The sequence below is a fragment of the Odocoileus virginianus genome, chromosome 1, assembly GCF_023699985.2.
Source record: "Odocoileus virginianus isolate 20LAN1187 ecotype Illinois chromosome 1, Ovbor_1.2, whole genome shotgun sequence".
In the NCBI taxonomy this organism is placed as follows: domain Eukaryota; kingdom Metazoa; phylum Chordata; class Mammalia; order Artiodactyla; family Cervidae; genus Odocoileus; species Odocoileus virginianus.
Genome location: NC_069674.1, coordinates 39801613 through 39929072, shown reverse-complemented (window position 1 = coordinate 39929072; position 127460 = coordinate 39801613). Strand labels below are relative to the sequence as shown.

General features: G+C 54.2%; 2 protein-coding genes and 1 long non-coding RNA gene across 12 annotated transcripts; 2 read left to right on the top strand and 1 right to left on the bottom strand.

The window, feature by feature from the left end:
* Window positions 1-16236: 16236 nt before the first annotated feature.
* On the top strand, window positions 16237-109390 carry CAMK2B (calcium/calmodulin dependent protein kinase II beta). 9 transcript variants are annotated; one of them, XM_070467102.1, is made up of 21 exons: window positions 16238-16525; window positions 50564-50658; window positions 67575-67634; window positions 73591-73645; window positions 77700-77765; window positions 83399-83471; window positions 86872-86974; window positions 87067-87150; window positions 87845-87939; window positions 88104-88226; window positions 88690-88773; window positions 89588-89630; window positions 90564-90638; window positions 95583-95623; window positions 95777-95848; window positions 97306-97350; window positions 98987-99035; window positions 106444-106519; window positions 106647-106741; window positions 107019-107253; window positions 107428-107446. In XM_070467102.1, exons 1-20 carry the CDS (start codon window positions 16461-16463, stop codon window positions 107249-107251), a joined length of 1632 nt encoding a protein of 543 aa, XP_070323203.1. In that variant the 5' UTR covers window positions 16238-16460; the 3' UTR covers window positions 107252-107253; window positions 107428-107446. The 9 variants fall into 9 exon arrangements, with proteins under 9 accessions (XP_070323209.1, XP_070323225.1, XP_070323221.1 ...); XM_070467101.1 differs by lacking the exon at window positions 107428-107446 and adding an exon at window positions 107524-109390 and having other exon boundaries at window positions 16239-16525; XM_070467105.1 differs by lacking the exon at window positions 107428-107446 and adding an exon at window positions 107524-109390 and having other exon boundaries at window positions 16242-16525; window positions 95586-95623.
* Window positions 99047-102056, top strand: LOC139035018 (uncharacterized). Its single transcript, XR_011487539.1, has 3 exons — window positions 99047-100455; window positions 100769-100849; window positions 101669-102056. It is a non-coding gene; the product is annotated as an uncharacterized lncRNA (long non-coding RNA).
* Window positions 109391-111988: 2598 nt separating the features above from the next.
* Window positions 111989-121407, bottom strand: YKT6 (YKT6 v-SNARE homolog). Of its 2 annotated transcripts, none has more exons than XM_020902796.2 (7): window positions 121153-121407; window positions 118644-118726; window positions 117339-117439; window positions 116199-116303; window positions 115863-115928; window positions 114435-114527; window positions 111989-113765 (listed from the first exon to the last, which is right to left on the bottom strand). In XM_020902796.2, the coding sequence occupies exons 1-7, from the start codon at window positions 121254-121256 to the stop codon at window positions 113730-113732; spliced, it is 588 nt and encodes a 195-aa protein (XP_020758455.2). In that variant the 5' UTR covers window positions 121257-121407; the 3' UTR covers window positions 111989-113729. The 2 variants fall into 2 exon arrangements, with proteins under 2 accessions (XP_020758455.2, XP_020758456.2); XM_020902797.2 differs by having other exon boundaries at window positions 118644-118719; window positions 121153-121241.
* Between the last annotated feature and the right edge of the window lie 6053 nt (window positions 121408-127460).

Here is a 127460-nt window from a genome sequence, read left to right as displayed (position 1 = left end):
TATATTGTTATAATTGGCTCCCCTGGTGGCTCAGTGGTAAAGAATTCACCTGCCAATGCAGGAGACGTGGGTTCGATCCCTGGGTAGGGCAGATCCCCTGGAGGAGAAAATGGCAACCCACTCCAGTATTCTTGCCTGTAAGATTCTATGGACAGAGGAGTGTGGTAGGCTACAGTCCACAGAGTCACAAAGAGTTGGATACGACTGAGCACATGCAGCATACATTGTTGTATTTATTTTATTATGATAGTTAATCTCTTATTATGCCTAATTTATAAATTAAACTTGATCACAGCTATGCCTGTATAGAAAAAACATGATATACATAATGCTCAGTACTATCTGCAGTTTGAGGCATCTACTGGAGAGCTTGGAATGTTTGGATGAGGAAAGTTTACTGTACAGGCTACATTGTGGACAAATGTTGCAAACATTATGCTAAGGGAAATAAGCCAGATGCAAAAAATGACAAATTGTGTATGATCCCATTTATCTGAAATATCTAGGATAGGCAAATTCATAGAGATGGAAAGTAGATTAGAGATCACCAGTCTCTGGAGGGTGGTGGGATGGGGAGTTACTACTGAATGACCAGAGTTTCTGTTTGGAGTGATGAAAAATTTGGAAAGACACAATAGTAGTGATGACTGCACAACAATGTACTTAAATATCATTGAACTGTACACTTAAAAGAGTTGAGATGGTAACTTTTATAATATATATATTTTACTATAATAAAAAACAACTTAAAATTTTTTGTGTGTATTTCAGTTCCAAGGGATAGATTGGTTGCCTGGACAAGTAGATTTACCTCCTAAGTCTCAGGTTCCACATTTGTAAAATGAAGACAGACATAGTACTTATCCTATGAGGCTGCTATAAAAATCAAATGGCATAATACATGTAAGTACTTAGCATCAAATCTGGCACAGGATGAGGGCTCCTTGGAGGGGAGCAGTCATCATTATTTACTCTGTGTGTGTGTGTGTGTGTGTGTGTGTGTGTGAGAGAGAGAGAGAGAGACCTGTCCAGTTTGATGTCATCCCTTCCTTGAGTTTCTACTTCCAGCTACGGTGGAGGACTTGGCTAGACCACTGTGAACAATTAGAAAATCCAGATGAAAAAATTGGTTTGAAAGCATCTGAGAGCTGCAGACAACCATAAATTGAGGAGCCAAGTTTCCTGAGAAAAGAGAACTGGAGAGATGTGAGCTGACATTCTGCACACCACTTACATCTTCAGATGTGAACCAATTCTTGGCTTAGAGAGGCTATGAATTTGAGCATAGGGCTACTATTGCTAAAAGGCATAGAAACCAGCATAATTTTCTACACGTACATGGAGGAGACATTTTTAATTATAGTGCCAATAAATTAGCCAGGACTGAAGAGGCTGTAAGCTCCAAACTCAGATGTCACCCCTAAAGCATTTGCCCATATATTAAATGCATGGTGAGAGGCTAAGAACCGAGGAGAGGAATTTTCAATAATCTCATGGTTATAAAGAGACAAAAATCGGAACTTAGGATCTGAGTTGGGGCCTGGGGAAGGCTATACCCTGGGAATGGGCATGAACCAAAAACAGAAGGAGACAAAAGGACTGAAATCCTGCCTCCCGTTACTTTGGACTAAAGTAGTCTGCCCACATGCTAGCTGCCTCCAGACGATAAGATGAACCCTCTCTGGAGAAATGTAGAAGAATCCAGAAACCTCAGTCAACTGTCATGGACAGTGTCCAACATTCAGTGATAAATTATCAACATACCAGGGAACTTTTAGATGACACAGATTTTGGAGTTATCAGACAGGCTTTAAAATAACTGTTATTGATATTTTAAGAAAATAGATGATGAGATAAAGAATTTAATTAGAGAAACATATATTATATATTCTAGAGCTGAAAACATAATAATTGATATTTAGAATAAATCAGTGGGTTTATGATGGGACACAAGAGATTAAAGAACTAATGAAAGTTGATTGACAGGGTTAGTAGAAGCCAGGACAGTAGAAAATATCAAGGCTGATGCATAAAGATGGCAAAAAAGAAAATATGGAACATGCTGAAAAGTTCTAAAATGTGTACACTGGAGTCCTAGGAAGAGAAAGAAGCGAAGAAATATTAATGGACATAATGGCAGATGATTTTAAAAATAAATGAGTGCTATCAGCCCACAGATTCAAGATACTCAATGAACCCACAAGCAGGATAAATACAAAGATAATCTTGAAAGGAGCCAGACTAAAAATAAGTAACTACAATGTAACTTCAAAGGAGTGACAATCAGACATAGCAGAATTTTCAACACAAGTGAATAATCAGAAGGCAATAAAATAACATTTTTAAATGCTGGCAAAAATAAACACCAACCTAGAATACCATAAAATTTGGTAGCAAAAGTCTTCTTCAGAAGTGAGGGTGAAATGAAGACATCTCAGGAAAAATAGAAAAAATTAAAAAATGAAAATCTTCATTGGCAGAATGTGTGTGCATGCTAAGTCGCTGTCGTGTTCTTCTCTGTGCAACCCTGTGGACTGTAGCCCACCAGGCTCCTCTGTACATGGGATTTTCCAAGCAAGAATACTGGAGTGGGTTGCCACGCCCCTCTCCAGGGGATCTTCCCAATCCAGGGATCGAATCCAAGTCTCTTATGTCTCCTGCATTGGCAGGTGATTTCTTTATCAATGGTGCAAACTGGGAAGTCCACATTAAATGTAAAGGGATGAATTATTCCAAGATAAAGACTAAGATAGACTGGATCAAAATAAACTGTATGTTGCTACAAGAGGCATATTTTAAATATAAGGATGCAGAGAGTCTGACAATAAAGGGGTGGGAAAATATAGACCATGTGTGTTGCAGGTCCCTAAGACTACTCTCAGGCTTGGTGGTTCACTAGAAGGACTGACAGGGCTCAGAGGAGCTGTTATATTCACAATTACGTTTTTTTTTTTTTTTAAAGCAGAAGGAAATAGATTAAAATCAGCAAAGGGGAAAGGTGCATGAATAAAATCTAGTGGAAACCAGGCACTAGCTTCCAAGGGTATCCCTCCCAATATGTCTGTGTGTGTGTGTGTGTGTGTGTGTGTGTGTGTGTGTGTGTGTGCGCGCGCACGCTAAGCTGCTTCAGTTGTGTCTCTTTGTAACGCTATGGACCATAGCCCTCCAGGCTCCTCTGTCCATAGGATTTTCCAGGCAAGAATACTGGAATGGGTTGCCATACCCTCCTCCAGGGAATCTTTCTGACCCAGGGATTGAACCCACATCTCTTATGTCTCCTGCATTGGCAGGCAGATTCTTTACTACTGGCATAACCCAGGAAACCGCCCTCCCACCGCCCCCAGTGAAGCTGTTTAATTTTCCTGATAACAAAGTGTGATAATACACATGTGTGCTGTGTGTGCTTAGGTGCTCAGTCATGTCTGACTCGCAACCCCATGGACCAGAGTCCTGCCAGGCTCCTCTGTCCATGGGGATTCTCCAGGCAAGAAAACTGGAGTGGGTTGCCATGCCCTCCTCCAGGGGATCTTCCTGACCCAAGTATCGAACCCAGGCCTCCTGCATTACAGGAGGATTTTTTTACCATCTGAACCACCAGGGAAGCCTGATAACACACATGAAGCATTGCCAACTAAGGAGTTCACCCGAGCCTTGATGTCAAGGGTTTATACTGGGAATTGGCTGCACTATCTCATGACTAGCCTTAGTTGCTCGGTCTGCAGCCCCCGGAGATAAAGCCAATACAGGGTAGCCCAGGGCCTCAGGCTAACAGAAATGGATATTCACCACAAGTCATGTTAGCATAGCTATGTGATTGTATAAGTCAGCCAGGGCTGCCATAACAAAATTCCACAGACTGGGGAGCTTAAACAACAGAAATTTATTTTCTCACAGTTCTGGAGACTGGAACATTGAGATGTCAGTGTTGATTTCTCTGAGACCTCTCTCCATGGCTTGCAGTGGGCCACCTTCTCCCTGTGTCCGCCCACGACTTTGTCTCTGCATCCGTAGTATCTCTCTGTGTGCCCTCATCTCCTTATAATGATATTAGCAAAACTGTATTAGGGTCCACCCAAATGATCTCATTTTAGCTTATTTATCTTTAAAGACCCTCTCTCTAAATACAGTCACATTCTGAAGTACTGTGGACTAGAGTTTCAACAACTGGATTTGTAGCAGACACAGTTAAATTCATAACCCTGGTCAAACTGATAGAGCATGGCCCAAGATCTCAGGAATATCAAAACATGATTTTTAGCAAGGATATTCCAAGAACTCAGAAGTTATTTCACAGAAGTCAGCCAAGGATCAGGCCTTTCTTGGAATGTGCAGGATTTGGGCAAACCAAGTCTGATGTGTTAACCCTTTATTCCATACCATGCAGGCACTAACCAAAAAAAAGCTAATGCAATTATACTATCATTAGATTAAAAAAAACACTTAGAAAATAAAGGTAACTGGAGATGGACATATTAAAAAGTGTACTTGCCAGAAATACACAAAAATTAGGAATTTTGTATAAACCTAGTAAGCATAAAACATATAAAGTAAAAATTGACAATACTAAAAGGAGAAATTTTTAAATTGGCAGAGTGAAGACTTTAACCCATCTCCCTTAATTTATGAGAAAAAGAAGACAAAAATCTCAGTAAGGATAAGATCTGAATAACACGATTAACAAACTTGATATCTTTGATATATGTGGAACATTACAAAAATTGATCATATGGTTGAACTGTAAGTTTCAACACATATTAAGAGACTTAAGTTATTCAGATCACGTCTTAGGAGTGGTTGGTAACTTGCATTCTGCTAAAAACTATCTACAAAAGCATTCTTAGTGATGAAATATTGAAACCATTCCCCCTGAGATTGGGAATGAAACAGGATATCTATAATCACCCTACTGTTCAACATTGTATTGAACAGCTTCAGTCAGTCAATTCAGTCGCTCAGTTAGGTCTGACTCTTTATGACCCCATGGACTGCAGCACGCCAGGCTTCACTGTCCATCACCAACTCCTGGAGCTTACTCAAACTCATGTCCATCGAGCCAGTGATGCCATCGAACCATCTCATCTGTCATCCCCTTCTCCTCCTTTCTTCAATCTTTGCCAGTATCAGGGTCTTTTCCAATGAGTCAGTTCTTCGCATCAGCTGGCCAAAGTATTGAAGAGTTTATCCAGTTCTAAAGGCAAGTAGATAAAGACTCAAAGTTTGAAAATGAAGAAATAAAATGATCATTAGATGTGACATCATTTAGAGATGACATTATTGTGTAAGTAAAATGTCCAAAAGAATTTCAGGCGACTTATTAGAATATGTGAAATTAGCAAGGTTGCTGGCTATAATGTCAATATTTAAAAATTTGTATTTATATGTACCAAAAATAATTAAAATATTTTAAGAATTATCACTTTTGATAGGATTAAAAAACACCAAATACTTAGTAATAAAACTAACAAAAGACATGCAAAACATTTACATGGGAAATTAAGAGCTTTATTAAAGTATACCTAAATAAATGGAAGGACCTATACCATATTTGTAGATTGGAAGATGATACTGAAATAATTTCAACTCTCTGCAATCTGAGCTATGTATTTAATGCACATTACGCCCCCCCCAAAAATATCAGCAGTTGCGTGTTTGTGTGTGTGTGTGTGTGTGTGTGTGTGTGTGTGTGAAATTGACAAGCTGATCCTAAAGTCTACCTGAAATTTCAAAGGATTAAGAAAGGTAAGATGAACTGAAGGAGGAGGAACGGAGAAACAACAGACTCGAGCCTGTAGGACTTGTACCAGCAGCAGCATCACTCACTGAAAAGCTTCAATAAATATACAGGGTGGCCTCAGTCAAGGATAGACAAATAGACCAGTGGAACTGAACTGAGTCCAGAAACAGGCCCACACAGGTATGACAAAATTACTACTTGCTTATAAATTAGGCGAAGAAGAGTTTTTTCCAAAATTACTGCTGGGTGGACTGAATATACATATGGAAAAATACTTTTGATGCTTACTTTATACTACACACACACAAATACACACACGTGTACATATGCACATACCCCTAATTCACAAGGATTGTGGAACTAATCCGTAGGGATAAACAATATAGCTATAAGGAAAAAACATAGGAAAATATCTTTTGATCTTGGGAATAGGCAATAATCTCTTAAATAGGATGTAAAAGGCACAATGCTATTGAGGGAAAAATGGATACATTTAATCACATTGAAATTAAGAACTTATACTGGTCAAAATACACTATTAATGATGTGCACAGATTTCCCTGCCTGTCCAGTGGATAAAAATCTTCCTGCCAATGCAGCGGACATGAGTTTGATCCCTCGTCTGGGAAGATTCCACTTGCCGTGGGGCAGCTAACTTGTAAACCACAACTACTGAGTCTGCGCCCAGAGCCCACAAGCTGTAACTACCGAAGCCTGTGTGTCCTGGAGCAGACGGTCCACAAGAGAAGCCACCACAGTGAGAAGCCCGTGCACGGCAACTAGAGAAAACCTGGGTGCAGCAGTGAAAACTGAACATGGCCAAAAATAAATAAATTAGTTAGTTAAAAAGTAATGTTCAAGATGGTGAAAAGGCAAGCCACAGAGTGACAAAAGATGCTTCCAGTGCATGTATCTGACAAAGGATCCTGATCCAGAATATACAAAGAATTTCTACAAGTCAATAAGAAAAAGACAGACAACTAATAGAAAAATGCGGGAAAATATGAACTGCACTTCACAAAAAGACATATCCAAAGGTTCCTAAAACATATGAGGAGGTTATCAGGGACATGAAAGTTAGGATCACAGTGTAATACACACCCACCCGAATGGCCCAAAGTTTTACCAGTTTATACCCCCTAGACTATGGAGCAGTCCAAATTCATAGTGTTGGTGGGAATGTAACTTGGTAAAAACCACTGTAGGGAACATTTGCAGACTGTAAGTTGTCCTTTCTGGGATTCCAGTCTGGGCTGTCACCCACAGCCTGAAAACAGTTATCTCATACATTTTGTCCAGTTTTATGGTTATCTGAGGAAAGGTTACTCTAGTTGTAGTTCGTTCATAATATTTAGACATGGAAGTCACAAGTAAGCTTCTTTTAAAAAAAAAAAAACTTTATTTTTATTTATTTAGGCTCTGCTGGGTCTTTGTTGCAACATCCAGGCTTCTCTAATGTTACTGTTCATGGGCTCCAGAGCGCATGGGCTCGGTAGTTACAGTGAGGGTGTTTAGTTGTAGTTTGTGGGGTCTTAGCTTCCTGACAAGGGATCAAATACAAGTCCCCTGCATGGAGCATGGAGTCTTAACCACCGGCCCACCAGAAAAGTCCTGAAAGCAAACTTCTTGATGGAGAAGGTGACACTTGTCTCCACCCCCTGCCGCCACCACCCGTGACACTTCTCTGCCTGGACACTTCTCAGGAATGGCTTCCAGAATGTCTCCTCTCTGGTTCTCTCACCCTCAGTTTGCTCCTTATTTTTAGTTTTTTTTTGGCTACGACATATGGCTTGTGGGATCTGGGATCTTAGTTTCCCGACCAGAGATCGAACCCAGGTCTCGGCATTGAACGTGCTGAGTCCTAACCGCCACCAGGTAACTCCTGGCTTTCTCCCTCTGATCTCTTTCAGCATCCCTTCCTCAGACCATCCCCTTCCTGCAGGCTTCCCCTGGAGACCTACAAATGCCCCCTTTACTCTCTTCCGGGTGACATTCACTATGGCTCCCACCCACCTCCTTCACATAATTCCCTGGTCTGGATCTTCAGTTCCCATCTTTGCTCTGGCCTGAGGGCCTATCTTCCCCTGACGCTGCAGGTGGTGGTGCCAGGAGGCTCTTTCTCAACGCCGAGAAGTGGAACTTACTACCTATACCTCACACCTGTTCCTCTCTCGTATCTTCCTCCCACCCTGGCCCCTCAGCAGAAGTGGTCATGCAGCATTTTCCCCTCCCCCAGCTTCTCCATTGCAGTGGCCACCCAGTCGTAATTCCAGATGGATACATTCTGTGCTCAGTTGCTTCACTCGTGTCCAACGCTTTGCAACCCCATGGACTGTAGCCCGCCTGGCTCCTCTGTCCATGAATTCTCCAGGCAAGAATAGCTTACAGTAGCTATTACTAGTATTGTTAATATTAACATCACGAAGAAGGTCAGATGTGCAGTTTCCAGGGTGTGGCCTTCAACAGTTTCTCTAGGGAGGTGAGGGGAAGGTGAGGAGGTTTCAGCAGACCCTGGTTCCTAGACGAGGACGAGGATCTGCATGGCCCCCCGCAGAACCCTAGGCAGGAAGACCTGGACACCTGTCACTGTGATAGAGACCCAGTGACAAGGGAGGGAGCTGCTGAGGTGTGAAGGGAGCCTGCCTGGGGATTGGCTGCCACTGGGTGGCTGTTTCAGGGCCTGCCCAAGCTGCTGCTCAGCAGGCCTGCCAGCCAGTCTGCTGAGACCCCAACTGTATGGCTTCTGTAGTCACCTCCCTGAAGGAGAGGGACCTCCTCCCTCTGTGACTGTCCTGTATGTGTCTGTGTTAGTTGCTCAGTCATGTCCAACTCTTTGCAACCCTCTGGACTATAGCTCTCCAGGCTCCTCTGTCCATGGGATTCTCTAGGCAAAAATACTGGAGTGGGTAACCATTCCCTTCTCCAGGGGGTCTTCCTGACTCAGGGATGGAACCCGGCCTCCCACATAGCAGGCAGATTCTTTACCATCTGAGCCACCAGGGAAGCCCATGACTATCCTGTATGAGAGCCCCCAAACTGTTGTGGCCTGCTAGCCTGGGGGTGCGGTGCAGAGGGCTCAGAGACGGGGAGAGTGGCAGGAGGGCTGTATCCATGTTGTGAAGCTTCTCCTGATCCACTAGGAAGGCCAGATGCAGGCAGGAGCTGGCAGAGGCCAAGCACCTTGGGCTGGGGTCTGGGCAAGAGCGAGGCCACTCCACTCTATGGGCCTCAGGGTCCACCCACCACTTCGCTTCCACCCACTGCCCTCAGGGCCTCTGGGTGGAGGAGAGCCCAGACACCTGGGAGACCCTCATGGGATGACTGCAAGAGGGGGAGGCCCTGCACCTGGGCACCTCAGAGCAGGGCCCAGGGGAGTCCTGGCAGGATGAGAGAACGTGGTTCGAGAGGGAGTTAAAAATGCTGCCTCCCCTCTGCTCCCTGAGACCCAGACCTTGTTCCTGCAGTTAGGAAGGAGGACCCGGCTAGCTCAGAGGTAGGCATTGCATCCCTCGGGCCAAGACCTCTGCTCGTACAGGTCTGTTTCCACCATTGGACTGCCTTCAGGTGGCATTGCACAACCGGCTGGATCACCTGCCCCCAGGCCTGGGAGGGCTTCCCCCACCCCTCTCCTACCCCTAACCCACTGGATCCCAGCACCATCGGCCCCACTGCTCAGAACCCTGTGTCCTCGTTAGCAAAGTGGTGACCATGTGCCCACATATGGAAGGCTTCAGCTAGACTGGCACTCGAGTTACTCTGGCTGTTTGCTGCCTGGCCGTGGCCTGACACCTGTAAGGGTGCGCGTGCCTGCAGTGTCCCGTAATTACGGTGGCTGTGTGCAAACTGCATTATATTTGGCTCCCCCCACGCACGAGGCTCTTGTCTCCACGGAGCTCGCCCTCCCCATGTGTCACGTGGCCCGGTATCTCCATCCCTTCCTCCGCAGATCTGCCAGGCCAGTCCCAGAGGGGGGCGATTTGGGCTGTTTCCAGTTTTCTGGTTTATAAATAACACCGCTGTGCATGTCTTTATTACAAATCCTTCTTTCCTCTGAAACCCTGAATAACTAAGCCCCACAAGGCACCGGTGCCCAGCGAGCACATCCTTCCAAACCCTGCTTGCTTCCTGGCACATCCCACCTGCGCTGCATAGACCCTTGCTATAGACGCTGGCCTGGCAAGTGCACAAAAGGGCACCAGGGACAGGAACATAGCCTCTGCCAGGTTCACGGGCATAAACAAACCAAACAAAAAGTAAAGGACGAGCACCCAGTATTTTCTAATGTTTTATTCCTTTAAATTTGCAGTGACCTCTTCTGTGCAGCCGGACAGATGGAGGTCAGGTGTGATGGGCCTGGTCACTCCCCAGTCATGGCTGTTGCTTTTGTTTGCTTATCTTTTTTTTTTTTCTCATATTTTCATTGGCTTTTTTGTAGTACAAATATAATATGTGAAAATATTCTTGTGCAAAGTTCACCATAGTTTTTGCATTTCTTCTATGGCGTTTTACTCTTTTTTGAGTCTCCATGAGTCATTTATATTTTCCTAGAAAATTTTCCATTTCAACTATGCTTTTCCATTTATTGGTAAAATGCTGTGCATAGTGTTCTTTTGTGATCTGTATCTCTTTGTTTCATTTTTGTCTTCCTTTTCAACTCTTTGGGGATATATTTTTGCTATTGGCCAAACTAGTCAAAAGTTTGTCTATTTTACTATGAAAAATTTTTTCAAATTTTTGGTATTACTGGTAGGTTGAACTGAGCTTGGCTGTTTTTTATTTCACTAATTTCCCTTTGGTTTTTATCACACTCCTCCCTTTACCTTTCTCGGGGTTGTTTTTCTTTGCCAGCATATTCAGGTGTAAATCTCAGCTTATTCTCAATCTCACCCATCTTCTAGTAAGTCAAGCTGGCTTATCTCCTGGGGACATTGCTTGGCCGCGCCCTACAGACTATGAGGCATGCTGGTTTCACTTGTGTCCATTCATGTTTCATTTTTGTAGTTTCTGTAGTTTATAATTTAAATTTACTGTGGAGAGGATTTACTTGGCTTCCTTTAGTTATTTATTTTTTAGTATTATTGCACTGTTGCCGCTGATGCCTGCTTTTGTCAAATTTTTTGAGACCTGCCCTGTTTTCTGATCCTCTGCCAAGCACTGAGACTGATCCATGTGACTGAGAAGAACATGTATTCTCCACAAACGATGCCAACATTTTGTGTAATTTTAAAGTTAGGGGTAATTTACATACATAATGATATGTCACTGGCATGTAAATTACATTCATATAAAAATGCACTGACTTTAAGAGTATGGTTTGTGTATAGTATATGTTTTTGACAAATGTATACCCTTGTGTTGTTGTTGTTAAGTCACTAAGTCTTGTCCAACTCTTTTGCGACCCCATGGACTGTTACTTGCCAGGCTATTCTGTCCAGGGGATTTCCCAAGCAAGAATACTGGAGTGGGTTGCCACCTCCTTCTCCAGGAGATATTCCCGACCCAGGAATCAATGTTGTGTCTCCTGCATTGGCAGGTGGATTCTTTACCACTAGCGCCACCTGGGAGGCCTACCCTTGTGTAATCACAAAGAAAGAGACCATTTCTACCACCTCAGAATCTTCCCTCAGGCTGCTGGGAGCTGATCTCAGCATTCCCTGAGCCTCTGTAGCACAGCCGCTTTTATGATTTCTAAAACCATGGGTTAGTTCTAGAATTTTGTAGAAATGGTATCTTGCAGCATGTGTTCTTTGCGTCTGGTGTCTGGCTTCTTTTATTCAACTTTGGTTCTGAGAGATTTGCTCATGTTGTCAAGTGTATCAGTAGTGATTCTTATTTACATACACTGATTTGTTTACCTGCTCTCCTGTGTATGGACATTTATGTTGCTTCCAGTTTCAGCTGCTATGAATAGAGTTGCTATAAATATTTCTGTACAAATGTCTTTTTTTCCTTTTGATATACATTTTTTCTTTTGGGTAAATACCTAAGAAAGGAATTAGTGGGTCATAGAGAAGGTATTTGGTTAGCTTTATAAGAAACTGCCAAACAGCTATTGAAAGCGGCTGTTTCTAATTCTGTACATTTTCTTTTAGAGTATTTTGCATCTGTTAAAAACAGTAAATCCTAACAGCTATTAGATATGAGCTCCTGTCACAAAGCAGAGACTCTCAGTTGGGATCAGAATTAGACCTCTGAGCTGGCGTGTACTCAGGCCCCTGCTCTTTCTATAGCAGTGGGCTCTGCAGACATTGACTCTTTAGGACTGATACCCAGAGAACTGGTGGGCCATGTCACAGGCCAGGTGGCAGAGAATTCTGCTTGTTCCCAGGATGCATTCTCCCCTCTGCTTCAGTGATGGATCTCCATATTTCAGCTGGGTCAAGACCTTTTCCCCAGGATCTTTTGCAGCTAAGTGAAGTCATGGATAGATTCTGGACAATAGGCTGTTAGGGAGAGGGTCATGTGACCAAAAACTGATGAGGGCCCTCAGACCATCCTCCCTTTTGCTATCTGGCCACTAGGAACACGGATGTGATGGTAGGGTCACCATCACCACCATTATCACCACCATCATTATTAACATTACCGCCATCATTATCACTATCTTTAAAACTTAATATTCAAAAATTAAGGTCAAGGCATCTGGTCCCATCACTTCATAGCAAATAGATGGTGAAAAAGTGAAAACAGTGACAGATTTTATTTTCTTGGGCTCCAAAATCACTGCAGGTAGTGACTGCAGCCACAAAATTAAAAGATGCTTGCTCCTTGGAAAAAAAGATATGACAAACCTAGACAGAATATTAAAAAGCAGAGACATCACTTTGCCAACAAAAATCTGTATGGTCAAAGCTATGATTTTTCTAGTAGTCATATACTGATGTGAGAGCTGGACCATAAAGAAGTCTGAGGGTCGAAGAATTGATGCTTTTGAATTTTGGTGCTGAAAAAGACCCTTGAGAGTCCCTTGGACAGCAAAGAGATCAAACCAGTCAATCCTAAAGAAAATCAACTCTGAATATTCATTGGAAAGACTGATGCCAAAGTTGAAGCTCCAATACTTTGGCCACCTGATGTGCAGAGCCGACTCACTGGAAGAGACCCTGATGCTGGGAAAGATAGAGGGCAAGAGGAGAAGGGGGCAACAGAGGATGAGATGGTTTGATGGCATCACCGACTCAATGTAGATGAGTTTGAGCAAACTCCAGAAAATAGTGAAGGACAGGGAAGCCTGCTGTGCTGCAGTTCATGGGATTGCAAAGAGTTGGACATGCCTGAGCGATTTAACAACAACCACCATTATCAGCATCACCAACTTCACCACTATCATTTTCATCATCACCACTATCACCACTACCATTACCATCATTACCACTGTCTATCATCATTATCATCACCATCACCATCCCCCACCACTACCATCCGCTCCCCACATGCCTGCCACCAAGTCCTGCATGGCCTGCCATGTCAGGGCCAGATGACTGGAGACTGATGAACTAGGGTCTTCCTGCTCTGGGGTACTGCAACCTGCTCTTCCAGGCAGACGGCTGGGCCTGGGACAAGTGGCAGCAGTGGCATCCCTCCCATGACAGCAATCCCTTGAGGCAAGGGGGATAGGGAAGGCCGTGGCTTTCCTGGGAGAAGGAGCCCCATGTGCAGCACTTTTGGCTCTGCAGATGTGATGCTTGTTGCCATGGTGACCGTCCTAACAATAACCTCCCAGAACTGATCTTCCCCACACCCGCCCCAGCTGCCACCTGGGAGGGAGAGCCCTCCTTACTGACGAAAGCCAGCTAGAAAGGATGAGGTGGGAGGTGGAGATGACGTGGGGGTGCGGGTGGAAGAGGGCCCATCCTGCAGGAGGGTTGGGAGGCCGAAGCCAGATGAGAGGGCTTCTGGGGCCTGGTACTCCTGAAAGTGTCTTGGCTGGCAGCCCTTCTCCCTTCCAGCTTTTCCACTCTGCTGGAGAGGAGCCTTCTGGGTCTGGAGGTGGAGAGTGGGGTTGAGGGGTGGGGCTGTATAGGCAGGGACAATCTGGGTCCCTTTGGTAGCTCACTCCTTCTCAACTGTGATGCTCTGATGGCCCTGCTATCCCTGCCCCCCTCAGGGTCACTTGATGTCAAGCCTTTCATGTCCCAGCCCAGAGGAGGGGCTGCCCTGTTGACCTCCAGTGCTCACAAGAGCATCCTGGGGGCCTCAAATCACATCCTTTTAGTGACTCTGACTTCTCATGTAAACTTGATTTGGGCAGCCTCCCCACCCAGGGGAAAGGACCTCAAAACAAATACCCAGAGTGCTGTGGTGTCCTTGCCCAGTGTGCTAGGACATTGTGCATGCGTTTGAGTGTGTGTTGGGTATGTATTGTGTGACTGTGTGTTTGTATCTGTGTGTGTGAAAATAAAAGAGAAGCATCTTAATGGGGAAATAAGGTTTGAGCCTCAGCCACTTCTTGGCTGCCTGACATTGGACAAGTTAATTCAGCTCTCTGTCACTCTGCTGTCCCACCTAGTAGCATGGGAATCATAATAGTATATGCTTCCTAGGGCTGGTTGAGAATTAGATGAGATAATATGTGTAGAATGCAAATATGTAAGTCACTGTCTGCTGTCATCATGATTTTAATGCCACTGTGTCGTGGCATGGACTCGCACTGGAAGGAACGTGTGTGACCTTGGCAGCGTGCAGGGTCTGCTTGTAGCCTGGAGACAGCCTGATTTACTGAGGGGTGCAATTTTGTTTGGTTTGTTTGCTAATTGTATTCTATTGTGTGGGACTGCCTCCTTCTCCTTCCGGAGCTCAGAGCGTTGCAGATGGCCCAGCATGTGTGGGGAGAGGCCCCTGTGGGGCAGAACACAACCCCAAGAGCAAGCCTCAGTCAGTCCATGAGGGGCCTCCAGTCCTCCCCCGGCTGCCCCACGAGAGGTGGGCGGCTGCCCATCGGGAGGCACCTGGGCACTCTGGTTCCAGCACTGAGGTCTGGAGGTGGTCTCACCTCTGCCCTGCCCTGCAGAGATCAAGGCCACGCCCACCGTGGGGCCCTCTCTGCTCCCAGTCCCAATCTCGCCTTGTCCCCTAAGTGTTCCTCGACCTCCAGCCCTCTCTTGGGTACAAGTTGGGACTGGGACTGGTCACCACCTGGAGTACTCACCTGCCTGACAGCTGTGTGCCAAAGACGTCCTGGTCAAGGAGGCCCTGGGTCCACCCCTGCCCCCTAATCCCTGCATTAGATCTTCTATCCAGGAGACATTTATTGTGGGTTCTGGAGCCAGCCCTGGATTGGCCACGAAGCTGAGAGAGATGAGCAGGACAGGCCCAGACCCTACTCCTGGGGAGCCCGCGGTGCAGTAAGTGGCTCCTAACAGGGCAGCAGAACGACCCACATCCAGGGCTGGCAGCTGGAAGCTTCGTTTCCTCTGGGCCTGCCCAGGACTCACTCTGGCCCTCTCCTCTCTGAGGAGTGTGGGGGTGTGGAGCCCAGTAGATTGTCTTTGCTGAATTTGGAGTCCTGGTTCTAGATGGCCGCCTAGGTGGCCCTGGGAGAGGCTCTTCTGTGGGAAATGGGGTCAGTCCAACCTCTCCTGCCCCTCCTCCTGCTCACTTGTCCTCCTCTCCAGGGCCACTCTCAAGATGGACCATCTTCTTCCAGGCCAGAACTGGGAGCAGGCAGGTGGACTATGCCTGGGAGAGCAAGAATGTGTACCTCTACCTGGGCAAGGGGGCTGTGAGCTCTCAGGACCCCGAGATGCTGACGGACCAAACACACTGTTCCCCGATTCAGGGGCCTCTTTCTGAATAGGAAATGTCTGTTCCTGGGACCTCTGCTTGGAGCCCCCAGAGCAAGGAGCTAGGAAGAGCGAGGGGCTAAGACTGTGGTGGAGCAGGCAGCCTCCCCCCTTTCATCTAGTACTGTGTCCCCAGTGTGCACACCTGGTCTGGGAGGCTCCTGGGTGGCTCTGCCAGGGAGCCTGGACCGTGTGGTGTGTGGAGTGGTAGAGACCCGGGCTGGGCAGGAGGGGTCCTGCAGCATCTCCTCGTGGGGGTGTTAGGAATGAGCCTGTGGAAGGAGGGCTCTCCCCCCTCCCCATGTGCACCTGCGTCCCCTCTTGAGGTCCAGGTCGAAGCAGGCCTTCAGAGGAGAAAGGGGGCTGGGTTCATTGCATGCAGTCCCCGGTGTATGTGCGCGCGGCAAGGGAGTCGCCAGGAGGCAGCGGAGAAGCCAGCTCAGGGAGCCAGCGGTTGCCCGTGTGCATGGCCCCAGGCGCCTGGGCGCGGGTGCGGGTGCCAGCGCAGCAAGCGCAGGGCGCGGGCGCGGATACGAATGCCGGGAGCAGGAGTGGGTGCGAGAGCGTGTGCAGGGCGCCAGTGCGGGTGTAGGTGCAGGCGCAGGGCTCAAGTGCGTGTGCGGGTGCAGGGCGCGGATGCGGGAGCGGGGCGCGTGCAGGGGGCGGCGGGCGGGGCCGGCGCGGCGGCGGCGGCGGCGGCGGCGGTGACAGCGGCGCCCGCGCTCCCCGCGCGTAGGTGTGCGGCGCGCTCCTGGCGGGGACGGAGCGCGCAGATCTCGCGTGCGCTCGCCGCCCGGCGCAGCCCAGCCCGGCCCCCGCTCGGCGCCGCGAGCCGAGGTGTCGCCCGCGCCCGCGCCCGTGTCGCCGCCGTGCCCGCGAGCGGGAGCCGGAGTCGCCGCCGCCCGAGCGCAGCAGAGCGCACGCCGAGCCCGTCCGTCGCCGCCATGGCCACCACGGTGACTTGCACCCGCTTCACCGACGAGTACCAGCTCTACGAGGATATTGGCAAGTAAGAGCTGCGGCGCGTGCGGGCCGGGCCGGGGACCCCGAAGGGCGCTGCGCTCCGAGGGCGGTGATCCTGGCGACCCAGACCCTCTGCGCCGCCGGCTCCGGGCGCACTGCGGCCCCGCGCGCCCCCGGCTGCTCCCGGCTCGGGGCCGGGAGCGCACAGCCCCGCGCGGCCTCGACCCCCGGGCCCCGGGGCCTGGCCACCGGACAGCGGCGCGTGCGGCCCTACCGGGCCCTGTCCGGCACGATCGCCGGACCTGAGGCCCCGGCTCGAGGCGCGGGGCTCGGCGCAGCGGGGGCGGCAGCAGGTGTCCCCGGAGCGCCCGGCAGACGTGACGCATTTGGCGGCGGGAGGTCAGAGAGGAGCCGCGCGCGGTTTCGGCCGCGGGGCCTAGAGCGCGGGGGAGGGGGCGGCCCTGGCCCGGAGTGTCGTCCCAGGCGCGGGCCACGTTGTCCCCACCCCCACCGGGCGGCCGGGCGCGGGGGCGGCGGGACCTGCTCTGCGCCTGCTTCTCCGCGTGGCTTCATCTACGTGGGGGGTGCCCGTTGCGCTCCGTGCCGCGTGGGAACAGCTTCTGCTGTGGGTCCTCAGGGGATCTGGGGTTCTGAAGGCTTTTTCCCCAGATCATTCTGGAAAGAGGAGTCTGGAGAGCTGGGGGCTGAGGTCAGGGAGCTGGGATCAGGTCACTGGGGTGAAGATGAGGAGGTGAGGTGGGAGCTTGATGGGCTTCAGGATCGTGGGGGTAGGTGGGGGCGCAGTTTCTGTAGAGTTATTTGTGGGGAGGCAATAGGACGGACTTTGAAGGCTCTTTTCAGGTAGGGCCTCGTAGAGGGAACAGGTGGCTCCTGGGCTCTGCTCACCGATGTGAGCCGCGTAGGGCCCTAGATGGGGCTCTGCCGTCCGACTCTGACCCGAATCTGATCGGAGGCTCCTGTCCGGCCTGGGAGTCTGCACTCTGAATCAAGGTGGCTTCACCTGGCATCTCCTGGTCTGGCTCCAGAACTCCTGAAATCCCTCGGTTCCAGCTTGGCGGCGGGCAGAGCCCGGCTCTCCCTCATCCGCCCCCATCTCATGGTGGGGGCGCTGGCGAGGTTTCCTCTTACACCTCCAGCGGCAGATCCCTTTTCCCCTCTTTATTAAGAAACGTCTGTGGTGATACCTTGTGTTGGCGAGGGATGCTGATCACTGATAATTGTGGGTGAGAGCTGGGAGGAGTGTGGGGGCGTGTGAATTCCCCAGTTCTCCTTGCACGTGGGGGAGGATGGCAGTCAGGCCTGGGGGTGCTGAGGAGTGGAGGAAGCCCATGATGGGGTCGGAGGAGGCTGGGCCCTGGGGACTCAGAAATTCCTCACCCTCAGGTGGGGGCTGGTTGGGTGCCTGTCCCCAGGGCAGGGGGACCTGGAGAGCAGAGCAGAGAAGGGGGGAGGGGTCCAGCACCCAGATTGTATATACCCCTGAGGCAGCTTCCAGGGCTTGTTTGGGACCAAGCCTCTGAGGATAGGGTGATGGGCTGGTGGTTCTCATATCGGGACAAAGCGAGGGGGTTGGCAGTGGGAGGAAGGTCACCCCATTCTGAGGGACCTTCTTGTTGTTTCTCTGTGCCCAGGCCCTCACGCCAAGCACCCCGGGTCCCCTTTGCAGAAGTGCCTCTTCCCATTCACCCCATCTCCTCGGCCCAAAGCTGGCTCCACTGACCGCTTCTTCACGTTTCTGTGAACCTCTTTGGGCCAGCGGCCCAGCAGGGTGGTTGTCCCAACCCCAGGCCTCTAGTTCCAGTGGCCACAACTGGTTGTCCTGGCTGCTGCCATCCACACCCACTCTGGGGGATGAAGGTCCTTGGGACTGCCCTCGGGGAGGGTGTGGGGGGGGGTGGTAGACCCTGCAGCGGAAGCCAGGCTCCTCTCCTATCAGCAGGAGTGTGAGCCGTTGCGGAAAGAGAGCCGGGGGCTTGAGGCGTGAGTAGGTGAGGAAGCGTAGCTGTTGAGGGGGACCAGGGGCCTGGGAGAGGAGAGGAAGGTACACCATCGCTTGGGCTGGCCCAGCGCCCCTTGGCAGAGCCTCCAGGCACCAGGTCCTCTGAAGGATGCCCAGGGGTCTCTCATAGCCCCTCTGGGTGGGGAGGAGGCTGGACCAGTGCAGGGGGGGCTGCAGTGGGGCAGGGGTCAGGAGGGAGGGTCCGGCACTGGGGCCACCGCCTCGGCCCAAGGCTGGGGTCCTCAGTGGCCATGTAGGCGGTTGTTGACAATGCCTGGCCTGCCCGACGCACAGTTGGTATTGCTTCCTGGTCCAGGTGGATGAGTCCAAGTTTATTTAAAGCTGCAGCCCCTGGCACCAGTCAGGCGACATTGAGCTCCCTGCCCGGGAAGGGCCGGGCCACAGGCCCACAGCTGCTCGCGTGACATGGCCACTGGCCTGTCCCCTTCCTGCCCTGTCCCTTCTCTACCTCGTCCCCACCATCCCTCGCCCAGCCCGCTGCTGTCTCTGTGTGGGATCGTCGCTTGGGGACCTGGGCTTTGGGTTCAAGGGCCAGGAAAAGCTGTTTTCTGGGGTTTTGTCCTTCCTTGCCTAGCCAGGGCACGGCTCTCCAACACCAGCATAGAGGTAGAGAGCCTTAACTTTGGCTTTAAGTTACAAACAGTTACAGATCAGGGCTGCGGAACCCTCAGCCCAACACTGAACTGGCCAGCAACATGGTTTAGAAATGTTTCATATTGGATAGATTTTTTTTTTTTTTAACGGAAAGAACTTCCAGGAGTAATAAAATAAACACTTATATCTCTTCTACCTGGAATTGGAAACTTTCTTCTTTTGTCATTTTGGCTTTCAGTTCAGTTCAGTCGCTCAGTCCTGTCCGACTCTTTGTGACCCCATGGACTGCAACACACCAGGCCTCCCTGTCCTTTAGAGTTCTTTTTTTAAAAAAATCATCAGAAATAAAGCCTTACCAAGAAATGTTAAGTAACCATTCTCTGCCAACAACTGTGATGTGTTCAGATTTATCCTTTTAGACTCTTGGTTCATTTGCACACAGATAGATTCGCAACTAACATACCGGAACTTGGGGCGTGTTTTCTTTTTAACTTTATATAAAAATGTGGAAACTTGCGCTTTCCCTCAGCTTAGTCTTCTGGCGTCTGTGTGTGGGGACACTGACCTTTCGCTGCTGCTCTGTGTAGTGACCGTAGTACCTGCAGTAGGTCGTGTTCATCTCCTCCTGGCAATCTCCGTGTTGCCAGTGTTTCTTCCAGTCCCACTGTGGGTTTGCTGGTGCCCAGGGGCGAGGCTCTCCTCAGAGTTTGTCTCTGGTGGTGGGGGTCTGGACATTCTCCGTGTCTCCCCTGGGCCCACTCTCCCACAGCCCCTTTCCTGGGCTCGGTGCTGACCTCCTTGTCTGGCTGTTTGTTGGGTAGGAATTTTGTGCATTTTGTGTTCAGGCTCCCGGAGCTTAGACTCTGGGGAGTCATCCCCTTTAAAATCTGAGTGATCCTCCTCTCCAGGAGAAAGCAGCTCCCACATGGCTTTGGATGTAATTCAGGGGTTCATGGACCCCTCCCCTTGAGAGAAGGTGAGCCCCATTGTAATAACCTCTAAGTGAGTGGCACAGTACTTTGAACGCCTGATTTTATTTGATTCGAGTTGCTCGGGAACCCTCCCCATACTCCCCCTCCCCATTTTATAGACACAGAACTGCAGCTCAGAGAGAGTGAACAACTTGCCCCCGTCAGCCAGGAAGGCCCCCACTCCCAGTCCAGGGCGCCCCTATCCTTCCCAGCTTCCCCCGAACCTCAGGCAGGCCCCGAGCTGACCTTGGTGTGTCCTTGACTATCCAGTGTGCCCCAGTTGGGGGAGAGCAGGTCTTGTCCTGGGGTGTGACCTCTCAGCGGGAGAATCATCACCATCCACTTTCTGTGCTTTCTTGACGTCCTCTCCACTAGCCACCAGCCTGCTTGGTGGTTAATAGATAAACTCGGGAAATTCAGAGCAAATCGACGGTGAGCCTCCTGAGCTCCGAAGCCTGGTTGCCAGGGAAGAGAGGACTCGGGTGGAGGAGGAGTCACTGTGTTTGCTTTCTCCCGCCCTTAAGCACGTCGGCTACTTCCTGCCCCAGGACCTTTGCCAGTGCTGCTCCCCCTTCCTCTGATGGCCCCACAGCTCGTCCCCCCGGCCGCTCCCCTGGGGAGGTTCTCAGGCCACCTCCTGCTCCTCGCCCACCTCGCCTCCCTGCTTCTGTCTTCCCGGGTCGCCGGGCACCATCTGACCCAAAGGCGGGTGGGTGTCTGGCCCTGCCCACAGTGGACTTTCCTGCATGCGTGAGGAAGGGGTGAGCGAACCTGCCAGTGGCTTCTGCCTGCTGCGCCGGGCCCCAGGGTTGGAGTCCAGATGCCTAATGTAGGGTATTTAGAGAAGAAGTCGCACACGTTGAGGCTGCTGTGAGATGCACATGAAGGTGAGGCTAGTTTAGTTACTATTGAACGGTATTTTTATACCATAACCTACTTTGCTGAGAGCTAAGAATATATCTTGCGCTTGCTACCTGCACTCTTTCTCTCCTGGTAACGGTCGCTAGCAATTAAATGGTGCTTATTACATTAAGGTGCTTGATCTGTGAAATAGGTACCGTGATCACTCCCAGTTTGGAGAAGAGGTGCCTGAGACTCAAGAGACGCTCCACACGGGGCTAGGGTTTGAGTCCAGGCTGTTGACTAGAATCCACTTTCTGCTTCTCTCCGAAGCTCATGACTCTACTCCATTCTGTGTTTTTAAAAGGCGGTTATTCCACTGGCTGACTCATGGCCCGCTTGTGGTCCACTCTGACTCTGGGCTCCTCAGGGTCTCACTTGTCCTTAACAGCCTGCTCGCCAAGCCCTCTTTGTGCTTTTCCAGCACAAGGCATTGCCCTATGGTTCCTTTTTATAAAAACATCATTTCCTACAGTCGTCCCTCTGTGACAACCAATACCCTACCCCCATTTGGGGCCAGCAAGGCTTATTTGATTTTAATGATTAAATAGACAACAGGGATAATATCTTAAAAGAAAAATACGTAACTGTGCAGTAAATGTGACTCCTTCACACTCAAGTTTTTTCAGTCCACGGAGGAACCTGCACTTCCTGTTTTAATGTTAGTATAAGGATATGTGTGGTGTATATATATGTACACATTTGTATACATGCATATACGTTACACACACACACACATATGTATATGGCTTAAAAACATGATGGAATCACCATATATGTGATTCTGCAGTTTGTTTGCTTCTAACACTTTTTCATGATGATCCCTCGTGTCAGAGAGACTTTTCTTACAGCTAAGTGCCTGCCAGTTCTCTTAGAATCAAGAGATGGATGTATATGTGGTGGCCTTATTTTTAAAACCCCAAATGGGGTCCGGTTCTCTGACAAGCAAGACAGAGGGAAGAGAGGATGCTGTGTTTGAAATAGGGGCTCCCAGGGTTATCAGGAGGGCATCATCGTGGTGGATGAGGGAGCACTTCTTGGTGGAACCCTGGGTTGGGGCACAGGGGTCTTGATCAAAAAGAAGCCAAGATACGTATTCCTCTCCTTTTTTTTTTTTTTTTTTTAAATTTGCGGGATCTCCCAAGAACCTAGGCAAGAGAGATGCAATGTTGGATTTTCTTTCTTCTACCTAAAGTGAAATTCTATCAGAGATGGTTCCCTTAGAAAGTCCATATTGAGTTGCCTAGAATTTACCAAGTTCTTTAATAAGAAAGATCAAGTGGAGGTGACATGAACAGCGTCTGCTCCCTGGAAACATCTTGTCCCTCCCACTGCTCTCTGAGGCCACCTGGTCCAAGGCAAGAGATGAGGCCTTTCTGGAGATCTCAAATATATTTTCAAAATTTTTAATTCCTTCTCTCTCCCCGCCTCAAAATGGAATCTGATTTAGTTATTTTTAAAGCATCTTTCACAGCTGCAAGTCACTTTGTTAGTGTAGAAATGTAAAAATGCATTATGTATCAACTTGGTTTTCCAAAAATTACCATATTGGCATGTTACAGAGAAATGTATATTTTATTCATATAAAGACTGAATCTATTTAAAATGAAAACATCCTTATTGGCAGCTAGTGGTGTTCCTAGGTTCTTAACTTTTGGGTGGCCTTTGTCTCCTAGGTTAGAGGGTCATAGGTCGTTCAGTGGCCAAAACTCCTGGTGGACTGTTTTTTTTTTTTTGCATTGACATAATGATCCTAAAATAACTAAAGTTATGCTTCTTTGTTAAGCCAGATACAAGCCTTTGTTGAATTCAGGAACAGATTGGCAATAGCTGGGCATAGATTTAAGAACATTTTTTGGAGGATACATAAACCATGCTGTTCTACAAGCCTAATTTGAGAACCACCTCCTTTCCCTGCTTTATGAGCAGCCAGTGAGCCCTGCTGGGAAGAGATGCTGTGACCATTTCCATGAAACAGGAACACCCTCCATGGTGTTGGGCATACCCAGGTTGGTCCGTTTCTAGTGAAGAGCCAAGGGCAGTTCCTGCCTCCCTGTCACTCAGCCCATGCTGAATTCCAGGGCTTAGGACCATACCCATTGCATAGTAGTGCCCAACAGAGTGGCTTTATGTCACCCACTAAAAGACGGGGGCCCTTCAGGTGGTTGGGGGCAGGAGGTGCTGGTGGTCTCAGGGGTCTCAGATGCCTGGCCTGAATGACCACCTGTCTTGTGACCTGGTGAAGGGTGGCATGACTTGGGTGCTGGCCACAGAGCTGGATGCCAAGGGGTTGAAGCATTTTGCCCATTTCTTAGTGAAGTTCTTCATGTAGCTTTTGTTCTTGTACATTGAGGTGCAGCCTGATTTTCAAAGCCCTTGGTTTGATCTGGGACATCTGTTAGGGGCTTTCTGGTGAGGAGCCCTGGTCTAGTTGGGATCAATGCCTGCTGAAGAAGGCGATCAGGGTGTGCATCCTAGCCCCTGGCTGCACCTGTAGACCCCGCCCCAGACCTGCTGAATCAGACCGGAGGAGGGTGGTTGCCCCTCAGTGGTGATCAGTGGGCAGCGCAGACTCAGACCCTGCAAGGGGCCTCTGTGCCCAAGGCCAGGTGCCTGTGCCCGCTCCCTCCCTGGGCTCTGTAAGAGCCTTACTTGACTATGTGTTTGGAATTTGCTTCCCTTTTTTCAGACACTTGATATTACCCCTTGACCCTATCCAAGTCTTCTGGAGCAGAGCTTTCTAGAAGAAACAAAACTTGAGCCGCAAATGTCAGGCATATGTGTAATTCAAAATTTTCTGGTACTTGAAAAAACCTAAAAAGGAACAGGTGAAAAGAACTTTAGTAGTGTATGTATTTAACTCAGTTTATCCAAAATATTGTTTCAACATATAACCAATACAAAAATTATTGTTAAGCTATCTCAAATTAAAAAATACATTGTTTTTGAAATCGGTTGTATCTTTTTACACTTACAGCACATCTCAGTGTGGACCTGCCACGTTTCAGGCTGTTAGGGCTACACATCAGCAGTGGTTACTCTATTGGACCGCACACATATAGAGCTTTAAGATCATTCCTGTTATTATTATTGTTACTATTTGCAACTTTTCTGGTTTCTTTTGCTTAACTTCAGATTCCTTCACATATCCAGCAAATCTGCCTGCACACTTATCATTTGCCAGGCATTTTCTGCGTGCTTAGGAAACAGTGAACAAAGTTGAGGGTGCCTGCCATCATAGAGCTTATACTGGTGGCAGAAACAGGTGGTAAACCCTACACAAATTATATGATGGGGTAGAAGGTGATTTATACTTCTGCTTTTGGATTAAGGAAACTAAAGAATACCAGTTAGCAGGAAGGTTGTAGTTATAAAAACAGTGGTCAGGCCAAGAAAAGGAGAGAAACCTCAAATTACCAAAATCAGGAGTGAAAGAGCGGACATTACAGTTAATCTTACAGAAATAAAAGGCTGATAAGGGAGTTCTATGAAAGACTGTGTACCAAGTGAAAGGTAACCTAGATGAAATGGACAGATTCTTAGAAAGACAGAAATAACTGAAACTGACTCAATAAGAAATGGAAACTCTAAATAGACTTGTAACACTTAAAGAGAATAATTAATAAATTAATAAATTTTTTATGTCCCCCCAAAAAAGTCCCTTCAGTCCAGATAACTTCACTGGTAAATTCTATCAAAAGTTTAAAGAAGAATTAATACCAGTCCCTCACAAACTTCTCCAAAAAATAGAAGAGGAAGGAATTCTTCCTAACTTACTCTGTGAAGCCAGTAACTACCTTGATACTAAGACCAGAGAAAGACATCTTAAGAAGACTGCAGACTAATATTCCTTTTGGGTACAGATGCAACATCCTCAGCAAAACACTAGGGAAACAAATCTAGCAGCATGAAAAAGGGTTCGTTATGAGCAAGCAAGATTTATTCCAGGAATAAAAAGTTGGTTCAAAATACAAAATTCAATCAATGTGATATGCCATATTAACAGATTAAACAAAAAAAGTGTATGATCATTTCAATAGATGCAGACACAAAACATTTAACAAAATCTAATACCTTTTCCTGCTAGAAACACTCAACAAACTAGGGTTAGAAATGAATGTCTTCAACTTGATAAAAAACCTCTATGAAAATGCCACAGCTAATATATTTAATGGCAAAAACCTGAATGCTTTCTCCCTAAGACCAGAAATAATCAAGAGTGTTCTATTCAACATTGTACAGGAGGTTCTGGCCAAGACACTTAGGCAAGAAAAAGAAATAAAAGGTACCCAGATAGCAGAGGAGTAGGTAAGACTACCTCTTTTTACAGATATCATGATCTTGTATAGAGAAAATCCCTAGAAATCCCTGAAAAAGCTATTAGAACTAAAAAATGAATTTAGCAAAATTGCAAGATACAAGATCAAGATACAAAAATGTGATGTTTCATTACACTTGCAATGTTCAATCCCAAAATAAAATTAGGGGGAAAATTCATATTTTAAAAGAATAAAATGCATAATAAGAAAATTTTAAAAAGGTGATACAAGAGTTGAACATTGAAAACTACAAACTACTGTTGAAGAATATTAAAGATCTAGATAAATGGAAAGATGTTTTATGTTCATGGATCTGAAGACTTAATACTGTTAAAATGGCAGTATATGCCAAGTTGATCTATAAATTCAATGTATTACCTATTACAATTCCAACTACCTTTAAAAAAAGAATAAAAAATTAAAAATAAAATTTGTAGGGAAATGTAAGGGGTCCAAAAGAGCCAGGACAATTTTGACAAAGAATGAAGTTGGAGGATTCCTACTTCCTGATTTAAAAACTAACTATACTGTTACATCAGTCAAGTCAGAGAGGATATTGTCTAGCATAAATGTGGGTATAGTGTGACTAAAGGATAAACACATAGATCAGTGGAATAGGATTGAGAGTCTAGAATAAACTCATATTTCTATGGTCTGTTGACTTTTTTTGACAAGGATGGCAAGAAAATTCAATGGAAAAAGAAAATGGTTCCTTTAACCAGTGGACAAATGGGCATCCATGTGCAAAAGGATGAAGTTGGAACCCTATCTAATGCGTGATACAAAAGTAGATAGGACTTCCCTGGTGGTCCAGTGGTAAAGAATCCATCTGCCAATGCAGGGGACATTAGTTTGATCACTAGTCTGGGATGATTCCACATGCCATGGGGCAACTAAATCCATGTGCCATAACTACTGAGCTTGTGGTCTGGAGCCCACAAGCTGCAACTACTATGAGCCCATCACCACAACTACTGAAGCCCCGGCAACCTAGAGCCGGTGCTCTGCAACAAGAGAAGCCACCGCAATGAGGAGCCCATGCTCTGTAACTAGAGAGTAGCCCCCACTCTCTGCAATTAGAGAAAAAGCCCTTGCAGCAACAAAGACCAAACACAGCCCCAAATAAATAAATATCAGTGAACAAACTTTTAAAAAGAAATAAGTAAAAACAAAAAAGGTATGTTAGTGGTCAGGAAGCAACAGTTAGAACTGGACATGGAACAACAGACTGGTTCCAAATAGGAAAAGGAGGACATCAAGGCTGTATATTGTCACCCTGCTTATTTAACTTATATACAGAGTACATCATGAGAAATTCTGGGCTGGAGGAAGCACAGCTGGAATCAAGACTTCCGGGAGAAATATCAATAACCTCAGATATGCAGATGACACCACCCTTATGGCAGAAAGTGAAGAGAAACTAAAAAGCCTCTTGATGAAAGTGAAAGAGGACAGTGAAAAAGTTGACTTAAAGCTCAACATTCAGCTAAGATCATGGCACCCAGTCCCATCACTTCATGGCAAATAGATGAGGAAACAGTGGAAACAGTGTCAGACTTTATTTTTGGGGGCTCCAAAATCACTGCAGATGGTGATTGCAGCTATGAAATTAAAAGACGCTTACTCCTTGGAAGGAAAGTTATGACCAACCTGGATAGCATATTTAAAAGCAGAGGTATTACTTTGCCAACAAAGGTTCATCTAGTCAAGGCTATGGTTTTTCCAGTGGTCATGTATGGATGTGAGAGTTGGACTGTGAAGAAAGCTGAGTGCCGAAGAATTGATGGTTTTGAACTGTGGTGTTGGAGAAGACTCTTGAGAGTCCCTTGGACTGCAAGGAGATCCAACCAGTCCATCCTAAAGGAGATGAGTCCTGGGTGTTCACTGGAAGGACTGATGCTGAAGCTGAAACTCCAATACTTTGGCCACCTGATATGAAAAATTGATCATTGGAATAGACCCGAATACTGGGAAGGATAGGGGGCAGGAGGAGAAGGGGATGACAGATGATGAGATGGTTGGATGGCATCACCGACTCGATGGACATGGATTTGGGTAGACGCTGGGAGTTGGTGATGGAGAGGGAGGCCTGGTGTGCTGCAATTCATGGGGTTGCAAAGAGTTGGACACGACTGAGCGACTGAACTGAACTGACTGAAGCACACAAAAACATGCTCAACATAGTTATCTCAAAATGACCTAATTGTAGGAGCTAAAACAAAAAAACTCTTGGAAGAAAACTTAAGAGTCAATCTTTGTGCCTTTCAATTTGACAGTGGTTTTTTTAGGTATAACACCATAAAGCACAAACAACAAAAGAAAAATTGGACTTAATTAACATTAAAAAAATTTTGTGCTTTAAAGGACACCACCAATAAAGTAGAAAGACAACCCATGGAAGGGAGAAAATATTTGCAAGTCATATATCTGATAAGGAACTTGTATTTAAAATATTTTAAGAGCTTACTGCCTAAGAATAAAAAGACAAATGACCTAATTAAAAAATGGGCAAAGGACCAGAAAAGATATTTCTCCAGAAAAGATATACCAGTAGACCAGAAACACACAAAAGTATGCTCAACATCATTAGTCATTTGGGAAATGCAAATGAAAATCACATTGAGATCACACCTCATTTCCACTAGAATGAGTAGAATCAAAAAGACAATGTCAAGTGTTGGTGAGGATATGGAGTTGGAACCCTCATGTGTTACTGGTGGGGATGTAAAATGGTGCAGCTGCTTTGGAAAACAGTGACAGTTTCTCAAAATGTTCCCTTCCTAGGTATGTACTCAAGAGATATGAAAACATGTTCCCAAAGATATACAGATGGGCAGTAGACACGTAAAAAGATGCTCAACATTGTTAACTATTAGAGAAATGCAAACCAAAGCTAAAGGGACTTTCCTGGTGGTGCAGTGGTTAAGAATCTGCCAGTCAATGCTGAGGGGACACAGTTTGATTCCTGGTCCAGGAAGATCCCACATGCCGTGGGACAGCTAAGCCTGTGTTCCACAACTGCTGAGCCCAAGCGCTGCAACTACTGAAGCCGTGCACCCTAGAGCCCATGTTCCACAGTAAGAGAGAAACGACCGAAACAAGAAGTCCATGCACAGAATAGACGTGTAGCACCTGCTCACTGCAACCAGAGGAAGCATTTGAACACCAAGGAAGACCCAGCACAGTCAAAAATAAATACATACAACTTGTTAAAAAATCAAAACTTCAATGAGGCATTGCCTCACACTAGTCAGTATGGCCATCATCAGAAAATAAATGTCTATAAATGGTAAATACTAGAGTGAGTGTGGAGAAAAGGGAACCACACTGTTGGTGGAAATGTATTGGTGCAGCAATTATGGAGAACAGTATGGGGTTCCTTAAAAAACTGAAAATAGAGTTACCATAGAATCCAGCAATCTCATTCCTGGGCATATATCTGGAAAAGATGAAAATTCTACTTAGAAAAGATCATGCACCACAATGTTCATAGCAGCATTGTTTACTATAGGCAAAACTTGGGAGCAACCTGAGTGTCCACTGACAGATAAATGGATAAAGAAGATACTGTACTTTATATACAATGGCATGTTACTCAGTCATGAAAAAGAATGAAATAATGCTATTTGCAGCAACATAGATGGACCTAGAGATTCTCATACTGAGCGAAGTCAGACAGAGAAAGACAAATACCATGTGATACGACTTATGTAGTGTATGTGGAATCTTAAAAAATGATAAATGAACTTATTTACAAAACAGAGGCACAGACATAGAAAACAAACTTAGGTTACCTAAGGGGAAAGGAGCGGGGAAGGGATAAATTAGGAGTGTGGGATTAACAGATACACACTACTATGTATAAAATAGATAAACAACAAGGACCTACTGTATAGCACAGGGAAATATTAATATATTTGATATCTTGTGGGGAAAAAAGTTCACATTCACACAAAAACTTGTTCATAACAGCATTATCCACAGTAGCCAAAGAGTAGAAACAAACCACATGTCCATCAACTGATGAGTGGATGAAGAAAATGTGTCATTCCCGCACAATGGGGAATTATTCGTGGAATGCATTATGCGTCCACTTGTGTCTGAGGGCAGGGTCCATGGTGCCATGGCCAAGACACAGTGAACCATCCCCCGGCTCCCTCCACCCCAGCCTGGGCTCCATCTCACCCTGGGACACCTGTCAGCATGCCCAGAAGCAACTGAGAGCTGCCTGGGAGCTGGAGGCTGGAAGCTGGCATGAGCTAGACAGTGGGGAGTGAGAGGCTGGGAGGGGAGGCCCACAGACCTCCCCTCTTACTCTGCCACATCTTGATGTTTCATTTCCCACGGCCTGGACTGGCTTTGGGTCCAGAGTGGTCTCAGAGTGGACACAAGGCCGTGGTGAGCAACAAGCGGCCGCACCCCCACCCTGCGCCGCCCCCCCCCCCCCGCCCCCCGCAGACCGTGCGCTTGGACACAGCTCCTGAAGGTCCCATCCTCTCAGCTCTCACCTGGCCCTGACTGGGGGAGGAGGGTGATGCCGGATGGGTGCTGGAAGGTGAGGCTCCTCTGGGAGCAGGAGGGGTGGGTCCCAGTGGGTGGGGTGATGGGTGAGGGTGGAGGAGGAGGACAGGCTGTCAGTGCGATTGGCAGTGATGGGAAGGGCTGGAGTAAGGGTGGAGCCTAAACCCCAAACCCCCGGCTCTGTGATTCCGGGACATCTGGTTGCCTCCTTTCTGGGCCTGCCCTGTGCTCCTCCTTCCTGCCTTGGTCCTCCCCACCGCCTCTCCTTACCTCCTTCTCTTCTCCTTGGCCCCTTTTCCAGGCTCCCATGTCTCCCACTCCTTCTGTCCCCTGGCGCATCTCCAGGGCGGGCTGTAAACCCTGCTGGCCTCATCCCCAGCTCCCTGGCCGAGAAAGGCCCGCGAAGTCCAGGAGCCGGGAGTCCCTAGGAGCAGGTCCCGGCTGGGGACCCAGAGGCCGGGTGCCGCATGGGGTGAGGGTCCTCCCACCCTTTGTGGAGACCAGTGCGGGGACAGACCCCACTGGAACACCTCAAGGTCAGGGCTCCACTTCCAGGGACGGTAGGTGCCTTGGCTTCAGCGCCCTGGCCCTGGTGTTGGTCTGTGTGCTGGGGCTCTACTTGTTTCTGTCCTGAGTGGTCCCCTTGGGACTGTACCATCCATGATTCCTGGGCTGGGACCTGGGTGCTGAGGCCAGGGCCCCAGCATCCTTGTCATTCCAGCGTGGGGTGGGCTCTAGAGTCCCCTCATCCACGCCCCTTCCTTCCCTGAGGGTCTCTGGCCCCTCAAGTCTGGGCGGGGCTGTGGAGCAACAGAGAGACGTCCAGCCTGCAGACCGTGGTGCCTGAAAGGCAGTGCTTTTCATGATTCCTCTGCGGCCTGAGAGTGGGCACATTCGTACAATTGCATTTTTATTTTCTGACCCATGAACAAATGCTCATCTTGACTGATTGCCTGAGGAACATACTGCCTAGGACGGCCTGTCTTGTAGGAGTTAAGCTCTCTTTTCCACCTCAAGTTTAGACTTTTCTTTCCTTCCTCCTTCATCTGTGTACAGGCTCTTCCTGGTATGGCGACCAATGGCATCCCCTTCATTTTGCTGGCTGGACCTTGTAGAGCAGGGACTGGGGGCTGGGTTGGTCCATCCGTTTCCCTTCTCCTCTCCTTTCCTTACTTAAAGATGCTTTGGGGTCTCTCCATAAAGAAGGCTGAGCACCGAAGAATTGATGCTTTCGAAGTATGGTGCTGGAGAAGGCTCTTGAGAATACCTTGGACTGCAAGATCAAACCAGTCAATCCTAAAGGAAATCAACCCTGAATATTCATTGGAAGGACTGATGCTGAACCTGAAGCTCCAATACTTTGACTACCTGATGTGAAGAGCCTACTCATGGGAAAAGACCCTGATGCTGGGAAAGACTGAGGGCAGGAGAAGAAGGGGACAGCAGAGGATGAGATGGTTGGATTGCATCACCGACTCAACGGGCATGAGTTTGAACAAACTCCGGGACATAGTGAAGGACAGGGAAGCCTGGTGTGCTGCAGTTCATGGGGTCACAAAGAGCTGGATGCAACTTAGCAGTTACACAACAAAGGGGTCTCTCCTGAGGCCGTCCTGGGGTTGCCTTCTCCGGCCTCCCTGTTCTCAGGTTCCTCTGCCAGGTTGAGCTGTCATCTGAGTTCCAGTTCCCTCTGCTTTCCCATCTCCTGCATCTCCCAGTCCCGACGGTCAGTGCAGACACTGGGTGGGGGTCTGGGTCTTGCTCTCACTGGGGACTTCTGCGCATCACCTCTTGGGGTGTGCAGGGTCTTCACCTTGCTTCCCCACTAGGGTTCTGTCTGTGTGGAACCCCTGCACAGTCTCCAGGCTCCGCTATGCCTAAGTCAGCCTGGGGCTCCCAGGTGAGTGGACACCGAGGCCTGGGCTCCGTGTGGCAGAGGCGTCCAAGTGGGTCCTTACCAGCAGGAGGGGACAGTCACGAGTGTGTTCTCTTAGGAACAGTGGGTTGGTGTCACATCCTGGGGAGAAGAAGGGTCACCTCTTAGAGCCTCAGTCTCCTCATCTGTGACGGGGATGTGTGATCGTGAGGTCAGTCACACAGTGCAGGGAGCTGGCCATGTGGCAGGGAGGGCAGACCCCACGCCAGGCCTGGAGGCCTCTGGCGCTTCAGCTTTCTCTGCACTGTCTCTGGGGCCAGGGCCTGGGAGCAGGGGCTGGGGTGACCATTAGGAGGACACAGCCCAGAACCGAAGAGGAGGCTGTCCAGGACACCAGTGCAGTGCAGTTGGCACTGTGGACCAGCTACTTTTCCGTGCCCAAACCAAGGGGGGTGGTTCCAGGCCAGGGGGACGAGGAGGACGTCCATGGGCAAGGCAGGCGTTTCCTACCTGTTGGGTCATCTCTGCCCTGGCCTGGCCCACGGATCAGGGACTCTGCCTGTGCCTGGCAGCACTGAGCCCATCACAGCTGTTCTTTTCAGTTCATGGTTTTCTGTCTGGGGTTCTTATGCTTTTTTTCTCTAAATGTTTCTTGTTTGTCAACAGAGGTTAAGATATGCCACATGGTTCTAAAGGCACTCCTTTTGAAAATTTTAAAGTTAAATTTTGATTTAACTGATTTTAAAGTTAACAGGACAAGTACGAGTCTCTTTTACTTATTAGGGCTTTCTTAAGACATATGGCTATACATCCTACCAGCCTTCCTCTTTTTTTTTATTGTGGTAAAATATACATAACATAAAATTTACTATCTTATCCATTTTTAAATGTGTAGTTCAGTGGTGTTAAGTGCATTCATGTTGTGATGTTACCAGTACCACCATCCATCTCCTGAACATTTTTATCTGATTTAAAACTGAGACTCTGTCCCCATTAAACATCACCAACTTCCCTTTCCCCAACCCCCGGCACCCACCGTTCTACCTTCTGTCTCTGAATTCGACCACTCTGAACACCTCATGTATGTGGAAGCACACAGCATTTGTCCCGTTGTGTCTGACTAATTTCACTCCACATACTGTCCTGAAGTTTAACCCATGTTGTAGCATGTGTCAGAATTTCCTTCTTTTTTGAGGCTGAATGATATTTGTTGTATGGATGGACCACACTTTGCTTATCCATTCACCTGTCCATGGACACTTCGGGCCTTGTGGCTGTTTTAAAGGACGTAAGACATGGTCTTCTCCCACTGGCCACAACTTTTCAATACTGAGCTGTGTAGCTTGGGCCACCGTGTAATCTCTCCAGGTTTGGTTTCCCCCTCTATAAGCCAGGAAAGTGAAAAGTGAAAGTGTTAGTCGCTCAGTGGTGTCTGACTCTTTGTAACCCTATAGACTATAGCCCACCAGGCTCCTCTGTCCCTGGAATTCTCCAGGCAAGAATACTGGAGTGGGTTGCCATCCTCCGGGGATCTTCCTGACCCAGGGCTTGAACCCAGGTCTCCTTCATTGCAGGCAGATTCTTTACCGTCTGAGCCACCAGGGAATCCTGATAAACCAGGAGGTTTGGGTCAAATGACCTTCTGGGGTCCCTTGTGGCTCCATGAATTGACTGTGGAAATCACGTTTCCTTCCTCTGTGACTTGCCGCAAAGCTCACCTGTCAGATGCTCGGGTGTCTGTGGGCCAATCACATAGGTATTTGCATTCCTGGAGAATACAGCTTAAGGAGGATGAAGTCTGATTGACCAGAAACATAAAAGAAAAACAAGTCCCTAGAGCTTTAATGGATATGCCCAGCCCCTCCAGGAAAAAGGAATCAAATGGCCACAAAGCCCATCTTCCTAAGTTCCAGATCCTGTCGGGTCTGGGCCACCATGGGTGGTGAGTTGCCGTCCGTGTTCAGAGCATCTGTCCAGGCAGGCGGTGCTGCTCCCATGCCCGCCCAGATGCCCCGCCTCCCGCCAGGGCCACTGAACCTTCCAGTCGCTGTCCCTCCTCCCTTGTCTGCTCCTGCTTGTCCTCCGTGAGCTGCGCAGCCTCAGCAGTAATTTCAGGCCCCCAGGGGGTTGACTCAGTTCTGTCCCCATCGGTGACTGCCTGGCACTGTGACGAGTGGGGCGGACGTGGCTTTGAAGAGCTGCTTTTGAAGGTTGCTCTGTGGGCCGCTGGCTCACAGACCCAGGCTGGGAACACGGTCCCAGCTGCTGCGGCTGTGTGTGCATTCAGTGGTCCCACGGCTCCTGAATCCGGCCTTGGTCCGTCGACAGTCGCACAGGGAGGGCGGCCACGTGGGCTGCTTCCTGGGCTGCATTGGCCCTTGCAGTGGTGCTGGGCGCATCCATCTGTGGGGATGCCGGCCGGGCTCCATGGCCCTCCAGGGTGGCCCCTGAGCGTGAAGGTAGCAGATGGAGGCACAGCCGGAGAGGACCCTGGGCTCAGGTTCTGATAAGGGCATCTTAAGAGCACAGTGGCCCTGAGGTGATGTCAGTGTCCCCAGATCAGGACAGGCAGCCTGAGGTGGGCAGGTGGGCTGACCGGGACCCCAGCAGAGCAGGTGTGAGCTGCTTCTCATTGGAAGCTACTGTACCAGCTTCCTTGGTGCCTCTGCCAGACCTTCCTGGGCCCGCCTGGCCTGGCCATCAGTGGAGGGCCGCTGACCATGGAGATTCCTGGGGGCACACACAGCCTCGACCTCTAGCCTTGGGGGTTCTGACACTCCCAAATTCAGATTTCTTTTTGGATCAGAAACCTGAGGGGGTGAGCTTTTCCCCTCCAGGTTCACATGTACACCCCCCACCCCAGAACCCCTTTGCCGAGGCAGCAGGTCTCTGCACCTGTGGGGTGAGGCGGGCGGGCAGCTCCTCAGAGCCTCCTAGCTGAGCACCTCCATGGCCATACAGTTCCGTCATCTTCACAATAAAGGGGACTTTTACTTCCTTCCCATAATATGTTCAATGCTTCTGACCAAGCATTTGGTGGTGAAACAACTTGGCCCTCTCTGTCCAAGTGTCTGTGAGTCCCATGATGTGACACCCTGCCTCTGTCCAGAGCACCCCAGATGGCTGGACCAAGGGCGGGTGTGGGTGTCCAGGTAGGGTCAGGACCCTCTCTCTGAGCTGGTTCTTCTGATGGAAAACAGGTGAAAAGTCCATAACGATTCTGGGAACCTCTATGGTCACTGGTGTCTGATAATTCAGGGTGAGCTGACTTTTGCTTGCTGGGTGCTCGAGGGGGACATCCAGGTACCCCAGGTAGGCATGGGGCTGGGAGTAAGGAGAGGAGGGCTGAGACCCAGGATGAGGGCCTTGAATGGGGTGCCGAATTCACACAAGGTGGTGGAGGCCCCAGGCCTCCCCAGGCTGCCCTGCCCCCCCCAGCTTGTCTCCAGCTTCCCTTGACGAGCTGGAATCCTGTGCCATCAGGATTCTAGGGGCCAACAAGTGCAGACCCAACCCTGCCCTTGAAGCATCCCAATTTATTTCAGGGGCCAACAAAAATGTGCCTTGCAACCTCGCTCCCAAGCATGCAATAAGCCTCCTGCTCCTTGCTGGTGGGCCACGGGGGCTGCATGCAGTGAGGAAGGGTTGCCTTCACATATAAAGAGGTCCTACAGGTCAATAAAAAAAGAGCTAAAATTCCAACTGAAATATGAAGGACCTAAGCAGGCAGCTCACAGAAGATGAAATGGAAGTTCTTTCAGGTGGCCGAAAACATGAAGAATAGAAATGAAACCAAAGCCACTGCTCTCTTGTCCCTGAGTTCACCTTGTGCTTCAGGTATGAGACAGTTTTTCCAGGTGACCTGTGGGCTGATGAGGCCACCTCGGTCAGTCTCCAGGCTCAGCTACCCTGAAGCTGATGAACAGAGGGCCTGGGCGTGGGTGGGCCGGGCTGAGGCCTCTCAGTGTAGGCAGGAGAGGAATTCTAGAGATGCGGGTGCCTCCTCCTCCAATACTGAGCTGTGCAGTTGCAGAAGGCCTTGCTTACCCCCTCCTCCTGCTCCTTCTCCTGTTGTCCTATCCGCACGTGCCCCACCCCCACCATGGGTCAAGTGGGGCCCTAACTCTCCCATTACCTGCTCCCCCCAACCCCCTCTGCAGAGGTCACTGCAGGGCACAAGGCCAGGTCCAAACTGCAGGCTCTGCCCTGGCCTGGTGGGAGGAGGGGGCCCCAGGCCTCAAGGGGTCCAAGGTGGTCCAGGGCCTCCCTTCGCCCTGTCCCACCTCTGTCCTTGTTGGTCTTTGCTTAATGCAAACCCTCAACTTGAGTCACCTGGGGAACTTGCTGCTAAAGATTGTACCTGAGAGAAAGAGGGAGAAGGAGAGAGTCAGACCCCAGCACAGAGAAGGGGAGGTGGGGTGGGCGAGAGCACGGAGCATGTAGGCGTGAGCCTGATCCCACAAGAAGCCCAGGAATGGTGTGTGCCCACCGAGGCTCCACATGACAGGCTGGATTTGAGAGGAGCCCTTGGCGGAGATCAGCTCTTACCTTGGGGCCCTCTTTTGTCCTGGGACAGCCTGGACTATCTGCCCTCAGGAGGCCTCTGGCCTGGCCAGGATCTCATCCACCCCACCTCTTTTCCCACATTCCACGCCATCCATAGAGGGGGAGGGAGTGGTGGCTTTCCCTGTTATAGTCCCCTTTCTAGTCATACCTGGTCAGTGTTAACAGCTGGGCCGGGGGTATCCTGATCCATGGCGCTTCCCCATTCCTGTGGTGTAAACACACCCATCATGGCCCAGGTCAAGCTTGACATCAACCAGAACTGGTTTTGTGTAGCCAGTAAGAGCTGGCCTGTGAGCCAGACCCCTGCGTGGGGTGGGGCCGGGGGAATGGGGGCAGCCCCTGAGCCTTGGCTCTGGCCACAAGCCCCCAGCCCCTCCTCTCCCAGAGGCAGCTTCTCCTGCTCCTTCTCTGCCCTCAATGGAATATTCCATCCATCCCCAACCAACCCCCCCATTCTTTTTGAGCCAACAAAGGTCACCTGATAGGTGAATGTGTAGGAAGGGTGGGTGGCGGCAGTGGCGGTTTAATCGCTAAGTTGTGTCCGACTCTTGCGACCCCATGGACTGTAGTCTGCCAGGCTCCTCTGTTCATAGGATTCTCCAGGCAAGCATACAGGAGTGGGTTGTCATTTCCTTCTCCAGGGGGTCTTCCCAACCCAGGAATCGAACCCGGGTCTCCTGCCTTTCAGGCAGATTCTTTACCGACTGAGCTATGAGGGAAGGTCAAAGGGAGATGTGCGTTTAGGTCCCGCCTCTGCCACCCGCAGTGCCGCGTGCTCAGCAAGGCACTGGTGCCCCCAACCTTCCCATCTTCCAAGGGGGTCCTCAGCGCCCAGGAGACAGGCACTTCAGAAGCTGTAGAGGGCAGTCCTGGGAGCTGTCGGGTCTGGAGAGTCTATGACACCCCCAAGCTCACATTGTGCGGGTCCTCGGTCACGCTGGAGTGTCGAGGTTTCGATGTGACTGATATACTGGTATTTTCCTTAGGCTTTTCTATATGTGGTTAAAAAAATCCCCCAACCCCAATGTCTGTCATAAAAATACTTAATTTTCCTCTTTATACTTTAAAAAAAGACTGAATGGACCCTTTTTTAGAGCAGTTTTATGTTTACAGAAATATTGTATGGAAAGTAGAGAGTTTCCATATTTACCTCACAGCCGGGCCCCAGTTCCCTTTCCTATAACCATCTCCCTTCGGACATGGTACACTTGTTACAGCTGGTGACCAGTATGGCTCAGTATGCTTTTCATAAAGCATGCAGTTAACATTAACTGAAGTCCACAGTTGCCATAGGCTTCACTCTGCGGCACAGCTCTGCAGGGTTGACAAAGATACAGTCATGTGCCTGTTATTATAGTATTTCAGGTCCTCTGTGCTCCTTTGTTCATTCCCACCCCCGACCCTCCAGAGTCCCAGGCAACCACTTCTTACTGTCTCTATGATGTTGTCTTTTCCAGAATGTCATGTAGTTGGAATCATACAGTATTGGCTTCTTTCACTTAGTAATATGCTTTTAAGATTCCGTCATGTCTTTTTCTGGCTTGATAGCTTGTTTCCTTTTAGAGATCAATAATACTTCATTTGTTGGGACATCCCAACAATGTCCATTTACCCATTCATTCTACGAAAGAAGTCTTGGTTGCTTTTAAGTTTTGGCAGTTATAGCTACTATAACCATTTGCGTGCAAGCTTTTGTATGGACTTAAGTTTTCAACTCCTTTGGACGTATACCAAGGAGCATGATTGTTGGATCATATGGTAAGAGTAGGTTTAGTTTTTTGGAAGCTGCCAGACTGTCTTCCAAAGTGGCTGCACCACTTTACATTCCCACCAGCAGTTAATGAGAGCTCCTGTTAGTCTACATCCTCACCAGCATTTGGTGTTGGCAGCTTTTTTGGATTTTGTACATTCTGATAGATTGTGGTGGTATCTCATTGTTGTTTTCATTTTCATTTGATGACATATGATAAGGAGCATCTTGTCATATGATTTTTTTGCCATCTGTATACCTTCTTTGGTGAGGAGTCTGTTAAGGTCTTTGGTCTATTTTTAATCAGGTTGGTTGTTTGTTTTATTATTATTGAATTTTAAGAGTTCTTGATATATTTTATATACAAGTCTTTAATCAAATATGTGTTTTGCAAGTTTGCTTAACTCATCTTTCAAAGAGCAGAAGTTTTTTGTTCTAGTGAAGCTTAGCATATCAATTCTTTCTTTCATGGATCATGTTTTTGGTGTTGTATCTGAAAAAGTCATTGCCAAACCCAAGGTCACGTAAATTTTCTCCTGTGAGATCTTCTATGACTTCTGTAGTTTTGCATTTTACATTTAGGTTTGTGATCCATTTTGAGTTACTTTTTGTGAAAGGTGTGAGGTCTGTGTCTAGATTAACTTTTTTGCTTCTGGATGTTCACTAGCTCCAGTACTGTTTCAGATTGTTCAGGTTGCTATAGCCTGGCTATAGCATCCGTAAACTGGGTGGCTTATAAATAGCACACATTTATTTCTTACAGTTCTAGGAACTGGAAATCCAAGATCACGGCTCTGGCAGACTCAGTCTGGTAGAACTTACTCCCTAGATGGTCATCTTTATCCTAGTGTCAGAAGGGGTAGAAAGATTTACCTGGAGTCTTTTTTATAAAGCATCAGTCTTGTTAATGAGGGTTCTGCTGCCATGACCTGATCACCTCCCAGAGGCCTCACTTCCTAATGCCATCCCACTGGGGTTAGGATTTCAACATATGAATTTGGTGGTGGGGGATGGGGAGGGGATGGACACAAACAAATATTCAGTCCATAGCAAACTTCATTTTTTGAAAAGATAGCATTTTCTTCTTTGAATTGCCTTTATTTCTTTGTCAAAAATCTGTTTACTGTGTTTGTGTGGGCCTATTTCTAGGCTGTCTATTCTGTTCCATTGATCTACTGTCTAGTCTTTTACCAAATCACACTGTCTTGATTCCCATAGCTTTATAGTCTTAAAGTCGGAGAGTGTCAATCCTCTACACTTGTTCTTCTCTCATCAATATTATGTTGGCTATTCTGGGTCTTTTGCCTTTCTGTCTGCTACACTTGATCTGAACCAAAAGGTTGAGAAGTGATTTTTGCCTCTCTGTATAAACTTTAGAATTTATTTGTCAATAGCCATAAAATAACTTCCTGCAATCTGATTAGGATTACATTGAATCTATAGATCAACTTGGAAAGAACAGACATTCTGACATCTATCTTCCTTTTCATGAACCTGGGATATCTCTTCTTTCATTTACTTCTTTTATTTCATTCATCAATATAGTACATATTTTGTAGAGTTATACCTAAGTATTTTATTTTTTTGGTGCTAATGTGAATAGTATTGTATTTTTAATTTCAAATTCACCTACTTTCTCACCAAAACTATGATGTTAGTTGAAGGTTTTTTGGTAAATACTTGTGGTAGACTGAACTGTGTGTCCCCCCAAATTCATAGGTTGAAGCCCTACCCTCTATATGGCTGTATTTGGAGATAGGTTCTTTAGGAGGTAATTAAGGTTAAAAGAGGTCATAATGATGGGGCTCTAATCTGACAGGATTGGTATATTATAATGAAATAATCTCAGATATGCAGATGATATGACCCTAATAGCAGAAGGCAAAGAGGAACTAAAGAGCCTCCTGATGAGGGTGAAAGAAGAGAGTGAAAAAGCTGGCTTAAAACCCAACATTCAAAAAACTAAGATTATGGCATCCAATCCCATTTCTTTATGGCAAATAGAAGGGGGAAAAGTAGAAGCAGTGACAGATTTTATTTTTTTGGACTCCAAAATCACTGCAGGCAGTGATTGCAGTCATAAAAATAAAAGATGCTTGCTCCTTGGAAGAAAAGCTATGACAAACCTAGAGAGCATATTGAAAAGCAAAGATGTAACTTTGCTGACAAAAGTATGTATAGTCAAAGCTATAGTTTTTTTAGTAGTCATATACAGACGTGAGAGTGGGACCATGAAAAAGGCTGAGCACCAAAGAGTTGAGCTTTCAAACTGTGGTGTTGGAGAAGACTCTTGAGAGTCCCTTAGACTGCAAGGAGATCCAACCAGTCAATCCTAAAGGAAATCAACCCTGAGTATTTGTAAGGACTGATGCTGAAACTCGAATACTTTGACCACCTGATGCAAAGAGCCAATTCATGGGAAAAGACCCTGATGCTGGGAAGGATTGAAGGCAAAAGGAGAAGAGGGTGGCAGAGGATGAGATGGTTAGAGAGCATTGCCGACTCAATGGACATGAATTTGAGCAAACTCTAGGAGATAGTAAAGGACAGGGAAGCCTGGCATTCTGTAGTCCATGGGGTCACAAAAAGTCAGACACAACTTAGTGACTCAACAACAACAAATGTAGAGTTTAGTGGTATTAAGTCTCTTCACTGTGTTGTATAACCATCACCAGTACCCATTTTCAGAAATTTTTCGTTACCCCAAACAATAACTCTCTACCCATTCAGTAATCTCAGTGCTTCCCACTTCCTTCAGACCCTACCATGTTCCCTGGGCTGGTGCCCAGCCTCTTGTTTCCACTGGCTTTGCTGCCTTGAGCCCTCCTGGAAGCTTCTCAAGGATGTCTATACTTGGTGGAACTGGGACCTGAGGACCCCGGCTATGGCAGGGATGGTGGTGGGTGGGTCTGAGCAGTATTGAGGGTGACAGGGTGAAGTGTGAGGGCTGAGGGTTTAAGAGGAATGCAGTGTCCGTGACACATGTCAAAGTTGAGTTATACTCATCTGTGTGAGACTCATAAACTTGATGTGATTGTATAGCGTAATGATGATGACATTAATGCCTAAGAAACATGAAAGGGTTACCCTTCGTGGTCATTTACATCTAAGCCTCCTTAGGCTGTAGGGTGCATTTTGTCATAAGCCTTATGTGGTCAGGACACAGCCCCCTGTTTGCTCACGGAGTGTTCTATCTGCTCTCGGCATTGTCAGAAATGTAAAGAAAACGTCCTCTCTGAATTGACCTTCCCGGCTCATCCACCTGAAACTCCACTCCGCAGGGCATCCGGGAGGAGGGCCGTGGGGGGACCTCGATGCCCGTGTGGTTGGAGGGGCGGCCGCTGTAGCCTGGGTGCTCTGTTTGAGGGGCAGAGAGAAGGGGAGACCACACTTGGGTTTTCCCCATCTGAGATGCGCCCACAGACTCCGTGGCAGCACTGCCGTTCTTGTGTGTGGGTCGGTGTCCTCAGGTGGCGTTTCTGTCCCACACTCACCATTTGTTTGTCGATGGATTCATTTGACGCTGAAGCTGCAGACCAGAAGACCTCCCTGCCCTACCCGCTCTTGGCCCTCTTGAGATTTCTTTGGGTAAAGATTTCTCTGATCAAAGAAGTTAGAGAAAGGCTGCCCTTCACACTCACTAGTGGGAAATTCACTGTGCAGACGACCATGTTAAAGGCGCTGAGAAGTTCTGCAACAGAAAAGGAGAGGACGGAGGAAGGAAGGGAGGGAGGAAGACACTGTTTAACTTACTGGTTTCTAAACTTATTTGCTCACAGAGCCCCCTTTGTACCCAACATCTGTTAGCATCCTGTGGAATTAATATTTGAGGATGGTAATTTGGGATACGTTTGCCTGGTACACACAGTGGCAGACTCCGACTCACTAAGGCAGAATGGAGGGTAAGCATGTGCTGTGTGTTGAACTGTGTCTTCTTAAAATTCAAATGTGGAGTCCTAACACCAGTACCTGAGAATATGACCTTATTTGGAAATAAGGTGGTTGTAAATGTAATTAGTTATGGTGAAGTGGATGATGGGCCTTCATCCAAGTACGACTGTGTCCTTATTTTTTATTTATTTGTTTTGGCTGTGCTGGGTCTTCGTTGCTGCGTGGGCTACTCTCTAGTTACGATGCATGGGCTCCTCATGCATCTCTTGTGGAGCATGGGCTCTAGGGAGTGCAGGCTTCAGTAATTACAGCATGTGGGCTCAGTAGTTGTGGTCCTCAGGTTCCAGAGCACCGGCTCAGTAGTTGTGATGGTCAGTTGCTCAGCTGAGCTCAATTGCTCCGCGGCATGTGGGATCTTCCTGGATCAGGAATCGAACCCGTGTCTCCTGCATTGGCAGGCAGATTCTTTAACCCTAGGGAAGTCCCCCCCCCCCGCCCCTTTCTGTGTGTCTGTATAAAAAGGAGAAGTTTGGGCACAGGGAGACATACAGGGAGAATGCCATATGAACATGAAGGTGGAGACGGAGGTGATGCTTCCGCAAGCCCAGGATCCCCTGTGAAGCCCCAGAAGCTGACGAGAAGCCTACAGCAGTCTCCCACAGCCTCAGAAGGAACCGACCCTGCCAGCACTTTGGTCTTGGACTTCTGGTCTCCTAACTGTGAGACAATAGTCTGGGGTTTCAGTTGCCCAGCCTGTGTACCATTTTGTGGTGACCCCAGTTCACTAGCTCTGCATGGATGACTTATGGCTTGAGTTTCTGGCCCAGGCTCGGAGGTTGGGGCCAAGGAGCTGCCGGGATTTCAGAGAAGGACCTTGGAAAGGCCAGGGATGGATAGTGGGCCAGTGGCAAGAGCTGGCATTTTCATCGCTGGTGTGGTTGTAAATCACCCAGCGATTGTGGCTCTGGAAATCAACTCTACAGAAATAACTGAGATGTTTACGGCAGGCATTTGCGAGAAGGGAAATTGGAAACATCCCAAATGCTGCCAATTGAGGAAGTGCTCGGCTATCCGTGGAAGGAATGTTCTCTACTATGAAGATGACACGTATATGATCTAGGTCAGGGAATGGGAACTGTGTGTGAAGTGATGTTAAATATAAAAGGCCAGACACGAAGCCAGAACTCACCCGCTGGGAGGCTACAGAGACTACCGCGATTTGGGTGTTCACAAACAAAATTAAATGTTGTCTAGCATCGGTTGCTAGTTTGGCTACTTTGGGTCCTGTGTCTGGAACCCAGGATGTTCTGAGTTCAGGGAAGGAGGGCGACATGGTTCCCTGCACTCTGTGGGCCGTCGATGATGGACAGCCCTCGTGGGCCTGCAGCCTGGACATCACTCCTGTACTGGGCCCTCCTGCCCCCCTCGCCCCCAGCATGGCACACATTTGCCTAAGTCCTGTTAGAGCCAGCACGCTCTCCTCATCTGCCCAACCCTGAGGCCAGGGAGCCACGGAGGGTCACATACCCTCCTGGTGCCCACCAGTAAAGCAGTAGGTAAGCGGCCAGGTGGTACTCTGGAAGAGTCGTTTGCAGGGTGGGGAAGTAGTAAGAGGAAGAAGCAGAATATAAACAGCAAGAGATTCCTGAGGGTTGATGAGGACAGCCTTCCTGTGGTGTAGACATCACCGAGACACATTAGAGCATCGTGGGACTCTAGCAATGGGTTCTGAAAGTGGAGGCGGCTTCAACTCGCTCTATTGAAACTAGCTTGTTTACTCCATTTTCTGCCTTGAGCATGGATTCTGTTTTTAAAATTATTATTATAAGCAAGAAAAAGTCCCCACAACAATTTCATGTACAAGTCCCTATTTTCTACCAAATCGCTTAGGTCCAAATTACAAATATAAACGGACCTCCCCTGTCATTTTAATCAAAGGTAGAAAAAATTTTTTCACTAACACACAAATAAACAGCAGCTTGATTTAGTTTAAATCCACAAATCCAAGCAAGCAGAGGGCTTGGTGTGGTGACTGAACGTGTCTGCTGGACTGTCCACCCTCCCCACCTGAGCCCTAACCCAGACCCTTCTGAGCTGAGCCCACTGGGGCGGCCTAGGCTGGGCAGGATGAGTGTAATTGGCCTCAGGCTGCTTTAAAAGAACACCCGTTTGTTAATTTACATGGGAACTAAAACTGTTGGACCAGCCAAGTGCATCTGCCACCTGCTTAGCCCGTTCCAGAAAGATCTTTCGTGGATCTGCCAGGGAAGTCAGGGGGCTGGGATGGCCGTTTTCACTGAGAGGACATCCCAGCATCTGACTTGAGTGGGAGCCTTTACAAAACAGATCAACAAGGGTTTGGGTCTTTTACTCAGCACTCCTGGCTGTGTTTGGCTCTCCAATTTAAGAAACCCATGGACTGGTCCATGTGTGATGTGGGCCCTCAGCTCTGGCTGGTTGTCAAGAATTCCTGCTCCTGAGCATCTGGGTTAGCAGAGTGTGGACGGGGATTTACCAGGTTGTTCAGCCACCAGCTGTGTCTACAACAGGGCCGTGTCAGCACTGTTGGCAGCCAGGCCAGTACCTGCGAGGCCAGGCCGGGGCACAGAGCCGGAGTCAGGTGCAGGGGCCCCATCTTCCAGTGGACCACAGGGATGTGGGCGGTGGAGAGAGGAGGTGCTGCACCCCCGGAATGTGCATCAGGAGGGAGGCAGTGGAAGTGCTGAGTGGCCGTGGAGGAGCAAAAGCAGGGGTTCCCTGGTTACATGAGTCTGATGCCTGCTCTGCGCCAGGGCCTTCACACAGCCTGCGTCAGGAAGCCCCAGGCCCAGGAGGCAGGGTCCCGAAGTGACATCCATCGTCAGCGCTTCCCTGTTCTGCAGCCCCCACTGTGGGGACAGGGCAAGATCAGACCCTCCTGCCCATCAGCCTCTCCCACCGACACCAGCCCAGCTCAGTGGGCAGAAGGTAGGCTGGGCCACTGGGCTCAGCGAGCAGAACAGGGAGGAGGCAAGTGCCATGGGGGCTCCATGGGGGCTGCAGGTAATCCATGTCAAGGGCAAGTTCCAGGTGGCAGCAGGTGTCAGGCATGGGGCCAGCTAAGAGCCCTGCAGGTGGAAACCCAGGCCAGACCCTGCCCCCGAGGGCCAGTGGGCTGTGTCCAGGTAAGAGGCGGGGTCAGGGGCATACCCTCAGGTTGGACAGGGAGGAATGAGAGAGGAAGTGGGGCTGGGAGCCCCTTGTTGGCTCAAGGTTTCTGCACAGTGTGGCAGGAGAGTGACCCTCGAGTGCCACCATGGGCCGGCACGGCCGCAGCAGTGCTGGTGTTATGTCCGATGTCCGAATCCCCGAGCGGGAAGAGAGAGAAGGCCTCCAACACAATGCAACTTGCAAAAAGGGAAGTTTATTGCTGACTCGAGTCAGGGCTCCTGCCGCATCCAACGCAGTGGTGCAGGGTCAGAGAGCCCTGAGCCCCAGCTGTTACACAAATTTATAGGGTGAGCACACGCCATTGGTAGTTGGTTTAAGTGGATTGGTTACAAGTTTGCAAAGCAATTTCATTGGTCAAACCCACTCAAAACTTTCGCCGCGCACGGGACTTTCCCGGGGGTTTCCGCCCCGTTCCTAATTGGCAAACAGCGGTCAGTGTTAAGCTGATTGGTTGTATCCAGGTGGCCTGATAATCTTACCACCCAAAAGTAGGAAGGCCTACTCCTAATCTAAGCAGCTTGCCATGGCGTTACTTCTGCTTGCCTCACACTGGGCACCCACGTGCAGCTGACCAGACCCCAGGCAGCTCCGGGGTTCATCCCCCACCCCCAACCCCCCTGTCCTCTGGCCAGCCTCTCTGCTGTTGTGGTTCCTCAGTAGACCTTCCGTAAATGACTTTATGAAAAAGTGTTTTCTTTCTTTCATTAGCTTTACTTGATTCTTAAGAGCCCCTGCTTGGTGCCCAGGAGGCTCCTGATCGGATCACATTCTTCAAACAACTTTAAACCTGAGTGAAGCAGCAGGTGCCCCACCAGGCATCACACAGTGACCTCAAGGTTCAGGGGAGCCCCCACCATGCCCTCTCCCTGAACTTCACCCCTACCCAGACCTCCACCTTTCTGGCTTCTCCCACACAAGTTGTGCCCCAAGTGGCATTTCCAACCCTGCAGCTGGCCACCACCTGCTGTGCCATTCATGGACACTGGAGCATCAGGCAGCCTATCCAGACGCAGTCCAAGGACCTGTTCCTACCTGGTCTGTGCCATGCATCTGCACCCCAGGCCCCCTGTGGGCAGGGTGGGGGTCTGCCAGGCTCCTGGCACATCGGTGGCCCTCTGCTTTGATCAGGGGCCCCATGGCCTCAGCCCCGCAGGAGACATTCTCCACCTACAGGCGCTCCCCACCCTCCCGCAGACACTCATTCACCCCACCAGACACCCCTCCCCATCCAGGGAGGGTTTGGGAGCTCACCCTCCCCTGCTGGCCTGCTCTCCAGAGTCTGACCCCTCTCAGTCTCTCCCTGTCTTCCCAGAGGGCTGCCCCTTCTTGTCCCGCAGGTCTGAGGTATGCTGAAGCCCAGCCCTTCCACTCACTTCCACTCATGGTGCTTGGAGGTCAGTCCTTACTCTCTCATCACAGTCTGGACCCTCTGCCCATCCCCAGCATCTTGATTGTCTATGGAGAGCCACAGTGGAGGGCCAGAAACAGATAAATTATTATAATAAGGTGGGCAAAGTGAGCTGAGACATTTAGAGTACAGTGTCCGGAGGAGACTGAGCTGACCTTCTGTGGCAACTGGGGAAGATTTCCAAGAGGAGGTATTGAATTGGGTCTTGAAGGATGCATAGAAGTTTGCCTGGTGGCAGCGAGGTTGTGCTTTAGGATACAGACTTGGGTTCTTTGTCCGTCATTGTCTCAGTAATTCTAAGTTTCAGGTGGGCAGATGCTGTAGGTTCTAAGGGAGAATGGCGCTGGTGCTCGCCTGACTATTGTTTGTGATGTTCAAGATGTTGGGGGCCTGGCCCGTGGTCCTCACTGCACATGCTTCTTAGCATCAGCTCTTCTGGGGGGCTTGCTTGTGATCTACATCAAGCAACTGGCAGAGCCACTGGAAAGGGGGTGGATGCCTGGGGAGGGGGCAGAAGGAGACGGGAATGGTGGTGACCGAGAAGCTGGCTTCAAGGATGGGAGAGGGGAGGTGGGGGAGACTGGCCTAAGGAGCGGTGGTCATCGGGGGCCAAACTGCTTCCCTGTGCTCTCACTCCAGGTGGTTAAGCCATGGAGAGTCCTCTAGTTTGTGAGCTTTGTCAGGCACCTGACCAAGTTTTCAGGGAAACTTCCATGGGTCTTGAGCTGGAAGACTGAGCTCCGAGGGCTTCCGAAGTTGCTCCTCCCTGCTGCAGGCACAGCCTCGGCTGGCCCAGGTTCTCCCTCAGAGTTAATGGGCACTAGGGTGCAGGTTTGGGTGACCAGACTTGGGGGAGGGGAGGGCATCACTTTCTAGAAACTTTTTTCAAGCTGGGTCACAGGAGCAGGAGAAACCCTATCCCATAGGGGCTTCCAGAGCTGCCCCCTCCCCAGCAGGCAGGACTCTGGGAGGGAAAGACCTGTGTCCAAGAGCAGGCCATTCTCTCACCTGAGTGCCACCTATAAGGTCCATTATTGGGCGCTTTTTGGATGCCGGGAGCTTGCCTGCCACGTTCATGATTGCCTCCAGAGACTGGCTCCTTCCCACCTAGCCCTGCCCTTATCTCAGACCCTTGCCACCACTCACCCAGAGCCCCCTGCAGAAGAGACAGTGGGGTCTGACCCAGAAGGACATGGGGCAGCAGGGCAGCTTGTCTGGGATGGTCCATCTGGCTGTTCCTCTTGTTCACTTTAGGCACATCCTGCTGTGTCCCTGGGAGGATTCCCGGCTCACTGTGCCTTAGTCCTGTACTTACCCTGGCTGGACAGTAGCAGGTGGACAGGCCCTGTAGGCCCCTCCCCACCCCGGGGACGAGCTCACCTTTGGGCCCCATGGTGCCTCACCCGGCGCCCACCAGGCTTGTGAGTAGCCCTCTGGCTGTTTGGAACTTCCAGCATTAGTGGGTTTGGATTCTGGCACTGGAAGCCCTGACTACTCCATGGAGGCCTGTGAGCCGGTGCTTGGGTGTCTGTGCCCTTTGGGGGCCAGAGCATGAAGGTGGCTCAGCCTTGTACACCTGATACCCTCTGCTCTCCTGGGCAGGAAGTGGATGGCAGGACCAGGGATAGGCCGGGCTGGTGAGGAGGAGGCCAAAGCAGCCTTGGGCAGACAGCCACCTGGGGGCTGGCTCAGCCTTTGCAGTGGCTCCGTGAGCCTTTGCTGCTCCTTGGGTGGGTGGGGAAACAGGTTCAGAGGGCGCAGCCAGGGAGAGACAGAGCAGGGTTCAAACCCAGACCTGCTTGAAGCCTCAACACACTCTCCCCCCCCCACAAAAAAAAGAAAAATCACTGATCAAAAAAAAAAAATCACCCTTTCTTTATGTTTTTTTCTTAAAAGAATATTTTGAGACTGTAACTCATACACAGAGTAAAAATCACACAGGACAGGGGATGTGGAGTGACTACTGTGCCAGCCCCCAGCTCCCCGCCGCGTCCCCCAGAGGCAGCCACTGCCCTATTCTGACTTTGAAGAAGCAAAAATATAGCTCTAAGCACACCTATTGATCACAAAGACCTGGGATGTTAAGGAAATGTTCAATTAGATTTAGTGTAATATTTACTTCTCTCCCAAGGAAGACAAGAGTCCATCTTAATGAAGCTTAAAAAAAATATTTTATTATTCTTATGGCTATTTTTTAAAGGTAAGTTAGACTTAAAAAAATTTTTATATATGTATTTTCGACTGTGCTGAGGGTTCATTGTGGTGTGCGGGCTTCCCATTGAGGTGGCTTCTCTTGTTGCGGAGCATGGGCTCTGGGGCGTGAGGGCTTCAGCAGTTGTGGCACGTGGGTTCAGTAGTTGTGGCTCCTGGGCTCTAGAGCACAGGCTCAATAGTTGTAGCACGCAGGCGTAGTTTCTCTGTGGCGTGTGGGATCTTCCCAGACCAGGGATTGAACTTGCATCCCCTGCGTTGGAAGGGCAGAATCCTAACCACTGGACCACCAGAGAAGGTCCTGAAGTTTTATTCCAAAAAGGATTATAGCAGAAGTGTGTTCTCTATTTAAGACGTTGCTTTCCCATCACCTGGAGCCTGGGCTCGGGTAGCTGCTGGGCTTCTCAGGCCCTGTGGGCAGCAGGGGCGGGGGGTGCTGGGTTCCGATGGGGGCTGTGCCTGCAGGGCCTCTGCGGAGGGGAGACAGAGGGGGGCCTGTGGCCAGGGGTGTCCCCCGCCCCGCTGGCCCACGTGCTCAGCCTTTGTGCCCCCCTCCCCCGGCAGCCTTCCCCAGACATTTCCTGTTCCGGCTTTGTCTCATACATGCTGGGTCTAATGTTCTTCGAAAATGATCTCAAATCAAATTAAACCAACGGTGGTGACAAGTCAAATACCGTGGAGGACCTTCTGATGGACCCCAGGCTCCCTCTGGCCTGTGCTCCCCACCGGCCCTGGACCCTCATGGGCCTGCCTTTGGGGCTCATGAGCCTGCTCTTGGGGCTCTGGCTTGCTCTTCCACCTGCTGCACATTGTCCTCCTCAAAGGGTCAGTGTTTGGGGAGTTACATGCAGAACCTCTCAGTGACCTCAGCAGCGGCCACCCCCCTTTCAGGCTTCCTTCTCCCAGCCCTCCAGGCTGGTCCCTGCTCCTCTCAGAAGCACTGATGCAGTGGGTGGGTAAACGTCTCCTCGCTGTAGGACTGGCCACCTCTGCTGTATAGTGGAGGATCTGGGGGAGAGGGCCTTTGCCTCCAGCTTTGCAGTGTAATTATGTGATGCTTCTCTCTCCTTCCTGAACCCTCAGTGAGTCCCCACAGGCTGCGCTTCCCTATTCCACTGTCTGGAGCCAGGCCAGCGTTCATTGCTCTGGGAGGACCCTGGGTCTAGAGGACTTGGCATAGAGTGAAGGAGGGTGCTCGCTGAGAGGCCCCCAGACAGGCCCTCAGTCCTGCTAGTCCATGAGGATGCTGAGGCCAGGGGTCTCGCAGGAGCTGAGTGTGCCAGTCAACTGGGATCTGCCAGCTGCTGGGAAAGAGGCCCCTGTGAGGCTGACACGAAGGGCGCAAGGGCTGGAAGTCTTTTGGGGAGGGGTGCCCCCTCCTCAGGGCTTGCTTGGTGGCTCAGATGGTAAAGAACCTGCCTGCAATGCAGGAGACCCAGGTTCGATCCCTGGGTCAGGAAGATCCCCTGGAAAAGGGAATGGATACCCACTCCAGTATTCTTGGGGCTTTCCTGGTGGGTCAGATGGTAAAGAATCTGCCTGCAGTGTGGGAGACCTGGGTCCGATCCCCGTGTTGGAAAGGTCCCCTGGAGAAAGAGAATGACTTCCCACTCCAGTATTCTTGCCTGGAGAATTTCACAGACTGAGAAGCCTGGTGGGCTATAGCCCATAGGGTCACAAAGAGTCAGACACGACTGAGCAACCAACATAACACCAACTAACACACCCCTTCCTCACACAGATCTCTCCCCGAGGCTGGGCATCAGGACTGAATGCTGGGTGTTCACTGGGGGGATTAACTGTCTGTTTCCCTGTTTCTCTCCCAGGGGGGCTTTTTCTGTGGTCCGACGCTGTGTCAAGCTCTGCACCGGCCATGAGTATGCGGCCAAGATCATCAACACCAAGAAGCTGTCAGCCAGAGGTAGGAAGGGAATGGCTGTGTTGGCCGGTGGGAGCTGGGGGCAGGGGGAGCCTGTGCTGGGGGATGGGGCATGGCCTGTGGCTCCCGGGGCGACACAGTCAGAGTGGGATTCGTGGCTGCAGTGGGGTGGGAACAGGGCTTATGGCTGCGCAGGGCTGGGAGCAAGAGGCACCCACACACACACCCTCACATCTGCTATTGCACTCTCGCTCTTGTTTAGGGGCTCATGGAACCTCCATCTCTTCTCCCCAGGGCTGGAGGGGAGAGGCATGCAACCAGGTGACTGGACATGGTCCGATAGTGTCATCTGCCCAAGAATGTGGGTCAGAGGACGTAGGGGCCTGAAGACTTTGGATGCTTGAGGGGCCACCTGAATGGCATGTTTCCTGACTCAGATCCTGCCAGTCTTCTGGACCCAGCGATGCACGTGGGGACTCATCTGACTGTGCTGGGAGGGCTGGGGGGTGTGCCTGCAGGGGTGGATGTTATGCTGGCCATGAGCTGGCCCTGGCCATGTGGCCTCACCCAATCAGGGACTTCCCAGGCCCTTGCTGGGGGCGGCCTGTTCTGGGCAGACAGACAGACCCCTGATCCAGTGGTGTTCCATGTGGTGGGGGTGGGGCAAGATGTGTGTGAGGGGGAATGACATGTGGTGAGTGAGTGTGATAAGGCCATGGTGGAGGTGCCACCCCGAGCAGGTGAATTCAGAACACAGAGGCGTGGGGACAAGGGCGGGGAACCAGGGAAGAAGTCTGGTTCTGCCAGATCCTGCCGCCCCCCAGGATCTCCAAGCCAGGTTTAGACAGGAGGGGCTGGATGAGCCCTGGGGAGACAGTGCTGAGTTAAGCCCTCCCCCACCTCCTCCCAGGCACACCCACGACCCTGGTTAGCATCCAGACACAAATCTAATTGAGAGGCTCCTTCTCCTCCACGAGGCCCTGACTGCTGGCAGCTCTGGCCCACATCCCGCCCTGCGGTTGGTGCAGAGAACGCCTCCATCTGTGGGGTCTGCAGCTTCTAGCCCAGCAGCCTGCGGGGGCGAGCGGCTGAGCCTGCTGTGTGGTTCGCTGAGCTGTGTGTGGGTGTTTGGGTGCCTGCTGTGTACCAGGCCTTCGGGGCTGAGTGTTTCCAGGGGCAGGCGCTCCGGTCCCAGCCCATGTTGAGAGGCTGGTTATGCACCGGTGGGGTCAGTCCTGCGTCCTCTTTTTTGCTGCTGGTGTTAGGAGGGGACAGGGGTGACACAGGGCACTGTGGCAACAGGAGGTCTTAGAGCCAGTGCAGCCCTGGGGCATGTGTGGTGGGAAGGCTCAGATCCTACAGCTAGACTGATAAGAGCAATAACGCAAAGGCTAATATTTACCAAGCGATTGCTGTGTGTACTGCCAGATGCAGGGCTGCTCCTGTGTTCCCTGACACTGGGTGGGCGGCACCAGTCGGATACTGTTGTCACATATGTTAGGGAGCTGTGTCGCAAACGTGGAGTTTCTAAAGCAGGAGGAGCACTCTGCTTCATTCTCTAGGCTTGTGCCAGGCCACAGGAGGCGAGAGAGCCCACCTTCAGATGTCCCCTGGACTACTGAGGGAGACCCTCACTCATTCGCCAGCTTTACCCAGCGCCTCCCACGTGCCCAGCACTGAGAACGGGGTGATGAACAAACACATCCAAAGAAATCACTACAGCCCCATCTCTGGGGTGGGAGCCCAGGAGAGGGCACAAGGAGGTTGGATGGTCTTGAAGGATGAATAGGGGTTTGTGAGACTCAAGCAGAAAACCACTTGAGTTTGAGTATGTTTCCGTGGAATCCGACAGCTCCTTTCAAGTATATTCACACTCCCCTGTTTATACCCTTAAAGTGAAAGTGTTAGTCGCTGAGTCATGTCCGACTCTTTGCGACCCCATGGTCTGTAGCCTGTCAGGCTCCTCTATCCATGGGATTTTCCAGGCAAGAACACTGGAGTGGGTTGCCATTTCCTACTCCAAGCGATCTTCTCCACCCAGGGATTGAACCTGGGTCTCCTGCATTGCAAGCAGATTCTTTACTGAGGATCAAGAGCAGTGGAAGTCTGAAATTCCCCGTGTTCCACCTGCTCTTTCTTCTGTCCCCGCAGCAGCAGGCCTGCTGCCCGCTTCCTGACAGCCAGCCTGCTCTCTGCCCTTGAGTCCCAGAGGCTGGGCCAAAGAGATCCCGGCTCATGGTGCCTTTGTGGAGCTGTGCAGACGTGGGGCTCCATCATCCCTGCTTCCGGTCTCAGTGTCCCAGCTGGACACAGCTCAGGTTGGGTGGTGGGAGGCAGGGCAGCTAGCCAGGGCTGGTCTGGAACTGGAGCAGCCAGCTCTCACCCGTTGTCACCTGCCCTCAGGAGCACTTCCCCCGTGAGGACACTCCCTGCTTTGCCTCTACACTTGGGCCCTGGCATTGCTCAGGTCTGTGAAGGTCTTGGGCATTCCCCCCACCCTGTTAAACTCATTATCATGGAAAATTTCAACCACCCCCAAATATAGATAAAATGATAGAATGAGCCCCCAGCTTCAACAAAACAGTTTTCAACACTCGGGCAATTTTGTCTCATCTGCAACCCTCCCCATGTTCCACCCCCACTTGCATATCTTGCAGCAGATCCCAGACCACCTGTCATTTTACCACAGTGATCAGCGTGTTTCTCTAATGGAAAAGGATTCTAAAACCAACCAGCCACCTCCCTGTACAGGGACCCAAGGGTCTTTTGACACTCCCCAGCCCCTTTTCGAGCTGAATGGGCAGCTGGAGGGGTAAGAGGAGAGGGTCTCGGACCCCCAACCCTCATCTTCATGCTGAGTGTGGGCCAGAAATGGGGTACCTAGGCTGATGGATTTGGTTTGGTCGCTACATGGCCCTGGCCACATGGTCCTGACTGCCTCACTGTGTGACCTTGGCCGTGTTACTTAGCCACCCTGTACCTCAGTTTTCTCAGCTGTAAAATGGGAATAAATCTAATCCCTACCTCAGAGGGGCATTGTGAGGGAGACAGGAGTGAGGTACTTTGGAGTCAGCCTAGCACAGTGCTGCCCGAACACCCTTTGCTTTCTTTCACTTTTCTTGCCAGACCATCCTGCCCAGCCTGCAGGCTCTAGGACTCCTCCTCCAGGAAGCCTCCCTGGGTCCGCCCAGCCAGCTTAGAAACCTAGGGGCCCAAAAGCAGTCACTTTATGAATTTTTCCATTGATCATTTGCTCCTTGAGGGCAAATGCAGCAAGTTCATCTCCGCACCTTCTCAGCTCCCAGCCCAGAGGCTGGGAAAATACATGTAGGAACATCCCACCCTCTTCTTACTTCCCTTTGAGGGCTGGCTACATAAAACCCAAAGTTCTCATTTGGCCTGAAACTCTGCCTGTGGCCCTGTCTTCTCTCTCCCTCCCAGCAGCTCTGCTCAGGCAGAGCTGGCTTCTGGTTCTGTAATCCCCAGGGCCTTTGCGCATGCCTTCTGTGAGGCTCAGACAGTAAAGAATCTGCCTGCAATGCAGGAGACCCGGGTTTGATACCTAGGTCAGGAAGATCTCCTGGAAAAGGGCATGGCAACTGACTCCAGTATTCTTGCCTGGGAAATTCCACGGACAGAGGAGCCTGGCAGGCTATATACAGTTCATGGGGTGGCGAAGACTTGGACACAACTGAATGACTAACACTTTCACTTTCTTTCTAGAAATGCTTTTCCTGAACTTTGTACCTGCTTAACTCCTGTTGATGACACTTCTTCAAAGGGGTCTCCCTTGAGCCTCCAGTAGGAATGTGGACCCAAGCACCCTGTTTTTATTTGATGACTGTCTCACACACTAAACTGCCAGGCCTCGCAGGCAGGACTTCATCTGTTTTGTTCACCATTGTATCTCCTACCCTCCACCCAGGCCCTGAGAGGTGGGGAGCTCTCCATAAATCCTTTGGAATGAATGAATGCTTTGAGTGAGTGGGTTTTGAAGGAGCGGATGTGCAGCCTGTGCTGGAGTCAGGTTAGTCTCCCAGGTGTGAAGCTGGGACAGGGATTGGGTGGAGCAGCGTCTAAAAGAAGGTGTGCTGCAGGGTCGTGTTTGCAAGGGAGATCCCTGGTCACTGAACACCTGAGCATCTGGGAAGTCCAAGTCCAGGAGGAGTTCTGTGGTGAAGCCAGAGAGTGGTCAGGAAGCAAGGAGGGGAAGCCCAGAGCCAGCTGCTCCTCGCTGAGTCCTGGTGTTCACCTCGAAGCCTGCACCTGTGGCGTCCTGCAGGGTCAGACTTGATCCACACAGAGAGTCCTGACTCCAGACAGTGCTCCCTCCCCAGAGAGGCCATTCAGAAATGCTTGCCCCAGCTGTTGTCCTGGAAGGTAAGAGCAGTGGATCCAAGGGTGGGGAGTCTGCTAGGCAAGTGGGAGAGTGGGGAAGTGGAAACTGGACTCAGAGGTCAGAGGGGAAGCCCCTCTTCTGCCCGCTTCATTTTCAGAGCAGTGTGATGGGGCTTCACCCAGCCCTGCAGTGAGGGGGGGGTCCCCTCCTGGTCCGAGGAGACTGGCTTAGTCCTTCAAGACTTCCAGTGATAAAGAAGGCAGCAGGAGAAGGTTGCTGGCGCTGGACACAGAAAAACTGTCCCACTTGGTAACTGACAGTTCTTGGGGCCACGAGGACACTGCAGATTACATCCAGTTTGTGCCAAAGGCAGTAAGAGTTAGATTTTTTAAATTTAATACTTAATTAAATAGAGGATTGTGAGACATTCAGAGTCTGTGAATGTACTGAATAATAAGAGATTATTAAACTACCATTAACAAAAGCAGTTAGAGGAAAATTAATTGACGGGGGTAGTGGGGGTAAGATGATCATCATCAGGCACTTCTTGTTGCTCTCGCCTCCCTGTCCCCTCCCCTTGCTCCTTGTCAGCACCAAGTGGCTGCTCTTTAGGCCTGGTTTAGTGGCCCTTTGGAGGACACCCTGTGGACTGAGGTCTTTTAGTACTCACTGGCCCCGAGCGGGTGTCCCAGAAATGACCCCGGTCAGCAGCCGACCTTGAGGAAGGAAGGCGGGACACGGCTGCGCAGGAGCAGGGGCTCAGGCCCCTGGGTATGGTGCCCTGACCCTCAGCAGCATTTTCGTGAGGTCAGTGGTGGGAGACCTATGCCACGGCCGAGGAAACAGAACCCCACAGAAGCAGAGTCTGGCCCAGGAACCCACAGTTGTGACGAGCAGAGCCTGGACGCTGGCAGCTCCAGTTTTCACCCAGCTGCCCAGGGTCGCAGGGGGATCAGGTGTGGGGGCTGACCTCCCAGGGGGGAGGCTGACCTCATAGTGGGTGCTCACTGTACAGTTGGGGGACTCACCCTACCCGTGAGGAGGCTGAGGCCACAGATGAGATCGAGGCTCACCTCTGACCCTCCTCCCGACCCCAGGCTGATGCTCGGTTTACCTCCAGCTACCTTCGCGTAGGGTCACGCCCTTCGCGGGGTCCGGGTGGCCCCTTCTGCCTTGGGGGGCGCCCCTGTCGGCGGTGTAACGGGGAGGAGTTATCTGGTCTTTAGGGGCTCGGGCTGAGCCTGCACCCCTGGCCAAACCTGCCCGGGCCCTGCTTTCCTGCTGCAACCCGTGCTGCCGGTTTCCTGTCGGCCCCCATGGCCCACAAGCGGGAAGACATCCCGAGACAGAGGATAATGGGCGCCGGGAATCCGCGGAACTGGGTTACTGGAGGACGCGGCGCCGGCACCGCATTGCAGGGGCGGCTGAGCATGCGCAGCGGGCGCTGGGGCTCCCTCCCTGCTTTCTTTCCCTCCTCTCCCCTCCTCTCCTCACCCCTCCCCTCCTCTTCTCTCCCCTCTCTTCCCCTCCCCACTCTTCCCGTTCCCCCTCTCCCTCCCTCACCTGAGCACCCTTACGGGGCCATTCCTCAGCCCCGCCCCCTCCCTTGCAGCTCCCAGGGCCCCAGGGCCCCAGCCAGGGCCTCACTGTATAATGTCCTAATTTCAAATAAAAAATGATTTTTTAGAATAAGTATGTCCTAGGCCCCCAGCCAGCCTTTGGTGCACCCTTCTCTGGAGTAGGGGCTCCAGGGGACCCTGGGCAATGGGAGGGGGTCTCCCTAGGGACCCAGAGGGTGCAAAGGAGTGGGGGTCCCTCTCTTTGCCCCTGGGTCAATCTTTAACTGGACAGACCCATTTCTCCCAGATTCTGTTGCCAGGGCGTGGGTTTGTGTGGAGTTGCGGGTGTCCTGGTGCAGGTGGGGAGGGAATAAGAGGGAAAGTTGGGAGCTCTTGTGGGAGGTGACCCCGCCTCATTCCCAACCCAGTGGGAGGATGGGGGAGCAATGAGGGAACCAGACTGGGGTGGCCAGATTTTGCAGTTAAATTTGAATTTCAGATAGTCAATAAAAAATATTTGTAGACAAATATGTTCCAAACTGCATGGGACATGCTTCTATTAGAAAACTGTTTACCTGCTCTTGGGACATATTTTATATTAAAAAAAATACTTGTTGCTTATCTGAAATTCAGATTTAGCTGGTCATTTTTTTTTTTTTTGAGCACACCATGCAGCATGTGGGATCTTAGTTTCCCAACTAGATCAAACCCATGGCGCCTTGCAATGGCAGTGTGGAGTCTTAACCACTGAACCATCAGAGAAGTCCCAAACGGGTCATTTTGTGTTTTATCGGGCAATGCTAAACAGAACTGTTGAGAGAACAGGTCTTTGTCATTAATTTGTTAACCAAACAGGCTAAGTCAAAACTTCCCTAAACTGGGCGAAGGCAGAGGAGGAGAAGAAAAGGGGTGGAGGCCAGGCTTTGTGGGCAAGAGTCCTCGTGGACACCCGCTCCGTGTTCTTGGTGGCCTCACCTGTGAGGAGGTGAGAGTGGCAGCTCTGTGGCCTGGCCGATGCTTCTGGGATGTGTCTGGCTCTGGGGCATGGCTGTCCCTGTGAACCCCGGGTCCCGTGGGCTCTGGGGCCTGGTGGCTTGGATGATACAAATGCTCTGTGTAGTCACGCCATGGCAGTTCCCACCCCATTGGGCTGTAGAAGGTCAAGGGAGCGTGGGGAGGAGGCCCAGCCCCAAAAGGAGGGCTGGTCCAGGGTTATTGGGAAATGTTCCCGAGCTCCCGGGCCCTCTGGAGGGGTTGTTTCATCCGTTGTTCCTGTCATTCCCCCCAATCTGAAGAGCTCCTTCCTACCACCCCTGCCCACCCCACATGCACCAAGAGCGCCTCCAGGGGCTCAAGGGGCACCCGCAGGTTTGAGGACCCAATTTCTGTCCCATTTTACAGCAGACAAAACTGAGGACATGAGAGGATAGTCATTTATAGTCGGATCACCTCTTTTTTGCCTGTTAGTCAAGGTGGGAGCCTGCCATAGATCATGGGCATGACCAAACACAGGACACGGAGCCCAGAGAGCCAAGGTGGACAGCAGGCTGCACCGCACAGGCTCAGGGCCCAGGGAGGTTATTGCACGTCACACAAGCCACGCAGGACAGAGTGAGCAGCAGACTCTGTGAGGCAGGCTTCATGGTGATGAGAGAGTGGGGTGCCGCTCGTTCCCCCAGGGGCCCGTGGTCTCTTGTTTGAATAATTCCTTGCCTGTAGGGGGCTGAGGCCACCAGTGGCGGACAGGTCAGGTCCGAGCCTGGGAGAAGCACCATTTGGCTGGAGGAGCTGGGTGGGGTGCCTACAGCTAGGCCATTAGGGGCCCTCCCGGTTTCACCAGACTTCAGGGCAGCACATCACATGGGGCCTCAATCATGAGATGCCACGTCTTTCTGCAGTGGTAACGTGCTGGGTAATGACGGCTCTGAGCCTGAAGAGGGCGCCTCTGCTCCCTGGAGGAGCCGCTGAAAGGCCAGACCGGAGGGACCGCGGGAGTGAGGGCTCTGAGGACCACTTGGCCGGCTCAGTGCGGCGGGGTGGGGAGCCGCAGGATGCCAGCCGAGCTCCCGGGCACCTGGCAGCTTGCTCGTGCCCCTTGAGAGCCCTTTCTTTGTTGCAGAGAGGCTGGCAGCTGCAGGATGCACTCAGGCGCCCTTGCTGGGCCATGTGGCTGCCAGGTGATGCTGGTGTGATAATTGCTGGTTGCCTTTTGGAAGAGAATCTGCTCCAAGAAGCTACAGTGGCGGCCATTCTTTTCATCCTCATGGCCCTGCCGGTGCCACCAGGGGCTGCAGCGAGACTGGACTTTCCAGGGGCCCCCAGTGCTGGATGCAGAGCAGGTTGAGATGCCCCCAGGACCCTTGGTGCTCCCTGGGTGAGCAGGCTGGGCTCAAGCATGTCAGCCTGTTGAAGGCTTGAGAAGCCTGGTGGGAAAGCCTTGGGATGGCTGAGGCTTCTGGGCCAACCTTCCTGGGTGGTGGCCCAGCCCCACTCCCCGCACCCTCCAGCCTTCCCATGCCCTGTCGGAAAGCTGGGAGCGATGTTAATAACAGCTCTACCTCAAGGAGGGCCCTTTGGCAGCTCTGCAGGCCTGTGAAGAGCCCAAGAGCTGGTCTGTAAACAGCAAGCGCTAGTTGCAGTGGTCCCGAGGCACTCCTGTGCCCTGAAGTGGAGGAACCACCAGAGTCTCAGACCGTGCTCCCCTGTGAACTTCATCCTCCCCCTGAACCAGCTTGTACCCGGTGACAATGACCGGATGGTCAGGCCCTGCTGCAGGACGCTGCACTGTCCCTGGAGTCGGGCTGGTTTGTCCCACATGTCCCAGGCCTGGGAACCCTGTCAGGAGGCAATAGCCGCCGAGGCCCTGGCTTGGCGACGTCCTTCTGGAAAGACCTGTCCTCCTCTGCAGCCTTCCATCCTGTGCCTAGAAAGGGAATGAAGCTGAGGTCGGAGCTTCAGCATCACCGTTGCCGATCTGAGTGGTTGTGACCAAACGCCAGGGGTCCTGCACCAGCCAGAGACAGAGCCACCCCTCCCCTGGGTGGGGGGAGGCCAGATGCTGATGCTGTCCATCTCAGGAGGTTCGAGGAGAGCTGTAGCCTTCGGGGGGAGGGGGAAGCTTCCATGTTCTGTTCTGTGTCCAGCTGTTGGCTCCGCAGGGTAGGTGCTGCCCAGGCTCCCGTTCCCTCCGGGCTAAACCAGCGGTGGGCTCAAACCGGCAGATGCTGGTGCTTACACTTGAACTGGCCTTTGCCCTGGTGCACCCACCCCCAGGCCTGCCTACCCCTTTCCTGGGACCCTGAGGATCCTGTAGGTGGTGGTGCGAAGCACCCAGGCTGAGGGCACCGTGGAGGGTGCCAGAGTTTCTGCTGTGCACTCCACTGGCTGCTGTGAATGCCCAGGGTATTCTGTCAGATTCTGACCCAGCAGCTCGGAACCACAAGAGCTCCCCACCTGTGTTCCCGTGCTGGGTCCCTCCGGACTCTCACAACTTTGGGACACGTGAGTTAAGGACTTGATGCTGGGTAGTGATTAACATGAGCCTGAGTGAAATGGGATGTGGATGTCCATGAGCCTCCGAAGACTCTAGAAAGCTTCCTGTGCCATCCGGTGGTGTAGGCGGTGGAGACAGGTGGGAAGGAGAGGAGGGAAACCTGAATGAGGAATCCCAGGGCCCAGTGGGGTGGGTCACCTGGGGACAATGAGTCCTTGTTCTCATGTGCAGCCATGGACTCCCACCTCCCTTTGGAAGAATAGAAGCCCTCGGAGAGGAGAGGGGAGACAACTGCTGGGGTCTTGAGTGTTGTCTTGGAAAGAGCCTGGAGGAGGGCAGCAGGGAAACAGGGGGAATGACAGGCCAGGTGCCCAGCTCTGCAGGGCAGGCTGCGGGGAGGGGCTAGCTGCTGGGGGAGGGGCCAGCAATGGGGGTTTCCTCTCTTTGCTGGCCTCTCTCTGGAAACACCCACCTAACCCTTTTCACACATGGGAAACTCTCGGAGCACAAAGCTTGGCCCTGTTTAGGGCCCTGTGCCCAGTATCCCCATGGTCACTTGAGTCTGGCCCATAAGTGAGCCTCCCATGCCCCAGCTTGATGATGTTGGTGTGAGCCCACCGCTGGTTTAGCCTGGAGGGAATGGAGTCTGGGCAGCACCCACCCTGTGGAGCCAACAGCTGGACACAGGATAGGATGTGGGAGCTACCCGCCTACCCCTGAAGGCTACGGTTCTCCTCAAACCTCCGGAGGTGGGCAGCATCAGCGTCTGGCATCCCCCCATCCGGGGGAGGGGTGGCTCTGTCTCTGGCTGGTGCAGGACCCCTGGCACTCGGTCACAACCACTCAGGTGAGGATAGGAAGGCAGCCGAGGGCAGGGGCTCCTGCTTGGACACCAGACAGCTGCGTCTTCCTGCTGCGCCTGCACCGCACGTTCAGGCGGATGATTCTATAGACAAGTCGCTGCCTGGGGCCTGGCCACACACACATTCCCACACCTCATAGCCTGAGAGCTGGCCCTGTCCACTCCTTCCCTGTGGGCACCCTTCTCCCCTGAGACCTCAGCCACAAGGGGTGGGCATTCCACACTTAGTGCAGAAGTGACCCCAGGTGGGGGCTTGACCCTGATATGATGCTTGGACCCCCACTGGCTCAGTGTCCAGTAGCTGACAGGTTTGGCGGGGTGTCCTGGGCAGCGGCTGGTGGCCTGTGACCTCTAGCCGGTGCCCTGACATGTTCCAGCCTCCTTGTCCCTGGCCAGGGGTCCAGTAGCCACCCAGGAGGAGAGAGAAACCCAGAGCCCCATCCATGTGCTGGGCAGTGTGGACCTTCCACACAGGATTTCATGTTCGGTCCAGCATGACGTGTCCTCACTTTTGACTTCCTCACTTGTCCCAGGCTGAGCCGGGGAAGCGGGTGGCAGCCCCTCCCGGTGGCTGGGCCTCCTGCCCTTCCTCCGCCCCTGCCCGGCACCTCGCGGGTGTCCTTCTGCCAGTGACAGCACTGCTGCTGCTCCTGGCAGCTGGCGAGGGGCCAGCCACCCACCCACGTCCCTCCTGTCGCCCTCCTCCTGGCTCCTTTCACCCCCCACCCCGCTCTGCTGTGAGTCACCCGCAGCCAGGGAGCAGGTGGGGGCTGGGAGGCTGGGAAGGCAGCTGTCACCGGGCCTTGGGTCCAGTCCTGATCTTGGGGACACAGCTCTCTGGGTACCTGTTTTCCTCCACTGTGACTGTGCCCCATCCCACAGGGTGCAGACATCCTCTCCCGCCTCTGAGGGCTGCATCTCTTCTCCTGCCCCCAGCAACCTCCTCTTTGTTCTTGACTCAGCTCTGGGTTCTCCCATCTGGGGGTCTGTGGCTGGGGGGACCCGCCTCAATGATGAGTTTAGGGTAGTACAGAGCTGGTTTGAGTCTCCCATTGCCATTCATCAGGGTATTATCAGCGTCAAACAGCTAACGCCTGAAACCACCAGGTGGCGCCCACAGCCTGATAGCTGTGTGTGGCAGCGCCAGTCTCTTCCTGCTCCTTGGGGGTCCCCTGCCCATCTCCTTCATGGTGGACGGTGGGTGCAAGCTACAGCACAGTGGCAGCCCCAAATGGACCTATCCCCACCTCCTGGGGGCTCCTGGGGTCTGGGAACTGCACTGGGCCACCTCCCTTCCCGGGTCCCCCTGCCACTCACCTTGGGGACCTCCAGGATGCGGGGTGCGCCTGGCACTAAGATCAAGGTAGAATTACTCAGAAGCTTCCAGGCCCCGCGTTGCCAGGCACACAAGCTGCAGAACTGCGGGGTGAAGCCTCATGGGCTGTGGCAGGAGCTTAGGGTGCAGGAGCTGCTGATCACAGGTCCCATGTAGCTGGTGTCTTTGACTAAAGTTCTTTTTGTTTTGTTGGATAAACACTTTCATAGGGTGTAAGTGAATGCTGTGTTTTATCAGTGGGGTGTTTCTCTGGCAGGAGAAATAAATAGCTTGTTTCTGCCTCTGCTGACGCTGTCTGGGGAGCAGGTGTAAATGTCACGTGTGTGTGTGTGTTAGGTTGCCCCAGATGCACCACACCAGTCATCTTTGGTAACAGGCCCACAGGTACTTAGGTGGGTCTCCATGGGTGTGGATCCATTAGATGCCTGAGCTTTTACAAGATGGCTGAACTCACGAGTTCCCCTTTAGAGCTTCACATTAGAGGGGGTGTGGGAACTGAAGCTGTACCCCCAGGAATGGCAGACTCCTCCAAAACCCCCCTCTGGCATCCCCCCTCCCGCCCCCTACCCTGCTGTCCTTGAGGCTCATGGTACTGCTGCTCTGCTCCTTGGGACCCAGGATGGGTGTCCCCGGGCTTCCTGGGACATGCTCAGCCTGTGGGCGGGAGGGGGGCAGAGAGCCCTCCCCTCAACAGGGTGGAGGCTGGAGGGGGCTTGGCTTGTGCCCTCACTCCCTGGCCCCTCATTCTTCCACACCCTGTTTCGGAGGTTGACCTGAGACCCCAGAGCCAGTGTGCGTGAGGGGAGATGAAGGGACCAATGCGGGAGAGGGGGCCCAGCACTGTCTGGGGGCAGGATGCGTAGGGGTGCCAGTGGGGTGGATCCTCAGGGCTCACTCGTCCTTGGATGCAAACCTGCACAGGTGTGGGACACGTGCCGAGCCACATACCAATGTTAGTAACTAATCACTAGGTGACATGGCAGGGGGTCACAAGCAGCAGGTGCTGGGTCTCAGGGCAACTCTGGACACCCAGACCCTCAAAGGACCAGGCTGCAGCTCTGGGAGGGCCCTTTTGAGCCTCTCAGCTGGGTTCAATGCCCCCATGACCTCTAGAGCCCTGGCAGTTGCTGGTGGGCCCCTCTTGGGGTTGCTCACTGCCTGCCCAGCCAGGATATCACTGCAGTGGGCATGGCAGGGTCTGGCTGCTCAAGAGGACTCTTGGACTTCCTTCTGCAGGGAGCACTAGGCTGGGGTACCCGGTGTGCTGAGGGGTCCTGATTGGGGTGGGCAGCCTTCTGATCGTGTTCTCTCCATGGCCCTGCTTGGTGGTCACTGCTGTGGTCTTCTGAGTCCAGACAGGCCTCTGGGGCCAGAGTTCCGGGAGGGAGGCAGGTGGCAGGCTGAGCAGGTGCGGCAGCCCCGAGAAGTCACAGAGCTTGCTCAGGGTCGCTGGCCCATCACATGTCCTGCTGTCCACCAGGGGACAGGTTAGGTGGAGTCTCCTCCAGGTTCTCACTGACAGTTTAGGACTGGGTTGCACTTCTTGTGTGAAGCAGACTGGGTTAAATTTGACTCCGCCAACCATGTCTATGGTTGTCTATTACGATGTTAATTTTGAAATTCGGAGACAGTAGCTCCTCGACTTTGTAGAGGGGCATCCCTGGTAGCTCAGTTGGTAAAGAATCCACCTGCGATGAAGGAGACCCCAGTTCGATTCCTGGGTCGGGAAGATCCGAAAGCAAATCAGAGGATGTGGGCAGAATTGGGATGCTGGGTTCTTCCTCCCACGGCCGCATGCCTGGCCCAAGGTCAGCCTACTGGACTCGAGAGGAACAGCCTCCTCCTCCAGCCCCTTCTTATGGCTTCTGGTTCCCATCCAAGGTCATGGAATATCAACTTAGATTTTTAATTTCAGGGCAAATATTTTATGACACACTCCATCATATTTAACCAGTGGCTTTGTGCTTACTGGAGACAGGACCAAATTAGAAAAAAAAAAACAGCATTTTTCCCTATGACAAAAGTAACACAAGGTTGTTGTCAAAGTTGGGGAAAAATATAAAGAATAAAAATTATTCATAATTCTGCCACCCAGAGCAGACCAGTTATGATCTTAATGAAATGTCTGCACTTGGACTTTGACCAGCTTGGAACATGTGTCGTGATACAAAGTTTCAGAGCTGCTCTCTGGTCAAGTGCTGTTGTGCTTGATACGGAAAGGAGACAGCCAAGAGGGTCCAATAACCTGCGTGGCCATGGGGTAGACATCTGCACCTGGGCTGGGCAACCTGGTGCCCCTTCTTGGCCCCAAACAAGTAATTTATCCCCCAAACATACTCAGGAGTAGGACAAGATTTTTTGGATGGGGCTCTGCCATTGGTGATAAGACTCAGGAATATGGTTGTTTAAATTATCTGCTTCCCAAAGATGGGTCTCCACATGAATTTTCTCCTGGCTTTTATTTATGACTGCAATCAGGCAATTTTTCCAGGAAAGACGACCACCCCTGCTCTTATCACCTTACCATCCTGGGCTTTCTCTGACCTCAGCCTTGCCCCGGCCCTGTCTGCAAGTAGGTGAGCTATTCATTAGCCATCCACATCAGGAGGAAATGAGCTATGACATTATGGGGACAGGGACAAAATTGGAATATGGACTGTAGGTTGGACTGAGTATTGTATCTGCACTGGATTTAGTGAGTAGGGTAACTGCATTGAGATTACGTAAGAGAACGTCCTTGTTCTTACAAAACAGGCACCGAGCTCTTAACCTGGTAGAAGGACGTCAAGTGTGGGGCTTACTCGCTCCTGCCGCAGAGGAAGTTAGTACGTGCATAGGAAGAACAGAGATTGTACAGAAATGCCCCGTCCATTGGCACTTTGTGCCATCCTTGCAGCTTAAAGTTTAAAAAGTCTTCAGATAGTGTCAAAAAAACCCCACTAATCAAGAACAGAACAACCCCCCGAACCCACCAGCCTGCACCTCCAGGCCTCCATACTGCTGCCCGCGGGGGAGCTGCCATCTTGGCTGTTGCAAGGACCACTCCCCTCCCCTCTAGAGTGAGCCTCACAGATAGGACCCCGACCCCTGTTATGTTTGGTGTTGCCTGTTAATGAGCTTCATACAGATGGAAATGTGGAAGCCACGTCGCTTGTGTTCTTCTGTAGCTGTTTTCCACTTATCCCTCTGAATGGTGGGTGACTCTTGGGCTGCATCTTGTCTACTTATGCCGTACCCACCCCCCCAGCAGGATGGGGAACGTTTGCTGCATTGGGTATGGAGGTGAGGGCAAGATGGAGATGGAGTGAGGCAAGACGTGCGGGTCTGTCCCGAAGGCCCACCCACTGCCCTGTGGTTTTGCCAGAGCCCTCCCAGTCACAAGCAGTCTGGAAAGACAGGTGGGAGCCAGATGAGCAGCTCAGGGAGGTGTTAGCATTTCTGGGGCTACGGCGGGTGGGCAGGGGGGGTGGGGAGGGGGGCGGGCGGGCTGAGTGCCCATCCTGAGAGAAGGGAGAGCCTGCTGGATCTCCTGGAGATGTTCTGTCTGCAGGCATGGTTTGCCCCACTCCAAAAGGGCACACACCTGTTTGCAGGTATGTCCATGTTCAGGGCTGTCCTGAGGCTCCCAGCCCACCATCATCATTCAGCCCAGGGAGAGCTGACCATAGATGGGCCAGGGGGCGCCCTTCCTGCAGGAAGACTTGGTGGCTGGGTCTTCCTCATTCCCTCAGTCCACCCTGCCTCCCAGCAGAGCCAGGGATGGGCTGGCAGGTCTGAGGAGGCCTGCCCAGTGACTTTATTGCTTCTGAGAACATACTATAATTAGCCCATTAACTGTGTCCCACTAGTGGGGCTGTCAGGAGTTCCCTGGTGAATCAGGTGATCCTGTGGTCTTCTCTGGTATATTACTGTCCTCAGGCCCTCACTGTGAAGGGCCCAGGGCAAGCAGGGGTGGGGGCAGGTGTTCCAGGCCCCAGACATCCCCCTTCCAGTCACATCCCACCCTGGGGCAGCCTCCCTCCTGATCCCCCGCCTTTTTTCACCATCCGGCCACACATGCGTGCCAGTGCCCTGCTTGTTGGCCTCAATGTGAATGAATTGCAGTTTGGGTCTTCTTTTGTGAGCGGCTTCTTCCATTTGTCCTCATGTTGGAAGATTGGGGTGATACGCACATGGATGGGTGTGTTCTGTTGTGTGATTTATTTCTGCCTTCTCTGGTCAGTAGAAATAGGTTTTTGTTTTTTTCAATTTTTCGCCATTATAATCTCATCAGCTTTTAAAATCCTCCTGGCACCTCTGTTTGTTCGAAAGATAAAACTTCTGGCTGATAAGTTGCTCAGCCCTTGGGGGCCGGGAATTGAGGTTCTGTGCTTCTCGGGGTGGAAGGAGGCACACAGGGCTGGGGGGAGGACGGGTGGTTTCAGGATCGGTAGCAATCTTGCCTGGGGCGACTTCCTTCTGAGGCCTTTTTTTTTTTTTTTTTGATGACTTAGGGAATTTTTATTTCTCTCAAACTTTGTGAGTAATGCTTGGTAATTTTTAAGACTTGGTCCAAAGTCTACCATTTTGAAAATCTGGGGATCATGTTGCATACCCATGACCACTTTGTTTCATAAATTTCAAAAGCACTCTCTAAAACATAATTTTAGGGAGCCTCATCTTAACCTGCGTAAAAATTTAGATCCCGTGGAAGGTCCTCTGAGGCCTTGACTCCTCTTCTTGCTGACTTGGCATCGACACCAGAACCCCTCAAAATCCAGGCCTGTGTTTTGGAGGTTTGTGCGTGGGGTGGTGGTGTGGGGGCAGGTATGGTAGGTCGCACATCCCTTCCCCAGATGCCCCACCAGAGGAAGCCCCGGCCCCAGGCTGACCCCGCACACTGGTCGGACGCCCCCAGTCGGCCGACAGCGCTGCTCTGCCGGCCTCCGGCCGACTCTGATGAACAAACTGGGCCTCAGCAGAAAGCTCCGCAGAGAACAGAATTAGGACAGATAAGGAAAGGATTAAATTGGTGCTGTCAGTTCTGTTGCTGACAGCCGGCATTTTCTCTTCCTGCGTCACGTGGGGGAAACTTCTGGCCCCGAGTGAGCACCAACCATGCCTCCCATGGGCCTCTCGCTGCAGGCCCTGGGCAGCCTCTTCCAGCACCAGCGCTGCCAGCCGGGGGTCCCGGCATGGGTAGGGGGTACAACCTGACGTGTGCCCTGGTCAGGCAGTGGTCAGCCGGGTAGACATCGCAGGAAGTGGTGGCCTCGTCTCCTAGCCGTGAGTCTCATGGTTGGCGGCCCGTCCAGCATGCCGTCAAGAGGCTCCAGGGGGCCACTGGCTGCAGGGCCACAAGGTGATGCTGTGTCCCTTTCTTTCCCCAGATCATCAGAAGCTGGAGAGAGAGGCTCGAATCTGCCGTCTCCTGAAGCATTCCAACATTGGTGAGCTGCCTGCGGTGGGGTGGGAGGTGGGGGGCGGGGGAGGTCCCAGCTCTCCCATTACAGGCAGCAGGAGGACCCTGAAGGCGTCCCTTTCCTTCCCCATTGAAGGTTCCCACCCTCAGGCCCCTGGAAACATCTCCTCCTTTTGACCCAGAGGAAATCCTGCACAGACTCTGGGGCAGACCCCTGGGGGAGGCCAAGGTCGGGTTCCTCCTGGACGGGTTCCTGCCCACCACTCTGTAACTCTGTGCCAAGATTCTGGTGATAACACACAGGAGTCTAACATTCTGACACTTCAGAAAAGCAATGTGATGGCCTGATTACAGAGGAAAAACTTTGGAAATCAAAGACCAGTCAAAGACCATACCCAGCCTCAGCCTGAGCTCTGAGGTCTGAGGTCTGAGGTCTGAAGTCTGAGGATTGAGGTCTGATTCTGGAGGACCTCTGCTCTCCCCGAGTCCAGGGCTCTTGGAACTGTGGTCTGGGGTGGGAATCAGCTGCCCTGGGGGCCCGTGGAGTCCCCGGAGCCCGGGTCTTGGCCTTAGGGAGTGTGGCTGCCCTACCTGCAGTAGGACCCTTCTTTCTGCAACCTCCAGACTGAGTACAGACTCAGCCCAGACACAGTCACAGGAGCTGCTGGGACCCCAGACCCTGGAAGTTGGAGCAGATTTCCGGGGGCCTGTCAGCCTCTGCCCACCCGCCTCAGGTGTGAGGGGCCCCTTGTCCCCACAGCATAGCTGCCTGTCTCTCTTCACTTCTCATCCCTTTAGGGACTTCTGAGGAGCCCAGGACCCAGATCTTGCCCATGCTGGGAGGTCGCCAGGAGACACAGAGGGGACAGTGGGCCTGTGGCCTCAGAGGCACCCAGGGAACTTGTCAGGGTGGATTCCTGGGCCCTCTCGCCCACATTTGACTCAGGTGCACCAGGCTGGTGCCCGGGGCCTCTGTTAACAAGGGACTCTAGGCTGTGCTGAGCAGCCGTGTCCATGCCACTCCCAGACCAGGGCCTCAGCCGCAGGGAGGGCCCGGAGGGACCCTGGGAGGAGCCGAGAGGGCTCCCCTGGGAAGCAGGGCATAAGCTGTGAGGGCCCTCGTTTCCGAGGCGGTATTCAGAGGTTTGGAGCTCAGAGACCTGGATTCGGGCCCCGCCTTCCGCCCCCTCCGCTGCCCCCACCCAGAGAAGCTGCCGCAGCAGTCACTGAGCTGCTCTGAGCCCCAGTCTTCTTGTTCGTGGACTGGGTGTGTTTCACAAGTGTGTCCGTGGCCCAGGCTTCACAAATTACCCCAAAACTCAACCAACAGGCACTGAGTTTCTCTGTTTCTGTGGATTCAAGAGCAGTTCAGCTGAGTGACTGAGGCTGCCACACATTTTATGGGATCAGTGCCTTTGTTCAATACTTACTATGAAGTTTAAGACAGCAACAGCAGGATAGGATTCTCTTGAGTCTGGGGGCCTGGGGCAGCTGGGCAGATGGCCTGGCTCTGAGCCAACCCTGCTCAGGGCTCCAGAGACAGACAGACAGAGACAGAGAGGGTGACAGAAAGTGAGAGAGACACACAGAAAGAAAAGACAGAGAAGCAGAGACTGAGACAGAGACAGAGGGGAACAGAGACACAGAGAGAGATGAGAAAGAAAGAAAAAGACAGACATAGAGATAAAGACTGAGACAGAGAGATGGAGAGGGAAGAAGAACAAGGAAGACAGTGCCCCCCATTGTGTCAGATATACATAGTAATATTTATCAGTTTAACTGTTTTTAAGAGTATAGTTCTGTGGCGTTAAATACATTCACATGTTATGTAACCATTGCCCTTATCTGTACTCGTAACTTTTTTCATCATCGTCAGTGGAAACTCTGCAGCCGTTAACGCTAACCCCCACCCGCACCCCCAGACCTCGCCACCCACCATTCTGCTTTCTGTCTCTATGAATTCGACACCGTAGGAACCTCATCCCCTGCCGTGTTTGTCTTTCGGGGACCAGCTTGTTTTACTCAGCCTAATGTCCTCAAGCCTCATCCTTGTCGTTGTAGGTGTCAGAACTTCCTTCCTTTTTAAAACTGAATAATATTCTACTGTGTGTATGTTTCACATTGTGTTTATCCATTCATCCATCAGTGGACACTTGGCCTTTTTCTGCCTGTTGGTTACTGTGACTAATGATGCCACGAACATGGGTGTACAAGTGTCTTTCTGGATCTCTGCTTTCAGTCCTTTGGGGGTAAACCTCGCAGTGGAATGGCTAGACCACGTAGTGCTTCTGTGTGTAACTTCTGGAGGAAGCACCACGCCTTTTGATGGTTTGGTCTGGAAGGGGTGATGCTGTCACCTTGCCTTATTCTGTTTGCTTGAAGGAGCCCAGCTCTCCTCTTAAAGGAGGCTCATCAGAGGATGTGAATGCCTCTCACGACCAACATGGAAGCACGTGGTGTCTCCTGGCTGCTGGCTGGGCTGTCCCGTTAGGAGCGGGTACCCAGAGTCGGGCCCCCAGGGAGCAGCCCACAGGCAGAGCCCCCACCACTCCCGGGGCTTTAGTTTCCATTCAGAGACAAGCGGGCACCTGGGCAGAGGAGACAGGTGCAGGCTGCCTTGGCCCTGTGCGGGTACGCTGTGGGGACTGGGCAGCCCACTGCACCATGTAGGTCCCCGGGAAGCAGGCAAGCGTGTCCAGGATGGACATGAGCTCCAGGGCCTCACTGTGGGTTGTGCCCTCCACACACATGTCTGGGTTGTACCCGACTGTCTGGGAGGATGGCCCCCTCCACCTGGGGTCTCTGGAATTCCTATTCAGTGCATATTTCCCATTGCTGGTGGGTGCCTGGAGTGGAGACTTAGCCAAGGGCAAGGCTTCCTGCACTCTCACCTCACTGGTGGGCCGTGGCCACCCTGAGAGGTTGCCGCTCAGCAGGTGAGCGTGTCCCAAGCTTCCCTCCCTGCCCCCGGAGCTGTGGGTGACATATTAAGCAGAGCCCATGGTAGGCAGAACCATCTGCTGCTGCTGCTGCTGCTAAGTTGCTTCAGTCGTGTCCGACTCTGTGCGACCGTGTAGATGGCAGCCCACCAGGCTCCTCCGTCCACAGGATTCTCTAGGCAAGAATACTGGAGTGGGTTGCCATTGCCTTCTCCAAGGCAGAACCCCCTACAGCCTTTTAAAATGGGCCCTGTCAGGAGTGAGTAGAGCCATCAGCCTTGACTCTGAGGAGGGCAGCCCTCAGCTCCCCAGCCTCCTTCCAGCCTCCTCTCAGCCTCCTTCCGGCCTCCCCGCTGCACACTGATCCTCTGTCTCCTGGGCCTGGCTCATGGATGGCAAATTCCCACCTCCTGGTTTCCAGGGCTGGAACTGCCCTCCCTTGCAGGATAGTCCACCTAGGAGCTGGGCAGGTGGGCACCAGCGAGTACGATGGCCCCGGGAGGACTTCCTGCTGAGATGAGGAGGCCAGTGCAGGAGGGGAGGGTGAAAGGTCTCCAGTCTCTGGCAGCTCAGGGCCCTTGCCGCCATCCACAGCCCTACCCTCCCAAAGCCGATCATAAAGATAGGTCCTGGGGTCCTTCCTCCCGTCGCAGTACTGCAGTCCACGGAGGGGTTTGAGGGGCAGCTTGGGAGGGGCAGAAGGACCACCCCCACTGAGAGCCCCCTGGCCTGGGACTCTGTGGTCCCTGGAGGAGCAAGCCCCACAGTGGGAGGCTTGTCCCGGGGCTCCCGACGCCCCCTTGTGGCTATTGGTGTCCCCCAACCCCTTGCTCCCAGGCTGGACTCTCAGGAACTACCTGGACTCTAGTTGCAGCCGCTGTATGTCACCCACAGTTATTTACTTACTGTTTTTACTTAAATAGATTCTGTGACAATTCCCTTTTTTACTTAGCCCCGTCTGTGAAATCATGGGTCTGTTGTGCTAGGTGGGTGTTCTTCTAAACCATTAAAGTAGTACATAACTATTTTTTAAATGTTAAAAATGTTTAAGTGAAAAAAAAGGAGAGTGTGTGCATGTGGCCTTGACTCTCAGGCTGAGGGTTCTGCCAGTCCCCTCTCACCTGCTCTGAGGGGCCAGGGCCTGAGGGCAGGGGTGGCCTCCATGGCGGGGGAGGAGGGGAAGGTCAGCAGGACCCCAGATTTATGGACCCCTGGGACTCCCCTGGGGAAGGAGGATTCCCCTGCATGGGAAGAGAAAAGGGTCCTCCCAGGAGTGTCCCTCTCGGGGTGCTGTCTGCAGGCCTGGTGGGGTGGTGGAGGCAGACCCCTCCACTCCCGTCCCCCTTCCACCCTGGGCCTGTCTTTGCTTGGAGTTCCAGGGGAAGCAGCTGGGGGCAGGGGAGGCTGCTCAGAGGGGCCGAGCGGCTGGACCCCCACCAGAAAGGAGTTGGTAGGGGGAGAGTTTCACTCAGTGATTTTGCAGGAAAGTCCTGGAGGAGGGCGCAGTGAGCCAGTGGTCTGTTGTATGTTAGGAAAGTGCAGACCCACCTGGTGGAGTTGAGGTCTGGGTGGGAGCGAGAGGGTGCCAGGCATTGGCCCCAGGACCTGGGTCGGATGAAGCTGGATACTGGCCCCTTGAGCAGAGAGATCCAGAGCGAGCAGTGAGTGGGGGAGATGGTGAGAGAAGCAGGGTGTGAGATGAGGTGCCTCCTGGAGCCGCCCATGCACTTTGTCCTTAGTGACCAGGTGCCCTGACTGCTGGGAGTGAGGCCTGCTCCCCGAGCCAGGTTTTGCCTGAGGTTGGGGGTCCATTGTAGCCAGATTGGGGTTCCTGATGAGAGGACCCTGCTGGCTGGGCCCTTAGGAAGTCCATAGCTGGAGGAGGAAGGATGCCAACAGCCAGCTAGAAACCAGAGCACCTTCGAGGGCATGAGGAAGGGACCTGTGGGGCCTGGGAGAAGCCTGCTCTTCACTCTTCCAGCTCCTGCAGGCCCGTCCATCCTGGTGGAGAGCAAGACTGCCAGGAGGCCCAGGGAGCAGAGGGGCCAAGCAGGAGCTCTGCCTATACTGCTGCTCAGCGTTGTGTGAGCTGTGTGACCCTCAGCTGGTCACTTCCCTCTCTGCACGGCTGCTGCGTGTGTGACCTCTCAGGATGACTGGGGTGGTTTCTGGTGGGCGCACTGTAGGCTGCAGCTACAGAAGGCAGGATCTGTCACCCGGCGGGAAGTGTCCAGAGTTTCCTAGAAATACCTGCCGTTCAGTGCCGGGCACATCTCCAGCTCACGGAAAAGGAGGCCTTGGAGTTGTGTTCTTCATGCTGAAATCTTCCTCGCTGTTCACTCACCTACTCATTCCTTCATTCATTCATTCGTCAACTCCTAACCAGCACAACTCTGGCCAGGCCTTGTTTAGGCTCAGGAGATGGAGAAACAAACTAAAGCAGAGAGGGCATGCGTGGTTGTGGCGGCATCCTGCTGACCCTGCAGGTTCTGGAGTGGGAAATCAGGGTCTGACTCTTCGGCAGTGATGCCATACTGGGCCCTGGGCAGGTGGTCCTCCCCCGGGGGTCCCTGCCACCTCAGCCTGCCCTGACGGGTTAGCAGTGGAGCTCTTGCCCTCCTCTCCGCTGAAGCCCCTCAGTGGCTCCTTTCCAGGCCTGGTGGGGGGACCTTCGTCCCCGCCCCGCCCCCTCCTGCGCTCTCTGCTGCATTTGGGAGCAGGGGACCTGGCCAGGGACTGAGAGGGGACTGGGTCTCCTTCTGGCAAAGGAAAGGAAAAGACGGGAAAGACCAGACCCCTGAGGCCCTCGGATGTTGACTTGGGGTCAGTTGGCTGCAGGGCCCACGGCTCGCCCCGCAGACTCTGCCTGCAGTGCCCACCCGGGCCCTCCCCGGCCCAAACTATGGGAAGCCACAGGCCCTCGGTGGGGTTACGGGCCCTCCTTGAAGGGCTTGTGCTGCTGGCTGTGGGCCTGGATGAGTGTCTGGGCAGTGTGGTTGGGCCCCAGGCTGTTGCCCCTGCTCATGGCCTCTCCTGTTCCCACAGTGCGCCTCCATGACAGCATCTCCGAGGAAGGTTTCCACTACCTGGTCTTCGATCTGTAAGTGCCGGAGCCCAGGGACATGGGCTCTCGTCTGCTCCCAGCATTGGGCCTGGGCTGGGCCCCTTGGCTTCTGTAGCCCTGGCAGACAGTCCCCCGACTCCTGGGTCACCTCGCCCCCAGCCTACGTCATTGGTTTGTTGGCTTTGCATTGGTGTATGGAATCCCCCAGGGATGGGATTGCCCAGCTGGGCCCCTTCCCGACCACCCAGAACAGGGTGTGCTGGAGGCCAAGGCAGGGGAAGGAGGGAGGGAAGGATCTCGGAGGAACGGTCTGGCCCTCGGTCTTCTGTTACCTTCCTTGGTGTTCTCATCACCGCTGCACTGGGGCCCGTGGACTGGCATGAGTGTATGCTTGGGTGCATAAGACTGCCTGTGTGTTTGTGACTGTGTGTGTGCATTCATATATGTTGATGAGCAGGCATCTGTGGGTGTGATTTGTGGGGGCATGTGCATGAGTGGGTTTCAGTGTGTGCATATGTGTGTGATTATATGAACACATGTACACGTGTGATTTGTGGTGTGTGTGCATGTGTATGCATGTGAATGTGTGTGTGAGTTGGTGTGGACATGTGGGGTGTGAACATACCCATGTGTGCATGGGTATATGTTGGCATCAGCATGTAAGAGTGTGTGTATGATTGCCTGAAGTGTGAGTGTGCAGATGATTTGTGGGGGAATGTACCTGTTTGCATGCATGTCCACGGGTGCATGTGTGCACACACATGTGGCTTGTGGGTGTGTATGTGCCTGTGTGTGTACATGTGTATAATCTGTGGGGTGTGTGTGCATATATCCACTCTCACAAATCATGCATGCACATGTGTGCACATTTGTATGTGTGATTTGTGGGGGGGTGGATGTAGATGATGGATGTGTGATTTGATCAGTGTGTACATGGGTGTATATGTGCACACGTGTGTGTGAGCTGTGCTGAATGAGAGCATCTGGGGCCCCTGCCTCCTCTCACTTCTTGCTGGATTTAGAAGCAGTGATCTCATCACCTCACTCCCCGACGGCTCCGGCTGAGCGGGGCTCTATTTAGCTGTCCTGAGTCAGTGTGACTCTGGACCCTGCGGTGGGCAGAGGTCATAGTTTGGGGTGGCTCCGTGTGGCCTCTGGGAAGCCCAGCCCAGGGGCCCTGGCCATGGGGACAGGATGTGTCTCCGAAGGGACCTCCTCCCTCAAATGACAGATGCCTCGGCCACGGGGTGTGGAGACCTGAGGAATGAACCTCTGGCCTACTTGGGGTCCTCTGGTCAGGAAATGCTGGAACTGTCCCCCACAGTTCCCCATGTCCCACAAGACACCACTTCGAGATACCAGCCAGGTGTCCAGGGCTGACCTGTGATACAACTGCCTGTACTGGGCCAAGGCTGTGCCCTGAGCATTCTGTTTCATGGACCTTTTGCTGTCACCCCCGTGGGTCCCCAGATGCATTCAGCTCCACCAGCTTTTTTCCAGGAAATATAGAGGCCCTGGGCTGGAGGGTGGCCATGTCCAGGCCCCTGGTGGCCGACAGGAGGGTGTGTGGGATTCAGGAGCAGTGAGAGGGAAGAGAATGATGTGTGTGCAGGTACGCATGTGTGTATATGTGTGCACACCCATACAAGTGCATGCACGAGTGTGGGAGCGCCTTGACTCTCCTGGCTCAAGCAACAGGCAGGTGTGGGGAGGGCTCTGAGAGGAAACTGGTGGGTATGTTTGGAGCAGGTGGGAAGAGGGAGGCCCTGGGCTTTGCCCATCTTCCCCGCAAACCACTGTGGCCCTCAGGCCTGTTGAAACTGCCTCTCTGGGGGCATCCAGGACACCGCTAGGCCTCTGGCAGCTGTTTGGTGGGGGCAGGAGGGCCTGCATGACGTGGGGTGCTGTGGAGGGAGAGGGGAGGAGTGGAGGCATAGAGATGCTCCCAGGCCCTGCCACCCCCACCCCCAGACCCACACTGCCCCCCTGTGCCACGCTGCAGACCCTCTGGGACTCTGTGGCCCCAGAATTGGGGAGAAGTGTCTGGCCTGAGTTGGCATCACCTTCAGGAGGCCCCTGGACCTAGGCGACTAGGGGAGCTCTGTGGATTTGGGGACTGACAGATTTCCCCACTCTCCATGCCTCAGAATGTCACATGGCCTTGGGGACCAGGCCTGGGGACAGAGGAAGGGGCTCCCCGGGAGGCTGTGGCTACAGCCCAGAATTGGCCATGCTGAGTGGCCAGGATCTGAGGAAAGGGAGAATGCTGGTTTCCAGACCACACCCTTCCCGGCCAGCTTGAGACGGCAGCCTCCCACCATCCCCTGCCCCCAACTCCCCGCCCTGCAACCCTGGACCACAAGGCCCCTGATGCCCATCAGCACAGCCGGAGCCTCCTGTGGATGTGGGGCCCCAGCGGTCTCGTTCCTGGCTCAGGGCAGGGCTACTGGGCTGGGGGGGCTCCCTGGGCCCCTTTTGCAGCCCTGGTCAGTACCTGTGGCCTTTTCCTCTCTGCCCTGTGCTTGGACTCGGGGCCTGCAGAGCCTGACCTGAGAATTGTGGGTGCAGAAAAATAAATAGCGAGTCCTCTTCTTCTGGGCTGGACCGAGTACTCCATCCTGCTGCTCCACACACATACATGTACACATGGATACACAAGCACACACAGACACACGGGGCTCTTCTCCCTTGGACAGTCACCTGCTCTGAGCCTTGTTGTTGTTCAGTCGCTTAGTCGTGTCCAACTCTGCAACCCCATGAACTGCAGCACACCACCCTCCTCTGTCCTCCACTGTCTCCCAGAGTTTGCTCAAATACATGTCTGTTGAGTAGATGATGCTACCTAACCATCTCATCCTCTGCCGTCCCCTTCTCCTTTTGCCTTCAATCTTTCCATCATCAGGGTCTGAGCTTTAGTCTCCTGGAACCTGAAAAATTCCTTGCTCCTGGGGTAGTTGGCTTCCAACAGGATTTGAGGGCCAGCATCTAGCCTCCAGCAGGGGCATCCTAGCACCCACTGCATCCCCAGTTTTTTGTTTCTCTAAGAGAGAGCCTGCTCACGCTAGGGCCACTGTTCAGCAGTGCCCATGCCTGTGGTCACCGTGGACCAGCCTGGCCCTGAGTGCTGGGCACAAAATAAGGCCAACCCAAGCCCCAAGTCCCAAGAACGAATGGGAACTGAGATGCAAATGGAGAGATCCCAGCATGTGGGGCCAGCACAGTTGGAAGGGGTGTGGAAGGAGGGTGTGTTTGCAGAGGGAGTGTCCCTTGGTGTCCCCACTGGAGGAGACATGGGAGGGAGACTCAAGACCTTGCAGGGGTAGAAAAGCTCTAGATGGACCTTCTGGTGGACTTGGAGCTGGCCGAGTAGGATGAGGGGCTCGGACAGACCTGGGGATTGAACTTTCCTGCTCCCCTGTGCATCCAGCCTTGGCCCCTGCTTTTCACCTTGCTGTCCACACCCACATTCTCAGCCAGGGGATCCTGAGTGGCTGGGATTTCTGCTGGGTTCCCCAAGGCTCTCCAGGGCGTGGTTTCTGCCCTGAGCAGGGGGATCCATCCTGACCTTAGGACCTGAAGGTTGCTCCCTGGCCCAGGGACAACCGGCGAGAGAGTGTGTGGATGGAGGTCCTACTCTCTTTCTGGAGATGGGACTTTCAACACCTCGTGACCTCATCCACTGGGGAGGCCACATCCATGCACTGTCTCTTCTCGCCCCTCCGCCTTGTGCGGGGGCCGCTTCACTGGCCTTGGGGGGTTTGAGGAGGGTAAGCCAGTTTTTCTCAGGCCTGGAATTAGTCACAAAGCCTGGGTAACAGTCCAGAGGCCTAGAACAAACTCCTGGTCTGCCCACTCTGGGAAAGTCACTGAGATCACTGAAGCTCAGTTTTCTGAGCTTAAGAGACCAGTGTCATGGAGAGGGGTGTGAAGACTAAAGCGTGTCAGTCCTGAGAAACTCTGGAGATGGAGGCGCTGGCGGTGTGGGGGATGTGGAGGTGAATACGGTGGAGATGCTGGTGGTGATGACGAGCACGGGGTGGGGGTGGAGATGGTGGTGGTGATGGAGGGGACCTCTCTGCTCTTCTCACAGGGTCACTGGTGGGGAGCTCTTTGAGGACATTGTGGCGAGAGAGTACTACAGTGAGGCGGACGCCAGGTGGGTGTAGGGCCCTCGCATGCTCCCTCCCCCTCTTCTCCTGCCCAGCCCTCCTTCACTGAGCCTTGCTCCTCCTCCTCTGGCCCCCATCTTCTCTCATGCACTTTGTCCCTGACGTGGTCCAGGGAGATGGTCAGCTGGGCGAAAGCCCTGCTTGGAGCCCTCTGGGGAGGTCCTGGGGCCAGGGTGGGGGCGGGCAGCTCATGTGTCCCAAGTCAGGGAGGGCCCAAGCCTGCCCCAGGGTGGGAACTGGCCCACAGAGGGGCTCTCCTTGCGGTGGCTGGTGGGGGGAGAGCGGATGGAGCGTGGTGGTGGGCCTCCTCTTGCCTGCCTTGGATGTCTGACCAAGGCCTTCCCCATGGAGAGTCACGGTTTCCAAATGCTTTTGCCCAAGACAGGCCAGGAACCCCTTTCTGTGACATCCTCCCAGGACCACCTTAGAGGCAGAAAGGGAAGGCCATGGGGCCTGGGCTGGTGGGAAAGGTGCCCACTGGCCCTCCTTCAGGGTTCCCTGGGGGGCAGTAAGCAGGAAGCCAGGGTCTGAGGTGGGGGGTGAAGGGACTTAATCAGCCCTCACGGGGGGTTGAAGGGAGCTGACATTTTCAGACATGCTGTTTGCAGTGAGGCTGCTGGTGGATGACAGGGCCCTGCCTGGAAGGGTGGGCACCCCTTCGTGGGCAACCCCTCCCATGACCCATGCTGTTGCCCAGACACCACTCTGACGCATGACAGTTACGTCACTCCTGACAGTGCATCTCTGGGCCACCACTGCCGGCCAGCCCAGCCTGACCCCGCCGGGCTTCCAGGGAAACATACATTTAAAAGAAAAGAATAAAAAGACTGGAAGCAGTCCTCTCTAGGCCGTGAATTTTCAGATGCTTTTCAATTTTTGAATCTTCTTTGTCTATTTTAAAATTTGTCTTTAATGGATATGTATTCCCTTTCTAATCAACATTATTTTAAAAAGCAGCTATTTGAGACTGGCTTCTGCACCCCCAGACAACCTTGCCTGTCAGTGACAGCCTGAGCCCCCTTGAGAGGGTGGGAGTGGGTTCTGGTATCACCCAGGCCCCCCCCTGGGCAGCAGGAGGCCAGGGGCCTGGCAGGCGCTGGGTGGGATGTTGGGGTCTGTGGTGGAGTGGGGCAGCCGGTCAGGGCTCTGGCTCCCGAGGGTACATGGGCACTGGCTGCTTTCCTGAGGCTCCTTGAAGAAGGGTGTTCACTTTGCATGACAGCCTGGGAACGACTTGCAGAACCCGAACGAGGAGGGCTGCCTTCCGGTTCTGCCTGCAGTGCCTCCCGGTGCCTCGGGGTGCGGGAGGGCTTACCTTAGCTGTTCTCTTTTACCCTCCTGGAGCATCCTGCCAGAGCTCCTTGGTCCTCAGGGCCCACTACGGGGCATGGCCTGGGGCCTGGCACCTTCCCGCCCTCTGTCGGGGACGATCTCGCTGGAGAGGGGATGTGACCCACAGCGGAGCCTTGCTTTTGGCTGGGAGGCCCCCGTGCCCACCTCTACCCCTGCACTCCCTCCCCCACCCCACCCACATCCCCCAGTCCCCCAACACTTTGTCGTAGGAGCTCCACCCTTGCCCCCCTCACCTCCTGACCTCGTCTACTCCACCCCCTTCCGCATCACCCCACCCCTCCAGCTCTGTGCCTCCCTCCTGCCCGTCCAGGTGGCAGGGATCTGGATCTTCCTCCCTGGGTATCTGTTGTGGAGGCTCCTCTGGAGTTTGGGCCCCCCCCGCCCCCCCCAACAAATGCTTGGTTTCCTAGGCTCCGCCTTGCTGGTGGCCAGACTATGAGGAAGAGAGTGAGAGGCAGCGCTCTTGGGGATCCCTCCCAGCCAGCCCCACTCATTAAACCTGTATGTCTGGCTGTCGTTTCTCCCGGGAATCCTCGCCCCGGAACTGTGTGTTTGATCTTTGTGTTGGTGCTTAGCCTGTAGGCAGGAGGGTCTGAGAGAGTGATGTGGATGCCCACGTGGGTGGGTCGCCCACAGGCATCACCAGGAGCTGGGCAGATGGGGGTAAAGGCTTTCTCCCACCCTGGGAGGGTATTTCCCCTGGGGACCTCCTCTGAAAGGGATCTGGGCTGTGTTGAAACTGGAGCCCTAGACACCTGGCTGGGGTGGTGGGTGCCTCCCTAACCATGATGCAGTCTGGCCACCATCTAGTGCACCCACCCCTTTCCAGGGCCCTGTCTGGGCCCTTTCTGCTCAGAGCTGAGCATCTGATGAATTCCTGAAGTGTCACATCTAGATGAAGAGGACGCAAGGCAGGAGTTGCTTTTCTGAACCCTTTTCTAACCAAGAAGGCTGGAGATCCCTTTGAAGAGAAAGTGGAATCTATTTTGGAGTTTGTGGGGAAAATTAGGGGTCTTTTTTTCAAAGCTTGGAAAGCAAAGTTCAAATCCATTTTTTAAAAACCCTGAAAATAGTATGGTTCATGAGAGGTGCTTGGGGGTGTGTGTGTGTGAGAATGCTGGCTGACCCTGGGGGGTGGGGGGGAGGAGGAGGAAGGGGAAGAGAGGGGAAGGATCATATCCCAGGTAACAGCAGAGCCTAGAACCAGGAGAATAATGTCCAGGACCGGCCAGCATCTGGAATGACGCGGGGAACAATTCTGCCCACAAAGTGACTTTCTAAACTGTTCCGTTTGAAAGGAGTTCTCATGAGGAAGATGGTATAATGTAAATGGAAGGCAGAAGGGACCTTGTGATGGGCCTGTCAGTTTCATGTTCCCCAAGGCCGTGGTCTCAGACTGAAGGCCGTGGTCTCAGACTGAAGGCCGTGGTCTCAGACTGGAGACCAGGGTGGGAGCAGAGTGAGAAGGGCGCCAGGAGCAGTCTCCAGGGATCCCTGGAGGGCAGGCTTCCCGGAATGGGCTGCTGTCCAGGCACGTGAGTGTCCCGTCCACCTGCTGGCTGCAGAGGCTACTTGCCCATCAATCCCAGGGATGCTGCGAAGAATAGGCTTGGGAGACAGGCCGGTGCTGCCGCATTGGCTGTGCGAAGGGGTGTGCCCCCCACAGTTTTCTCTGGGGCGGGGCCTGCGGGTTGGGCGGGCAGGGCTGTGTCAGAGCTGTAGAGCTTGATCTCACCGGCTGGGCTGAGCCCTGGGATGCCCAGGGAGAGATGCAGACTGGTGCTGGCTCAGCAGGTGTAGTCACCCCATCCTGGCACTAGTTTGGAGCCCTGAATCCTCAGGCGGGGACACAGAGGAGGACAGAGGGCACCGCCCACCCACATCTGAGCCGATGTATCAGTTAGTGCTGCAGCAGGTGCCTCCCGGGTCCAAGAAACCTTCCTGCAGGGCCAAGGACACAATGAGAGGAGAGAACTAACACGTCTCTGCAGTCATGGAGGCCACAGTCCAGTGCAGAGATGCACACCACCCAGAGTGCAGGGCCGCCACGTGACTGCAGGGGGCACGATGTGGGAGCCCCGAGCTCGCTCCACACAGAGGAAGGTCTAGAGAGCATCCTGAAGTTGAGAGCAGAGGCAAGGTCATGAGGGTGAAGAAGAAGATGGGATTGACCCAAAACTAACATCAAGACTTGCAGGGGTCTCAGCAGGCCTGAGGTTGGAGCCAGGTCATTCCAGGGCTTTCCGGGAGTGGCCAGTGGCCCAGGGGACTCCAACCTGTGTCTGTGAGGACTGCTGATGGTGTGGAGGAAGGCTTGGGGTTCCACATGGATGGCAGAGTACACAGCTCAGGTGGACACCCCCAGGTACAGAATCAGGGTCTGGCCACAGCAGCACAGGCAGGCGCTGGTCGACCTGAGGGTCCCTGAGCCCCTGGGTGGGGTGGGGTGCTGCAGTGAGCAGGTGGTCCAGGGACTCAGGGCTGAGATCCAGGAGGATGCAGTGATGCCCCAGCACGGCTCCCCGGGGCTCAGATTCCCAGGAACTGGGGAAGCCAGTGCCCCCTTCCTGGGGCCCCAGCTCAGCGGCCTCAACTTCAAGTGCTGGGGCTTCCTCTGGCCTCTGCCTCCACCCAGTGGCCTGTCCTGACCTCAGAGGAGCTCCCCAGACCTCACAGCTGAGCTCTGCCCACGAGGAAAGAGGCCCATGGATGAACTTGCCCTGATGGGGCAGCCTGGAGGGGCTGAGCCCGTGTCTACAGTCACAGGGGGGCTGGTAGTGGCTGGATGTGGAGCTGGGGACACAAGGATGAGGGTGAGGACCACAATAAGACCGAGGCTGGCAGATGAGAGTGTGGTGGGAGGGACAGGAGCAGGGAGGGAGGCCCTGGGAGCAGGTGGGACAGGAGAGCTCAGGGCTTGGGGCGGGGGTGGGGTTTACAGCCCTTAGAGGCATCTAAGGGGAGGGGCTGCTGGGGGACTGTTACCCACAGGTTTGGGCCTAGCTCCTTCTGACCTCATAAACCTCAGGAAATCCATCATCACTAGGACTCTGAGGTCCAGGTTTCTTCAGGGTGGACACTCAGGGTTACGTTTCTAGCAGGTGGAGACCAGCAGGTGGTCTCCAGGTGTGGTCAAAGCTATTTGAGAACATGGGCTGGTTTCTTGTCCCTTCTCTGAGTTTGCTGTTAGGAAAACAAAGTCCATCCCTCCAGCTGATCTTCAGTCACCTCCCCGATCTTGCCACGGCAGGAACAGTCCTGCCTGTGCCTCCCTCGCCCCTACCAGAGGGGCTGGGACCAAGACCCCAGGGATGGGCGATGGCAGCCTGTGGCACGCCTGTCTCTGGTGGCTGGTAATGCTACAGGGGAGCTGTGGAACCCCAGAGGTCTGTGCCTGGCTCTGGGGGCAGCTGGACACTTCCCAACCACCTAGAGGAGGCAGGTGCAGGTCACCAGGGCTGGGGGCGTCTAGGTCTGGAGGCACCTGGGTCTGATGCCTAGGGCCATTGTTGAAACCCAGGTGTGGGAGGTGCCTGGGGAGAGCCTGGACCTTTTTCTCCAACCAGTGATGCCCCAGAAGGCTCGAGACTTCTCCCTAGTCTGGAAGGAAGCCCCTGGCTCGGGGCCCTGGAGAGTGCCAGGCTGCCCCCAGCGACCCCAGTGCTGCTATGGAGCTGAGCTGTCTAGCACGGCAGCCAGCAGCCAGAGTGGACATGAAATTTATTTTAATGAAATGACACCCGCTCTCACACTTGTGTGCTGGTGACTGCAGCGTTAGCACAGCCTCAGAACAGAGAGGGGCCCTGGTGCCCAGGGCAGCACCCCCGCACTGTGGCACTGGCCTGCCCTCTCTCCCTTGCCCTTTCACCTCTCCCCTCCCCTCCCCTCCCATGTCTGGGTCTCCAGCCTGCCTTGCAGGGTGTAGACTCAACCCTGGCCTCTCTCCCCAAGGGCACTCAGCTCAGGGCCAGGCATGGCCAGCATGAGCCTGGGGTGGAGTACACTGGGGCCAGGCATCTTTCCTCTGGGGCCTGGTTAGAGGGGAGGGCATGCCTTGTGTTGACCTTTGGGGGTGAAGAGGGAGCCCCAGAGGCCCCCTTCTGGCCAGGGTCTTCTCCCCCATGTGGCAGGCAGCACCTTGATTCCCTGCTCCCCCCCGGGCCCCCACTGGGCTGGAGACCCCACCACTCCCACACAGCACCCTTCTCCTGCACCCCGCCCACTCCTCAGGGGCCACCCGCACTAATGCGCCTGCTGTTTGCTGCAGTCACTGCATCCAGCAGATCCTGGAGGCGGTTCTCCACTGCCACCAAATGGGGGTCGTCCACAGGGACCTCAAGGTGAGTTCCCCTCCCTCCCCCACTCTGTGCCAGGTGTCTGTCGTCTGTAACTGCATGTCGTGTTTGAGGGGAGACTCGGGGGTAGGGCAGTGCCCTAGAAGACACGTGTGTGTGTAGGATGTTTGCATATGTGTGTTCTTGTGTGTTTTCGCGTGAAGGTGTACGCCTGTGAGAATGTGTGTGCACATGTGTACATGTGCATTGGCTCATATAAGAGTGGGTGTGTGCATGTGTTTGTGTTTGAAGGTGCATGCTTGCGAGAATGTGGGTCTGTGAGCACACATGGACATGTATGTGTGGGCACGTGTACATATGCATGTGCATTTGTGCATGTGTGTGAGACTGTGTGTGTGTGCATGTGTGTTTGTGGGTGTGCATGCATGCATGTGTCTGTATACATCCCTCCCAATGCCTCTAGGCTTCAGGGCTGAGAGGGGACAGTTGTCAAGAACCAGCCTAGTAGCACATGTCTACGCGGGGTCTCGCTTTCTGGGCTCCAGTTGAGATTCGGACCTGGCAGGAGAGACACAGAGAATGTACACGCAGGTGGGGCTGATGCCTCAGGAGCAGGGGGTAGAGGGCCCAGTTCGGTCTCTTCAAACTTCCAGTCCTTTCTACTCATCTCTGTGGCCCTTGGCTCTGCTCTGGGCAAAGTGACTGCAAATCATTTAAAACAAGAGTTGTCACCCCCGGGGCCTCCGTGTGGTGGGAGGGGCCCTCAGGAGGAGCTGCAGCCCTTCTGCCTCTCCCTTCTCCTCCCCCTTCTTCCTGTCCTTCCCCCTCCCCCCCCTCCTCCTCTCAATCTCTCCTCCTTTCTTTGACTTCAGCTTTCTCCAAGTCTGAGTTTGGGTCAGTTTCTTCTCTCGTTGGTTTTGCAGGGGATGGGGGGATCCCTGGGCCTGCATCCCTGCTGGTGGTGTTTAAGACCAACCTTCCCGTGGGTGCTAGGGCTGAATGGAGTCACATCCTTCTGGGGCTGCCCAGAGGTGTGTGTGTGTGTGTGTGTGTGTGTGTGTGTGTGTGAGCTGATTTTGTGGAGCTGCTCTTGAGGGGATGTCCCACCAGGAGCAGGCCCGGGACCCACCCTGTGCCCTCATGTGTCCCTGCTCCCACTCTGCATGTGCTGTGTGGTCCCCTATCCTCTCATGGGCCTGCCCAGGCTCCCCCCGATGACTGCCTGTCCTGTGGGTGCCCCTCTGTCTCTGTGTCTTGTCTGCATGGGCCTCACTCAGGGGCCTCTGGAAATAGGGGCCGCAGGGAAGAGGGCACGCATCCCTCCTTCATCCTGGACCTCACAGTGCATAACAAACCTGGAGCCCAAAGCTCCAAAGTGCAGATGGATGCTCTCCCCAGCCAAGGTGTGACCTGAGGGCACCCAGAACCCTTGCTGAGAAAAGGAAAAAGGGGTTAGGACGAGTTGGTCTCCTGTCTCCCACCAGGTGTTGGGGGGAGCAGGCTGTCCCTCCTCCTCTAGAGAGGCCTCTGTCATCTTGGCCGAGACAGACCTCCAGGAGCATACTGTGGTGGGTTTCCTCTCAGCCAAGGTGTGGAGGGTGGAGAGAGCAGAGGGGCTTGGTGCCATCTTGGCGGCTGTGAGGGAGCCAGGGTGGGGCCTGCAAGCAGAAACATCCCTGTGCAACCCAGCTGGGTCCCCTCCGTCTCCTCCCAGGGAAGAGCCTTCTTGCCCAGCTCTTTCCAGGGACTAGGTTCCCTTAGCTCCTTCTTCCCAGAGAGGCATTCTAAGTCACTTCAGTTGTGTCCGACTCTGTGTGACCCCATGGACTGTAGCCCGCCAGGCTCCTCTGTCCATGGGATTCTCCAGGCAGGAATACTGGAGTGGGTTGCCATTTCGTCCTCCAGGGGATCTTCCTGACCCAGGGATCGAACCCACATCTCTTATGTCTCCTTCACTGGTAGGCAGGTTCTTTACCACTAGCGCCACCTGGGAAGCCGAAGAATGCTGGTTTATTTTCTTGGGGTGGGGGGAATCTGATCTGTAGAAGCTGCGTCAAGCCCCCAGCTGCAGCCCCTGACCCATAGTATTTCAGACTTCTTTTTTTAAAAAAACAATTTTTAAAAACTTGAAGTATAGTTGATTTGCAATGTTGTGTCTATTTCAGACTTCTTGGTGTGGGGTTTGTGGGGAGGTAGGGGTCTGGTTGGACTCTGGGAGTTGGTGATGGACAGGGAGGCCTGGTGTGCTGTGGTTCATGGGGTCGCAGTCGGACATGACTGAGTGACTGAACTGAACTGAACTGAACTGAAGGGGTCCCCCTGCCCTGCTCACACTGGCAAAATCAAGGTATTCAGAGGCCTCCCGGCCGTGCTGGGCAGGCAGGGCTGAGTATCCCCAGCATGTGTCACCTGGAGTGACGGAGCCTCATCCACCAGCTGTGTGGGGCCTGGAGAAGCTCTGGTTTCTGCCTCATGGACTGGCATGATTCATCTATGCCACACGATTTGTCCTCACACCCCTGGTGTCCAAGCAGGGTTAACTCAGTTCTGTTGGCGGCATTTGTCTTTCTTGGTGGCACTAAGGTGGGCGGCATGGTGTCAGCAGACCTTCCTGTCGGGAGGGTGGCCTGGTGAGGGGGCTGAGGGCCCGGAGAGCCCCCGGCAGCCAGGGCCGAGGGAGTCCAGCGGCTTTGAGCTCTGAGCGCTGCCCTCTGGGAGCTGGTGAGGCCAGTGGGACAGGCTGGGATGGAGGAGCCTAGCAAGCAGGACACAGTGAACAGGGAGCTCCTAGGGCCTTCGGAGCCAAGTGTTCCCAGTCACAGGGCAGCAGCCTCCTTGGCACCCCAGTGGGACAGGGATGAATACCCTTCCTTCTGGCATGAGCAAGGTGCTGCTCCCCGAGACCGGGAGGTCCGCACAGGGCCCTCCCCTCCTGTGGGCAGCCAGCCCAGGGCTGGTGGGACTTGGATGTCTTACATTGCTCAGGCCTTAGGAGCCCTTGGTTTTCCTCCTTGCCCTTGAGAGTCTCCATCCTGCAGGAAGTGCCTGAACCTTCCAGCAGCTGCTCTCACTGTGCAGCCAGCCTTGGTTGGGGGAGGGAAGTCCCCCTACAGTGGGGGTCTGGCCCCGCATAGCCTGCTGGGGCCTCCAGGATGTGCTGTTTTGGTCCCAGCACCCCGAGTTCACAAGCTTGCACTTTGAGAACCAGCTTCCCTCAGCTCTAGGGCTCATGTCCCTGCCCCTGGCAAGTGGGGGATAGAGATAGACTGTGGGGTGCAGGCTCTGGGGTGTGCTCAAGCCAAAGATGTCAGCCATGCTGGGGGGACACCCATGTGGTCAGGGGACCTGTGCACCCCCACCTGCCAAGGGGTATTCTGTCCCCCTCTCTCCGGTGACACCCCTGGGTGTAAACCCCACACCCTTGGGCTGCTCACCTTCCCCACAGCCCGAGAACCTGCTCCTGGCCAGCAAGTGCAAAGGGGCTGCGGTGAAGCTGGCGGACTTTGGCCTGGCCATTGAGGTGCAGGGGGACCAGCAGGCATGGTTTGGTGAGTACCCGGCCAGCCCGCTGGCCAGGGGACAGGGCGGGGGTGTCGGCCGCCCCTGTGGTCCTTCACACCACCCTTTCCCCTCTTGCTAGGGTTCGCTGGCACGCCGGGCTACCTGTCTCCCGAGGTCCTGCGCAAGGAGGCGTACGGCAAGCCGGTGGACATCTGGGCGTGCGGTGAGGCTGGTGTGCCGGGCGAGGTGGGCTGCACCCACAAGCACTGCACCAGACCCACACCTGGCTGCCCCCAACTGGGAGCACCCTCCCACCCAGACCGGAATTACTAACACAACCCTGGCTGCCGCCGAGAAGCCCACCACCCCACTGCCTGCCCCGCGCTCGGCAGAGCAGTCTGGAGAAGGGGCAGCAAGTGCCCGGATGGTGGATGGATACTGGAGGGGCGGGGGCTGTGTGGATCACCCTGGCAGGGCTGCCTCCTTGCCAGGGGCGTCGCCCCCACAGTCAGGGCAGTGGAGGGGGCTGTTCTCGGGCCTCCCCTGTGAAGTAGGGTGGGGCGGCAGAGGAGCTGTTTATGCCATTCTGCAAACATGAGGGTCTCCAAAGAGGGACACTGATTGATGCTGGCTGTGGGGGTAGAGAGGAGGGGGTGCTTGAGGACCCCAGTGTCCTCATGGGACTTGCTGGCTTTGGGCAGTGACCCCCACCCTAGCCAATGCTGAGAAACTAGCTGAGGGTCCTGTAGCTGTTCAGTACCAGAGCTGGGCATCTGGCTCCCATCCCGGGATCACACGCCAGACACCCTGTGGCAGCATGCGACTGGTGTGTGGCTGCACTGGTGGGCTCCACTGGGCTGCTGGGCGTGGGCAGTGAGGGCATCAGCATGAGGCCCTGGGCTCTTGGCTCTCCGCAGGGGTGATCCTGTACATCCTGCTCGTGGGCTACCCACCCTTCTGGGACGAGGACCAGCACAAGCTATACCAGCAGATCAAGGCCGGGGCCTATGACGTGAGTGCCAGGACCCCCCAATCCCTCCCCATCTGGGGGAGGCAGGCTGGCAGAGGCAGGGTGTGGGGTGACACCCCTGTTTTCAGATGAGACTCTTTGGAGAAGTCTGTCTCCTGTCTGGGGAGGGGGATTCAGGCTCCCCTGTGCCTGGTTTTCCTTTCTAGTTCCCGTCCCCTGAGTGGGACACGGTCACTCCCGAAGCCAAAAACCTCATCAACCAGATGTTGACCATCAACCCCGCCAAGCGCATCACGGCACACGAGGCACTGAAGCACCCGTGGGTCTGCGTAAGTCGCACCAGCCCCGGACCACCCCCTAGCCTGTTGACCTTGGGCCCTCTCCTCGAATCCAGTGGGTTGGTCCTGTGGTCTCCTGAGGGCCATGTGGCTTGGGATGTGCTGGTGATTTAAAGGCCTCAGTCCCTGGGAGGACAGGAGCTCCATGAGAAGAGGAGGCGCAGTCCAGCGTGTGAGGGGATGGAGTGGCAAGGAGGGTGAGGGCCAGGTGGTGGTGGGCACAGGTGGAGTGGACAGCCGTAGGAGGTGATGGACTTGGAGATTAGGCAGGCAGTGGGGACAGGTGGCCTCCGGCTGCAGTGAGTAGCTGGTAGCTCTTGGCACAAGAGCCCCAGGCGGGCTGCTGCCCTGAGCCTCTCCCTGACCCCTCCTCTTTTGAGCCCCCCCTTGGGGACAAAGCTGATGCCCCTCAGGGCTGCTTGCAGTAACACCCTCCCTCGTTCCCTCCCCACAGCAACGCTCTACTGTGGCCTCCATGATGCATAGGCAGGAGACTGTGGAGTGCCTGAAAAAATTCAACGCTCGGAGGAAGCTCAAGGTGAGACACTGACCCCAGTGTGTGGCCAGGGCACCCTGCCACGCTCACATGCTCGCCTACCCAGAGGCGCTGAGGACCCCGCCCTGGGGGTGGCTAGAGGGGTCCCAGCAGGCCTGGCAGGGGTCCTAGCCACCCAGGACAGGCTGCTCATGGGTGAAATCCAGACCAGATGTGTCAGGTGGACTTGGTCCCTTCCCTGGCAATGACACCAAAGGTGCCCAGACATGGGCCTGGCCCCCAGATGTCGGCTGGCCCTTCCTCAGTCTCCCACGCTGCCTGTGAGGTGTTCCTCGGGCTCCCTGGTGGCAGGGGGCTGGGAGGCATGCCCTGTGGTCGGTCATATGCTATCTGGGTGGGAGTGAGCTGAGCCGCTTCTGACCCGGGGCACTTCTGGTCAGGAGAGCAGCCAAGCTCTGCGGCTCAGAGGGGCAGGAGGGAAGGGGCCCTGGGCACGGAGGCCATTGGGCACCAGGCCCGTCCTGCCTACAGGCTGCTCTGTGCTGAGGGCACATGTTCAGGCCTGACCAGGCCCCTGGCTGCTATGCATGCACCTCTCAGAGAGAGGAAGGGCTGTGGGGAGAGGCAGACCCCTAGCCTCAGTGCCCCCAGGGGTCTTGAAACACTTTAGAAGCTTGGTTTGGTGGCTAGTTTAGGGCCCAGGACAGGTCACTGTTAATTCTGCATGAGGTGACTTGTCTGAGTGCATCTGGTGGGCGTGTAGAACTCTTGGCTCTCTAAGAGGCCTTGACCCCAGGTCTGGGGGTTGTCGGGGGAGGGGGTCTCCGCCTGGCCTCAGCCGTGTGTCTCTCTCCAGGGTGCGATCCTCACCACCATGCTGGCCACACGGAATTTCTCAGGTGAGAACAGCCATCTCCAGGAGCAGCAGGCCTGCGGTGGGAAGCCTGGGGAGTGACCCGCCACCAGCCGCCTGCCCCGTCTTCACCCCCACAGTCCCGTCCTATGCTGCCAGCCCGGCCCGGCCCGGCCTTCCTCCCTCTGAGACCCTTGGGCCTCAGAGGAGGCTTGGGCTCTGGCCGGGCCCCCCTGAGGGCCCGTCCCTGCGTGTTGGGTCTGTGTCTGAGCTGCCTGCCGGCCGGGCCGCACTTCCGTGTATCTGTCCAGGTGTTGGTTGGCACCTCTGTGGCCTCGTTGTTGTCCTGAATCCTCTGAGCACCCGTTCTGTGTTGGGAGAGAGGGAGGCAAGAGGAGGCTCCGGACACGCTGGCTGGTGGCCGCCCGCTTGGGCACGAAGGAAGGGTGGGCAGGGCTGGGGGCGTGCGGCCGCTCCGAGGGTCTATTGGCGACCCTGAGGCCTCGGGACAGGGCAGGCCTAGCGGGGACAACGTCCCCCAGGCGGGGCTGCTGCCCCCTCGCTCTCCTGTGGCTTGTCTGTCGCCCGCGATGCCGGCGCGGGAGCGTCTGTGGTCGTCCTCGTTGTCCGTTTGCATCAGCACCCGCCCCCTCCTGTTACCTTGCTGTGATACTGTGCTGCCGGGCCGGGGGGCATGTTGTCACACCAATACTAATAGGACGTGTCCTGTCGCACGCCCGGCCGGGCACCCGGAAGGCCCCGCTGGGGTTTTCCAAGGAGAAAGGAGGCAAATGCTTTTCCCAATGTCAATCGGTCTCCATCTTGTTTTCACGCTCCTGTGAAAGGGGTTCTGGAACCATCCGTCACCTAAACTTTGACTCTAATCTTCTTCTGCTTCCTTTGTCTCTTCTCTTCCCTCACCTCGCCCACCCCTCGTCTGTGTCCGCCCCTCCCCTCGTCTCTAACCCGGTGCTAACAGTGGGCAGACAGACCACCGCTCCGGCCACAATGTCCACCGCGGCCTCCGGCACCACCATGGGGCTGGTGGAACAAGGTAGACGTCCCGCCTGTCGGCATGCAGCTCCCCTCGCTGCACGCAGCCGCCAGCAGGGCCTTGAGAGCCACCCCAGAGGCCCCGGGAGCCCCTGCTCCCGCCGTGGACACGCCCACAGAGCCCCTACCCTGGGCAGGGAGCCAGCATCCATGTCCCAGCAGCCTCACCTGTTATAGGAGGGGCCAGCCGAGGTGACCCCCGAGCCATGTCACCCTGCGTGCATTTGACTGAATTCCCCGGTCCTGATTCCTGAGTCTGGGGGTCAGGAGACCCCCCCACTCCACTTCTGGTCTGAGCCCTTTGCTCTCTGAGGCTCACTCCCCACTTGACCGTCAAGACCCTATTTAGAAAGACAAGGAGCCTCTTTTCTGGGGCTGCTGCTGGGGGGGTTGAATCCCAAATGGGAGCCCTGGGGAGAAGGGCATGGGCAGAGACCGTGCCCGAGAGCCCACTCGCCACCCCATCCACCCCGGACTTGGCCTCAATCTGCCCTCAGGAACGTGCCCTGTGCTCCTGGCCGCTCATATGGAGCCAGTGGTCCGTACAGAGTCTCAAACACGTATGTCTGCCCTGTGAGCCTCAATACATGGCCCTTTGCCTCCCAGGGAATGACTTTATAGACCTCCTCTTGGTTTCCTTCTGTGAGGCCCCTCACCTCGTCCCCAGCCCATGAGGGGAGAGGCAGAGTCTGCCCATCTGCCTCCCCTGTCTGTGAAGGGCAGACTTTCCAGGGAGTCACCCGACTGTGACCTTGGCCAGACCCTATGAGGCTAGTGGACCCCAAGACCTCCTAAGAAGCCCATGGCCCCAACCCAAGCTGAGGGTGGCACGAACTTAGCGGGGTGGAGCTGCAGCTGAGGGCCAAGCAGGTGCTCCCTAGATGGGGTTGTGTGGCTAGAAGAAGCCCTCTCTTCCTGCCACTGCCTCAAGTGTCTGCGGGGACAGGGCAGATGCCCAGCTGCTCCCAGGCCTAGGCCCTTTCTTCCCTACATGTCCAGCCCGGCTCTTTTCCCCTGACCCTGCAGGATGTGCAGGCCTGCCTGCCCACCCAGAGGACCCCAAGTGCTGCCTCCTGGGGTGCTCAAGGCAGGGTCATCCTTGGGTAGGAGGGTCCACGCTCCTCCTGTGAGCCCAGTGGACAGGTCCAGAGGGACGGCCTTTGGGGGCTGTCCTGAGTCAGCTTCATTTTCTGGGCCTTTCTGGAGCACCTGGGGGAGGGAGGGGCAGAGGGGCAGGGAACGGTGAGACTAGGGGCTCCTGGTGAAGACCGAGGGCGGTGAGTGAGGCAGGCGCCTCTGAGCCGCTCTCTGCCCGGGGCTCCCGCCTGCACTGCCCGCTGCCTGCAAGTGGATGTTGGGCGTCGGTGCATGAGGCCGCGAGCATGTGCGGCTCCGCCCTGGGCACCCGGGGCCGCTGTGTCCTGCGGTGGTCCATGCATGTGGACGGAGCCCGGCATGGCTGTCCGTGAGTGACGAGCTAGGGGACGAGGTAACGGCTGGGCCCTGTGGGCTGAGCCGTCACACCCCAGCTAGGGCAGCCCCCCTCAGCCAATGTGCTGGACCTAGGAGACATGGCGGGTGAGGGGGCTCAGTCCCAGGGACATTGCTTCTCTGTGGATGATGGCCTCTGGGGTGACATAGAGCGCTCGGCCAGCGGAAGACTGGATGTCTGTAGATCTTTTGCAGTGCATCAAAGCCTCCTGGTTGGTCCCACTTGGCCTTCACCGAGAGGAGACCCAGGCAAACTGCTGGGGTGCAGTGACGGCGTGGCCCTGAGGACCCGGGGCGGGGTAGGGCAGAGGGCCGCTGTTTGTCTCCCCGGGGGTCTAGGGTTCCTGGTTGGTTCACTTCAGTTCCCGCCGCATAGTAGTGAATTTGACTTGAGAAGACACGAAGAAACTCCCTATGCCTTCAATCACTAGTGTAGATGGAAGTCAACAGGATCCTGGTTAATCTCACCCAGAGATGTGAATTTCTAGGGAATATGGCAGCCAGGAGCTGTGGTCAGGATGGGGGCAGCTGTGTGTCCAGACACGGAGGTCTGGGGATTCCCAAGGAGGAGCATGTGGGAGTCAGTTCAAAGAACAGGTGTCTGCTGCAGGCTTCCCAGAGCCTGGGCCGTGGTGTGGTCTGTGTCCCCAGAGGGATGGCTTTTAGGGAGCAGAACTGGTACTGTCTTGAATACCATGGTCTGGAATGTGGGTTCTGACAGAATCAGGGACTGAAGGGGACCCTTCTAAGACCCAGGGCTGTCCCAGGGTCTCCGTCTGCCTCCACCCGGGCTCTGATGCTCGGGCCCCCTTTCCTGCCCAGGGGGAAACCCAAGGCACAGCTGACTCCACCTCCACCAGGGCCCTGAGCGGGCCCTGGCTGGACTTCTCAGACTGGCACTGGCCTGCGCTGGTTTTGAAGAGCTGGCCGGGAGCACCGCTGATCACTGCTGTGTGGCACTGGGAGGTGACTCTCCCCAGACTGCCCACCTTAAGTTGGGGGCTGGGGGTCAGTTTGCTCACCTACTCAGCTCTCATGACAAGTGCCTTCAAGATGGGGTGCGTGCCACTTTCCTCCAGGCTTGTCCTGCCAGCTGGTTGGCCAGCACAGACAGGGTCCCTGGGCTCTTCGACCACAGCAAGACTCCCACTTCAGGGCGGTGGCACCCTCCCCGCACATGGGAGGTGGGGAAGGGAGCAGAGAGGTGAGGTCAGCAGGGGTGTCCTGCTGCTCAGGAGTCAGGCTTTTGGCCCTGGAGGCTCAGGAGTTCCTACATCTGAAGGGCTTGGCGGTTCCTCCGTGGTGAGTTACAGGGAGGCAGATGTGGCTGCCACCAGGGGAGGTTTTCCAGCGTCTCCCATAGAAGTGAGATGTGGCCCCAGATGCCTGCAGGGCAGGGCTGCCCGGGCATCAGGGTGTGATCCTGAGACCAGCCTCACCAAGTGAGGCCTCTCCCTTGGGAGGAACTGCACAGTGGCCAGGCTTGGGGGACAAGGAAAGGCCTGTGGTCCCTTCACTCACTGGGATCCTGTGGTGCTTCTCAGGGGGTGAGGCTGGCCAGATAAGAGGTGGGGCCAAGAGTCTGGCTCTTCGTTAAACTTTGCCCCGTGGATCCTAGGAGGAAAACGAGGGTATTGGGGGGCTACTGGGGAGGAAGCCTGGGGACTGAAGCTGCGCCCAGTGTAGCAGTTCTCCAATGACCCCACAGGGCCCTCTGGCTGGGGATAGTCATCTGTGTCCCCATACAAAGTCCAGAGGCCACCTGGACAGGAAAAGGGCATCAGCAGGTGGCGCCCAGCAGCCAGGGACTGGGCTGGCCACCCTACTTGGGACCTTGATTAGTGGTTCTCAAACTGAAACAGCATCAGGATCCCCCAGAGCAAATGAACAATTAAACTGAGCCCACCCAGGAGGTCTGGGGCTGGCCCAGGCTATGTGATGCAGATGTTGCTGGTGGAGAGCCGGCCCATTTTGATAACCGCTGCATCCCTCTGGGTCTGAGTGCCTGTCTTTCTGATGTGCCGTCGGAGTCAGTGGTCTCTGGGGATGTCCCCAGCAGCAAAGTGCCCCCCGCAGACCTGCCGGGGCTCCCCGGTCCCTCTAAGCAGGCAGCCCCCACTTCAGGGCTGGTTAGCCAGAGCTTTTGGAGCCGGCCATCGGGGCTGTGCCACCTTCTTCTGGGGCAAGGGACCCTGCCCCCGGCGTCTGACCCGGGCTGCTTCTCTAACCTGCACCGGCCGTCCTGGGGCACCGCTTGGCGTAAGAGTGGGCAGGGCGGGCGAGGCAGGAGCCGCTGAATCCCGGGCTGCAGACTTGCGCTCCCTGCCTGAACCTCCACAAATCTTGTTTTCTCTCTCTCTTCCTTCCTTCCTCATTCCCTCTCTTCCCCTCCTCCTCACCTTTCCTTTTCCATAAGGTAAGCTGACTTCTTCTTCTTCTTCTTTTTTTTTTTTAAGTTCTATAATTAAAACTAACCGCTGTAAAGGGGGCAGGTGCTGGAGGCTGAGGACTTGCGGGGGTGTGGCAGGTCAGGGCCTCTCAAGCCGTTGCACAGAGAGGCGGAGTTGCAGAGCGGGGCATCCTGACCTCTTGGGTGGGGTGGAAGGTTGGGGTGAGATGGGCCGTCTGCTGTGCATCTGAGAGGTGGTGAGACCCTGGGGTGCAGGTGGCCTTTTGGACCCTCCCCCAGGCGTGTCCTCCTTTTGCCCTCACTCAGAGCTCAAGGTCCTTGGTGGATGGGCACGGAGGCCTGTGTTGGCCCTGTCAGTGCTGCCAGAGCAAGGCCAAGAAGTGGCCCAAGGCCGGGGCTGCCGGGGGGGCTAGGAGGGAGAGTGAGGCTGCCCCGTGTGCGTGCTCTGAACCGAGAGGCATGGCCTGGGGCCTGGACATAGGGGCAGAGCTCCGAGCGCTGTCTGCTGAGGGAGGGGGTCTGGGAGGCTGAGAGCAGGCAGGCACCTGGGCTTGGGACAAGTCCCTCCCTATGTGGGTGGCCAGCTACAGCCCGCTTATCCCTGCCTGAGGACGTGGAGAATCACCGGGAGGTGCCCACCACCCCAACCTGTTGCCCTGTCCTGCATTTTCATCTGGGGCGAGGGCAGTGCCTGCCCTCCTTTTGGGGGATCCCACGATCTCAGGTGGGAGGAGAAGTCTTGTGGTCCTCCAAGGTCATGGGCGCGGGCTTGCGGAAGCCCCTGCCCTGGGGATGACGGTCCTCAGGCAGCCCTGGCCAGGCCGCCCACAGGGTAGCCCTGCTCAGCACTGGGTACAGACCTGCTCTGTCCCCAGCGGGCCCCAGCTGGCAGAAGCCACCCTGCCTTGGGACCTGGGGTGGCCCGCTCACTCGATCTTGGGGACCTGGGCTCCTTGCAGGCGCCCAAGGTTGCCTCACGCCAAGGGGGTGGGCTGCAGTGGGAGCCAGGCCCCTCACTCACCATGTCTGTTTCCTCCAATGCAGCAGCCAAGAGTTTACTCAACAAGAAAGCAGACGGAGTTAAGGTAAGGCACCGGCACGGCCCAGGGGGCAGTGGTTGGCCCCCTGCCGCAGCCTGCGGCGTGGCCCAGTCCCCAGAGCTCCTCTGGGCCTCCCCCGCCTTGAGGAAGGGGTGTGAGCCCTCATTCTCTCCCTCATGGCCTCCCTTCTCTCTGCAGCCCCAGACGAATAGCACCAAAAACAGTGCCGCTGCCACCAGCCCCAAGGGGACGCTTCCTCCAGCCGCCTTGGTACTGAACCCCTCTGCCCCCCACTTCCTGGCCATGCTCTCCTGTACCCCGGCTATGTGGTGGCCACTGCCAGGAGGCCTGGGGTAAAGCCAGGGTCTGGCTCCCAGCCTGTCTCTTGACAGATAACACCTAGCCTTTCTAGCCCCTCTGCCCTGGGATGTGGGGGTAAGGGAAGACCCCAGTTCATGCAGTGCCAGGGAACCCATCTTGGATGCAGCAGGCAGGCCCCTGCTGACTTGTGGTCGGCAGTGGGAACCATCAGGGGTCCAGTGAGACTGAGACTCAGGGTCCAGGCATCAACCTGGATTGGTTCCTCTGCCCTCAGGAGGCTGGCCGGGAACTCAGCGGGGGCTGGCTCTGCAGGGGGAGTGGTTCAGGCTGCGGGTGGGGACAGACTGCCAGCCCCTCTCCTGGGTGCTGCAGGGATGCAGTGTCTGGCAGGGGTGGGTTTTGGTTTCTCCCTAGGGATAATGGATGAGCCTGGCTTTAGCTTCAGAGCCCGCCCAGTGATCTGGAGGGATACAGGGGCCCCTTGGCTTTCCCCGGTCACAGCCTAGCAGTGGCTGTCGGGTCTAGGGCAGTGGCAGCCGTGGTGTTCCCCATCAGAGTCCATGTCCTACACGGCCGAGGTGGGTACAGGGAGACACGCTTCTGTGGCTGTGCGGGCCTGTGGCTGCCGGGAGGGTTCAGGGGTTCCTCTGATGGGGAGGGGTGGGTAGACATGAGATCACAGGGACCCACCAGCTCCAGCTTTCATCTGGAGGGTCCTGTCCAGGGGATGGAGCCGCTGGTGCAGGGCTGTGGCCAGTAGCATGGCCCTCCTGCCCAGGTGTCTCATGTAGAGCAGGCAATCCCAAGAGGTTGCGGTTTGCTGGTCCACAGGTCCCGAGTTTGCTCAAAGTACACTTGGTGGCCCCACGGGCCTCAGGCCCTGCTTCTGGGGCTGAGCCCTGGACTGCCCATGGGGAGGCTAGATTTGCCCAACGGAGATCCACAGCGAGTGCAGGTGTGGGGAGTGGCCTTGGCCCAGGAGGGGAGGGTCCCACACGCCGGCCTTGCAGCCAGCCCCGTCTCGGACCCGTCCATCCCACGTGCCACCCCCACTCCATGACATCTTCAAACCTGTGCCCTGCCCATGCCGGCAGGAGGTCCAGCAGCAAAGGCAGAGGGCAGAGCGCCCGAGGAAGGGACCCCAGTGTGCGGCTTCTCACCCCCGCCCTCAGCCCCACTCTCTCCATCGGCCTCCGGTGCCCTGGAGGCCCCGGGCTGGTCTGCTTGTTCCATCCACATTGCCCCAGGTCCCCCTCCAGCTGCTCCGCTCCCTGCTGGCCATCTGCCTCCATCCTGCTCTGCTGCTACCCTCTCCTCTCCTCTCCCAGGCTCATGCCGGGGGGGCCTCTGCTCTCCTCCTCTTCTCACTGCACTCTTTCCTTCCTCTGTGCTTCCTTCTTCTGTAGGAGCCTCAAACCACCGTCATTCATAACCCAGTGGACGGGATCAAGGTACTGCGCGTTCCTCGCCACCCTCTCGGGGGCGTCTGCTCAGCCGGGAGGCAGACCCCCAGCCCTGGGGAAGGTCTGGGATGTTGACCCTGGGGAAGCATTTGTGCTGAGACAGGTGTACTGTGACCCGCCCCCCTGGAGGCAGGACAGAGCCCCCAAGTCCATGGGCTGCTCCTTTGGGGAAAAGCCCCAGGTGCCGCCCTTGGAGGCACGGTTGTACCAAGTCCCCGGCAGACACAGGAGCCTGGGCTCCCTCCCTCCCGAGCAGGGTCTGCTTCTCAGACTCTCTCCATCCTGCCCTGGGGGTGGCCAGGCCCAGCCTGGTCAGGAGCAGCCGAAGGCAGGGACTGCTTCAGAGGCTCAGGGTGCCAGAAAGAGCCTGGGTGTCCTTCGCAGCGTGCAGCCAAGGTCTGGGTGTTCCAGGGGAGAAGGGCCGAAGGGGGCTGCCCTGTGTGCCCCCCGAGTGTGGGGCCAGGAGGAGGGGGGCAGCACAGACCCTCCTGCCCTCACCCGTCGCTCACCTCTGCCCGCCGCGCCCAGTGCTTCCAGCTGAGCTGACCCCTCCCCTGCTCCTCCTCTCTGCTCTGGCATCAGCTCCCATCCCATCAGCATCTTCACTCTGCGGCCAGGGAAGGGGCTGGCTTTCTGGGGTGGTGGGAGAGCTGGGTGGGCAGCCCAGCTGCATTTCTAGGACCTCACTACCTTACCCCCACCCAGACTCCCACCTGGGCCTGAGATCCTCAAAGGGTCCCCACACATCCCAGCCACAGACCAGGACGGGGGTGCTATGGGCCACTGCATTTGGGCTGACCCAGCCTCGAGGTGCTAGGAAGAGCCTGGGCATCCACTGTGACTCAGGCCAGGGATAGGTGATTCTGGGACCCAGTGTCTGGGGTTGAGGGCCCTGCTTTCCCTGCATGGGGCCTTGAGACAACATTCTGTGATGTGGGCCCTGATCTTACAACCTGCAGATGCCCCATTTCTGGCCCAGGGCCCAGAGCAGTGTCTAGTAAGGAGGTTGGTGGGGGGGAGGTTCCTTGGGGACCCTGTTACGATGTTTTTTCTGAGAAGCAACCAAGCTTTCTGGGAACTCGGTCACAGGTGGACGTGCATCTGGTTTTATATCTGAAGGGCAGCAAGCCAGGGGTGAGGGAGGAGATGCTGGGGCTACCTCTCTGCCCTTCGGGCCACCTGAGAGGTAAAGCCAGGCCTGGCTGGATGGCCCAGGCCTGGGGAGGAGGTATGGTGCTGCCGCACTCTGACTGACCAGGTCAAGTTTCCTGAGGAAATCTACTGGAAGCTCTGCCCTGCCTGCCAAAGTGGGCAGGCTGTGGATGCTTTCTTGCTTCCCCAGGAGTCTTGGAATTAAAAAAACACACACACACACCAAAACAGTTTTTATCTTGTTCAAGAGTGTCTTCTGAGCATGCTAATCTTTCCACTGGGTGTGTCTCATTGGCAGAAGGGGAGTTGGGGTCCTCAGCTATTGGGGACATGGGTGGCTCAGCCTAGAAGTGGGTGACCCCTGGGCCTGACATGAAGCTCCATTGCTGCCGGTGGGTTTCTGGGGGTGGGGCCTGGGCCCCGTGGGGGCAAAGGCCACATCCTGACCCGCTGCCTCCCTGTGTCTCCCCAGGAGTCATCCGACAGCACCCATACCACCATAGAGGATGAAGACACAAAAGGTATCCAACCTCCCCACCTGTGGGGCTGGTGGGCAGGCCACTGGCGGGTGGGGAACTGGGACAGCAAAGGCCACGTCTTGAGACGAGGGGCTGACTTGTTCAGGGCTACAGCCCCACCTGAGCCTGAGTATGGACTGGCGCTGGGCGGTCTTGGGCAGCGCATCCAAGCAGAGCCTGGTGGACCTGGGCGCCCTGACCAGCGAGGGAGCCACTGCTGGGATGGGATGGTTCTCTGCATGGGCCCCCAAGTTGCTCCGGGAGCTGTGCACCCAGTTTCCATGGTTGAATTTGCTGTTTCTTCTCTCAAAGGTCCTTAAACCTGTGCCTACCCAGCTGGCAGTTGATACGCAGATGGGCAGCAAGGGGCATTTCCTGGGCTCATTGCTGGGGGGCAGGTTGCAGAGACGTGTGCCCCGTTCCTCACTCAGGGATCCCAGGCTGAGCTGGCTCTGGCTCTGTCTGTGTCCCACCAATGCCCCAGGGTCCCTGGCGCTGGGTGCTCACCCTGGCACCCCTCTTCCACTCTCAGCTTTCTCAGCTGCCCCAGGGAGGGGATCTGGTCTCCATTCCATTTAGGCCAGGTGACCAGCCCCCGCCTGGGGAGCCCACCTCTCGGCCTCACTCTGCGTAGATGAGTGCTGAGCCGGCGGTGGCCGCTCTGCCAGTTTGGGAGATGCAGTGATCCTGTCCTGAGTATGCCCCCTGCCCTAGAGTGGAAGTGAACGAGCGCAAGGCTTTGGTCTCTGGATGTAGGGCGAGTGGACATTCGTGTGATTTCCCCAGACTGCGGGCCCTGAGTCATCGGCATGGAGCTTGGAGGTCACGCAGATCTCCCCCAGGCCCTGTTCTTGGATGTCTGCCCTCGCCCCAACCAGGCGGGGGCCTGAGACAGCCCGAGACTGCAAGAGCCCGGGGGAGAGGGCCAGCCAGCCTCATGCCAACCCCTTGTCTGGCTGGGAGATGGTCAACAAATGCCTGAGGGGCCTCACGGGGCAGGGACTGGGGGCGTCTCAGCCTCAGCTATGCCATCCGTCATGTGCAGAGAAGCCCCAGTGGGCTCAGGCCTGCCCTCTGCTGTTCCCGGCGGGCACTATACACGACCCTCCAGCCCTGCAGGTGGCCCCATGTCTTCCTCACACACCTGCTGTGATCTCACAGCCCTGGGTACACAGGGGTGATGGAGCCCCAGGAGCCCTGGACCCCACGGTGTGATTCTCTAGCTTAGCCTCCTCTCATCCTCCTGCACTCCCTCGTCTCTCCTGCGTGTGCTCACCTGTCTGTGTTCACGTCTCGTCTGTCTGCCTAGCCCCCAGGGTCCCTGACATCCTGAGCTCCGTGAGGAGGGGCTCGGGGACCCCAGAAGCCGAGGGCTCCCCGCCCTGCCCGTCTCCGGCTCCCATTAGCCCCCTGCCCGCCCCATGTAAGTAGCCGGGCCCTGCTGCTGTGGGGGTCTCCTGGAGGGGCCTGCAGCTTCTCTGAGGGGACGCTCGAGGGCCAAGGGCCGGTCGAGCTCGGGCACCAGCCTGCCCCTCCCAGCCCCCCAAAGCAGCTCCCCAGCACCTCTGCCCTTCAAGCCCGCCTCCATGCAGACCTTCTTCACTGGCCTGGGGGTCTCAGGGCCGGGGCTCCTTGGTGCTGAGACAGGCCCTGGGGCGGGAGAGAGCGGGAGGCCTGCTTCCTCTCCACCAGCCTGGCCCGCCTCCTCCTCACGTGTCTGCTCCTGTCCACCCCAGCCCCCAGGATCTCTGACATCCTGAGCTCCGTGAGGAGGGGCTCGGGGACCCCAGAAGCCGAGGGCCCCCTGCCCACCCCATGTAAGTAGTGCCGCAGGCCTGCTGCCTCTGCTGCCAAGTGGCTCCCGCATCCTGCCATGCACGGCCTCAGCTGCCCCTGGGCCAGGCTGCCGAGGTTGGCTGGGCGTCGGGGCGCACGCGCTAACTCCGCAAGGCAGCTCTCCCTGGCTCCCCCGCCCCCACCTCCCACACAGCTCCCTGCACTGCTGTCCAGCCCCAGACCTCACCCCCCGAGGGTCTCCCAGACCCGGAGCAGCCATGTATCCTGCCCCTTGGGCCATGGGCCGTGGCCTTGTCAGTCACGCTGACTTCATATGGGCCCCACGCCGGGCATCCAGGCACGAGGAGCTGTTACAGAAATCCTCTCGACCACAGGCCTGTGGGTTTCAAGGGAGAAGAAAGGGCCCAGAACTGGTTTTCCAGAGGGGCCAGGCATTCTGCACACTCCTCCACTCACCCATCCCATCCTCACCTGGGGACGCCCACCCCAGGCCTGTCCCGCGCGGAACTACTCTCTCCTCTCCCGGGCCAGGCTGCCCTTCCATGGAAGGCACCCTCTGCCCACAGCAGCTTTCCCCACCCCCACCTGGTCAGATAGGTGCAGCCGCCTGAACATCCTTGAAGCTTCCCCCTCGTCCCCCACGCCCCTCTCTGTCACCCCTGTCCCTCACGTCCCCCTGCACCCCCCACATCCCTTCTCCATCCCTCTCTGTCCCCCATGTCCCCTCATGACCCCTCCGTCCCCCCCACTCTCTCTGGCTTGGCTCATCAGCCCATAGGTTTTCTCTCCTGCGTGTCCCCCGCCTGCCTCGTGTTCACGTCTCGTCTGTTCCACCCCAGCCCCCAGGATCTCTGACATCCTGAACACGGTGAGGAGGGGTTCGGGGACCCCAGAAGCCCAGGGCCCCCCACCCTGCCCGTCTCCGGCTCTCCCAGGCCCCCCACTCACCCCGTGTAAGTAGCACCTTGAGTGGCCCCGCTGGCTGCTCCTGGGGGCTCTCGGGTGTGGAGACCTTCAGCTGCGGAGCGCCATCCCCTGGCTCTGGGAAGGGGTCGGCTCCTGGGTGGGGGACCCAGGGAATTCCACACAAAACTGCCATTCGGCTAAAGATGCACACCTATGGGGAGAGAAGCAGGAAGCAGATTTCCCTGGACTAGCACCTCCCTCCCAGGGGCTGTGAGCTGCAGGTTTCTTGGATAGTGGTGGTGAGGATGGGGGTGTGCGCCGTCTGGGGTCGGCCCTGGCTGGTGAGTCTAGGGCTGGGGGGTGGGCTGGGGGCGGGCGCTGGTCTGGGCCGCCTCCCCGGGCAGGGAGGAGCCACCGCTGCCATCTGCAGTCTGCCGACTGCTCACCAGTATCGCTTACAGGGATGGATGACATCCCAGGGCAGCAGCCACCCCCTCCTCCGGGGAGACACCGAGCTCTCAGAGGCGAAGCTGCTTCGGGGCCGGGGGGCCGGGCATGGCTGGGGAGAGGCTGGGTGAGTGCTGGGCTGTGGGGGTGCCGACCCCTGCCAGCCATGCTTGGGGGCCAGGGCAGCGGTGGGTGGATGGGAGGGAAGCCCTGGGAGCAGAGGGGTAGGCTGGGGGTGGGGGGCTGTGGCCTGAACTCAGGCTCTGCTAGAGAAAGTGGAGATGCGTCTCAGAGGTGAGAGAGCAGAGTCTCGCTGGTGGGCACACAGCGGAGCCTGTGCCCGTCCCCCATTGTATGGGGCCTTATTCAAGTTTAGAGGCCTCCGTGTCCCCAAATCCAGGATCCTCCTGGACCCTCGTTTCACAGATAACGAAGCTGAGGGTAGCAGATGTGGAGGGTTGTGTCCAAGGGGTCCTCTGCAATGTGACCCTGGCCCAAGGCCATGACTGACCTTTGGGGCATGCCCGGCCCAGGCGGGGAGCTCCGAGGACAGGCTGACGGAGTCGGGGAGGGGGAGGCCCAGCACAGTCTTGCCCCTTTAGGGGTCTGTCCTGAGCCTGACTTGGGAGGTGGGGCCGCAGAAGGGGCTGTCTGTGACAGGACTGAGTGGAGGGGGCCTTGGGGCCTGGACGCCTGGCTCGTGTGGCCGGGCCTACAGGGTGCAGGGGAGGGCAGAGCGCTGGGGGAGGGGGGCACCCAGGGGAGGGGTGGCCCCATCAGTGTCCCTTAGAACGAGGATTCCTCTTACCTCCTGCCCTCCCACCTGGGGTTCCCAGCAGCCAGCTTCCTTGTGTGTGGGGGTCCTGGGTGAAGGGATGCAGGTGGGGCCAGCCTGGAGAAGGGACTTCTGAGTGGCCACTTCGGGGTGAGTTCTGGCACTCCGTGGGCCGAGTGGAGTGGCCCCCCTTCCCAGTTCTGGGACTGGGGACTGCCCCCACTGGCGCAGAGGTCCGGCTGCAGACAGCCATCCTTGGGCTGGGTCACGGGCAGCCTGCTTTCCCGGGAGCCAGCCCGCCAGCTGTCTCAGTGGTAAACGGGTTGGTGCCCATCAGCCCGCCCTGAGTTCTCCATAATCGGGGATTATGCACGATCCAGGCTGATCCTGTGCAGCTGCCTCTCTGGTGTGGCTGGGACGTCCTGGTGCCCCTGCAGCTGCTTGGGGTCCACCTGGAGTCACTAGTGTCTGGGCTGCCCTGGCCTGTTAGCTCTCCCCAAGAGAGCCAGAGTGGATGCAGGGCTACGGTTCAACTTGGGGACTTCTCCCAAGCCAGACCCTTTCTGGAGTTGCCTGGTGGGGGCAGCTTGTCCTTGATAACCAGCCCTCCCGCCACCCCCGCCAGGCGTCCCTTTGCGTGGTGTGTCACCGGGGGAGGCAGGATTGTTCTGTATGGCAAGGAAGCAGAGGCCAGAGTCCTTCCATTGGTCAGGAGCGTCTGGCTCGTTCCTGGGCTGTGGGTGGGCTTGTGCAACCTCAGCTTTCCCATCTGCAGAATGGACGTGGGGGCTGTTTCCCAAACTTCAGACTTCACAATGTGTTCTGTGACCTTAGAGTTCTATTTACTTAATACTTTCTTTTTACACCAATTCCATTTTTAATTACAATTTATTTAAAAATACTCAACATTACCTCATCAAGTGGAAAATTCGGCCCACTTACCATGGTGCAGTAGGATGGCTGTAAGATCAGAGTGCTTGGGGAAACAAAACAGAAAAAAAGGTCTCTTAATTCCAGCTGCAAAGTTGTCAGTTGAGAGCTCACGTTGGGAGGGGAGACAGCTCACACTGTCTGTCAAGAGGGGGATTGACGAGTGCCTGGGATGTCGGGATTTGTAGACATCCCCTCAGCGAGATTAGCAGGATGGCCTGGAGCTGACAGAGTAGCTCACAGTGGGAGGTGGGCGCTCTTGGGCAGGGGCTGGACGTGGTGCTTCAGGAAGGAGGCAGCGGGGTCCAGGGTGACCGGCCGCCCAGGGCAGGAACGGGAGGGGCAGGCGCCGGGTGCTGCCGTCAGACAAGCCCAGGGGCCCTGACCCTCGTGGTGGCATCTGGTGGGGGAGCTGGGCTGCAGTGGGAGATCAGAGACTGAGGCTTGAGGCCACTTCCAGGAAGATGACAGGTGAAGTGGGGGTGGATGAGGTCCCAGAGGAGAGAGGGCCACCCAGAATTGGGAAACTCCCAGGCAGAGGGCCGAGAGGTGGGCAGGCTGTGGAGGAAGCCCTGAGAGGGGAGAAGCAGTGTTATGGGTTGGGCATAGGAGGAAGTGGGTGTGCCGAAGGAGGTGTGAAATATCCAGCAGGTGAGGACAGGGACCACCTGCATGTGTCTGTGTTGGGACAGAGCTCTGTGCGTGGATGGAGGCATCAGGGCAGCTGGGCCCTCTTCCTGAAGGCCAGCTTCCAGCAGGGGCCTGAGTTCTGCAGAGACAGCCTGAAGCCCAAACCCTGTTACATCCAGACATGGATGTAGCATCCATGACATCCAGACAGTTTTGTTTCTGTAAGAAACAAAAACAGGAAGCCAGCAGAAGCTCAGCCAGTGCAGAGAGACGGTCTCTTCTAGACAGGGGAAGCGCATGTGTGCTGGCAGGTTGGTGTGTGCACATGCAGTGCAGACACACACACAAGTATGAACCCACGTGCCCGAAGGGGCACATATACACACATGCGCGTGCATGCCCTGAACCTCTCGGGTGTCACAGAGCTTGCCCAGCAGCCACTGTCCAGAGCTGGTGCCGCACGACCCAGGCTCCCAGCTCATACACGGGCACGCCCCCGCTCACACGCAGCATCTCCTGCTGTGGGCTCTGTCCACTTCCCATCTGGGCGCCTGGGAGAAGGGAACACCCAGACAGCTGAAGGTGCTGATGGGAGGGCCTTGGGAACATGCACCCATTGGGAGCTGGCACCCCGCGCTCTAGGAATGTAGGCCATGGATCAACTCACATGTGTGCTGAACCCAGCTGCACTGGCAGCTGGACACTGGAGAGCGATAGATGCCCGTCACTAGGCTTGGTTGGGCGGGGATGTGCATCCACAGGAGTGGCCCTGCAGAGCGCCTGTGGTCCCCACGTACTGCGGGGAGCGGAGGGGACACAAGCACCCATGTGAGGGTGCACAGAGGCGTGGCTGGCATGGCCGTGAGTGGGGAGGGGGCTGTGGAGAGAACTGGGGTGCTGCCTTTGGTGCTCTTCCTGGGTCTGGGTTTTACTGCTGGCGTGTTACTGTGTTATGGAATCACCATGTCTGGGTGTGTCCGTGGCTATGTGCACACGCGCGTGTGTGTGTTTCCTGTGTGCCTTGGGTGTCGATGTATCTGCACAGGAGTGGTTTAGCATCTAACTCAGGACGGTACTTCTTTGGGGAGAGTGAGTGAAGAACCATATTCAGGGAAACACAGGCAGCTGCATCTTTATGTGGCAGCTTTTCTCTCTTTGGAAGAAATCTTAAAGCAAATATGAAAATTGTTCAGATGTGAACCAGCAGGGTGTGGGTTATATTATTCTTTGTGCTTCTTCCACGTGTTTAAAATAATGTAGCCTGAAAATAAATGGTAGTTAAAGAGATAAAGGGGGGCCCCCAGGTGAGCACCCCAGGGACTGGGTTGGTCTAGGACCAGAGGTCAAGTGGGAGGTCAGGTGGAGGCAGGAGGAGGTGGGAGGCCAGCTGGCAGTCTATGGGCTTCCATGGAGAGAAGGCGGTGAGGCCCACGCTCAGTTTTCCACTGGGCTCTGCTTCCTGGCCTTCGCACAGAGGTCTGGCCCTGCAGCCTCCAGTCCCCTCCCTGCTTTGTGAGCCGGCCCCTAGTAGACACCTGCCCCCCCCCCCCCCAGGAGCTATTGGGTACACGGAGGACTAGAGAGCAATGCCTGGGGAGCAGGAGCCAGGAAGGCTGGTCACGGTGTCACAGAGTCATCCCCTGCTGAGGGCCCAGGGCATGTGGCCGGGGGAACTGGGGATGCAGGGTGGTCGTGGCAGGCTTTGCTTCCCCGTCCTGCGTTTTCCAGACTGGTAGGGATATTGTATTTAAGACAAACAAGATGGAAGCTCGTTGGACTTGGAAACAGGGAAGCCGTGGGTGGCCTTGAAGGGAGCAGTCTGAGCTGGGCAGCCTTGGGATGGGGATGGGGGCAGGGCACTTTGCCCGGACCCTCCTGGGTGGGCACAGGTGGTGGGTGGGTCACTGGGCAGCTGTCTCCCCACAGCGCGGAAGCAGGAGATCATCAAGATCACGGAGCAGCTCATCGAGGCCGTCAACAATGGCGACTTCGAGGCCTACGCGTGAGTCGGGGCGCCCAGCCTGTCCTGGAGTGGGGCGGGTAGACCTGGAGGGCTTCCCCACAGGGAGGGGGCTGGATGGAAGCACCCGGTTCTGAGGGGCCCCTCCTCACCTGGGTCTGCCCCCCAGGAAAATCTGCGACCCAGGCCTGACCTCGTTTGAGCCTGAAGCCCTGGGCAACCTGGTTGAAGGGATGGACTTCCACAGATTCTACTTCGAGAACTGTGAGTGCAGGGCAGGGGGGCAGGGAAGAGGGCGGGTGCCCCTGGAGAGCCTGCAGACCCCCAGTCAGGGACCCAGGGAAGCCCTGTCCCCTGTGCTCAGGGTCAGCCGGCCACTGTGCCACCCTCTGTGGCAGAAACCTCCAAGCCACAGGGATGAGGGGCGGGGACACATGGGGACAGGGAGGGGGAACCAGATGGTGCTCTTGGGGGAGGGGGCTGGGCTGGTAGAGGGGCTGGGCAGGGGGAGGCACAACTCTAAGCCCCTGCCCACTCGCAGTGCTCGCCAAGAACAGCAAGCCGATCCACACAACCATCCTGAACCCGCACGTGCACGTCATCGGCGAGGACGCCGCCTGCATTGCCTACATCCGCCTCACACAGTATATCGACGGGCAGGGCCGGCCCCGCACCAGCCAGTCCGAGGAGACCCGCGTGTGGCATCGCCGAGACGGCAAGTGGCAGAACGTGCACTTCCACTGCTCGGGGGCGCCCGTGGCCCCGCTGCAGTGAAGGTGAGACCCTGTGGGAGGGGAGCGCAGCCCAGGGTGAGGGGGCTGCAGCCTGGGGGTGGCGGCCGGCAGGGGTGGCCGGAAGGGGTGGCCCAGCAGGTTCCTGGGCATAAGGCAAGCCTGGTGTTAGGGGAGTAGGGGCGCTGGGTCAGGGTCTCCAGGCCCCTTTCCGGGCAGCCCTGCAGGTGCCCACCTTGCAGCCACCAAACCAGGGTCAGATGGAGAGCTGCCCCCGGAGCTGACCTGCCCGCCCTGGCGCCTGCTCCGTTTCAGAGCCGCTGCGGCTGGTTTCACCACGGGACAGACTCGGTGTTTGGAGCCCAGCTGCCCTCGGGCGCACGGCCTGCCTGTCGCATGTTTGTGTCTGCCTCGTTCCTCCCCTGGTGCCTGTGTCTGCAGAAAACCAAGACCAGATGTGATTTCTTTTTAAAAACAAGATGACAACGACAACCACACACACAAAATTGATGTCGATGAAACGGAAAAAAAAAAAGAAAAACTAAACAAGGGAAAAAGCTGTAAAAATCACTGGCATTTGTGGGGCTTCGAACCTTCCGGCCGCACCCCACCCAAGCTCCACGTATCTGTCCGCTCCTGGCCTCCTCCAGGGACTGGCTGGGGGAATGAACTTGTCCACCAGGGCCTGCCGCCTGAGGAACAGTTTGCTAGGTGGTGCCCACCCCCCAAGAAGTCTGCATCCTCCCTGCCCGTGCATAGCTCCTGGTCAGGAGAGTCAGGTGTTGTCGGGGGAGGACTGGGGGGGTGGCAAGGGGGCCTGAGCACGGCTGTCTTCCCTCCCACTTCCCTTCCCTCCTCTCTTCCCTAAGAAGGTGTGGATGTGGGCTCCCGGTGTTCCCGGCATGGGTGATTAGTGCAGCGGCTGGGCCAGCCTCTTTGGGAGGATGCTAAGCCATCCAAGGAGGCCCAGGGATCCAGCTCTGGCCTGGTCGGGGCCAGGGAGGTGCGCTGGGGGAGGGGTTGCAGGGAGGCACACCTTAGTTTCAGATCTCACACCTGGCAGGAGACATGGGAGAGGACAGTGCTGGCAGCAGCCTGCTGAGGAAGGGACCCCCTGGGCTGGCCTCTCTTCTGCTCGGGTACCTCTCCGTCTTTGCTCACCTTCTCCCCAGTCCCCATGTGGGTGTGGGGCAGAAAGGAGAGAAGGGTCAGAGGTGGGCGGGTGTTTCTGGCTTCCAGGTAGAGGCAGGGGCCAGGCAAGTGTTTGCTGAAGAAGCTGCACTTTTAAGAGTTTGTGCCAGAGCAGCAGGGAGCAGAGGGCTGCACTGGGCTGCGAGCGACAGGGACCCAGGGGTAGGGAGGCGGGTCCCCTGTGTGCCGGTGGGCACTATAGTGAGCCTCTGGGACAGGCCGCGTGGTCAGGTGGTGGCAGAGAGAGCCGAAAGCGTTTGGCCAGGCATGGGGGTGGGTATGATCTGGCCTCCTGGGCTATACTCGGGGGGTGGTCAGGGGCCGTGATCCCAGAGGTGCAGGACGCACCCCCCCACCCCAATATCTGCCCCTTCAACTCATGTTGTTTTCAACAAGGATTTTCTTTATCTTCTCCCCATACAAGCCAAGGGAGGGGCCCAGAGTGGGGAACAGGACACAGGATGCTGGTCTCCAAGGGGGACTGTCCATGGACAGACACTCAGAGTGGACGCCTACCTGCCTGTCTGCGGCTGTGCTCAGGACAGCCGTCCCCACCCATGGACACAGGGTAAACATCTGCAGGGCTCCCTGGGCCTCGGGCAGCGGCAGGGCTCGCCGTGGACAGTGTGCGGCCCAGCCGCCCTCACCTCCTGGGGCCTCCTCCCCTCCTCTCCCCGCTCACCCGTTCTCTCCAGGGAGCTGCCTGTCTGGGATAATTTGGGGATTTTTTTTTTTTTCTGGGGGAGAGTTCTTTTGCATGACCCCTCATGAGCAAGCCACACCCGCTCTTCTAGCTAGATGTCCGTGGTGTGGCGGCATCGGCCGGCCTGCCCTGCAGAGGGTCGGCTGCCCACGGTGCTGGCCGGCCTTTCCTCTTCTCTCTTTTTGCTGAGTTTCATTGTCTTTTCTTTCTGAGCCTTGTAAGTGTACAAAATTATTATTTTGTTCTGTCTCGGGAAACTGCAAATAAATGGAAAACAGGACAAACTGCTTCAAGTGTATCTGGGTGCTCTCTGCCAGGATCTAGCTGACCCCTCACCTCTAGGCAGGTCCTTCCCCTGCTGTGTGGGCCCTGGGCTGGCCAGGCTGCAGAAGCCCTAGGCCAGATGTTCCCAAGCCCATCTCGGGTAGTTGGCACGCCCAGGTGGGGCCCCTCTGTGAGGCCACAGGTCAAACTCTGCCAGCTGCTCCCACCCTCCTCCCTGCTTCCCCCAAGGCCTCTGTTAGCTCCAGACACGAACCAAAAATGACACCTTGAGTCCTAGGAGCCCCCAACCTCTGGTCACTCTAGTGATCTCTGAAGATGAGATCAGGAGGGCAGATCTATATGGGAAGAGCTCCAGGCCCCAGCCCTGCTGCCCTGTCTGTTCTCCACGGACAGGATGGAGATCCACCTATAAATAGGAGGGATAGGAGAGATCCATCTATCTGGTCTTTGTGTGTGTTGCTTGAGACACGTGGTGCCTGCAGCTACCAGGGGTGCTTCTGTGGGCCTACACGCTGGGCTGTGTAGACAGCACACAGGTCGGCACAGATGTGAGGCACCAATGCCAGGAGCAGGAGTGGTGGCTGCTGGGATGCAAAGATGACACAGCAGGCGATGACAACCATGACCTGGAGAGGCTCCGTGAGGAGACTTGAACAGCAGAAGCCCAGAGCTGAGACCTGGGAGACGGAGGGATGCCAGGCACAGAGGCTCCCAGGTGGCCCCAGACTGAGGGGATTGAGGGCCAGGTGGGCAGAGCCAGGCGCTCCCCACCAGCCTTCCTTCTGCAGCTCACCCCCCACATGGAGGGAGGGACGTGGCACCCAGTCACCCACTGCACCCCCACACCACAGGGAAACAAAGCCTCTGGGCCTTCCTTGGAAACACTCTCGGCCTGCACCGGCTGAGTGAGCACTGGCCGCGTGCCTGCCTGACCACATAGCCACATGGCTGCCTGACTTCTCGGCTTTCTGACCACGTGGCCACAGGGCCATATAGCTGCATGGACACACGGATGCCAGGCCGCCTGCTTCTCTGAACATCCTTCCCTCACGGCTGCACGTGTTTAGGCTGTGCCAGGCAAGGGTTGTTGGGACCTGCCTGTGCTCCGCTGGCCCCTCGAAGGCCTCGTGCACTCCTCCCTCCTGCACAGTGCCTGGCAGTCCTGCTGACACCCCAGAGACACCCTCGTGTGGTGATGGGCAGCCTCCCCTCTACGCCTGGTCCCCAGGTGCCGCTGCCTGTCTGTACCTCACACCTTAAGCTTTCTCAGGACAGAAGTACGGGCTTCCAAACAATCTGATACACCAAACACACCCACCCAACAGGTCCAAGCAACTTCTGATGAGGCGGCGCCGCCTCAGGCCCGCTCAGTCCTGTCCACGAGGGCACAGCAGGCCTCCTGGTCCAGCCTTGGCACCTGGTTGCAGACACCTTCAGATGGGCCAGGAGGCTACCTTGCTGGCCCTGTGGGTGGTAACTGGCAGGGCTGTCAGGTGTGCAGGCCAACATGAGGGCTGCCCAAGGAGCACCAGGGCAGATCGGAGAGCTTGGCACAGAGAATCTAGGACAGAGCCAGTGAGCGGAGGAGTCATCACCACCACCGCAGTATCTAGGGCTCCGCTCACCTATCAGCTGTAATCCGAGGAGGCTTTCCAGGCCAGGCCTCCCTCTGGGTACCTGCCATGGCCCCACCACACCCCCGCTGGGGATCCTGCAGGAATCCTGAGGTGGACCAGCACTCTGAAACCATCCCCTGGCCCACCCCCAGCAGGCATGGCAGGATAGGCAGAGGGAAGTCAGTGAGGGGCCTTTCATTTGTCATTTTAAAGAGCACCTGCTTTGGGCAAAGCTCCCTGGGCGTATGCCCCGGTGGGTCCTCTGAACAGGAAAAGCTGGAAATGCCCAGGCTACTCCCTATTCCAGGGGTCTCCAGGTCGGTCCCAGGCCAGCAATGAAATAGGTGAGAAGCACTCACAGTCTAACAACCAACCGCCAAGGACATTCCCTAAAGTAGGACCTGAGCTGCCAGCCTGCAAGGATCCAGGGGGCACAGGACGCTCCACACCGCAGCAGATACCCCGGTCTGCAGTTTCTGGGTGTGTGGTCCTGCCTCTGTGGCTGTGAGGAAGCCTCCCAGGTGGTTTCTAGGGTGCAGCGAGGACCAGGTAACAGGATTCAGACCAGGACTTCTCTCTACTCGGGCTCCCTCCCCACTTCCTGCTAGAAAGGTCTAGGGGGCGGGGAGAGGGGAATGGGGGCATTAAAGTAGAGGCTGCCTCCCCCCAGGATGCGGCGAACCCCGCACTCGGCAGGGGCACAGCACGAGGGGCAGTGCTCCCGTGGGAAGGGGTCCCTGTGGCTCAAAGCACAGTGTGCGCTTAGCGCTTAGCACTTCAGTCGTGTCCGACTCTGTGATTATGGACTGTAACCCACCAGGTTCCTGTCCATGGGATTCCCCAGGCAACAATACTGGAGTGGGTTGCCATTTCCTACTCCAAGGGGTTTTCCTGACTCAGGGATCAAACCCATGTCTCCTGGATTGGCAGGTAGATTCTTTACCACAAGTGCCACCTGGGAAGCCCAAAACAAAGCACAGGACTATTTTGGAATTTCAAAAGACAAATTTATCCAGACAGGAACCTTCCAAACAGAACACAAAGAAAAGTTAGGCAGCAGTTATTAAAATACACTTTGCCAAATGATTTAACATTAGAAGACAAGAGCTGGGGAAAGGGTGGATGCAGAGGTCTCGGCCAGCCCTACCCACCCTTGCCGCCCTCTTCCCAATCTTGACCACCCCCCACCCCCCCACCCCCAGTACCCTCCAAAGTGGGAGGAGTCAGACAACTCTCAATCATCCCTAAGGTGGTCACAGCCACCTCAGAGACCAGTGAGCAGGCCAGGTCTGCACCTTTCAAGGGTAAACATGGCAGAACTCACGTTGGGTAAGCTACTTTTAGGCCAAGTTCTCTGGCGGCACAGTGCCCAGAGAAAACGAGCAGCTGGCAGGTAAATGTCTTAGGGTGGGTCCTCGGAGGCCACGCAGATCCCACTTCTGGCCCATGCCAGGGCATTCAGGGCCACAGGCACTTCCTGTCAGGGTAGTGGACCTCCTCGACAGGGCAAGAACAGAGGGCTCAGGGAAGCACAGCTGAGGATGAGACCACATTGGTTGATGCCACTCCAAGAAGAGCATCCACGGAGACTGAGTCTCAAGGGTGTGTCTTGAGCTTGTGTCCTCAGGAAACGCAGCAGGGCACTAGGAGGCGGTTTACAACATGGCAGTGTGGCCCGAGGGACCAGCAAAGCTGAGAAGAGCCTGGAACCTCCAGGGCTACTGCCTGGGTTGCCCCCTGCACCTGTTTTTAGGGCTGGGCCTCAGAGCCATAGGCCTCATGCTGCTGGGGGCGGGGGCGGGGTAGTGGTGCTCAGCAGTGCGTCTGCTGGGGGTTGGGCTGGAGTGTGGACAGCTCAGACCACAAGTGGATGCTGGGAACCCCCAGGCTGGCCAGCATCTTCTCTTGGTGCCTAGTAATGGCGGCCACAGTGAAGGTCACTTGCTAAGACGTAAGTCCCAGGTGATTGTCAGAACAGTCTTTCTTGTCACCAGAGAGGCAAGTGACAACCATTCACGAGACCGCAGCACACGTGCTCTGATCCAGATGCTCAAAGTCAAATGGCAAGTCAGGGCAAGCGCCTCCTCCCCAACTTTCTAGGGCTCTTGACGGAACTTGCTTGCTGGATGGGTATCACAGAAAGTCAAAGTCAACCTCAGCAGGAATGCAAACCAGGTCTCAGAATTTGTGAAGTCCAGTAGCTGTCTCCTCCCAACATGGAAGCACTGGCCCAAGCCCCCCACCCCGCCCCCATGCCCACTGCAGCCCCACAGTGGCTGTCCCTCCCCAGTCCTGGAGTTAGGGCACCCTGCTCCCTGTAGTGTTAATAGTTAGTATACAGACAAAACCCAAACATGTGAAGATCCACAAAGAGATGGCTCTGAACCCCCCATGGGCCTTGCACAAATCAGGGGCCCACATCCTTCCCAGGGGATTAGAAACGAGCCCTGCAGTATCTACGGAGTCACTGAGCTTTATGGTTCCATTTGGCCCCCAAATACACATTTAGGGGCCTCAGTATCTTTTCAAAAATAACTAGACATGTGAATTTGAACGTTCCCCACCCCCAGGTCCCCATCCACCCTTCGGTTTCTCCCAGGAGCTCCAAAGCCGAAGCTGAATCTGTCCCACTTGGGTTGTCGCGAGGTGGCTCTGCTTCCTGGGGGGCCGCGGTTCCGGTGTGAATGATGGCGACGTTCCGGCGCAGGGGCCTCTGCTGGAGGCCGTCACATGATTGCACAGCACGAGTTTTGTTTCCGGGCCTTGAGAGAGACAAAACAGAGCTGAAGAGGTGGACCTCAGCACACATAGAGCTGGGAGTTCTGAGGGGACCAGGTGGCTTTACTAGGAGCTCTGGAACCGCCAAGGAGAGAGAAGTGGAGGGAAGCCATCCAGAAGTAGTTCACACTCCCAGGATTATTCTGTCCACCTTCCATTAATGCTATCGATAAGGAAGGAAACTTCCTACTGTTTAGCTGAGTATAAAAGAACAAGAATGTCTCTTCCTTCGCTCCAGTCTTGATTCCCCATAAAGTTATCTGAGCCCATGGGGATGTTTCTTACTAAGGATATCTTCAGAGAGAAGAGAGGTACCCACTTGGTTCATGGGGCCTCTGTTACCTTCTCCTTCACCTCCTGTTCAGATACCTCCTAACCCCACAGGCATCTCCCTCCAAGGCACACCATGACAGCAAACGTGTATGGGTTGACCAAGTAAATGCAGCACCCCTACTGTCCAAACGGTGAAATAGTTCAGTCCAAGTTAACAAATTAGAAGTGTCGGAACCTCTTCGGGAAGGTGGCATACCTCAGACAGCAGGGGTGAGGACGACCCATCCTCACCTTGGGGAGGTTGGGAGAAGGGGGGAAGCAGCCCAGAGGCAGGGAGAGCCGAGTGAAGGTGTGCCCAGGAGTGGCCAGACCACACTCACCGTTTTATAGAAGGCTTTAGACTGTATTCCCAGCACTTCGGATTTGGATACCAGGTCATCGAGTTTCTCACCTATAGACTCCATGGTGTTGTGCTGGACAAGGGGAAAGACACAAAAGAATGCCTTGCTCTGTTCACAAGGTGAGCAGACGCAAGTCCCTCATGAAGCTCAGTCACAGCAAAGTGCTTCCTTTGGGCTCCTCCCCCACATGAGCATCAACACAGTGACCCAGACCTGTGGAGGACACAGGACCTAGTGACCTTCCTGGAGGATGTAGAAGGTTCTAACTGGACATAAAGCACTACCCCAAATCCTCCAAAGCAGAGGCTTAGACAGCCACACTCCAGGAGAGGTCCCCTGCGCCCATATTTACACACACACATATTCCGACTGCACAGCCATATCATGCTTCCCCCAGGGGAACTGTGTCTGAATCTCTGAATCTCATGACTATCAGCTCTGTGAGAGCCCCTCTGTACTTAGTGCAGACAGACCCTTTCCAAACACATGAGGGAGGGAGGTTCTCACAAGAGTCCCTAGCCCCGCCACCAGGGCCATCAGGAAGTGGCTGACTTGTTCCCACCCCAGATGGCCACTGCTTCAACTGCAAGGCCCTCAGAGGCAATTGGCATGACCCTAGGTTTGGACATATGAAATGACACAGAATGAGAAATGAGTAAAAACATTCTTTATCTCTACACATGGCTAAGCAACTCAGATTTCCACCATAAAAAGTTAACTGGATCAAGACATGAATGGAATGGATAAAAGGAAGCGTGACCAGTAATCCAGATTTTACCACTGCAGCCAGAATGGGCTGGGTGACCTGGACCCATCTGCTCTGTGGAGAGACAAGGAAAGACAGCGCGTGTGTGTCCCCTGCCTCTGTGTGCTTGCTCACAGACTGAGGCTCTGAAGCAGCCAAAGACAGAGACAGGACTTGGTTAGCAAACATGGAGAAACGTTACAGAAGACAGAGAGGTGCCTGAAGATGGTCATCTCTTAACTTTCATTCCAAAGCCAAGGTAGCCCAGAGTTTAAAAACAAAGGCAGAAAACAGAAATTGCAAACTAGATTTCAGGTAAAATGCAGGGTTCCCGCTCTTCTGAATCAGGCCTGTTTCTGACAACTCAGGACCTGTATTTAGTCAGAGAGCCTCAGTCTGCACTGAAACCCACACTCTGAAAAGAAGGAACCTGCTGGGCTGTGGGTCAGGCTAAGGCAGGCACCATGGAGGTAGAACCAGAGAGTGGCTGTCTGAGTGAGTCTGCTTTCAAGGCCTCTGATGCACAGGGCCAGGAGGGCCACCACCACTTTCAGAAGCACTTTGACTATAATTAAAACAAGTGTCAGCTGCGTGGGCTTGACTGCTGGCAAATCTTTTTGCCTCTCAGTTTCTGAACTTGGTCTCCTAATTTACTTACTTACCAGGATGATCTTGGTCTCATCCAGTTCAGCCTGCACTTTAGTCATAGGGTCAGCTTCTCGGGGGTTCTAGGGAAGAAGCAAAAATAAAAACGTCAGGACTGGAGTGGCTGCCTGGAAACAGGGCTCAAAACCAAGCAAGCTGGATATACTTTCAGAAGTTAAAAACCACAGGATGCTTAAACACATGCTGGAAAAGTGAAAGCCTGCCTAGAAGCTCAGGTTCCAGGTCCTAATGCGGGTTCCTGCGGTCTTCAGGAGGACATCAACCTCCATATCACCCAGAGTCACAACCATCAGGCCTGTTGGCTTTTCTGTTTCACAGCCTTTGCACCTTACCTGGTATCTACTGAGGTGACTGTCCAGGCCTGTGTACTTGATGGTATCAGGGGATCCAGTTGGCCAGTCTATCCTGTCGACCTGCTTGGAGAATTCATCTAGTACCTGCAAGACAGAGGAGCTCAACAACAGCCCCATCTCTGTGCTCATCCAAAAGAGGCTCTCAGGACCCCAGGACCCACAGAGGAAGGCAGAGAAGGATGGCTAATGGCAAGGGAGAAAATCTAGGTCCAAGTTTCTTCTTCTTCAGTATTCTTGGAATTAAAATCCAAGTATGCCCAGCCTGATAGGAACTTCATCTTGGAATGATAAATTATTAGAAATTCAAATTACATATTTCCACTTTTCTCAGGTTGTGAATTTCCAGGAAAAAGGATACTGAACCTTTAATTTTTCAAAACAATTCTTAAAAAAAAAAAACACAACCAATTCTTCAAAAAGGTAATTAGGTCATTTGAATTTAAGCAGCCATCAGACTTCATGTGCTTATACGCATGTGTGTTTTAGGGGATGTGGGGCCAGGGTGTTTGAGGAGTTTATCATCTGCACCACAAAGAAACACATTGAAGAATGAGGAGGCACCAGTCCCATACTGGGGAAAGCAGCAGCTGTAACTGCAGGAAGGGCCAGCAGGGGGACTCCTTGAGCAGAAGCGCGGCAGGTGGGGAGGAGCCTGGTGTGTGCAGGAATGGCCTGAAAGAGCAGAGGAAGGGAAGAAGGGAGGTGGGTCATGGGGCAGAACATGCAGCCTAGTGTGGCTCAGAAGGAACTGAAAGTCACGACTTTCAGGGCGGAAGCAGGAGCAGAGCTGGAAAGAGGAGTGAGTGGGGGCGAAAGCACAGCCAGAGCTGACCCGAGGGACCCACAGGGAAGGAGAGATGCTGGGACTCTGTGGCTGACAAGGAGAGCCAAGGTGGCCCCAGGGACACTAGCAGGATGAGAAGCAAAAATCAGTGGGGGACAGGGGTAGGGCGGGATGAGACAGTCGGGAATGAGAAGGCTCCCAGACTGTCTCTTGGTGTAGAGTGAGGAGGCTGAAAGCAGGCTGATTTTGGACACACTATTTCATCCCTTACGTCATTCCTGGTCCCAGTCCACGCCTGTCTGCCCAAGTCCAGTCCAGCCAAGCTGCAGACTCACCTTCTCTAGCAAGGTAAAAGCCACCCGGGACGGGTATTCACTGTCAGCAATGACCACTCCCGCAAGACTGTCATTTCTCACGTAGACGTGGCACAGGTACTCTACGGAGACAAGAAGATGACGGGAGGGCCTCAGACTTCTCACCCGCCAGAGCCGCTGGACTGACAGATACAGTGCTGGGCTTCTGTCCTCTGGGTCGGCACAGCGGCTCTGAGCCGGGTTTGCGGTGAGGCCCTGCACACAGGGCAGCGTGTGCAGGGGCTTTGCTGGCAGTGCGGCCCAACACCTGCTGCAGGGCGAGTGAAAGTCCCAAGGCCCAGCGCGCAAAGCCAGGGTCGAAGGACCACCAGTGGCGCAGAAACATCCCAGGAAACGGCCCCAGGGGCTCACCCGAGTCCCACCCTGAGCTCGAGGTCAGGCTCCGCTGTGTCTTGGAAGCTGCAGCCCTCAGAGGTGCTCTGCTCTGCTCCCAAGCTGATGGAACTCTGGACAAGCTAAGTGGCTTCCATTTTCATATATACACAAGAAACTTGGTAAAAGATTTCCTGGCTTGAGCCTGTCAGGGCACCAGGTTTCCTCACTATAGCAACCTAGCCTGCTCCAGTCTGTGGTGAGCCTTGATGGGGATGGGGCAGGAGAGGGAGGAAGAGATAAAGCCCATCCAGAAAAAAACGAGCCACTGCTGGCTGAGGTCTCAAGTACGACTGTGCTGAAGTCAACGAATTATCAAAAGGTACAGCCTATACAGGGCTTCTGCAAAACAGTCACAATCCTTGAAATGATATTTTGTCATTTGGAAAGGATTCAGAGGTGACAAAGCTAACCAAATGCTCCTAAAACAAATGCCTAAAAATTCTTATAGGAAACCTGAATCATGAAGAAGAAAAAACTAAGGCCATGAGGAAAAATAAGGGGTCACCAGGCTCCTGGGCAAAAGCACTAAGCAGCACAGAATAGCTTTTCCTCAACAGGGCTGGGTAGAGGTCCTTTTCTGAGATGTTTACAACTCCAAAAGCAAAAGAGGACAAAGCAGGAAGGCTGCTTACTGCTCCAAGAGAGGCAGACCCTAATTGTAAGCGAGTCTAAGCTTTTGGGGGTGATTTAAGGAAGCAACCAACATACCAACAGTGGGCACAGAATTTTGCATAACAGGGAGTGTAGGAGGGAAGAGAGAAGCCAGCAGAGGATCATGGTCCTGGGAACGCTCTCCATCACAAAGGCAGCCCCTCCGTGGACAGAGCTCTAGGCCATCTGAGGTGGGGCAGCCAGGCCAGCACGTGCTTACAAGGTGGTAGGTCTTCTTACCTTGCTCTTTCACAGAAGCTCGGCTGCCTTTTCCTGAGCGCTCCACAATCAGCTGACTTGTGAAGGTCATGAACTCCTGAACGCTAAGAAACACAACACATATTACCTGTTCCTGTCACCTTGTCCCAACACAATGCAAAGTGACCCCTGAGCTTATAGACTAAGGAGACATTGCTTCCTGGCTTCATTCCTTCCCTTCCAACCTTAGGAAGAACTAATAAACACTCTGTCGATGATCATGAATACAGATAATTACACATCATCACAACCATTCAAACCACATCTGCTTGCTACTGAGCAGACCCAAACAACCCACTTCCAGACTTCTGGGGAATCTTCTACAGGTTATAGTTAATTTAACATTTTGGTCAGAGTATGATTTGGGACACAGCAGAGAAGTAGAGGCCAGCTCCTGTTCTCAAGGCTCCACTAACTCCCAAGAAGTGGGAAGAAATAAAATCTGTGATGGAGACACCTAAGTGGCAAAAACTGTTCAGCAGATGCACAGTCAGTTATGGCAGCTGCCACATGCTGGACCCTGCAATGCGACAGTGAATGCTGGCTCTAGCCTCAGGTCGGGTGGGGCTAATCCATCGTACAGGCCTGGGACACTCTGGATGGAATTGAGGGCAAGGGCTCAGCCAAGACAAGGAAAGAGAAGATGGTTTGTACCAAGGCTGAGGGAGAGGAGGAGGTTCACGGGCCCAAGAAAAAGATGTGGCCAGAATGGAAGAGCCACAGGTGAAAACAGTCCAGCTGGAGGAACCAGAGTTAACAAGAAGCCTCTGACTGAGAATGTCATATAAAGGGCTGTCAGTGCAGGGTCCTGACATGTGGAATCCACAGTTGGTTCCAGCAGATTCATACACTCCTGAGATCACATCAAGAGCCACACAGCAGAGTGAGGACTCACAATGTCTGGAGTGGACTTCCCTGGCTGGGATCCCAGCTCCATCACTTACGAGATGTGTGACCTCTGGTAAGGGACTTACTGTACCGTGCTTTGTCTATAAATCGAGACGTGCTGTGATAACTAAATGAGCACTTAGCACGATATCTGGCGCACAGTATTACTTGTTATTAATATGCTGAGAGAGTGAATAGGACCAGAAAAATCCCTTAGAGGAAAGTCTGAAAATAAGGAAGTCCTTGCAATAAAACTAAAAAGAGACAGAGCTTAGAGTAGAACTATAATTAGACAAAGGAAGAACTGCATTCATTGTGACATTCTGCATACAAGAGCCAGAAAAGCTGGAAAATGTTTTGAAGCTCTGAGGTTCGCATTCTGATAATCATGAGGTGGGCAGGACAGAAGAGAGGAGGACTTATGAGAAAATAATGGGCTCAACTGGACTATGTGTTGTTTTAAGAGACACTTGTAGAGATTTCCCTACAGTACTGTCGGTGTGTTAATCAACTTGAAACTGGTCTGGATACCGAAAACCAGTGAGATGAAAGTCCGAAAGTGAAATCTCTGAGGATCCTCAGTAAATGTCAGTAGGGGAAAGAGAGAAAGGAAAAGAATCAAGAGTTAACCAAGTTAACACCCAAAGTTCCATCACAGAAAAGCAGCAACACAGAACAGAGACTAGAGATCATGATAGAGAGTGCTAAGGATCAAGAAGGACCCAAAAAGCAGCAGAAAGTTTCAACAAAATAACAAGTGGAATTGTTTGAGATCCTGCCATCAAGCCACTCTCATCAAGAACAAAACAGCCCACCGAAGTAATGAAGACAGAATCCAGATGCCACCAGACCTGGAGATTGGGTGTCCACAGACACAGACTTTGTAGGGTCTTTCTCCTTTTGTGCCTGAGTCACCGCCACCCCTCCCACAAACAGGCTGTTAAGTGTCTGTGGTACTTCTAACACACACTTGATTGCATTAAGGTGCCTCGCAAATGTTCAAAGGTTTGTAAGCCCTAAAACCTCCTTCCAAGCTTCCTTCCAAATCTTCACTGTAGAACGCTTTTGTACCACTATAGCCCAACTGTAAAGAGCATACAATTTGGGTTGGAGTCCTGGCTGGTTTGGTATCCATCTCCTGGGGCCTCAGTGACTTCCTCCATAATATGACAGAGTGTACCAGGAACTCTCACACCGAACTGTTGGAAAGCCCAGCCAGATAATACAAACGTGGCGCTTAAGATGTGGCACGCGAGCTTCCTGGGTCAGAACCACTGAGTGGGATTTGCTGGTTTAAGATACAGATTGCTGGAACTCAACTGGGCGTGAACCTAGAGGAATCTGCCCTTTCTCAAAGCCCCCCCCCGTCATTTTTATAAGACAGAAATTTTGAAAACCCCTGATTACGGACTACATTCCAGAATGGGCTACGGCTTTTCACGATTGAAAGGAGGATGATTTCTCAAAGGCACAATCCGCAGGCCGAGGAAAAGGCCACCGGCTCCAATGCGGGAGGCCAAGCCCCGGGTCTCGATTCCCGGGCGGTCTCCAACCCGGACCCCGGGCCTCCCCGTCCGGGCGCCGCCCTCCTGGGCCCACTCACCTGGATCTCTGAAAAAAGCTGAAGGAGGACACATCGTATGCGGCCTTGAGCAGCACCGTCTTGGACTCGCCTTTATACAGGACGCTTAGGCTGTACAGCTTCATGGCGCCGGGCCCTTGGGCTGGCCACCCGCCCGGCCGCGGCACCGGTTCGCAGGGAGCAGCACAGCGCCGCCCCTCGAGGCCGCCGCCGGCTGCTGACGGGTTGGCCACCGGCTTCCTTCTCCTGGCTCGGGGTTCACTTCCGGTTCCGGTCAGGGGCCGCCGCCCGAGGCCTAATGGAGTCTTTTCGTGCCCCGGATACAGAAAGAAGCAGTCGGAAACACGAACGAGGGGGTGGTGCGGGGTCTTGCGCGTGCGCATGAGGCGCTGTCGGAGTTCTCCTAGGCCATCTGGCTGTCTCACTGCGAGTCCTTACCCTACTCCTGCTGGTCTTATCTCTCCGAGGCCTCCCTCCTTCCCTGGCCGTCATGAGTCCTCCCAGCGCCCTCCGGCTTCTTCCCGGTCCTTCTGAGTACTGTAGGAACACCTGTGTCCCGGGGGCTGTCCTTCCTCTGAGCAGTGAGGCCCAGAGTCCCACCCACACGCCAGTACTTTGTAAACACTACACCAGGGACTTTGATTTATGCGCAAACTAACTTCTAGGAAAGTCTTTTGTAAATCAGATCTTTTTGAGTGAAGGGTAGGGACCTTTTCGAGGCTCCTGCCGGGAGGTGAAGGCTTGCCTCTTATTTTCAGTTAATTGAACCCTCTCTTGCCCTTCCCACAGCTCCAAACTGAGGGAGCACTTGGCATACCATGACTTGGAAAACCTCATTTTGCTTGAAATGTTGGAATAATGCTTTTTCAGTGGATGGGAGTGAATAAGGCTCAGTTCTCTGAGGGTAGTACGTCTTTTATCTTCTTGTTTGTTAAATGGTATGTTATCAGAAAGCATCTTGCAGGACAGACACAGCTAAAAGGACCTTGATATTTGGAAATTGGCGGGAAGGTACACAACCGTCGTGCTAGAAGCAGCCAGATCTGAAATGATGGGAAAGAGATGGTATGTTTGAAAAACCAACAGCATCACTCAAAACATGACTCTCAATCAGAGTATCTCAGTCTTGTCACTGGTGATATTTTGGATTGGATAATTCTTTGTTGTTGGGGGCGGTCCATGCATCGTAGGCAGCATTTCAGGTCTTTACCCCAGCTAGATGCAAGTGGTACCCCAATGGCCATTTGGCAACCAAAAACGTCTCTGGACATTGCCAAATGCACTATTCTGTCGGCTGAAGGAAGTTCCCACCACCTGCCTTTTCACTCAGCACCCTTCTCATCGACCTGGGTATTTTCAAGTGCAAGGGTGTACGGAAGGGCTTTTTCCCATCCCCGACGTTTTGTTACCAAACCTCAGGAACAGAGAGGCCAATGCCAGGCCAGTGTCTCAAAAAGACAGGACGCTGAACTGTGTGTAACCCATCCTGACTGCACTGACACAATTGCCCTGTAGGGGGCGTGTGAGAGCCATTTCCGAAGAAAATTCTGAGTCCGTTTTTTTGTTTTTTGGTGGGTTTTTTTTTTTTTGGCCACTGAACGTCAAACAAAAGGAGGAATCAGACCGACAGTATTTGTTGGAATAAATTTAAATGTATTCACTTGAAACATAGTAGTAGTCGTCCTGAACTTTCCCTTACACCAAGCACTTTCCATATGTGACCTCATTTAATCCTCACAAAAGCAGGAAGATACTATTACCACCTTACAGATATACAAACTGAGATTCAGGTTAAGGAAATTGCTGGTAAGAGGAACGTGTCAACACCAAAACAAGGAGCAAACTCTCTCATACACCTCTGACAGCTCTCTCCCTCCTCTCTGGCCTTGCTCAGCCACCATCACCGCAGATAGCCTCTCTTGGTCTATGCGGTTACCAATTCCCCAAGCTTATCTGTCTTACTGAAAAATAAGATCCACATTCCACTTCATCACCCCAGAAGTTATTCAACTTGGATTCAATCCTAGCACTGCCACAAACCACAGAACCACAGAAGTGAACAAACGATTAACCCCTCTGAGTGTGTGTGTCTCTTTCTCTCATCTGTAAACTGGAAAAATGTCCTTCCCATAGGCACATTGCTAGAAATGATAAGGCATTATATTCCAAGCTCTAGTCATATAGATGTTTAACAATAATGATTATGTGTATTGTTATCATCCATGACAAAAAAGGAGGAGAGATCATGGTAGGTTATAGGGATCCTGCAGGATGTGGGAAGTGGAGATTTGTCAGTAGGCTGAGATCTAAGGAAGGGCTATAGATTGTAGAATGGTATTGTATCTTTTAATTTAGTGATTTTGATCGTGGTGTTGTAGTTATGTAAGTGAATTCTTTTTTTTTTTTTTTTTTTTTTAGGAAACACAAATTGCTGTTTAATCACTGATTTGTGTCCGACTCTTTTGCGATCCCGTGGACTGGAGCCCACCAGGCTCCTCTGTCCATGGGATTTCCCAGGCAAGAATACTGGAGTGGGTTGCCATTTCCTTCTCCAGGGCATCTTCCTGACCCAGGGATTGAACCTGAGTCTCCTGCTTGGGAGGTGGATTCTTTACCACTGAGCCACCTGGGAAACCCATAATATATTTAAAGGTAAATATCATAAATTTAAAGAGACAGGATGAAAAAGAAAAGAGTCAGGATGAAGGGTATCCAGGAGTTTGCTGTACTGTCCTTGCAGCTGTCCTGTAAGTCTGAAATTATGGGACTAGGAAAGATTGAAGGGCAGGAGTGCTGACGTCATACATGCAGTGCCCACACAGGCAGGGGTGGCACAGCTCTCTGGAGTCCTGGCTCCCTGCAGTGCTAGGCCCTGCAGACAGAACTGGAACAAGATTGTCCATGACAAATGGCTGGGGGTCTTTAAATTAGCCCCTGCTGGGCAAGGCAGACTGCTACCCCCCTTTGAGGCTTTGCTCAGCTCATAGAAGGTGCTCAATTTAGCTGGACAGCGAAAGCCTCTAGGGAGCCAGATGAATGCTGGCAGAGGGGCTTTCCTGGTGGTCCAGTGGTTAAGAATCCACCTTGCAAAGCAGGGGAAATGAGTTTGACCTCTGGTTGGGGGAACTAAGATCCCACAGGCCACGGCGCAACTAAGCCCATGCGCTTCAACCACTGCGCACTTGTGCCACAACTGGAGAGAGTCTGCGTGACTCAACAAAGATCCCACATGCCACAGCTAAGACCCGATGCAGCCAAACAAATAAACAAGTAAATATGTAAAAAAGCAGGCTGAGGGGCATACCCCAGGAGGCCCAGCCCAGGGGGGAAACCCAGCCACTCACCGGCTTCAGTCCCCATACCCTCTTGTCTGACCAGTCAAGGCTAGGGCAGTAGGGCTGTTTTCACTCTAAGCCTAACACCAGCCTCCACAGAATACCCAGGAAAGGGCCCTTGAAAGGGACCTTCAATGTAGTCAGGCTTCCAAAAGAGTTCAGAGCATGTCACCTTAAATATGCTGCTTTGACATATTGATTATTTTGAACCAACTCTCATCTTCTTTAGTCACTTCTCCACAATTTACTTTCCCTACCCAACACTGTTGTCTTGTCAATTCTTCACAAATTTATTGCTTTTTTTAAAAAAAAAAGATAAAAGTATAAAAACTTTTTTACTCATCACTTCTTTGGGTCTTTATTCTCTTGTGAAGGCTCCTATATGCAACTAAAATTTTAAATAAAACCTGTATGCATTTCTCCTGTTAATGTCAGTGTAATTCTTCAGTCCAGCTAGAGAACCAAAGAGGGCAGAGGAGAATTTTTTCTTAGTAGCTCACCAAGTCTGAAGAGCACGGACCTCATGCCATCCATCAGGGTCTACTAGCAGACTCGGCCTCCAGGAATGCTGCTCACTCCCATGACCACTTACCCACCTGTCCTGTGCTTCCACCAGGTTCTCCAGGCCACAGGGAAGACAGACACAGACATAGCTCTGCCACCAGACCAAAGGGAACAGAAGATGTCAGAGCAGGAGGGGACAGGGTCTACTATGAGCAGGTTTACCTGGAGGCAGTGGGCAGGAAGTGATCACAATCAAGAAAGACATGACCCAGCAGGGAGTTACCTGATAGAGGGACAGGCCCCCTCAGAATTACCTTGCCAGGACCTATATTTGCAACACCAGGCACCGCTTCCCTGCTTTGCATCTAGAGATGGATACAGAGCCTATGCTGGATACACAGTCATTTAGACTAGTGACTTGACCTGAGGCACCTTTACCACTATGGCGCTGACCTGCACAAAAAAGTGGGAGAAATTCTGCAGGATAGGAAGGAAGGCAGGGAGGCAGGTAGAGGCCGAGCAAGAGGGACAGAGCTGGCCACCACAAAAGAGGAGTCTGGGCCTTGCCCCAGCCTGGTCCCCAGGACCTCTGAAAGCAGAAAACAGAATGGGAGACATCACATAGGAAAAGGCACTATGGAGAGTCTAAAAGCACAAGCTATTGAGAGGACTGCGAGCCCCCTCCATAGCCTCTTCCATCCCCTTCTGTCCCCTCCCCTTCCCCAACCTTTCCACCCTCTGAAGCTCTGCATCCCTGCTAGCACGTGGGTACCAGAAAGTCTGAGCCAATCAACATAAGGCCTTCCCTACTGCCTCAGAGATTGGTCTTACAGTTGGGCCCCTAACACAGGCCTCAGTCAACCAATGCAGACCACAGGGTAGGCTATCTAACCAGGGCACAGTCTAAGACTTTGTGTTTAAGGCTTGGGAGAAGCAACGGGATTTGCTCAGATGAAAAAAGTCAGTGAAACTCAAACAGTAGGTACAAACTTCTGGTTAAACATAGAAGATGAAATAAGTATGTTTATATGAACTCCATTAGAATGACAGAAAGAGAGCAGGAGAAGGACAAAAAATGGGAGATACTAACCAAGGTGGAAAGGTTTAAATTGATGAGAGGCACAGGTGATGGGGGTTTAGCAGAGTGAAGGGCTGAAACACTGGGACCTGGGTGAGGGGGGGAGGGGAAGCAAAGGGAGCCGCTCCCTCCCCTCCTGCTCCACAGATACTTCAGCAAGGAATGTACCATCCTCTACCTCCCCTCAGGGAGAAGATGCAGGACTTTACTTTGGAGACTTGAATGCTCAGAGATTCTGCCCTTTTGAGGCCTCCAAATTACAACCTGTTGTTTCAAGTAGTTCCTATTGGGTAAATATCTCCTGTGGGGCCACCCCCAAGGCTCTGACCAGTGTGCAGTGTGTGGCTGCCCTTGGATTACGTAACATATCAACTGTGGCCAGGGAGCGCAGGGCTCTGCAAGAGGATTGCCTTGTCTCTTGTCCCTGGGGGATGGTGAGCATCACAGTTCTTTTCAGCCCAATACTTCAACTTCCCCAGTCTCAGTGAACTTATCTGAAAGTGGTGGTGGGGGGGGAAGTGATGAAAATAATACCACCCATGCCTACTGCCTCAAGATTATCTGATCAAATGACATAAAGAATATAAAAGTACTTTGTCAATCAAACATTTTAATCAATATTAGTTATAATGACAATTTCTCCTTCTCCTATTATATTTCCTTTCTTTAGGAATAAATCTAATAAGAAATTTATCTATAAGAGAAAAATAATAAAGCTGAAAGGCATAAAAGAAGACCTAAGCAAATGGGGCATGTACCAAATTCTGAATAAGAAGATTTGACATTATAAAGATGTCAGTTCTCTAAAATGGATCTCCCAATCCACAAATTCAATGCCTCTCCAGTGCAATTATCAGCAGCATTATTTTAGTGAAATGGGATGAGTAGATTTTAAGGTTTATATGAAAGAGGCTTATGGTAAAAAAAATTTTGTAGGGAAAAAAAGGGAGATGTTTGTCCCAACAGATATAAAAAAAGCTAAAACGTTATGCTGACTGAAAGAGCGTGGTATCCACAAGAATGGACAGAGAGATGTCTAGTTCATAGACAACTGTGGGGCTAAGACGGAACAGGCAGAGTTCTAAGAGTCATTTTTGCATTCAGACAATTTGTTACTGACACGGGCAGCAACTTAAAAAAGAAAAAGAAAGAAAAAGGAGAGCACCCAAACGTGCTGTTTTCCATCCTTGTCCCATGTACCGGAAAGAATGATACTCCACCAAAGAGGCAGGATGCCTGCTCCTCAAGTCACCCCAAGGCATTACCTCTGGCTGGGACCCCAGTCAAAATGGCGGCTACATGCTGAGGGGCTGGGGCAGAAAGCCTCACATCTCAGAATCAGAGAGGAGGGGCAACTCTACTGGATGCCTCCTGGGCAGATGGAGAGAAGAGCGTGAGGTGGCCTCGGCACA

Coding starts and splice junctions, on each gene's coding strand:
- CAMK2B (XM_070467101.1), top strand. CDS start 16,461: ATGGCCACCACGGTGACTTGCACCCGCTTCACCGACGAGTACCAGCTC. Junction 83,472..86,871: donor TCGTCCACAGGGACCTCAAG/GTGAGTTCCCCT, acceptor CCTTCCCCACAG/CCCGAGAACCTGCTCCTGGC. Junction 99,036..106,443: donor AGAGGATGAAGACACAAAAG/GTATCCAACCTC, acceptor GTCTCCCCACAG/CGCGGAAGCAGGAGATCATC.
- YKT6 (XM_020902796.2), bottom strand. CDS start 121,256: ATGAAGCTGTACAGCCTAAGCGTCCTGTATAAAGGCGAGTCCAAGACG. Junction 117,440..118,643: donor AGCTTCTGTGAAAGAGCAAG/GTAAGAAGACCT, acceptor TTGTCTCCGTAG/AGTACCTGTGCCACGTCTAC. Junction 113,766..114,434: donor CTAAAGCCTTCTATAAAACG/GTGAGTGTGGTC, acceptor GTCTCTCTCAAG/GCCCGGAAACAAAACTCGTG.